The 129281-nt window shown below is 45.7% G+C and overlaps 6 protein-coding genes across 8 annotated transcripts; all 6 read left to right on the top strand.

The window, feature by feature from the left end:
- The first annotated feature begins 6896 nt into the window (after positions 1–6896).
- Positions 6897–9653, top strand: LOC135396406 (zinc finger protein 233-like). Its single transcript, XM_064627364.1, has 2 exons — positions 6897–7092; positions 9361–9653. The coding sequence occupies exons 1-2, from the start codon at positions 6897–6899 to the stop codon at positions 9651–9653; spliced, it is 489 nt and encodes a 162-aa protein (XP_064483434.1).
- A 28284-nt stretch (positions 9654–37937) lies between these two features.
- On the top strand, positions 37938–38513 carry LOC135396397 (oocyte zinc finger protein XlCOF15-like). Its single transcript, XM_064627351.1, has one exon. The coding sequence runs from the start codon at positions 37938–37940 to the stop codon at positions 38511–38513; it is 576 nt and encodes a 191-aa protein (XP_064483421.1).
- Positions 38514–49110: 10597 nt separating this feature from the next.
- LOC135379111 (zinc finger protein 324A-like) lies at positions 49111–63584 on the top strand. Of its 2 annotated transcripts, XM_064612367.1 has the most exons (4): positions 49111–49196; positions 51594–51701; positions 57291–57637; positions 61790–63584. In XM_064612367.1, the coding sequence occupies exons 2-4, from the start codon at positions 51655–51657 to the stop codon at positions 62257–62259; spliced, it is 864 nt and encodes a 287-aa protein (XP_064468437.1). In that variant the 5' UTR covers positions 49111–49196; positions 51594–51654; the 3' UTR covers positions 62260–63584. The 2 variants fall into 2 exon arrangements, 1 of the variants encoding a protein (XP_064468437.1); XR_010418716.1 differs by lacking the exons at positions 49111–49196; positions 61790–63584 and having other exon boundaries at positions 51672–51759; positions 57291–57398.
- Positions 63585–66299: 2715 nt separating this feature from the next.
- Positions 66300–113414, top strand: LOC135379110 (zinc finger protein 492-like). Of its 2 annotated transcripts, XM_064612366.1 has the most exons (6): positions 66300–66463; positions 68814–68916; positions 71272–71374; positions 84066–84168; positions 87444–87790; positions 113366–113414. In XM_064612366.1, the coding sequence occupies exons 3-5, from the start codon at positions 71318–71320 to the stop codon at positions 87749–87751; spliced, it is 468 nt and encodes a 155-aa protein (XP_064468436.1). In that variant the 5' UTR covers positions 66300–66463; positions 68814–68916; positions 71272–71317; the 3' UTR covers positions 87752–87790; positions 113366–113414. The 2 variants fall into 2 exon arrangements, with proteins under 2 accessions (XP_064468436.1, XP_064468435.1); XM_064612365.1 differs by lacking the exon at positions 113366–113414 and having other exon boundaries at positions 66304–66463; positions 87444–89658.
- Positions 91332–92175, top strand: LOC135396383 (zinc finger protein 586-like). The gene is made up of 2 exons (XM_064627326.1): positions 91332–91404; positions 91706–92175. The coding sequence occupies exons 1-2, from the start codon at positions 91332–91334 to the stop codon at positions 92173–92175; spliced, it is 543 nt and encodes a 180-aa protein (XP_064483396.1).
- Positions 96135–113835, top strand: LOC135396376 (zinc finger protein 16-like). The gene is made up of 2 exons (XM_064627314.1): positions 96135–96252; positions 113366–113835. Exons 1-2 carry the CDS (start codon positions 96135–96137, stop codon positions 113833–113835), a joined length of 588 nt encoding a protein of 195 aa, XP_064483384.1.
- Positions 113836–129281: the final 15446 nt, after the last annotated feature.

Below are 129281 nucleotides of genomic sequence, written 5' to 3'. Positions count from 1 at the left end.
CACAACCTCAGTAATATCTTTTTATAATGTGTTCCGTAAGACCGTTTGAGTTGCACGGCAGAATCATCGCACAATGAAGTTATAGACAGCCACAATGCAGGACGACTCGTTGGAGCTGGCGAGTCCGCGCACTTCCTTTTTCTGAGGAGCGCGAATGCAGCATAACACGGTCGAAGGAAATTGCAGACAAGTGACGTTTTCTTGCAAACATTTAGCTGTCGTCGGGAATATTCTGATATTGATGTGTGCGTGTTAAGTGGCAGGTTCAGGTCCTGCTGAGTCACGCATGTTTTTTTCTTCTTTTCTTTTTTTTTCTGAACTGAAAGTGAATTTTCCAATCTTTTCTCGCAATATGGCGTCCTGACGAACGTCTTATACATATCGAGAGGTGATGTTTTTGGACTCGTAGCATGCTAGATTTGCAGAAATCAGTAAAGCAGTAAAAGACTGCGATGTCTGTAAGAAAATTTTGTTTCCCCCAAATGCTCCGCTATTTATCACGTTGTGAGAGGTTATCAGAAACACGGACCGTGTATATGAGCTCGATCGCCGCGGATACTAGCTGTTTTGTGAATTCGCATACACGGGAATTATTTGTAGCCGTTTATTTACATCTGCAACACACGCGTAGTGACGGATATCGTTACAATAAATCGAGACGCGCGATGTTAAATAAAAGAAAAGAAAAATAGCTGATATACTTCGCACTGTGACTGTTGGATTTTTTTTTTCCCCCTTTGAAGTAACCAATTATAGAAGCAAGAAACAATCTGTTTCCTTTCAGTTTTTAAATGTGATTCATACACAGTTTGCTTCCTTTCAATTTATAAGTGTAATTCATGAATTGATTGTTTCGCTTTCAGTTTCTAGGTGTGATTCATACACTGTTTGCTTCCTTTCAGTTTTTAAACGTGGCGGTGCTATTAACTCGTTGTGGATCGTGTGACGACCATGGCGGGCTGTGTGTTCTTTGTGTGTAGCCAATATGCAATGCATTCCTGCTTTTTATTGAGAGTGACCGGGTACTGCATACGGTGACGGTGTATGTTGGGCGACGAAGCACAGGGTGTTCCTTAGTGCATCGTGAGAACAAGAATTAAAAACACAACGTGCGTGTCATTTTTCGGGTTTGCGGAGACCGAAATCCCAAAACAATTTTGGGGGTGGCCGGTATTCACCTCCCTGGATAAAAGTTCTTTTTGCCATGCCTTTTGAAAAGACAAGTAACAGCTGCTAAGTTTCGACCTCGTTCTGGTCACGGATTTGGCCTGCGCAGCATAAACACTTGTCAAGCATGCCTCTCCCATTGAGTTACAGGACCAACACCCGCATAGAATAAATGTTACGAGCTACATAGTTATGAGTAACATTAGTTATTAAACAGATCGCCAGTCCCAACTGGGTCAGGTCTCACCCGAAAATCTCACTTTGCACCTCAAACAAGCGCCGAGTATTGTTATCGTGTCGTCTTGCACAATTGTGACGTCGGGAACAACGGTGACGTCACGGAGGAGCCGAAACCAGATGTGGGTTAACAGGGTGTCTACCAACCTGGAAAACCTGGAAAACAGGGAATTATCAGGGAATTTTGATGTGACTGGAAAAGTCAGGGTATTGTCAGGGAATTTGCCAAAAAGGCAGCTGAAGTCAGGGAAAATCAGACAAGTGCCGTCACGATGCACAGTGAATCGCGACTGCTGATGAGTGGTTGAGTGGCCCCACCCCAGCAACGTTGACGCGAGTAGCAGTTCTCCAATACGACAAGCTCAGAGGCAGAAAAGTAGGGCAGTTTTTCTAATTTCTCGATAAATGATCTGTTTTATCGAGGATCTGTAACAAAACGTAGCAGCAGGCACCAAGTTCCCTTTTGTTTTGATCAGGGAATTTGCTTGAAATAGTCAGTGAAAACCTGGAAAAGTCAGGGAATTTGAAGGCTGCAGCTTAGTAGACACCCTGGTTAACCGTAGGATTTCACCCGTGTTCTCTAAAACGGGGAAGCTTTCGCCTTTCCGATTTTATGATATATTTTATATGACATACATGTGGAGCACAATCGAATGGGGTCGCAATCGAATGCCCTCCGGGGTTCCGGTTCAGGGTTGCCACCTTTCGTAGTGAAAAATACTGGCTGAGGGAGAGGAGGTCGAGTAGAGGGAAAGGAGGAAAGGGAAGTGGGTGAGGGGTGGAAGAGCACACACAGAAAACGAGAGAAAGAGAGAGCTCAAGATAATACGAGGAAACATAAGTTCCTGTGTGTAATAATAATAATAATAATGAATAACTAAGGAAAGAACTGGTGACTGCGGAGCTGGGTCTATGTTCCAGATTTATTCAAGCTGTATAGTGGAATGTTGAAGGGAAAACCCTGCAAAAGCCTATATGAAAGGTCTTGAGCCACAAATACCGGCAAAAGGTTGCCGGTATCGCCTTCATACCGGCCACCGGCACAGCGAGCAAATAGCCGGCCGTGCCGGTACAATACCGGCCTGGTGGCAACCCTAGGTTCCGGACTGTCGCTTCAAGGGTGGTGTCCGCGACAAATCCTAAGCTACGAGAGGGGCGTTCAAGTCAAACCGGGACTTTCTGTCTCCTGAGTGTACAAATGGCTCGCGCTACTTCTTCTTCATCATTTTCACACGGGACAGGCCTCCGCGTTCACCACGTGGTGGTCCAAAGTTTGTGCAAAACAGAAGACACATGCCGGACAAGATGGCCGACAACGAGGTGGTGCAAACGGTTCCGAGACGGCTGTATGTCGGTGCAGGACTATCTCGGCCGGGGCGGCTCAGAGCCCAGTGCAGTGTCAGAGTTCCTGAGAACATCCAACTTGTGGAGCGCCTGATCCTCAAGGACCGACGGATAACATGTCTTGAACTGGCTCGAAAGACGGACCTTTCTGTGGGAACGTTGAACAATATCATGCACGAACACCTCCAGTTTCGGAAAGTTAGTGCCCGTTGGGTCCCGAGGCAGCTCTCCGTGTTCGACCGACAGAGAAGACTGGAAATCTCCCTAGAGGCAAGGTACCGTTTCGACACTGAAGGACAGCCGTTCCTTGATCGGACCATCACGTGCGATGAAACGTGGGTGCGCCATTTCACTCCTGAGTCTAAACGCGCATCAAAACAGTGGAAGCATCTGGGCTCGCCAGCTCCCAAGAAGTTCCGAAGCACCCTGTCTGCGGGTAAGGTCATGGCCACGGTTTTCTGGGACAAGGCTGGCGTTGTTCATGTTGATTTTCTGCCCAGTGGTACCACCATCAATAGTGCATATCACTGCCAGGTTCTCAGGGATGTGCATAAGGCGCTGAAGCAAAAGCGGCCGGGCCTCATCACTGAAGGAGTCCTCCTCCTACAGGACAATGCACGCCCGCATACCGCGCATCTCCCGACACGCACCTTATAGGAACTTGGCTGGGAGTTGCTGCCACATCCCCCTTACAGTCCAGACCTGGCCCCCAGCGATTTCCATCTCTTCAGGCCACTGAAGGCGTTGCTTGGGGGCCGCCACTTGAGCTGCGACGACGAGGTCAGGAATGCGGTCCGATCATGGCTGCTACGCGCCGGTAAGGATTTCTACGCTGCTGGCATCCAAGCCCTCGTGAAACGCTGGGACAAGTGCATTAGTGCAGCTGGAGATTAAGTCGAAAAATAAAACTAATTTCTCGCCTGTAAGTTGATTTTACTTTTGCGAAAAATGAAAAGTCCCGGTTTCACTTGGACACCCCTCGTATAAAGCCAGTGTGATATCCTCTTGCGAACAGGTGACTGGGTTACCCAGTCACTTGTCTGTAACTCCGTGGACTCTCATTCCCTGCTAGTGTGTCACATTCCCTACTAGTGTGTCACTCTGAGGATGGAATGTGCCGGAGCACGTTCTGCAAATTTTTGTCCATCACTGTACATATGTGCAGAGTTCGAGGTAACTTGTTACAAGTCACTCGTTACTGTAACTAAGTTCCCTTTTTTGCTAACTTGTAACTTAATACTTTTGCGCAGTTTTAACTTTCAGAGGAACTCGTTTCTTATTCAGGTAATTTTGCCAAAGTAACTTAAGCTAAGTTCCAAGTTACGTTTGATTCGCTTTTCCCTCACGTCCACATATTTTCTCGCTTTCTCTCCGGTTCTTTCATGGTATTTTTTGCCATAAAACGTGATATTCAATCAGTGACAGTACTTCTATTCAGGAATTAAGAACCGCTGCCATTGAAATGAAGCTGAACCATTGTGCACCCACAAGGACTAAGACGCAAAGCGTTCAAATTGCTGCACTTAAACGCAAACAACTCGAGGTTTAACACAACCGCTCACGCGCACTGCACCTGCGTCGTGCCGTATCGTGTCCGAGGTAACCCCGACGTAACTCGTCCTTTTCTTTTGAAGTAGCACAGAAGTCATTTTTAACACCCAGTTTTCTTCTTATAAAACTGTTAAGTTCGCCAGTAAGATGCACCATGCGAAGTAATTTACACCACAGAGTCATAATTATCGCAGAAACTGAATTTAAAGTATGCCGCAAAAAGCGACCGTGCGCAACGGTGGTGAAGAGCAGTACCAGCCTGTGATCTGCCTGGAACCTCGCGCTGACGCTATAAGGACTCGCTCGATGATTGGCCTAGAAAAATGTCTGCTGCTCCGCTGTCGTCTGCTACTCGGCTGTTCGGGGTTCTGATAAAGCCTTTCTCCTTGCTCGGTAAAGCTTCGGGCGCTCCTTGTATCCCCAATTCTCCGGGAAAACTGGCAAAACAGGTTCACGGTGGCAAAGAAACAATGCGCTGACCCCCACTGATCCGTAAACCAGAACGAGTCTCCTTATGCCGTCATCGGTGACGTGGCATCATACCTCCTCATCCTCGTTATAGCTGGAGTGGCGAGTTAAGGGTGAAGGCGCGGAGCTATGTTTATGTGAGTTTTTTTCTGGGAAACAAATTTCACACATCAAAACCTTTCGCGCTATTCGGTATAATGACACACACACTTTCATCAGATGTCTTAATCTGAAATTTTTTTGGATGGCCCTCTGTACTCCTTTAACGAGTTATTTTTGATGGGTAACTTGTCGATCTATGCATGTGCCATAGAAAGAGGCACAAGTTGATAAAGGGGCGGAGCTTTAAGGGGTGGGGGTGCCTCGATATCATTGACATAGCTGTACATTCCTGGAACCGTTACCGTTAGCACCGCAAATGGTGTATCGTCCTCGACCGGAACCCCCATCTGAAGAGTTCTGAATCCATCCCTGGTCATGGTATTCGAACGGAGTAGCGTTACAGTGTGTATTGAAGTGCAGTTCATATTTATTGCATTCTTACATAGCTTATTCTTATTGTGTGAACTATTTTATCGTCTGTGTGTCTCGTACTCACCAGTGACGGCCACTAACTACTTCTATGGCAGCTTAACTATAACTACTTTGCGATGGAGTAGTTTAACTAGTAGTTGAACTACTTTTCAGGGGAGGTAGTTAAAACTACTTCTTTAACTACTGCAATGTATTTTAACTACATCTATGACTACTCAACGTTGTCCATCAACACCAATCCCATTCTACAGTGTTCTTGTACACCTAAATATGAATCACTAGCAGCGATAAAAGTGAAGATTTAGTAACTTTGCACGGCACAATTGCCCTGCACCTCCGTTCTCATCAAACAAGTAGCTCGAAGTAAAAGTCGGAAGCGCAATCGTGCCGTAAAGCTTGCAGCAAAATCGGAAGTAGTTGGCGCCTGCAGTAGCCTAACTACTGTAGTTAACTACTCTAAATGGTAGTTTAACCAGTAGTTGCACACTACATTTCTGCAAGTAGTTGATAACTACTTTTTAACTACAATCAGGTAGTTTAACTAGATGTAGTTAACTACTGGCCATCACTGGTACTCACACATGTTTCAATTTTTAACCTGGCAAAGATGTTCTTTTAGTCTTTGCACATGCAGAGTTTGTTGGTAAATTCGAGTCTGTCTGAAAGGACGCTGCACTTAGTGCCGAACGAAGAAGGTCATTTGGACTACCGATTTTGTTGTGCTGACGATGCAGATGCAAAGTGCACTTCAGGAAATGTCTGAGTAAACGGTAATGTGTAAAGTTACCAATGTGAGATCTCCCTGTATATTTTACAGTGATGGCCAGTAGTTAACTACATGTAGTTAAGCTACTAGTTAAACTACTTGATTGTAGTTAAAAAGTAGTTATCAACTACTTGAAGAAATGTAGTCTGCAACTACTAGTTGAACTACTATGTCGAGTAGTTGACTGCAGTTGTTAGGTTACTACAGGCGCCAACTACTTCCGATTTTGCCGCAAGCTTTACGGCACGATTGCGCTTCCGATTTTTACCTCGAGCTACTTGTTTGATGAGAATGGAGGTGCAGAGCAATTGTGCCGTGCATGTGTACTAAATCTTCACTTTTATCGCTGCTTGCGATTCATATTTAGGTGTCTAAGAACGCTATAGAATGGGATTGGTGTTGATGGACAACGTTAAGTAGTTATAGATGTAGTTAAACTACATTGCAGTAGTTAAAGAAGTAGTTTTAACTACCTCCCCTGAAAAGTAGTTGAACTACTAGTTAAACTACTCAATTGCAAAGTAGTTAGTAGTTATAGTTAAACTACTGTAGAAGTAGTTAGTGGCCATCACTGATATTTTGTGGCATTGAGTTGTGATATGATTGCTCCTGTTTGATGACTTCCTAAGGAGCCTACTGACATTGCTTAACGAGTGTACGACTTATCTTTGTCTTATGTCCTCCCTAGGGCATCTCGCAGTAAATTCATTGATTGATTGATTGATTGATTACAGGGAACAAAGCAGAGCATAACGAGTGTTTCCCTGTGCATTCCCGACGTTACAGCATCTTTAGGCCTGAAGAGAACCCTAAAAAACATGTCTTCGCAATGAAAGAAGGCTACTTTGTGTTACAAGCCGCATCTACACGAGTACGGCACAAGCGTACCGAATCGAGTCGAAGCTGGAAAGCAGACGACGCGCCGCCGTTTACGTGGATTTGCGTCGAGTCCAGTCCGAAGGTAGCCCGGTGTCCTATTGGGAAGTTAGAAGCGGACTTCTGTGACTACGGCCGTTTCTGGTGTTGTGCGACCTTCTCCCCGAATGTTGCGGAAAAAACGTCTATGCTGCATGTTCACACATACTTCAGGATGAGCTGTGCTGTACGGTTACAGGACATGCTGCTCCTGGCAGTGTAGACTAACCTACGTGTCCTTAAACGGAGTGTTGCTGCGGACCCTGTAATATCGCTATTTTGTCGTTCTGACTAGCAGCAGTGATGGGCAAAGTACTTATAATTGTACTTAAAGTAAAGTACATGGCATCAAATGTACTTGAAGTACAGTACATAGTACCACATTTTGAGTGTACTTCAAGTAAAATACAGAGTACTGGAAATTGTACTTTAAAGTACTTGTCAAGAACATTGCAACTCAGTTAGGGCACCAGTCTAGGCAGTCAGCTGTGCTAGCGGAAAGTATTTCGACTTCCTGATTTATTCATCCTCTCATCATTTATTCATCTCTCGACACACTATGAAAAAGCAGGACAGCAATCCCTTTTTTTGCTCAAAAATACTGCTTCCAGACACAAAACTCATTCACTATTTTCCATTTTTTGTCTTTGAATTTCCAGTCTGGTACTTGATGGGAAGTAGCAGGCAAGAAGTGCTTAAAGTACAGCTTAAAGTACAAAGTACACAATTGGAATTGTACTTGAAGTGAAGTAGAAGTACTCAGATATGTACTTAAAGTCATACTTGGGTATCTGGTAATGCCCCTCACTGACTTACATAATCCACTTTTGTGCCTATAGTAGCAAGCTTCCTTCAGCGGAACCGCTGCATGACAAAGTTGGTCAGACTGCAAAAAAAAAAAAAAAAGAGAGAAAATCACAATATCAGTAGTACATGATTAGGGTCTTTAAACGTAGGATTATGGGTTTACTTTACTACTATCCTTCGCTGCAAAGGGGGCTAGGCCTCTGAGCTGCTCTCGGCACATGCATTGTGGAATCGTCTTTTGCTCATCAGTTTTGTGGTATTGTTTCCACGAAACAGTTTAATGATGCAGGAGTGAACCATTTTGCATGTACTGCATAGCTGTTTGTGTGTGTGGGCAATGTATGCTATTGTATTGTATTGTATTGTATTGTATGCTATTGTATTTCTATGTTTACCACCATAGTCTGCTATCCGTTGTGTGTACCACTGTACTATTCTTTGTCTCGTTCAAACCAGTCAGCCCTGTAAGGTACGGATCGTGTAAGACTAGACCTGTGAAGTAATTAATTAGCAAGTATCCCAATTACTGTAATTAATAACATTCCCAGTAATTAGCTGCTACTGTCAGGGTTACTTTGGTGTTATGTAATCGTAATGGTGACGTGATTACTTTTGCGAGTGATTTGCGATGCACTCGGAGTTACTTTTTTTAATTACTTGGCGTGCGATTTGACGTCCTTGCTGTATCGGGTGCTTTTAATACAAAAGTACTTTTTTTTTTTTGCAATCTTACTGTAATGTTTTTAAAGCAGTCAACAAATTTCTGTGATGTTTTGCGGCATCAGTTGAGGCATGTTCTTATGTTTTCACTAAGCGCAGATTTTTAGCCATCAGTCTTTTTTTAAAGAAATATTGCCATATTTCTACGATAGTCCCGAGGGACTATTCAATCAATCAATGTATCAATGTATTTCAGTGAAACCAGTGGCGGCTCCAGGGGATGGGCACGTTTGTGCGATTGTCCCCCCTCACCCCCCCCAAAAAAACAAAGTTAGTTTATGCATTAGTTTCCCCCTCCCTTCCTAATTATGCGCTTTGACAAAGAACCCCCCCTCAAAACGAGCGCCCCCCAACAGCACCGAATGTCCTCGGGATGTACGAATTCCTCAGGACATTATTCGAACATCCAGAGGATATTCTGTGTTGTTGGGGCCTGGATCCGTCCTGGATCTGGAATTACTTTTCAGAGCAACTATAAATATATTGAGTTATAATTATCATTTGATAATTCCAACTGTAAATTTAAAGTGCATCTTCGAGCATGTACTTGTAACTCTGATCCAATTACTTCCGAGAAGTAATTTAAACGGGTATAGTTTTTACTTTGAGGGTACAGCAGGCAAATCATTTAGAAGGTTTCATAACCTTTAAGCGACATTGACTGTCTATCTGCTACGTAGTTTTTACCGTATTACGTCTTTTACGTCTCAATTTGCCTAGTACACTGTTTTTAACACAATCGTTTAACCGTGACTAGCCCCAGATTTCACCACTGTTTTCGCGCACCGTAGCACTAGTTCCGCGTGCGCCATAAAACCTTCGGCGTCATCACCTTCTCTTCCGTCTTGCAGGCGCGGACGCGGAGAAGACGACTGCGGCATCATCGTACGGGTGTTCCTTGTGCTGCAGCGTGTTTGTCTCCAAAGAGTACCTCCGCAGGCACCAGGAAGATAAGCACCTGTCGAAGATGAGGCGGCTCCAGTGCCGCTTCTGCAGCTACACGAGCAACAAGACGAACAACGTCAAGTCGCACGAGCGGACCCACACGGGGGAGAAGCCGTACGTGTGCCCCGTGTGCTCCTCGGGCTTCGCACTCAAGGGGACTCTGGACAAACACTTGAGGGCCGTGCACAAGGGCTGCTGAGGAGCGGACCGTGCATGTCCGGCAAAAGTACCGTCTCTATGCCTCAACCTAGGAACAGCATGAAATGTATAGTCTGTCACCACCCCAAAAAGAGAGTTACTCGGACGGGGGAAATCGTGCTGCTGTGACGCACTGCATGGGCTCGAGTGTACGCGAAAGTCTGGCAAGGGGTGTGGAACGGGTCGTCTTTCGCCGGACCCATAGGGGATAGAGGTCGACATGGTGGGGTCAGGGTGAGGGGGGGGGGGGGACCAGGCCCGTACGTTGATGTGCTCCAGCCTGTGCTACACGGCTGTTATAGTCAGTGACAACATGAGTCACACCACTCTTGGGTAAGTTACTTCTAAAAAGTAACTGAGTTGCAGTTATAGTTACTTGCTTCGTTTAGTAACTAAGTTACAGTTACAATGACTGAGAGAAAGTAACTCAGTTACATTACAGTTACTTTTTATAAAAATGACCATGAAAGGGTGACGCAATAGTTAAAAACATACATTTATTTACGTTTACTTAAGTGCGATAAAAGTGTTATTGCACTTAACCAGAAGCTGTATGAGTCAATATGTGGCTCTCCCACAGGGAAAAATACGACATGTGTACGTTCCAAAACAAGGATCGACATTTATTCGAGTGACTAGATACATTTTGCAGTTACACTCACAGAAATAGTAACTAGTTACAGTTAAAAGCTACTTTTCTGGAAATATAACTAGTTACTGTAACTAGTTAACCCCAAAGGTAACTAGTTACAGTTACAAGTTAAAAGTAACTTAGTTACTACCCAAGACTGAGTCACACACTTGTCCCCGCCTCCGCGCAAGAATCGCTCAGCGCGCTCGAATGTAGTGTGGCGCGGCCAAGTGGGGACTGGGGGGGGGAGAGAGAGAACGACACTAAATCGCGGAGAAGAGGCGTCGTGCAAAGGTTGGTAGCCAATCGCGGGAGCCTTCCACGGATGAGTGGGCGGTCCCAATTGTAGGAGTTAAGTCACAGCCTCCTGCTCTGTAGTTGGCAGGCCATGCCAGGAAACCTGGAAACTCCTCGGGCCAGGCACGGAGCTCCTGGGGTGGGCAAGTCAGAGGAAGGCCGCATTCTCAGGGCCGGGTCTTGTCCGAGCCCGGCTTTCATTTGGTTGGCCCACCTGAGCCTGGCCCAAGCCCGAATGGTTTCTATGTTTCCTGACCCAGTCTAAGTCCAAGAAATTTCTTTGTTTCCAGACCCAACAGGTCAACTACAGAGTGCAACAACTCAAGGAAAAGAGGCGCTGACGCCAGGAATCGAACCTGGGTCTTCTGATTTCCGGTCAGGTATGCTAACCACTACCACCACACCAGCGCGCCGTTTCCCTTGAGCCATTGAGTGCCTTAAGTACGGGGGGGGACGGACAACCAACCACACTGTTCCCATTCTCTCTTACGTCTTTCTCACTCACACTCTCATTCATACACGAAGTGTAGTGAGTGTGAATACACGATTGTGAGTGAGAAAGATGTAAGAGAGAATGGGAATAGCGTGGTTGGTTGTCTGTTCCAGGTCACCCAAGGTCGCCATTTTCCCATGTATTTGTTCCTATCCCGATGCGTGCAATGCCGGAGGCCGCCCTTAGATACCCCATTGTTACCAGACGTTGGCTTGCGTTTGATTGTAGCGCGCTAAAGATCCAGTTGAAGCACATTCCAAGCCACGCCAAGTCACCGAAGGAGAAATGGACGACTGCGCACGTGGCGCCAGTGGCGGCGCCTGGTACGACAGGTACGCTATGTGATGCACACAGCCGTGCACTAGATCCTTCCGATCGCTCAACACGTTTAAAAACGGGACCAGAAAGTGAAACACGACACAGAAAGTTGTTATACACGTTTTATTTGGACATATAAAGGCTAGGTTCATTCGCAGAAACAACAAAAACATCTTGCCGCTAAACTTAGCGCGCTGAAGTGATCCGGAACGGCAACAGTGGGGTATCTAGTGGCGGCCTTCTTCGTTGCACGCTTTTCCGAGGTGAGTTTGGGGGACCTGGTCTGTTCCCCCCGTACTTGAGGCACTCAGTGGCTCTAGGGAAAGGGCGTGCTGGTGTGGTGCAGTGGTTAGCATATCTGACCGGAAATAAAGAAGACCCAGGTTCGATTCCTGGCGTTGAGGCTTACTTGTTTGTGTCGTCCCTAATTGTGGTCTGCCTCGGCCAAATCTCGTTGTTTACAACTACAGAGTAGCAGACTAGAAGAGTTGACCGTGGCTAGCAAACAGTCATGTAGCACGGGCCGGGACCGTGCTTGTGGGCTGCCCCAGTCTCAGGCTTTCCCGCAAGCTAGAGCCAGTGCAGTGCCTTACTTTATGCCTTGAAAAGCAAAATGCAGCAGAAAAGGACGGGGACAAAGGAAAGGCAACGAACAGTTTGGCTGCACGCTCACAACTGTCTGATCTTTAATGGAAAACACACCTAAATACTACACTGCAGTAGAACATCTTCATAGTAAACTGGTCGGGACTTGTGGATAACTTTACTATATCAGGAGCTTTACTACTGTATCGCTGTAGAGCCTGAAGTTTTAGGGTTTTACCGTATTTTCACGCGTATTAGCCGCACCGCAGATAAGCCGCAGGACTCGTTTTTACATACATCTTGAAATTTTTTTTGCAGATAAGCCGCACTCGCAGATAAGCCGCGGATAATACGACGCGACTGCTTTGTGCGCTAAACCAGTGATGCACATACAAAATCAATAGAGACTTTATCGCTATGAAAACGGGTATCATTTATTCGACAGAAAAAAGGCTAACATCAGAAATATTACAGAGCGGCTCACTAAGACATGTTCCAGAAGATATGATTCACTGTCACCCCTTCTGTTAAAGCTGCGTGGGGGGAATGTATCCGGAAGGTCCGACCACTCGAATATGGACTCGTCCCTGTTCGGTATTGTTCGTGCACTGGCAGGGCGGTCCTGTTCCGAAAAACATGACGCACTGTCTGCCCTTTCGTTTCATCCAGGGTATTGGGAAAATACCAGGGAAAGATAGTCATCAGATAAGCCGCACCCGCGCATAAGCCGCAGAGCGTCCGCGAAAACAAAAAAATCTCGCATAAGCCGCGGCTAATACGCGTGAAAATACGGTACTCAATTCTTCCCCGAATTTGCACCCCGAATTGAAGGTTCACTCTTTAGGGCGAAACCCGATTTTTACCCGGCCAATTCCCCTGACTGGGACGTCTGTAGGAATGCACTAACTTACTTGTTTGGCAGCAAAGGCAGTTACATCACCGCTACAGTTACTTTGTGTAACTGAGCCCGATTTCTCCCCGAATTTATCTATTTATTTATTTATTTATTTATTTCCATTACCTCAAAGGCCCGAGGGCATTACATGAGGGATGGGCGAAGAAACAAAATAGGATAGCAAGCACACGAACTTACAAAAGAAAAAATAACGCCAAGGAAGAAAAAGTGCATAAAGCACTGGACGTCAAGCATAGAAAAATATCATGTTACACGGAAGTGTGAACATTGTGGGATTTGCTCCTGCAAGTAGCCTTCCCCACCGGGTTGTGGTCTAAATAACCGGTACGTTCCCTATCGCCAACCAAGAATGACTCTGACACAGGTTTGGAATAACTTACATTCTGACTTTATTCCTGCAATGTCTGCTCACTTCCAAGTCCCAGGCACGAGTGACCCCTTCCTCCCCAGGGTCCCCTCCCGCGACACCTTCCACTGACCTACTTCCATGCGCCAAATCGGCCCACGCGGCCAAACTGGCCAGTGGAAAGTTCCTGTGTCGAGGGATCGCCTGGGGGAGATGAGGTCACGGGACGGCTCCCCATGTGTCCCCCAAACTGGGTCACCACAACATAAGTGACGGCGAAATCACTGGGGGTCAGTAATGTTGATGATAAGCTCAGGTAGGGCATTCCACTCCCTGACTGCAGATGGAATGAATGATTGCTGGCAGTGATTAGAATGACAGTGAACAAGCTTAATCTTTTTACCATGATCAACCCTGTTGGAAATGTAATCAGGTGGGAGAAGCAGGTTAGTGTGAAGTGTGGCGTTGTGGTAAATCTTGTGTAAGAGGCACAGTGAGGCAATTCGGCGCCTGGTGGAGAGGAGAGCTATATTATGGTGAAACTTAAGGGCAGATACACTCGTGAAGCGGGAGTAAGATGAGGTAATAAAACGTACAGCCCTGTCTTACTGCCCTTATCATACTGGAAGTTTTTTCACCCGAATTCGCACGAATTTAGTGCACACGTTTATTTACCCGATTTTTACCCCCCCTCCGAATTTAGAAAAAAAATATTTCCCGAAAACTTCAGGCTCTATAATGTCAGGTGTAGCTTTAAAACAGTCGTAAATGGAGAAGGTTCAAGTCGTTCAGAGGATTTATCACACTGCTATGTACAAACAGGAACTCTGCAGTTGTTAGAAAAAAAAGCCCCTATTCTTCTCCAGAACAGAAACTGTCGATTGCAAAATGGCAAATTTGTCGGTGACTTGCATAATGCGTCGGTTCGTTCCTGTCCACCAGTTGTGGCAACATCATCTTTTGAAGCAGTCAGCAGTTCGTGTTTTCTGCCACAGTCCGCCATGTCCCAAACTTCGTGTCACACGCACGCACAGAGAAAATAGAAAAAAACATGTCACGTCACTAAATCGAGAACTGAGAAACTCGTGCTGGGTGTGTACAATCAGGAAGGAACTAGGAAGCTACCTCGCCTCTGCCGGAATCCCACATTCTGTGTGTCCGTTCTTTACTATATGCGGTATCCTAGAATCTTTCTGTTTACTATATCAGAAAAATAAGCCATTGGGTCTATAGGAATTTAGTCGGAACCACAGTCTTCTTTTACTATAAGTGGAGTTTTACTACAAGCGGAGTTACCATAACTAGGTTCTACTGTACCTGGTGACATCACCTTATAGATACAAAGTGTATTTAATTGTGTTTTTCATTACGTGAGCACTGAGGTGGCCCCACAATTTTTTTGTTTCGGTGCCTATGCCGGAATCCCACATTCTGAGTGTCCGTTCTTTACTATATGAGTATCCTAGAATTTTTCTGTTTACTCTATCAGAAAAATAAGCCATTGGGTCTATAGGAATTTAGTCGGAACCACAGTCTTCTTTTACTATAAGTGGAGTTTTACTACAAGCGGAGTTACCATAACTAGGTTCTACTGTACCTGGTGACATCACCTTATAGATACAAAGTGTATTTAATTGTGTTTTTCATTACGTGAGCACTGAGGTGGCCCCTCAATTTTTTTATTTTTTTCGGTGCCTATGCCGGAATCCCACATTCTGGGTGTTCGTTCTTTACTATATGGGTATCCTAGAATTTTTCTGTTTACTATATCAGAAAAATAAGCCATTGGGTCTATAGGAATTTAGTCGGAACCACAGTCTTCTTTTACTATAAGTGGAGTTTTACTACAAGCTGAGTTACCATAACGAGGTTCTACTGTACCTGGTGACATCACCTTATAGATACAAAGTGTATTTAATTGTGTTTTCCATTACGTGAGCACTGAGGTGGCCCCACAATTTTTTTGTTTCGGTGCCTATGCCGGAATCCCACATTCTGAGTGTCCGTTCTTTACTATATGAGTATCCTAGAATTTTTCTGTTTACTCTATCAGAAAAATAAGCCATTGGGTCTATAGGAATTTAGTCGGAACCACAGTCTTCTTTTACTATAAGTGGAGTTTTACTACAAGCTGAGTTACCATAACGAGGTTCTACTGTACCTGGTGACATCACCTTATAGATACAAAGTGTATTTAATTGTGTTTTCCATTACGTGAGCACTGAGGTGGCCCCACAATTTTTTTGTTTCGGTGCCTATGCCGGAATCCCACATTCTGAGTGTCCGTTCTTTACTATATGAGTATCCTAGAATTTTTCTGTTTACTCTATCAGAAAAATAAGCCATTGGGTCTATAGGAATTTAGTCGGAACCAGTCTTCTTTTACTATAAGTGGAGTTTTACTACAAGCGGAGTTACCATAACTAGGTTCTACTGTACCTGGTGACATCACCTTATAGATACAAAGTGTATTTAATTGTGTTTTTCATTACGTGAGCACTGAGGTGGCCCCTCAATTTTTTTATTTTTTTCGGTGCCTATGCCGGAATCCCACATTCTGGGTGTTCGTTCTTTACTATATGGGTATCCTAGAATTTTTCTGTTTACTATATCAGAAAAATAAGCCATTGGGTCTATAGGAATTTAGTCGGAACCACAGTCTTCTTTTACTATAAGTGGAGTTTTACTACAAGCTGAGTTACCATAACGAGGTTCTACTGTACCTGGTGACATCACCTTATAGATACAAAGTGTATTTAATTGTGTTTTCCATTACGTGAGCACTGAGGTGGCCCCACAATTTTTTTGTTTCGGTGCCTATGCCGGAATCCCACATTCTGAGTGTCCGTTCTTTACTATATGAGTATCCTAGAATTTTTCTGTTTACTCTATCAGAAAAATAAGCCATTGGGTCTATAGGAATTTAGTCGGAACCAGTCTTCTTTTACTATAAGTGGAGTTTTACTACAAGCGGAGTTACCATAACTAGGTTCTACTGTACCTGGTGACATGACCTTATAGATACAAAGTGTATTTAATTGTGTTTTCCATTACGTGAGCACTGAGGTGGCCCCACAATTTTTTTGTTTCGGTGCCTATGCCGGAATCCCACATTCTGAGTGTCCGTTCTTTACTATATGAGTATCCTAGAATTTTTCTGTTTACTCTATCAGAAAAATAAGCCATTGGGTCTATAGGAATTTAGTCGGAACCAGTCTTCTTTTACTATAAGTGGAGTTTTACTACAAGCGGAGTTACCATAACTAGGTTCTACTGTACCTGGTGACATGACCTTATAGATACAAAGTGTATTTAATTGTGTTTTCCATTACGTGAGCACTGAGGTGGCCCCACAATTTTTTTGTTTCGGTGCCTATGCCGGAATCCCACATTCTGAGTGTCCGTTCTTTACTATATGAGTATCCTAGAATTTTTCTGTTTACTCTATCAGAAAAATAAGCCATTGGGTCTATAGGAATTTAGTCGGAACCAGTCTTCTTTTACTATAAGTGGAGTTTTACTACAAGCGGAGTTACCATAACTAGGTTCTACTGTACCTGGTGACATGACCTTATAGATACAAAGTGTATTTAATTGTGTTTTCCATTACGTGAGCACTGAGGTGGCCCCACAATTTTTTTGTTTCGGTGCCTATGCCGGAACCCCACATTCTGAGTGTCCGTTCTTTACTATATGAGTATCCTAGAATTTTTCTGTTTACTCTATCAGAAAAATAAGCCATTGGGTCTATAGGAATTTAGTCGGAACCACAGTCTTCTTTTACTATAAGTGGAGTTTTACTACAAGCGGAGTTACCATAACTAGGTTCTACTGTACCTGGTGACATCACCTTATAGATACAAAGTGTATTTAATTGTGTTTTCCATTACGTGAGCACTGAGGTGGCCCCTCAATTTTTTTGTTTGTTTCGGTGCCTATGCCGGAACCCCACATTCTGAGTGTCCGTTCTTTACTATATGGGTATCCTAGAATTTTTCTGTTTTCTATATCAGAAAAATAAGCCATTGGGTCTGTAGGAATTTAGTCGGAATTACAGTCTTCTTTTACTATAAGTGGAGTTTTGCTACGAGCAGAGTTACCATAACGAAGTTGTACTGTATCTGGCGACATCACCTTATAGATACAAAGTGTATTTAATTGTGTTTTCCATTACATGAGCACTGAGGTGGCCCCTCAATTTTTTTGTTTGTTCCGGTGCCTATGCCGGAATCCCACATTCTGAGTGTCCGTTCTTTACTGTATGGGTATCCTAGAATTTTTCTGTTTACTCTATCAGAAAAATAAGCCATTGGGTCTATAGGAATTTAGTCGGAACCACAGTCTTCTTTTACTATAAGTGGAGTTTCACTACAAGCGGAGTTACCATAACCAGGTTCTACTGTACCTGGCGACATCACCTTATATATACAAAGTGTATTTAATTGTGTTTTTCATTACGTGAGCACTGAGGTGGCCCCTCAATTTTTTTGTTTGTTTGGTGCCTATGCCGGAATCCCAGATTCTGAGTGTCCGTTCTTTACTATATGGGTATCCTAGAATTTTTCTGTTTACTATATCAGAAAAATAAGCCATTGGGTGTATATTAATTTAGTCGGAACCACAGTCTTCTTTTACTATAAGCGGAGTTTTACTACAAGCAGAGTTACTATAGCGAGGTTCTACTGTACCTGGTGACATCACCTTATATAAACAAAGTGTATTTAATTCTGTTTTCCATTACGTGAGCACTGAGGTGGCCCCTCAATTTTTTTATTTGTTTCGGTGCCTATGCCGGAATCCCACATTCTAAGTGTCCGTTCTTTACTATATGGGTATCCTAGAATTTTTCTGTTTACTATATCAGAAAAATAAGCAATTGGGTCTATAGGAATTTAGTCGGAACCACAGTCTTCTTTTACTATAAGTGGAGTTTTACTACAAGCGGAGTTACCATAACTAGGTTCTACTGTACCTGGTGACATGACCTTATAGATACAAAGTGTATTTAATTGTGTTTTCCATTACGTGAGCACTGAGGTGGCCCCTCAGTTTTTTTTTTGTTTCGGTGCCTATGCCGGAATCCCACATTCTGAGTGTTCGTTCTTTACTATATGGGTATCCTAGAATTTTTCTGTTTACTATATCAGAAAAATAAGCCATTGGGTCTATAGGAATTTAGTCGGAACCACAGTCTTCTTTTACTATAAGTGGAGTTTTACTACAAGCGGAGTTACCATAACTAGGTTCTACTGTACCTGGTGACATCACCTTATAGATACAAAGTGTATTTAATTGTGTTTTCCATTACGTGAGCACTGAGGTGGCCCCTCAATTTTTTTGTTTGTTTCGGTGCCTATGCCGGAACCCCACATTCTGAGTGTCCGTTCTTTACTATATGGGTATCCTAGAATTTTTCTGTTTACTCTATCAGAAAAATAAGCCATTGAGTCTATAGTAATTTAGTCGGAACCACAGTCTTCTTTTACTATAAGCGGAGTTTTACTACAAGCGGAGTTACCATAACGAGGTTCTACTGTACCTGGTGACATCACCTTATATATACAAAGTGTATTTAATTGTGTTTTCCATTACGTGAGCACTGAGGTGGCCCCTCAATTTTTTTGTTTGTTTCGGTGCCTATGCCGGAACCCCACATTCTGAGTGTCCGTTCTTTACTATATGGGTATCCTAGAATTTTTCTGTTTTCTATATCAGAAAAATAAGCCATTGGGTCTGTAGGAATTTAGTCGGAACCACAGTCTTCTTTTACTATAAGTGGAGTTTTGCTACGAGCAGAGTTACCATAACGAAGTTGTACTGTATCTGGCGACATCACCTTATATATACAAAGTGTATTTAATTGTGTTTGAACTGTGTGAACTGTTTTTTTTTTTCCAAAATTTCCTTTTTTTTTTCCGGGGCTTCGCATCTCTAGACTCACAGCTAACATGCACCGAAATTTAGAAAAAAAAAAGTATGGCGCGTTCCGTACGAATGAAACTACACGTTTCTCAGCATCCGTCTGTTGTACTCGCCAGTATTTTCGTTCTTCATCGTGAGAAAATAATTAATTAGTTAAGACTATTTCGCTACCATTTGAAGCATTCGTTTCGAGCGACAGTCTGGGACACTCCAACTCCACCCTTGCCCTTGTTGTACGACTGCTGTGCGAGAAAATTCAAGCTAACGTCTAGCCGCTATATATCGCATGCAGCAATCATTGCAGAGACATTTCTTGGCCATATGGTAATATGGTAAATATGGTCTTGGCCGTGTAATATGATAAACCAATAAATTGAATTGAATTTGATATTTCTCGTTGGTGGTCCACAAAGTGTATTTTCACTGAGGTTGCACATTAAATGGCAGTATAGTGTGGTGGATAATATACTGGTATATTTGTCTATGTTGTCACGATTTGCACATTTAGGAAAAAGTAATGTGTAGGCTGATCTAACAAAGTTGTTCACAAACCACTGTTCGGTAAGCTTGGACATTTGAACAGACACAACGTTGACCGCGACTTATGGAAGGGCTTTAAATCATCAAAGTGCCTAGAATGAACAATAGGCCAGTACCTTGGTGAGCCATTGGCCTTTTTTTTGTATTTTTTTCACTGAGGTGAAGAGAGTCCGCGGGTATTTTAGACGTGACACTGTCGTCGTACAAACGCGCGGATGTGCGGATGTTTCTTTTTCGATGACATCCTCAGCTCCCAGAGGTTTCAATGCGCTTGAACATGTGTTGCACCGCACAGAACAACACTGTCATTGTACAGCGATGGACAAGAGTTTACGGAACCTCAGAGCGACACGCTAGCAGTGAGTGGGTCAGCCATACGGACTGTTTCAAAGTCCGTACGGTCCCACTCGCAGCTAGGGCATCACTCTGAGAAAGGATAGTGTCGGAGCATGTCCCGTACGCTTTTGTCCAGCACTGTAAATAACATTGTCTTCTGTACTGGCACCAGGGGGCACCCTTGTCCCCTGCTGTCTAAAGTCCTTGGATTGGGAAAGGTAGCGACATCTTTTTTCCTTTCCCGTTGCGACCTTGAACTTTAATGGCGGCCACAGCATAGGTTTGCATGGAAGGTCCATGAAAGCCATGAAAGGTCCAAGGTCGAGGTGGCAAGATCAAAGGATGTCGGTACGTTTCCTAATTCAGGGACTTTACTGCAGTCTTCTCTCCATCTGTCCTCGTCTGTATGCCACTCGTAGTCACGGTTGCTTTGCGGCACTAATACGTAATTGCCGTATTTTCCGGTGTATAACGCGCGCGTTATACAGTAAAAAAGAGCTCTGAAGAGGTCCCGCGCGTTACGCACGGAAATATTTCCATACAGAGCTCATTTTCTGGTCGGTGACGTACAAATTCCAGCCTCTTCCAGGGTGTGCCGTGAGTTTCTCCCAAATCACTGTATTTCCCAATACTTATCTCCCTCTGTATTATCTGCCTGTGTACTTACCTCTCTGTATCTCCCAGTACTTAGGGTCAGTTGACAAAGCTGGCGAAAGGGTGCTGAACTTCATAAAAATTCATGATGCTGTTGAGCAGTCAGTGATCCTGAATTCATTTCAGAAGGCTGGCGTGATTGAGAAGGGACGTGAAACTAAATATGTTTCAAATAAAGCATGCGCATATATTATGCACAGCCTTGGTTTATTGTGTATTAGTGGTGGCAGCACAGAAGCTTGTAGCAACAGTGCGGTGCACATTATGCATGGAACTTTTTTCAAATTTGGCCCGTTTTTAGGGGTGCGTGTTATACACCGGAAAATACGGGTAAAAAAAAAGGCATTTCATAGCCCCTGAAACAGCCCCTGATTGCAAAAGAAAATAAAACCTGAAAGCACAAGGGCCTATATGTGCATGTAGGGTTGCCACCAGGCCGGTATTATACCGGCACGGCCGGTTGCCGGTAGGAAGTTGGTACCGGGAGCCTTTTGCCGGTATTTGTGGCTCAACACCTTTCATAGGGGGCTTTTACGGGGTTTTCCCTTCAACATTCCATTACAGCTTGAATAAATCTGGAGCACAGACCCAAGTCCTTAGTCACCAGTCGGTTTCCTCGTTATTCATTATTATTATCATTGTTGTCTCGAGCGAGTACACGCGTTCGTACTTTCTCTCTCTCTGTATACTCTCCACCCCTCACCCACTTTCCCTTTCCCACGAACATTTCCCCCTTTCCCTCTATTCGACCTCCTCACCCTCTGACGGTATTTTTCCCTTACGAAAGGTGGCAACCCTATGTGCATGCTACGTGTGCAGTCCGTCCCTCCCTCCCTCGTTGACAAGACCTCACGGTCCCTCCTCTTGCAGGTACCGGAGAACGGCGTACGCCCCTCCTCTTCAGGTGCGTCCAGTGTGCCCTGGTGTTCGTCTCCGAGGAGCTCCTCGGTGACCACCAGAGGTCCAGGAGGCACTACAGGTCAGGAAAGCACCGGTGCCGCCTCTGCGGCTTCACCAGCGACCACGTGGGCAGCGTCAGGAGACATGAGGCGACCCACACGGGCCGGAAGCCCTTCGAGTGCCGGGTCTGCTCCAGGGCCTTCACGCGCAAGACGGGCCTGGAGAAACACGTGAGCGCGGTTCACGAGGGAAAGAGGGCGTACAGGTGCGCCACCTGCGGGGACACCTTCCAGCAGAAACACCACCTGCAGGACCACGAGAGAGTGCACTCCGACGACAGGCCCTACGGCTGCGATGGGTGCGGGACGAGGTTCAAGCTGAGGCGTTGCCTCCTGAAGCACGCGCGCTTGCACGCGGCTTCATCGTGCGGAGGTCTGCATCACCCGGGGACGCCGGGGTCTGGGTAGAGAATTTTTTCTCTCGGCCGTCCTGTAACAATGGACCATTTCCGACAACGCGTATGCGCATGCCCAGCCCTCGAGTCCGCCATCTTTGAGCGGAAAACATCGCCATGGACCCACCTGCGGGCGACTGTCATGTTCATTGTGGGGAGATAATCGGTTTCAAGGTTACGCGGACGTTTGAGGTCTGGTAATGAGTACAATGCGCTTTCACTCTTTTCGCACTCTTCTTCCAATCTTCTCTTGGTACTTTCCCATGCAACGTACGTGCCAGTTCGTAAAGCGTCACCATTATTGAGGGGAAAGACACGACGTTCGACATTCCACCGCCAGGGGCGACGCGAATATGGAAAAGGTCCATTGAACCATCCTGTATGCAATAAGGGGATAAGTCGAAAAATCCCCCAAAAGAGAAAAGGGGCCTGATCTGATTGTCCGTCCCATTGACACGCATGCATTTCCCGTTTTTTACCATGCTGTAGCGGGCCAACAAATCGCAATAAGGTTCCAAGTTTTCATTGGCAGGTGCATACTGGTATGTAGATGCCGTCGCAACAAAAATAGTAAAAAGAGGATAAGTCGACTTATCCGCTTATTGCATACGGAGGTTCAGTTGTTGACAGGCCAAAAGCGAGGCGACATGTTCTCGTATTGGTGGAATACACCAGCTCAACGTAACTTGACAAAATAACAAATTTTAAAAGTTGCACATTTCAATGCCCGTAAGAGCATCAGCAGCAGCACCTGACACAAAATGTCACCAGTACTCCGAGAGTGTACCTGGCTGCTGACTTACACAACAACGAACTCGGAAAACGAAACGTACAACTTTTAACATGTTTTTTTTTTAATCTTTTAATATTTTAATATTATCTACCTTTCTTAATATATAATCTTTAAACATCTTTTAATATTTTTTTCCTGTCAAGTTATGTCGAGCCACCATGTTTTCACCAATAGAAGACCCCCCAAGATACCTGGACATGTCACCGACTGTGTATTCAAACGAGCGACATTCCCCCAGAAGCGGAAGATGCGAAAAGCGCCATAGCTTTCTGCTGTCGCGTGGGCGCGAGCGCTCAACATCGTGTCTTCGCGTACACTGCTAACCGTGGGGAATATCCTGCTACACAGCCACAGATATTCGGTGGCAGACGACAGGAAAACACGCTGACGGCGTCATCTGCTAAGTGTCATCTGCTAAGCGCGCAGTACGCCACTCCCGATATTCCGCAATGTGTGAATGCCCACATGGGACGGAACTTCAGCTCTGTAAGCAGTGTTTTCGCTTTTTCTTCCATTGGAATATTCCGTGAGGATGTCGCTCGTTTGAATACACGGTAGTACCCCTGTCGCACGGGCAGTCTTCAATCATAATTGGAACCAACGGCCATTAAAAGTGCACGTAGCGCCACCAAGCGTCTAACGCGTCAACTTCTCTCAAGTGGCACGATATCCCATGCACCTTGACAGGTTGTCGAGCTGCACACTTTGTGGCACTGCTTGCACTTCCAATCACCATTGACTTAGATGATCATCGAGTACTGCCCATGTGACAGGCACATTGTACTCCTTCCCGTCACAGCTGCACTTTTAAAGACAGTTGCCATGGAAACAGGCCGTGGTTGCAGGGTCTCTCTGGTTGAGATCGTCTGTGGCGATTCGTCAAAGCAGACGGCACCAAGACTCCACGCGACCATGCGGTGACAGAGGGGAAAGGAGGTGTTGAGGTTGACTGAGTAAGAATACCCGCATTCGTGTTTCCTGTGCCTCCTTCACTTACGTTGACATACTGAGTCACGCTGTCGTCTGCTTGAGCCAATCGCAGCAGACGATTTCAAACGGGCTACATCATAGCCAAACAAACATTTCAGTTTCACTGTGTGCGTGTGCGTTTGCAAATCTACTTTCCCAAATAAAACACGTTGCGAGATTTTGCATTGAGTCCAAGTGTGTGGAGCATTGGGCTGTTTGGTGAGGTAGCGTAGTAAGACGAAAAATGTGCACAGACAGGCAAAAGTGTGAGGGAACAAACCACGTAGGACAAGCGCTAAATTGCAACCGAGAAGACCACAAGACGAAAGTCACCCTTTAGCCTTTTTATTTCATTGTGGCATACGAAAGGTGTCACAGTGGTGGAACTTCGCATGCATGCTATTCGTGGTGTGCCTTTTCTTATTATACCGCCTCAGTTGAACCTCTGTATGCCATAAGCAGATAAGTCAAACTATCCCCTTTTTAGTATTTTTGTTGCAACGACATCCACATACCAGCATGCAAAGCCTGTACCTGTCAAAGAAAACTTAGGACTGTATTGCAATTTATTGACTTGAAATTCAAATTGACTGAAATTCATTCTTGTCAATGGGATGTACAGCAGGATCCCCAAACTCATGTGACCGTGTCAGCAGTGCTACTGAGCGCTGTAGTCGGATAAACGTGTGCACTATGCTAATAAGCAGTGATGGCCAGTAGTTAACTACATGTAGTTAAACTACTAGTTAAACTACCTGATTGTAGTTAAAAAGTAGTTATCAACTACTTGCAGAAAAGTAGTAGCAACTACTAGTTGAACTACTGTTTTAAGTAGTTAATTACAGTAGTTAGGTTACTGAAGGCGCCAACTACTTCTGATTTTGCCGCAAGCTTTACGGCACGATTTTGCTTCCGACTTTTGCCTTGAGCTACTTGTTTGATGAGAACGGAGGTGCAGAGCAGTTGTGTCGTGCATGTGTACTAAATCTTCACTTTTAAATGCTTGTCTAGTGGAGCCTCATTTGCTGGGAAATAATTCTGCAACCTAGTTTATCGCGTAGGCACGGAAAGAGTCCCGCCGCAAGCTTTGTATTTGACGATTGTAGCAATGGCTTGAGCCAAAATTTATTATTGCTCGTGATTCATATTTAGGTGTCCAAGAACACTAAGGGATTGGTGTTGGTGGACAACGTTAAGTAGTTATAGATGTTGTTAAACTACATTGCAGTATTAAAAAAGTAGTTTAAACTACTCACCTGAAAAGTAGTTGAACTACTAGTTAAACTACTCAATCACTAAGTAGTTAGTAGTTATAGTTAAGCTACTGTAGAAGTAGTTAGTGGCCATCACTGCTAATAAGTCATATCTTGCTGGCCCTACAGAACATCATTTTCATTATTGTGCTCGCTCGGCAGCACGATAATCACGATCTAGGCTGCTCCACTGCACAAAGGTCACTTCGCCCATCCTGGCGTCACCATGAAAGTCGGACTCATAAAAACTTTTTTTTTCCTGCATGAAAATCCTGTGCGTGCTGTGTTATATGGAGAAAGGGGATATATCATGTTCCTGGGTTTTGTCCAATTTCTGCTAAGTCACACAGAGCCAGAAACGATGCTAAAGGGACATGCATGTAGAGTTGACACGTGCATATATGTTACGCATTTTGCATTTGCGTTATTCGCGGAAACTCATCTGCAGTTACTTTACCAAATATTCACTCCCAGTTTTCTCTCGGTTTGGGATTTTTCCGACTTATCCCCTTACTGCATACAGAGGCTCAATTGCGAGCCAAATTCATTGATGTTGGAAGATTCAGAGTGCTTGTTAATTGGTGGTAGCGTTTGGTCGTCATTAGAGCCGGAAGTTTTTCGGGAAATATTTTTTTTTTAATTCCGGAGGGGGGGGCAGCAATTGGCTAAATAAACGTGTGCTCTCAGTTCACGCGAATACGGGTGGAAAAATTCTAAACTTCTAAAAATTCTACTCTAAATTCTGGGAGACACCGTGCTCAGTTACTCAAACTGACAACTGGTTCGGTACAGACGGTGATGTAAACTGCATTTGCCGCCAAACAAGTAAGTTGGTGCATTCTGGCAATTTGCCGGGTAAAAAACCGGGTTCCACCCTAAAGGGTCGACCTTCAGTTCGGGGAACAATCGGGTAAAACCCTAAAACTTGAGGCTGTAGTCATAATTTTTGTGTGATATCTAATTGGGACTGCCAGACATGCCCTTCAATGCATTTGTGCACGTTTTCAGACTGGTAGATGTCATACATGTAGAAAAACACACAGATTCACAAGCTGACACGAGTCTATGATAGTCTGTGACCTGTACCAGGGCATGTAATATGGCTGAGAACAAACCTTTAAAATTGTGGAAACGCAGACCCTTTTGTACTTCTCGTGGAAATTCATTTCCATTCTCTCCTCTGGAATAGTGACACGAATTACAACCCCTGGTTTGTGCCAGGCTGGGTTACCTTTACTTATAGTACTTCAGCATAACTTCAGATATATCCACATGGCTGTACATAGTAACTGACTGCTCTATTGTGTAGGGACAGCATTGCAGACAAGCTTATACAGGGTGTCCCAGAAAACGTGTCTTCGAATTCTAATTTAAAAAAAAACTACACCACCCAGAATCGTGCGGTCAACGGCATTTGTTCTTACTGGGTTTTTGCCACCTCCTGATGCGCATGTCATGTAACGTAAGTATAATTATGTAAATTTTTGTGAAGTGAACTCTGAAATTTGCCAAGTCAAGGTCACTTTTTTTACCCCACCAACATGAAGAGCGTGCCAAATTTACTCAAATGCATGAAGATGTACATGTGACCTAGGTAACGTAATTTTTTTATTAAAATTCAATGACACGTTTTCTGGGACACCCTGTATGTATGTTGCATTCATACGTAACTACCGAACAACATAACTACATTTACCTTTATTTCATCATGAACGAGTCCACATAAATTTTTGCGTGTCTATGAGTTCCGTCCCAGTGTTGATCACGTTCTCTGTAATCTTGTTTAATACTCACCCATAATATTGATCATGCAACTTCATTAGCCACGACCCTTCATGTAAGACTTCTCATAAGATTGCTGTACCTGTTGTACTATCCCATGTACCTGCGAAACAGTGCTATGTAAGAATGTGGTCATAACTTCTTTATTAACGAATATAGATATTTGAAATTGCACATGTAGTTTGATGGGCTCTTCTTCTATGTACAGGTGTTGCACAATGTTTTCCTTCCTGGCAGGTGAATTATGGATTCCAAGCAACGTGCTGTCATTGAGTTCTTGACGAAGACCCCCCATCCTGATTCGTGTCTGAGATTAGATTTCGCGGTGATTTCTAGATCTGTCCGAATATTCGAAATTTTGCGAGTCGAATATCTGATGGTGTTCGAATGCTATTTTGCAACCCATTTTCAGTATCCGAAATTTTTAAACATTTTTCGAATGGTACCGAAGCAAGGTTTCTCTGTCGCTGTTCTTCAAGTGGGCTTTGCCTCGTTACATCCGAGAGTGAGGTGAAGCCCACTTCACGTTACCGCCTCTGTGCTTTTGGTGTACGGCTTCATTCCGCAAGTCGGCTTCACATCATTACGCTCGAGTGTTAGGTGAAGCCTGCTTTACACTGTTTACAATGTTTTGTCACTAAAGTCTACAACTTCTGTGAGCTCGTGGTCAACATTGTACTCTGGGCACTGCATGTTCCAGTAAATGTACTCCCAACTTTCAGAGTTACGTTCAGTAATAGATGAAAATATGTGCAGCTTCTAAAAAAAAACTACAGGAAACTCACAATATAAATATAAAATTGAGATGATGCACACAAAGGAGGCTGCGTGGACCACATTGATGAATTCTCGGTGACAGTTCATCCCGCTGATGTACTCTACCATACACAACACAGAAGGGCCCTACTGTCACAATATGTTATGCTGGGTCAAAAAGGCTCACAAGTTTGGAGCAGAACATGATCGAATGATAACAACAACAAAAAATATTTCACCGTGAGGTATTTGAAATTATTAGAACAGTTTTTTTTGTTTTGTTTTTCTGATAATTGGAATTCTGTTCACCGTCTGAAGAAATTATTCGGATTCGTTTCGCAGTGCAAGTAAAACATTCGTATTCGACTCGCGATGGCAGTTTTGCAGTTTTGCTCTGCTGCTTTTCCATTACCTAAACATCTTCGTCCACCTGTGCACATTGCTTCTGTCAGTGGTGTCATCTCAGTAGACATTCTGTAGCATTTTTGTGGATGTGGGACAGCCTGCACCCCTCCTTCGTCAAGAACTCAATGACATCACGTTGCTTCTGCTTGGAATTCATTATTCACACGGAAGGAAGCAAAAGGTTTCGTAACACCTGTAAATAGAGGAAGAGTCACTCCAGCTACACGTGCATTTTGAACGATATACGTCACTTATTGAAGTGCCACTACGGACTAAATCTCGTGTTTTCAAAATCCTACCAGAGTCATGTTACTGAAACCTTCTTGTCTCACTTTACATCCCTGCAAAATATTTTGGCTCGACGCGCCGCGAAAGTTAGAGAAAATAAATTTTTATTTTTGAGAATTGTGATGTCGTGTTAGGCTCCGACGGAGCGCCCGGCTCTCATCTGGCAACATTGTTCCCCCCTCGAGTCTTCTGGGTGGGGGGATCACTTATTGCACTCCGCTAACGGAGCCCCACGTGACATATCATCCAACCGCTCCGACCTTCGAGAAAACACAAAGGAGGGGGAAGACATCTTTTCCATTTTCCCCTCTTTCACTCTGTGTCAGGTAACCCTCCAGCGTCGTTGCTAGGAGACGAGCGCCCTCTCCAAAACATGACATCATTGCAATTTGTGGGCTTGTGATTACGTCACCTGCTCCTCGCGTCATCGAAACATGTGGACGCTCAGCAGATCTTGAAAAATTGACAGAAATGCAGAGCGTTCATAAACAGGATTGAAATTTTGCGTACATACATAATCCTTCAGGCACCTTCTTTTTATGGACTAAATAAAATTAACGCTGTTCTCCGAGTCCGGAGTGGCACCTTCAAAGAAGTTATGGCCACTTTTGCATTACTTTTGGTACTGCCCACATACATAAAATGTAACTAGGTACAGGTACACAGATACTACTTTCATTCAGTTGGGCAGAGGGCCATCCAAAAAATTTTCAGATTGAGACGTCTGATGGAAGCGTGTGTGTCAATTTACCGAATAGCACGAAAGGTTCTGAGGTGTAAAATTTGTTTCCCAGAAGAAAAACACACACATAAACATAGCTCTGCGCGTTCACCATTAGCTCGACACCGCGGGTATAACGAGGATGAGAAGGTATGATGCTACGTCACCGATGATGTTGCAGGGTCCACGCGTTCTGGTTCGGCGGTCAGTGGGGGTCAGCACCCTGTCTCTTTGCCGCCGTAAGCCAGTTTCGCCAGTTCCTCCAGAGTCTTGGGGGTTAGAAGGAGCAGCCAAATCGTGCCCGAGCCAGTAGCAATGCTTTTTCAGATCCTAGAACAGCTGAATAGCAGACGACAGCTAAGTAACAGACGACATTTCTCTGAACCAATCAGCGAGCACAGACCCTGTAGCGTCAGCGCAAAGTCGCAAGCAGATCACAGTTTTTATTGCTCTTCACCACCGTTGCGCACTGTCACTTTTTGTTGGCGTACTTCAAATTCAATTTCTGCGATAATTATGACTCTGTGGTGTGAATTACTTCTCATTGTGCATCTTACTGGCCTACTTAACAGTTTTATACCAAGAAAGCAGGGTGTTAAAAATTACTTCAGTGCTACTTTAACAACCTTGAGTATATGGGTTTAAAATTTTTACGATGTACACTTGGATTGCCTGGTACCCCTTTGCCCCCTCTCCCACCAGAAATCTTACAACAACCCCCAAAATATTTGTGGAAGCGATAAAGTCTGGAACCCAAGCGTTTTATTTCAACTTCAGAAGAGGATTGTGTGCCATCATTCAACACCAACTGTGAGATTATATGTCATCGGCATTTGTTCAACGTCACACCACATCCTAGGCTCACGACTCAAACTTGCATCATTCTCAGTCTGATGTCGAATGAACGTCCATGATGTCACGTGACGTTGATGTTGAGTGATGGCCTACGACCACTTCTGACGTGATGGTGAACAAGTCACCGTGGACCATCGTGAATGAATTCCCCGGCTCGTACTGCTAGGCTGGAGTTAATCCTGGAGACACTTCCTGGTGAGCATAATCTGTTTTCTTTCTATTTTTTTTTCTTTATTTATTTATGATGGAGCGCACTCAATACGGTCGGGCTGTAACTGATATTGCATTTAAGAAATATTGCTGCCCTCGCCCTAAAAACAAAGGGCAGTCTATTGGACGACCGTTATGTTCTAGTTGGAACCAGTGCCTTATCTAGAACACGATATCTTGGTTTACAGATATGGTGTATGTGTGTGGGGGGGGGGGTTCATTGCTACAGTTATGTTGTGACAGCTTTGTGAATCATTGCTGATGTCACTGATAACACTGCCCCATGCCTGTACAGTGCGTTGGGGAAGGAGAAATGTTTTGGAGTGTCAATTATGTCACTCGGGTATTGCAACATTTCCCACGTGTCAGATCTCTGATGTCGTTTTGTCAAGGCGTCAAGCGCCCTGCCGTTTTTCCCAACCAGCCGAGTCCTGTCGTCTTGCACGCTGCCAGGATGAACTTGGACCAACTTCCATGGCATCAGACTGGCCCGTAGGAAATTTCTTCTGTTTGTGCCATGGCATATAGCCATGCTTGGACAGTACAGCTGCAAAAACGAAGCTTGTGAGTTACTTTTTTTTTATCGAACTGACGAGCATGCAGTAGCTGTGACTAGTTACATTTAAAAAAGAGTAGTAGTTAACACGGTTACTACTTTTACAGTCTAACTGCAACTTTAACTCAGTTACATCTTTTTTTTTTCAGTGAGTTAGTGTTAAGTTTGTGAGTTACTCTTTTTTTTATCGAGCTGACAAGCATGCAGTAGCTGTGACTAGTTACATTTAAAAAAGAGTAGTTGTAACACAGTTACTACCTTTACAGTCTAACTGTAACTTTAACTTAGTTACAATTTTTTTCAGTGAGTTACAGTATTAAGTTTGTGAGTTACTTTTTTTTATAGAACTGACAAGCATGCAGTAGCTGTGACTAGTTACATTTAAAAAAGAGTAGTAGTTAATACGGTTACTACTTTTACAGTCTAGCTATAACTTTAACTTAGTTACATTTTTTTTCAGTGAGTTACAGTGTTAAGTTTGTGAGTTACTTTTTTTTATCGAACTGACGAGCATGCAGTAGCTGTGACTAGCTACATTTGAAAAAGAGTAGTTGTAACACGGTTACTACTTTTACAGTCTAACTGTAACTTTAACTTAGTTACAATTTTTTTTTCAGTGACTTGCCTTATGACTGCTCGTAAATCAGGTGCAAAGTGCACTACCGGAAGCATATGAGCAATTATAAAGTTATCCAAGCAGAATCTGTCCTGTATCTTTTATGTCATTGTCTGGCCATATTATTGCTCATTCTGATAACAGCCCAAGGGGCACACTTGTAATGTTGACAAGTGTACGAAGTCGAAGTGTTTGAAGAAGTTGCGTGCTCTTCTTGTGTTTTCCCTCAAGCTGGAGATGATGCTATCATCAAGTCAACACCAGAAAACGTTCGTGTTATGTTCATTCACTTAATCTCTGTCTTACACGCAATTGCTAGGGACTGTCACAGCAAATTGATTGATTGATTGGTTGATTACAGATAACGAAGTGGGGCACAAGGAGGATTTCTTTGCACACTCTTGGTGTTGCAGCGTCCGTGGACCTGAAGAGAACCCCAGGAAGCGTTGTGGAGCCAAGTGGTGTCTGTAATGGAAGACTACTACTTTACGTTTCAGTGACCACAGCTGCTATGTGTTAGAAGAGGGGACATATTATGCAACGCATCCCCAGAGAAGGAAATGCATTCCAAGTCAGTGTGTGTGTGGTTGACCTCCAGTAGAACATTAAAACATGAAAGTGCGTGTCAGACAAGTAGCCTCTTTTACTGCAACCATTGTGCGAAAGCATTCAAAGTGAAGCTTATACTATATACCACCTTTGTTCTGCTCTAAAGGGAACTTCACCGTATATCGGTGTAGCTCATCATTGGGGTTTCAAACCATGTGGCGTCAATGGGTCAATGGCTGGCTTTATTGCAATCCTTCGCTAGGAAGGAGGTGACCTCTAAGCAGGGCATTACGGAATAATTTTTGCTTCCGCTGTCTGCACAAAACAGTTCCATCATGCATTAGCCAGCCATTTTTCATTTGCTGCGTAACTATTTATTGTGCGGATCAAATGTGTTAACGTATTTTTTATGTATGTTATGTCGTCTGCCGTCCTTTGTACACCCTTGTATTATTTCCTTGTTTTGTGTGACCCATTGTAAAGTAATTATAAAGTAGATTATGTAAGACCAGGCCTGTAAAGTAAATAAATACTACAAGCAGTTAAACCCCGGGTAATTACAAACCCCGTTGCCATAATTTATTACGCTTTCAGCACGTAACTACTATTATCACAGGTTACTTTTGATGTTATGTAACTGTAACTTCAGTACTTTTACAAGCGATTCGTGATGCACTTGGAGTCACTTTTGGAATTTTGCAAACTGGCTTTCCACGCATAAGGGCCCTTTTTCACCATTTTACTTTGGCATTTTTTAAAGCATTGCAAAACTTCTGAGATGCTTTTCAGCCTAGTTTACACATGTTCTTACGTTTCACGAAGCAGAGCACTTCTGTGCCGTAAAACTTTAATCACCACCATTATCATTACAAAAAACAGGTGTTGAAACATTGGAGGAAAAGACGCAGAGTAACAAGACTGAAAACTTTGTACAGGACGTTAAATGGTGAATTCAGTATAAGCACAAGCCATTAACATTATGCCTTAGAAGCCCGATGCATTTTTTTCTTTTACTTTTTCGTAAAATTAAGGAGTGGAATAGCCAACGAGCTAAAATTGTTGAAGAATTTGTGAGCCACCTAGTGAGTTGTGAGTGCAGTGTTTCTTATCATGTTTGCGACATGTGTGTTTTTGTTTCACTTGTCATCATATATACTATCATCATGTCCTTGTTAGCCATTTAGCCATTTGTAAGTACTGTGTCACCTGCTACGACCGTGGAATTTTTGTCGTTTCGCATTTGTACCCCCAGGAGGAGGCCAGCGGTATCAATAAACAATAACAACAACAATGTATTTCTCGTCTTACAGCTGTGGAAGCGGAGAGAACGTCAGCAGCAGCACCCACATACGAGTGTTCCGTGTGCTACAGCATGTTTGTCTCCGAAGAGTACCTGCGGAGGCACCACGAGGAGAAGCACCTGCTGAAGAGGAGGCGGCACCAGTGCCGCTTCTGCAGCTACTCGAGCAACAAGACGACAAACGTCAAGTCTCACGAGCGGACTCACACTGGAGAGAAGCCCTACGTGTGTCGTGTGTGTTTCTGGGGCTTTGCACTCAAAGGGAACCTGGACAAACATTTCAGGGCAGTGCACAAGGGCTACTGAGGAGTGCTTGCAAACCGCGGTATTGTGCAGCTTCAGCAAAAGTACCATCTCGATCCGAAGGAGCACAGTGTCTTTGCCCAATAGTGGCAATAGCATTGCCGATGTCCAACCACTGTAGTGCCAAGATAGCGGCAGCGGTAGTCGAATACCAGACCAATATTTGGCCAGTATTGTTTGAGTGTTGGACCGTTATGTCGATCTCCTCTGCCACTATTGGGCCAAGATACTGGCAATGCCAGTTGAATACTAGACCTATATTTGACCAGTATTGTTCAGGTGTTGGACCAGTATTGTCGATGTGCCGCCACTATTTGGCCAAGATATCGGCAGTGCCACTTGAATACTAGATCAATATTTGACCTGTATTGTTTGAGTGTTGCACCAGTATTGTCGATGTGCTGCCACTATTGGGCCAAGATACTGGCAATGCCAGTTGAATACTAGACCTATATTTGACCAGTATTGTTCAGGTGTTGGACCAGTATTGTCGATGTCCTGCCACTATTAGGCCAAGTTATCGGCAATGCCAGTTGAGTACTAGATCAATATTTGACCAGTATTGTTCTTGTGTTGGACCAGTATTGCCGATGTCCAGCCACTATTGGGCCAAGATACTGGCAATGCTAGTTGAATACTAGACCTATATTTGACCAGTATTGTTGATGTCCTGCCACTGTTGTGTCAAGATATCAGCAATGCCAGTTGAATATTAAACCAATATCTGAGCAGTATTGTTCTTGTGTTGGACCAGTATTGTCGATGTCCTGCCACTGTTGTGACAAGGTATCAGCAATGCCAGTTGAATATTAGACCAATATTTGACTGGTATTGTTTGAAAGTTGGACCAGTACTGCCAATGTCCAACCACTATGGGGCCAAGATATTGGCAATACTGGTGGAATACTAGGCCGATATTTGACCAGTATTGGTTGAGTGTGGGACCAGCATTGCCGATGTCCAGCCAATATTGTGTCAAGATATTGTGCTGCTTGGGCCCCAAGCAGTACAACACCTTGGGGGCACATTACTTGGAATGCTACACAAACCCTCATGTATGAACACCGTGTGAGGGAATTCAAGCTGCAGTCCGAGACGCTATACGGGGTGTTTTGTTTTCGCCTTTACAGAATTTTTATAAGAATAGCTATGAGAGCAGCATATATTGTGGTTTTTGCAGTTGAGTTCCACGGCCAGGCAGACATCCCTTGGGAGCGAGTGTGTAACTACAAGATGTCTACTTACCTGAAATTCATGGATTAACTAAACTTTAATTGGGGAATTTCGGGCAACAAAAGCGAGGTAGCACATTGAGAGACTATCCTCGTTGAACGCCATTTTTAAAAACAATCCTGAAACACGCATGTGCGTTAAAATATCCATCCCTGAATTTTGATATGCAAATGAACTGAAACCGAAAAAAAAGCATGCCTTAGGAGTGCGTCACCCTCGCCGACGGAGGCTTACCTGTGCTGGAAACTGGTTTATCTGGCCCCAGCTGAGTGGCACCTACTCCAATCATCTCCAAATCACGTGGCCCTCTGATGTGAAATGAGCGCTGTTCTCTCCCCGAGTCCCCGGTCGCCACACTTTTTCGGTTTCGGCTCATTTGCGCATCAAAATTCGGGGACGGGTATCTTAATATACGTGTGCGTTTCAGGATTTGTTAAACGTGAAATGGCTTGGAACTAGGATAGTCTCTCGATCTGCTATATCTCGCTTTTGTTTGAAATCCCCTAGTTACAAAGTTAATTAACGAATTAATTGTTCACCTTGTACAGGGTGGGTGCTCTAAAAGGTCAGTCTCATTTTTGTGCCAGACGTGATACCTGATTACTTGACGCACAGATTTCCTCTGCCTCAGAGTAAAGAATTTATGCCAGGGAAACCTACAAAAAAATTGTGGTTACAAACCACTGTGTAACAAAATAAATACGACCACGCAAACTTTTGCCTCCTTCCATAGGTATCGCACCGAGGAAATACACAAAGGCGAAAGTTTGCGTGGCCGTATTTATTTTGTTGCGCGGTGGTTTGTAACCACAATTTTTTTCGTATGTTTCTCTGGCATAAATTATTCACTGTGTGGCAGCAGAAGTCTGTCTGTCGATTAGGTATAGCGTCACACGCAAAAGTGTGACTGACCTCTTATAGCACCCACACTGTAGTGGCACACTCTCTTCGAGAGAATGTCCGCCTGGCCGTAGAAGTCGACTTTTTTTAAATCAAAATTCTGTAGAGGCAAAAAAAAAACAAAAAAAAACACCCTGTATACTTGTTCCACGGTGGTTATAGCATGGACTTTTGAGGTTGTATTTTGTTGTAACGGAAGAAGCAGCACCTCCAGACGGACAGGACTAAATACTTTATGTGATGTACCTTTTGTGTGCAAACAATGTGAGAGGACACCCAAACTTTGTATTTTACATCATGCTGCAATCAGTGCAGACATTTATTAGTCATATTTCTCGTTAATCGTTCACAAAGTGTATTTTTGCCGGGGTTGCACACTAATTTGCAGTGGGGTGGTTAAGAATATATAGTATTTGTCTATGTCGTCACGATAGACACATGCGTAAGAAAGGGACATTACAGAGTGGTGTAACAAAGTGGTTTCCAAACTGTTTTACAACTAATAAAGATAAAGCGAGTAGAGCGTGTTGGTTGTAACTTAACACGGTGGAAGAATGCGGGAGACAGACACGGACGAACGCCTTCTCCATGTGTTTTGTCCGTGTCTGTCCTCTGTGTTCCCCTGCCGTGTTATGTTTTATAACCCTTAAACTTCTCAACAGATGCAGTGTTGATCACATTTTATGCAAATACAGGAAAATTCAGTTTAAAAATCTGATCCCCTCTCGTGAAGGGCTTCATGTTACGAGAATGCCAAGCACATTCCAGCATTAAATCATCAAAATATATTTAACATGTTTTTAACCCCTTAAAAAAAAAAGAAAGAACTTGCAAGAATTATTCATCATAGCCGCTCAAAACCTCTTGTTAATGTCATGTGTGAGACATGCTTTTTTGTTATCTTCCACCGATATACGTTCCGATTTTACCCAATTTTATAGCTCCTGAAACAAACCGCTATTTAAAGCAAACATAAAACCGGGACACACAGTGGTTTATCCAGAACTCCAAGCAGTGGGGTGTTGCAAAAGATTGATTGATTGTTGTGGGGTGATCACTGTCATATATATATATCTTTACTGACACGTGTCTAAGGCTGATATAGCAACAACACCCCCCCGGAGAGGGTGCATAGGAACAAAAATTAGTGGGACATTGGCAAACATTTGGAGTGATGTATGGGCTTTGATTTTCTGCAAACGTATTTTTATTTGCGAGGTATTAATTTTGGGTACCAGATAATGCTATGCACCGCACATTCGGTGTGGCTCTTCCACATGTTGCGTTAATTTCAAATGACAAAAGTACTCTCTTTTATTTTTCACACGAAAATCTAGTTTCCCACTTACTTTGACGCCGTTTCACGACTCCTAAAATGAAACCCAGTTCCTCCCCCCCCCCCTTCGATTTTAGAAAAAAAAAAATAAGGGCCCTGAAAACACAATGCCCCTATGAACATGAACATCTTCAACACAAGTGTGTCTGGTTGGGTAAAAAACGATAGTGAGGAAAATCTCCAACCAAGGTACAGGAGCGGGGTATACTCAGCGTTTTCGGAGCCAGGCTGGCCCTTCCTCGGGAGTAGCAACACCACCTAGATAGAGAGGGCCTGCTAATACTTGTCGCCATGACGTCACAATTAAGAATCAGCCAATGAAGACCGCGTTTTCAATGGCCGTAGCCAATCACAAGCATGCTTTCAGCAGTCGTGGCCGTGAAGACGAACCACCGTCGTCTGCGAGCGGTGATGGGACGTCTCCGCGTACGTCCCGCGGACGTCCCCACGTAAACGGTCCCATATATCTTTCTCACGACTGATTTTCTGGAAAGTGTGTTGCACTTTTTTGTCTTCGAATTCATGTCCACAGGTTCTAAGTTAACTGCAACCATTTCCGAGTTCTTGAATTCGCAGAACGGAGAACCGCAATAGCAGACGAATTCTGATTGTATGTGTCCAGTCGGGCGGAGAGGAGGCAATAAGCAGGCCCTCTGTACCTAGGTGTCGTTGACGCTGCTGCTGACCGGCCCTGTAGTCAACCCCGAGGAAGGAGTCGAACTGGCTCCGAAACGTCGGGTACAGTGGCGCGCAGACATGCCTCGAACAGCGGAGCGCGCGTCATTGGGCGCTCATAGACAGCTGGAAACGAGATTGGGATGATGTACTATCCCGTTGAAGGGAGGGTCGGTACGCACGACGGACGCGTTCGCCGTACCGCACCGTTCATCGGACGCGTCCGTCGTGCGTACCGACCCTCCCTTCAACGGGATAGTGGATCATCCTAATTTCGTTTCCAGCTGTCTATCAGCGCCCGATGACACGCGCTACGCTTTTCGAGACAAGTCTGCGCACCACTGTATCCCATCCCTGTACCATATGGTTGGACATTGTCTTCACAGGGCCTTAATGCACGCTATCCGTGCGAGCCCCATCCCACTCACAGGGGCCGTCATCGTCTCTGTCCTTACAGGTTCCGGGGAAGAGCGTACGCCCCTCTTCAAGTGCATCCAGTGTGCCCTGGTGTTCGTCTCCGAGGAGTTCCTCGCGGAGCACCAGAGGTCCAGGCAGCACTACAGAGCGGGGAAGCGTCGGTGCCGCTTCTGCGACTACACGAGCGACCACATGGGCAGCATCAAGAGGCACGAGGTGACCCACACGGGCGAGAAGCCCTTCGTGTGCCAGGTCTGTTCCAAGGGCTTCACGCGGAAGATGAGCCTGGAGAAGCACGTGAGCGCCGTCCACGAGGGAAAGAGGATGTACAGGTGCGCCACCTGCGGGGACACCTTCCAGCAGAAGCACCACCTGCAGGCCCACGAGTCGGTGCACTCCAACGACAGGCCCCACGTCTGCAACGTGTGCGGGGCCAAGTTCAAGCTGAAGCAGTACCTGGGCAAGCACGTGCGCCTGCACGCGGGGTGCAGGGGCCTGCAGCACCTCAAGAAGCTGGGTTTCAGGTCGGGGGTTTTCCCGGCGCTCCAGTGACAACCTCCGAAAAAAAGGATCTTGTGGCACCCCTTCCCCACATTGCCAAAGAAATTACGGGGTGGATTTAGCGAAGGTTACACATTTCGATCGAGTCGTAAAAATGGAAAATGATGTTTCTACTGCTTCAAACATTGCATGCTCACAGTCGTTCGACTCAAGTTTTAATCATATTTTTTTCAAATGCTATTACTTTGTAGAAAAAAAGTTAGAAGCAAAGTAAATTCTCACCCCATGTACTTCCTATGGGCAGGGGCGGATTTAAAGTAGCACAGAAATCATTTTTAACACCCAGTTTTCTTCTTATAAAACTGTTAAGTTTGCCAGTAAGATGCACCATGCGAAGTAATTTACACCACAGAGTCATAATTATCGCAGAAACTGAATTGAAAATATGCCGCAAAAAGCGACCGTGCGCAACGGTGGTGAAGAGCAGTACCAGCCTGTGATCTGCCTGGAACCTCGCGCTGACGCTATAAGGTCTCGCTCGCTGATTGGCCTAGAAAAATGTTGTCTGCTACTCCGCTGTCGTCTGCTACTCGGCTGTTCGGGGTTCTGATAAAGCCTTTCTCCTTGCTCGGTAAAGCTTCGGGCGCTCCTTGTATCCCCAATTCTCCGGGAAAACTGGCAAAACAGGTTTACGGCGGCAAAGGAACAATGCGCTGACCCCCACTGATCGGCAAACCAGAACGAGTCTCCTTATGCCGTCATCGGTGACGTGCCATCATACCTCCTCATCCTCGTTATAGCTGGAGTGGCGAGTTAAGGGTGAAGGCGCGGAGCTATGTTTATGTGAGTTTTTTTCTGGCAAACAAATTGCACACATCAAAACCTTTCGCGCTATTCGGTATAATGACACACACACTTTCATCAGATGTCTTAATCTGAAATTTTTTTGGATGGCCCTCTGTACTCCTTTAAGGGTCTGTCATGGGGGGGGGGGGCGGTCTTAAGGAAATTTCGTGCTTTGCGGCGCAGCATTGTCCAGGAGATAGGGTTTTTACATAGGGAACACAACCGCATGGGGTCCCCCCCCCATTAAATCCGCCCCTGCCTATGGGCTATGCTGCCTGCAAACCGCCATTTTTTCCTCTGTCTGCTTCTCATTCACATCACCATGTATAGGTGGCGCCGCCTCGAAACCCTGCATCTGGTCCATCTGATTGTTGGTTGTTCCATAGGTTCTGGTTTTGCTTCGTCTCCGGGCAGCGCCACCTATACGTGGTGATGTGAACGTGTAGCCGACGGAGGAAAAAATGGCGGTCTGCGGGTGGTATATTCCTTAGGAAATGCATGGGGGTGAAAATTTGCTTTGCTTCTAACTTTTTTTCTACAAAGTGATAGCATTTGAAAAAAATATGATTAAGACTTGAGGCAAATGACTATCAGTATGCAAAGTTTGAAGCGCTAGAAACGCAATTTTCTATTTTTACGACTCGATCGAAATAGGACAAAAGCCAAGGGACATTTGCTTGTATATTGGTGACACCGCTGCTATTGCGAGCAGTCTTGAATGGTCATTGTAGCCAATCTCCATTGAACACGTGCGTAGCGCCGCCTGGTGTGTAACATGTCAACCTGTCAGGAAGCATTGAATCTAGTGCTCTCTGAAACGTTGTCACGTTGCACGTTTGGTGGCGCTACCTGCATTTCCAATGGCCATTGGTTTAAATGACCTTGGAAGACTGCCCATGTTGCAGGTGTGTTACACTCCTTTCAGTCACTTTTAGAGTCAGTTGCCGTGGAAACAGGTCGCCTGCAACCGCACAGGTAACAAGCCGTATGGTAAAATCGATAAAAGCCCCAGTGCGTTGCACAAATAATAATGAAACAGACCAACACAGACACGGCAATGAGCTGGCAAACCAAACAGTTCCGTGTCTCTGTTTGTCTGCTTGATCATTATTAGGGCCTGACTTTTTCGGGTTTTATTTTTGGCCAAATTCGGGGGGTAAATATCGGGTGATATTTTTCATTCGAAAATTCGGGTGTATTCGGGTTAAATCCCGTTACGGCATATTCTGTCGTCAGGAATTCGGGTGTATTCGGGTGATTTTTTTTTTAAATAAAAATTTGTCTTAACATGGAACTAATGTTTAGCAATGTTATCAAACTTTATTTTAATGCACGCTTATGAGTGTGCCACGCGGCCCGGATGTTTTCGGGTAGATTCGGGTTAAACCCAAATTTTACAGATTTCGTTCGGGGGGTAAATATCGGGCGGATACGGGTTTAACCCTAAAAAGTCAGGCCCTAATCATTATCTGTGCCCAGCACTCAGGCTTTGATCGATTTTAACACTCAACACCGTACTGCCCAGCCATAGTTGCAGGGTTTCTGTAGTTCAGGCTGTCTGTGGCGACTCATTAAAGCAGACGACGCCCAGACATCATGTGACCACGCAGGGAGAGGAGGTAGATTGACTAAATAGGAAGACTCACTTCTCGTTTCCTGCTCCTTCACTAAGCCGACATACCGAATGAAACTGTCGTCTGCTTTGGCCGATCACAGCAGATGATTTCAAAGAGGTAAAGCCTGGTGACTGTACTGTTCAGCCAGACAAGCATTTTTGTTTCTCAGTGTGTGTGTGTTTGTGTGTGCAAGTCTGCTGTCACAAATAAAGCACATTGCAAATCCGTTGATGTTGAAGAGACAAACAGAATGTTTGTTATTTTGTAGGTACCAGTTGGTTGGCCATAATTTTTATATGAGATTTGAAAATGGCACTGCCTCTGATGAAGTCATTTCGATGCATGAACGCATTTTTCCAAACTGATACATATGTTATGCAGACTTATACGAAGCATACAGATTCGCAAACTTGTTCTGTAAAAAAATACAAAAACAAGGCAGTTATACAATGCGCTTCATTTTATTCGGCACAGATTTTAAAAGAAAGCATTAGAACAAACAGAATGTTTGTTATTTTGACGGTACCAGTTGGTTGGCCATAATTTTTATGAGATTTGAAAATGGCACTGCCTCTGATGAAGTCATTTCGATGCATGAACGCATTTTTCCAAACCGATACAACTGTCATACAGACTTATAAGAAGCATACAGATTCGCAAACTTGTTCTGTAAAAAAATACAAAAACAAGGCAGTTATACAATGCGCTTCATTTTATTCGGCACAGATTTTAAAAGAAAGCATTAGAACAAACAGAATGTTTGTTATTTTGACGGTACCAGTTGGTTGGCCATAATTTTTATGAGATTTGAAAATGGCACTGCCTCTGATGAAGTCATTTCGATGCATGAACGCATTTTTCCAAACCGATACAACTGTCATGCAGACTTATAAGAAGCATACAGATTCGCAAACTTGGTCTGTAAAAAAATACAAAAACGAGGCAGTTATACAATGCGCTTTATTTTATTCGGCACAGATTTTAAAAGAAAGCATTAGAGCTGCATAAATTAATTTCTTTAATTTATTCCTGTACGACAGCGTATCCAACTACTACACAACTAATGAGCTAAAATTCATTAACTTATCAATTAGATTTTTTTCTGGAAAGATGCGAGATAGCAGTCACTAGCCACAGTTACATGAATCCGACAGAAACCTTTATTTGATTGGTTTGATTTATTGCTCCTCCTCACATCAGTCCTCTCTAGAAGATTGGCTGGACACGGTCTGATGGGAGAGGATTTGCTGCGATAGACCAGCTGGACCCGCTTTTGTCGAGTTCATGTAAACGTGGCTGTTCAAATCCATTGTCCTCATCAAACACCCTGAGATGCGAACGTTAAGGTATAAATTCACAAATTCTGCTATGCTGACGGGCCAACACCAGGGCTACGCACTTCTCTAGTGCAGGAACAAAACGACCTTGGCCTTACCTGGGCCGGAGACTGATCTATCTGGCCAACTCATTAGCGCCTACTCATCAGCGCCACTCATTGACGCCTAGACCAACCATCTTCACAGCCCCAAAGTGCGTGGCCCTCTCGCATGGAATGCCTGTCATTCTTTCTGTGCTCAAGTAGTGCATAGGTTTGGTTCCAACTGATATGCTTAGCAAAATTTGGCAATTTATATCTCAAGGTATGTTCGCTTCTCAGGGTGTCTAATAAGGAGAATGAATTTGAATAATGACTGGCTCCAATTCTGCTATGAAAGATGAGAGCCAATTCTGCTATTTCGCATTTCTCGGAAAACCCCTAATTAATACGGTAATCAGATAATGAATTTTGGTTAAGTTGTCCAGTAATTGCACACGTTGTCCTACGGGGTGCCTGTCCTGCCGTATAACCCATCCGCAAAAGCAAAATTTCTGCAGCTCTAATAGTTCTTTAATAAAAAATCTGTGCAAATAAAAAAATGCAACCTGTATATATCATACCTGAGAGCATATTTTTTTAAATGCCGTTGGACAGGGGACATTTTTTAAATGTCATTAAAGGCCACTGTTTCGTCCTAGCCTTGATTTGTGGGTGGGGCTATATTGTAAGTTACGTCGTAACAGCTTATTTATCGAAAGGAAAGTTAGGTAGCAAGCGAGCTGATGGTGACGATCCATGACTTGAAAACCCGAGACGAGGTAGGGACGAAAACAGACACACACAAACACGGTCTCAAACTCCACAAGTTTGAGACCGTGTTTGTGTGTGTCTGTTTTCGTCCCTACCTCGTCTCGGGTTTTCAAGTCATGGCTTGTTTATCATTAATGCTAGCATGTATCTAGGAGTCACCCCCCTGAAATTTGAGATCGCCCAACACAGCTCGGCTACCGATGCATATACGGACAACCATGTTGACACCCCTCCCCCAAAAAAAAACAAACAAAAAAGAAAGATTGACTTTTCGGAAAAACGGTCCATAAAAGCTGAAATAACAGACTCTACATGTGGTACAAGGGGAAAATGTGGTCTATACTGTAGAAGATCTCGATAGACCCCTAGTTGGGACTCATCGGCAGATCCTATTTGAGTTCTTTTTTTAGATTTCGATATGTGGCCTCACCCAAACAGGTAAGGCCTTCCAAAAATTGCCTATAGGCTCATTGTATTGTCCCCCTCCACGGTAATCTTTAGTAAATGTTTATTGAGAAGAGTAAACTATTTACACAAAATGAGATCTAACATGACTATGGTAACTATATACAAGAAGCACCAGAAAAACACACACAAACAGCAATGGACGGTAAGTGAAAGCTAAAACTATGTACAGAACAAGGAACAACCAAAACACTAGCCATGACTAAGGACAGAAAACCTCACTTTAGGGAACAATTATCATAATAAGCACACGGGTTAATCAAAACAAACAAAAGGCGACAAGACGAGAAGTTACAAGAAGGTGGTTACAGGTGGTATATACAAGGATATGTACACGTTTGTCCATGAGATCTATCACAGCTTCGTGATTATGTGGCCACTAGCCAACACAAACACGTTCCAGTGGTGCTTCCACCGCTTTCGGAAGTTCACGAGACCGAAAGATCTCAGTTCGTCCTGGAGCCGAGCTCGTAGGGCGATCCGGCACGCGCACAGCAAGTCCACGAGTGTCGCCGGCTGTGCCCCATACACAGCACGTGTCCTGGCGCACCAAAGTTGGAAGGTCACCTCGGCAACCAGGAGCACGAAGGCAGGTCGCTTCCTCTCCGGCACGGGCACTGGGTCCAGAAACTGCGTCGTGTCGAGGGCGACCGCGGGCAACTGATACAGATCGGCCACCTTCCTCCACATGGCCGCCGCGTTGATGCAGTCGAAGAAGGCGTGCTGATGCGTCTCCACCGCCCCGCAGGTGACGCAGGAGTCCCAGCGTGAGAGGCCAAAGCTATGCAGCCTTGCTCGGACCGGCAGCACCTCATGCGATCGCTGCCATAAGACGTCTACTCGTGAGCCCTCCAGGAAAGGGGACACCACGAGACTTCGGTCGTGGGGCCGCGGGCCCGCCTGTACCGGGAAACTGGCCTCACACAGCGCCTCGTACAGCTCCCTCACAGACCATGTGGTGAAGTCGACGTCAGGCAGGTGACGGCGTAGCAGGACAGCGTACTTCCTCATGAGTCTGTAAAAGGTCATGAGCCTCTCCGTGTGTGGCCGCCCAATGTCGAAGGCTCCTCCGAAGTCTTGGATGTAGGTGCCGGCGAAGAACAGGGCCAGGTGGTGCGAGATGTGTGTCGCATCTCGGAGGACAGAGAAGAGGGCTGAGAGGCCCAGAGCCGCGCAGAAGAGGCGCACGTCTGGGAACCTCCAGCCGCCCAGCTGTGGAGGCCTCATCATAAGGGCCCTCTGCACACGTTCTGGTCGCCCATTCCAGAAGAACTGATAGGTGAGGCGGTTCGCTCTTCTTGCAGTGGCGGTGGCTGGCTGGAAGGCCGTGCCGAAGTACCACAGTGGGGAACACAGATGCCTGGACACCACTGCCGCACGCTCTCTCAGATCCAGGTCGAGGGCTGACACCGCTTGGATGCGGGCCGACATATCTTGGAGTGCATGTCTCCAGTTGCTAGTGAGGGGACCGGTCCGGTGAAATTCGATACCGAGTATACGACAGGACTGTCGTACCGGTATACCATAGGCGTCCGAATAGGGAAAGTTGTCCCCAATAGCCATGAAGGCGCACTTCCGTTCGTTGAGCTTGGCACCCGACGCCCTGCTGTATTTGTCCAAGCAGTTCAGAACCTGTGCAGTTGCATGGGGTGTCGGAAGGCACACCGTTAAATCGTCCGCGTACGCGAACACAGTCGCGAACTTGTGGCTCCCTGGGACTGGTAGGCGGGGCACAGCACACTGGTTGGACAACATCCTGACCACTGCTTCGAAGACGAGGACGTAGAGTGTAGGAGATAAGGGGCATCCCTGCCTCACTCCTCTGGTGACGTCGAAAGCCAAAGACGGCCTGCCGTTCACTAACACTTGGCTCTCGGCACCTGTGTACAGGACTCGCACGAACTGTTGGAAGCGCTCGCCGAAACCCGCACGGTGCAAGACGTGAAAGAGGAAGCCATGGTCCACTCGGTCAAAGGCCGCCTCTTGGTCGAAAGATACGATATACGCTCGGGCCTGACGGTCGGCAACCCAGTAGAAAATGTCCCTGAGGGCGGCCAAATGCTGCTGGATGCCGCGTTCTGGAACAGCGCACGCTTGAGCCGGCGAGACGATGAGCGTGCTGATCTGGGCGACACGCTGCTGGAGCACCTTGGCGAAGAGCTTATAGTCCACATTGAGCAATGTGATGGGCCTCCAGGCAGAGAGCTCATCAGCACGCGCACCGTCTTTGCAGAGGAGCTTGACGTAGCCTCGACGGGACGACGCCGGTAAGGTGCCACGCTCAACAGCATCCAGGAACACTCCACGGAGGGCGGGACCCAGGATGTCCCAGAAACGAAGATAAAACTCCACTGGGAGTCCGTCAGGGCCGGGTGACTTCCCTTTGCGCATACTCCTTGCGGCTTGAAATAGCTCGTGGACGCTGACATCGAGGTCCAGGTCGCTTGACTGGTCGGAAGTGAGACCCTCGTACTGGCGGCACACCTCCTCCCAGAGTGAGGGGTCGACTGACTCTCGGGCGTATAAGGTGGCGTAGTGCGACCCACAGGTGAGGACCAGGTCGTCCAAGGTCGTGGCCAAAGTCCCATCTTCCCGGACAAGGCGTTCCAGCCGCACAGGTGTCGAGCGCTGTACCTCCGAGAGGGCCGCCTGGACCGGGCCGGCGGACCGCATATGAGCCGGTCGGGAAGCGTCTAGAGACCATCCCCGTGCCCGGCGCCACAGAAGTGCTGAGAGTTCCGCCTGTAGCTCCTTGTATGCTGTGGCCTCCTCCCGGGAACCCAAGCCGCATTCCAGAAGGCCCCGAAGACCGACCTGCAACAGGTGAATGTCTCGCCTCCGCTCCGCCACCAGCTCTTTGCCCCATTTTCGGAGGATCCTCCTAGCACCATCCTTCACACTGTCCCACCACTCCAAAGATGTCACTTCGTGGATTCGGGATTCCAGGTACGCCTGGACGTCCTGTACCACTCGGTCGTCGTTCAGGAGCGATGGGTTCAACCGCCACGGCGCGGGTTGGGGTCCAAAGCCAACTGGGTCTTGTAGGTCCAGGACGACTGCCCGGTGGTCAGTAAAGAACTGCACAGAAGTGCCGACCTGCACCACCGCACAATCCTGCACCCCACACGAGAGAGACTTCGACACGTAGAACCGGTCCAGACGGACGTGGCGGTCTTGGCTGCTGAACGTGAAACCTGGTGTAAGTCCGTGGATAAGGTTCCAGGCGTCTGCGAGGTCCCTCGCCCGCAACAGGCGTCTCAGCTCCTTGCTCTTCCAGGGTTGGTTCCTCGATGTTCCCCCCGCTCGGTCATACTGTTCGTCCACAACACAGTTGAAGTCACCACCGAGCACAACGTCCCTCTTACCGAGGAGGTAGGGATCGACGCGGCGGAGAAAGTCATTTCTCTCCTGGTAGTCCGTGGGAGCGTAGATGGACACCAGGCGCCTGTCACGCCCGTTGATGGCCACGTCCACTGACACAAGTCGTCCTTCAAAGTCGAAGGAGTGGCGCAACACAGTTCCACGAAAACGCGGTGTCACGAGGATAGCCACGCCACGAGACCTCGATGTCCCACAGCTGAAGTGTCCCTTCACACCCACTCGTACTGCAAAGTTCTTAGCTTCCTGCAGGCTACTGAAATGAGTCTCCTGGAGGAAGGCGATGTCCACTTGCAACGATGCAAGCAGCGAACCCAACATTCGCTGCTTTCGATGTTGGCGGATCCCGCGCACATTAAGGGTGAGCACTTTCATTGTCCGCTTGGGAGGAGGGTGGGGACGGCACGGCACGATTGGCGGCCTGTCGTCGCTTCTTCTTCTCCGTCTTCTTGCGGCCGCTGGCCCGTTCGACTGTTTGCCACGGCTGCTCCTGAGGGGCAGCCGCTGACTCCAGCGAGTCGCTCGACATGTGTGGCCGTTTCGCTGATAGTGGAGCGTGGTCTCGGCTCTCTTCATCGGACGAGGATGACATTTCCTCGGTGGACTCCACAGTGGCATCCTCGTCAATGACGAGTGGCGCGTCGGAAACCTCGCTGGAGCTATGTTCGGAACTGGTCAGGGAGGCGTCCTCTTGCCGGTCGGTCGATTCCTGACCCACAACTGCCGTTGCAGGGGACACAGCCTGGGGGGCCCCGGTGGTCGGCGCTCCTTCATCACTTTGCTGAGAGGGCGCAATGGCGTCCTCCGTGGTTGGTGATTCGCGAACCTGCTGCCCGTCCGGGGTGGGGGCACCCTCGCCGCCGCCGAGCGCGATGACTTCCTGCGTATCCCTCAGGTCACTGGCTGCCTCGTCAACCAGCATATCGTCCTCGGTGGCGATGCTGGCGTACGTCTTGACCCTGCAGCGCGTGGTCCAGTGGTCCGCTCCACACTTGCGGCACCGCTCATTGCACGAGGCCGCCTCGTGCCCGAACGCCGCGCAGCGACGACACCTGGGTGTCGTGCAGTCCAGCACGTAATGGCCCTCTTGACCGCACCGGCGACATTGTTTGCGCATGCCGCTATAAAGGCACATGCCCTGGAAGCCGCGCACAGTCACGAAATTCGGCACTTCCTTCGTCACCTCGATGAGCACCTTCCGGGCTCCCGTTTCAACGGTGGGGTAGTCCCGGTACTTCTCTCGATGTGACTTGAGCACTTTGCCATACCTGGAGAGAACTGCATCCAGGTCTTCGTCGGGTAGCTCCGTCGGAAGGTCGAGCACGGTGACCACTTTCACCGTCGATGCCAGGGAAACCAATGGGTAGTCCCTGCTTGCAATGGTTAGTACGCCCAAAGCACGGAGAATTTCCACTGCGCGCATTGAGTGCACAGTCACAAAGAAACGACCTCTGCCCGAAGGTCGGACGGAGCGAAGGTCGCGTAGCGAGGTGGCAGAGGCCACCGCGTCTAGAACTTGCCTGGTTTTCACCTGGCTGTCGGCATGGAGGCTGAAAGTGAGGTCCTGGCGTAGCTGCGTCGCCATCTCCGTAGGGAATCCCCCGGCCCCCCCGGCGGATCCCATCTTGCGGTGCAGCGACGCGATAAACTGGACTTGAAATATACAATCTTTAGTAAAAGGCGAAAGATTAATACGCGGAGTTGAAGAGAGACCTGAGCATAACCAAACATCTGCTCGCGAAAACGCGTCTCTCCAAAGATGTCTACCAATCATAAGGGTGAGTTCGAAACGGATAATAAGGTAATGCGTAATCTACATAATAATACGTAAAAGTGACGAAACTTGTTGTTGTAAAGACGTATAGTATCCACGTTTTCCATTCAGGCGCATTGTTTTCAAGGCATGTCTAATCACTTTCTCTTCTTTTATCGCTTGATCTCGCGCAGGTTGTAAAACTGTTTGGCGATATCGCTCAAAGATGGCGCCACGGATTTACTTTTGAAACGTTCATTTGGAGCTCTGTTTAGTGTAACAGGTCATACTTCGGTGTTTTTCAAGGTTGGAGATATCAAAAGTTTATCGCAAGCATCCTTGGAAGCGGTTTAATGCGACTTCGATGCTTAAAGCGTCAGATTTCCGTTACAGTGTACTTCTGGTACTTGTACTTCCTTCCGTGCTGCAATGGCGTCGTCCATGTAGTGGTTCCTCTCTTCCGAGAAATTTGGCAGAATGGGTTGGAAAAAGCGGCGGTAAAAGTTTTTGTGCAAACCTGTATTGGCACAGACGACGTTCATCCCCAGGTTTCAGTCGCTTTTTTTGCTTTTCGGTCCGAGCGTTATCACTTTTTTTGTTTCGAATTCTGTCTGTTTGCCGTCGCTCTTGCATTCATCACTGGCTCGAACATGAACGAGAAGTCTCCGTTATTCTTGCTTACTATTTTGCGTTGCTTCTATTCTGTCGCAAAAATTATTTACGTAATTATTCATCTGTCACCAGTGTCACAAAACTAGAGCGATCAGATCTAGAGAAACAACAGTTCTGAAACAGTTGTGAACCCGACACTGCCTATCAAGAATTATTAATTTAGATTCTGTTTACTTCCCGTGGGGATGTGAATTGTATTCACCACTGGGAAGTACCACAAAGATCCCACTTAAGCGACAAGGGTACACTGAAACCTTAGTCTGGAAGAGAATGATAACCCGAAATGACAGAGGGTTTGAAAATCGTTTTGGACTACTGTGCAGTGTGTCACTGCCTTTGTGACAACCTCATACTCCCATACAATGCCGCACAACAATAACTGATGTGTGTGAAAGAAACAAGTTTCATTTGGGAGTTCAAACACATGTACCCCTCCTGCCATTATTTAAAATGCTTTTTGACGATTTAATATATATATATCGGTATTCATATGTCACTTAACTTCGTAAGCTAATTGACACCAATGGAATTATATGTCACAGCTCATGTTACAAATATAACAACCAAAATGTGTACGATAAAGAAACTTAATGTGTTTTCAAAAAATGCACAGGCATGAGATACAAACTCCAAGTCTGGTGCAATGCATTGTGTTCTAGAAACAATGAGAAACATGTACAACCCAAACATAATGTGTATCGTTCTTCAGAACATGGCATCAAACCTCGTCGTCTGCATGGACCTCGTCGTCTGCCATTGATGAGGTCCAACGTAAAAGTGTTTTACATGAGAAACCATTTGTGTGCACAACTAAGAAATCTCCGCGTTTATTTTCTTAATTTTTTTTACAAACAAGCAAACAAATCTCTGTGTGTGCAGGTATGGTTATACTCCATCTGCGGATCCATGCTCGTCGTCTGCATGGACCTCATCGTCTGCCAATGATAGAGGTCCAACGTAAAAGTGTTTTACATGAGAAACCATTTGTGTGCACAACTAAGAAATATCTGTGTTTATTTTTTTTTCCTTACAAACAAACAAATCTCTGTGCGTGCAGGTATGGCTATACCGCATCCGCAGATCCGCGCGGCACCTCAGTTTGCGGATGGAAATATTCAGTGTATTGATTTTTATACTGGCTTACATAACAGAGGGACAGAACAAAAAACAATAGGACGTTTCGACGCCTATCCTCATCAGCAAAAACTCAAGGATGGAAATATAAAGTTTTGAAATCCGCGTGGATGAAACGGTGCGCCTGTGCAGTGCGTGGAGGTGCCTGCATTTTATCCGCCAATATGCTTTCCCCCGAGTTGTGTGAATTTGTTAATTTCTGGGCGTCTGAGGCTCACGTGTTCGTTCATCCCTAATTGCGGTCTGCCTCAACCATTTCTCGTTGTTTGAAGTGTTGCTGTGTGTGCCAGCGTCGATATGTGTCATCCGTTGCATTGCTGTGCCTTTCAGTGCATTTTAGTCGGGCAGTTGCTGATGACAAAGTTTCTGAGGTAGCTGTCATGCTGAAAAGCGAAAGTGTTTGTGGCAACATTTTTGCCATGGGGATTGTTTCCTAGAGATACATGGATGCGTGGGTACAGTCGTTATAGACACAGCCGCTGATACGGATGCACCTATGTCAACCTGTGCAACTGCGCTTGCGGTCGCGGATCTTACGTGTGCGGGTACAGTCGATATTGTCTGCGCTCGCGTCTACTTATCAGAATAACCTTTGATGTTTCATTTCCGCTGGCCACGACACATACTGGAGAGGGAAGTCAGCGGAGCAGGTTTTAGAACCCCCTCTGCCTTTCTTGATTTCAACATTCGTTGCAATTAAATTTCCCAAAATCTAGATACTCAAAATTGGTGGCTTGATTGCTGTTTTAAAATTAATACTGTTTTTAATTAAATGTGATTACATGTGCTTGTGGGATAAGTCGGTTCAAACGCTTGCCCGTAAATAAAGTTTGCAATTGTATCATTGTTCTGTGACATTGTCAATTCTTGCTTGAAGTTGTTCCCAAAATTTGCTCCTAAAATTTGCAAATTTTTTTGAATTCATCAAATTCACAAAAATTAGGGTCTCTCTATCAATAAGGGTATTAATGGTACTTTGTTTTGTATACATACCTCTTGATGGGATACTGGAAAGGAGCTTTCTGATTGGACCAGATGGGTTCTTTTTTTTTCTCTCTCTCCCTTTGTTCTCCATAGGTGAGAGAGAATGGAGTAAAACACCTTAGGTTCAAGTGTTCTTTTTTTTTTTTTTTTTTCAGTGTATCTCATGTCTCTCCAGAGTTCCTCAAGAAGAACCACCAGGTCCCCTTTCCCAAATTGATGAAGAGGGAACTGCGACTGCAACTGATCTACAGAAATATGAGGAGGTGACTGTAAATGCTGCGGATGAAGAGTTGGGGAAATATCGTCGGCGCCCTATCTGAGGTTTTTGCTTTCAGTATGCACTGTATTTTCGACAGCCTGTTTGCACCGTGCTAAAATGTTTGCACGCACAGGGAGCATTTTTTTATCCTTTAAAAATTTTTAATAAAAGGCTAAGAGAGCAGCATAGACGCCATTTTCGATGTTGAGTTATGTGGCGGAGCGGATGTCCTCTAGAAGAGTATAAGGTTCAGAATGTTCTTCATCGAAAAATGAAAAAAAAAAATTAGTACAACAATTAGTCAGTTAGTTACAGGGTTAGTCAGTAAGGGAAAGCGCTCTTATACAGTCTCCAACCATACTCGGCATACAAACTATCAGAAAATGTGTCTACAAAATGACTAATTAACCTAAAATCAACTCTTTAGTTAATTAATAAATTTAATTAACATTTTAATTGTGAGATTTTCGAGCAGACGCCAGTACATTAGAAAAATGCCCATCGAAAGTCATTATGACGTTTTAGAAAATCCTGAAACTGTTGAAATATTCATTGGTAGATTTTTACACGGAAATGAGCTGCAACCCAAAGTGTGCTCGTAGCATTTCCCATAAAAATTCTGTAAAGGGGCCATCTTTTCTGGGTTTACAAAAAAATGTAGCATGTTTTACTTTTATTTATTTTTAACTAGAAGGACCTTGAGGTAGTACTGAGACTACACCCTTTGATATGCTGTTACCTCTTATCTGTTTTCCTCACAAAGTGAGAAAAAAGCTGTCCCCATTTACTTACAGTACGTTCTCGTGCGTCAAACATGTTTTCTTCGAGCTAAGGGTTCTTCTGGTGCGAGTTCTCCTTTCAAGTTATTGTTGCGGTGTGAATATGTTCACCGGCTCTCTGCCACTTTTTAATTTCCATTGCTCATGTATACTGTAGTACTGGTTTTAATACAGTGAACACTCGTTAATATGACCCCCGATAATCTGACATACAGGCTTTACGACCTGGGAAACGACGCAGTGAAACCCAGTGATGGCCACTAACTACTTCTACAGTAGTTCAACTATAACTACTTCGCAATGGAGTAGTTTTACTAGTAGTTCAGCTACTTTTCAGTGGAGGTAGTTAAAACTACTTATTTGACTACTGCAATGTATTTTAACTACATCTCTAACAACTTAACGTTGTCCATCAACACCCATCCCATTCTATAGTGTTCTTGGACACCCAAATATGAATCACAAGCAGTGATAAAAGCGAAGATTTAGTACGCATGCACGGCACAATTGCTCTGCACCTCCGTTCTCATCAAACAAGTAGCTCGAGGTAAAAGTCGGAAGCACAGTCGTGCCGTAAAGCTTGTGGCAAAATCGGAAGTAGTTGGCACCTGCAGTAACCTAACTACTGTAGTTAACTACTCGAAATAGTAGTTTAACTAGTGGTTGCACACTACATTTTCGCAGCTAGTTGATAACTACTTTTTAACTAAAATCAGGTACTTTAACTAGTAGTTTAAGTACATGTAGTTAAGTACTGGCCACCACAGGTTGGAACCTCTGAACCCCCGTTAATATGACAATTCCGCATTATGACCAAAATTTGCGAGAACGACCATGGTCATAATAACGAGAGTTCGCTGTAATTCAGTATGCATATAAGCACGTTTCCAGCAGCTCTGATAAGGGTCGCTAGAGATAGTGTGCATTGCAATTCATTCGTACAATTCTGTGATGTATGATGTTTTGAACCCTTCTTGTATCTTTTTCTGAAGGAGGTCGGCTACAGCCGCAATTCCTCTGTAGGGGTCAGATGCGCTATATTTCAGGCTTTTGAAGCTTTTACTTATTTGTTTTAAGCATGTTGAAGTTGCATTCGATTTAAACCTGAATGAATGGTGGAGCAGTTAGTCTGTTATTCTATGAATTATTATGAGCATTAGTACGACTAGTCGTCATTGTATGAGTTATACTCAGGGCGTCAAACTGAAGTATTTGCGGGTATGGGTTCACGAATCTTAGTTCTGTTTCGGTTTGTTTCGTGAGCGCCGAAATAATGGTTTGAGCCGGTTTCGTTGAGTTCATAACGGTTCAGTGCACTGCAAAAAAAAAAGACAAAAAAGTTGCGCCAACATTCTGTTCTACTGTGCTGGATCGTTCAGAGCGGGATGCATGTTTTCTTACGAACACATTAAAAGGGCACTAAAATGCGAAAACAAGTTCGTTTCAAATTATGTTAGATGCTACATTAATTTGGTACAGTCAACCCTCGATTTATGAACGCCCTCGGTTCCCGGAAAAATCGTTCATAAATCGAGGGATTTATAAATAGAAAATTCCGTTAAGTCAGTATTCCGCGGCTTATGCGCGAGTTTTTTTTTGCACGGACTCTCTGCAGCTTGTTCACCGGTGCGGCTTATCTGATGACTATTTCTTCCTGGTATTTTCCCCATACGCCGGTTTTAACAAAAGGGACAACAGTGTCTGTGGAACAGCACTGCCCTGCCGATGCACGAACAGTGCATTGGCAGGACAGGGGTGGGTTCACATTCGAGTAGATTGATCTTCCTGGTGCATTCCCCCAAGCAGCTTTAACGAAAAGTGGTGACAGTGATTCACGTTTTCTGGAAGACCAGTGACCCATCAATCCATGAAAAACGCCCAACAAGGGCACAATCCGATCTTGGTAGAACTCTGGAGCTAACCTTCTTTGTTGTATACCATGCCGACCCTGAAGATTGGACCACAAGGTTTATGGCCTTCTCTATGGTCTCCTTTGTCGCACAAAGCAGTCATCTCATATTGCCCGCGGCTTATCTGCGAGTGCGGCTTATCTGCCAGAAAATTTCCAAAACGTTCCTAAAAGTGCGTTCTGCAGCTTATCTGTGGTGCAGCTTATCTGCCAGAAAATTTTCAAAACGTTCCTAAAAACGCGTTCTGCGGCTTATCTGCGGTGCGGCTTATACGTCTGAAATTACGGTAATTGAACCACCGACTTTTATTTGAGAGCAAGTTGTCTTTGCATTTTAGTACTCATTTAAGTCAACAGCCTTTTGATATCAATCATTAATTTATTTAATATATGTACCATGAGTTGATGACAATGCAAGCAGAAGTAAAGAATTGTAATTAGTAAAATAATGAGCACATCTTCTGTTTGTATAGTGTCTACATTTTGCCCAGATCGCCACAGCACAGTGGGTGAATCAGTGTAGCAAAGAATCAAAAATAAGTTTTGTACTACAAAGCTGGAAACACGACTGAAAGCTCAAGATGACCCAGACACCAAGTTCATGTCTACAGGCACAGTATATTTTCACGTAGGTGCAGTTCTGAATGCCATTTGCAGCGTATGAGGCAGTCGACTAGGGTGCCCTTCATTCCATTCTGATCATCCATGTGTCCGAGCGTTTTCGAAAAAAGAAAAACAACACTGGACAGTTTACCAAACAGTACTTTTCATTAGGTCCAGTTGGAAAAACAAAAATTGTGGTTTAGTTCAGTTCCTGTCTTGGGAAAAATAGTGGCTCAGTCACAATTTACGTTTTGGTTCCAGTTTTGACACCCTGGTCATACTTACGTACTTATCATGTCCACGCTCACAAAGTGTGCACGAGCGACATTGCTGACATGATTTCAATGATAATGTGTCCATACTTTATTAGTATATCTTTCATGTACTGGATCATTAGGTTCACGGAGACGATACCTACATCCTCCACAAATAATCTGCTCTGTAATCCTTTTGTGAACTCTGAGAAATGTATTGGGCTCCTGTATTACTTTCTTTTTCACAAACGTGTTGACTACAAATTCTTCATGTTGTGGGTTTTCTGATGCACTTTTTACTGAGCTCAATGTTTGTCTGATTCTTCACTCAGTATTAGAACCATTGAAACCACAGAATTGCTTGTCCATCATCTCTCCATTTTTCTCTATATATTTTTGTACACCCCAACTGACATTATCTTAGCTTGTCCCTTGTTTAAAATATATGCTTCTATGTATTCGAGAGCTCCAAACCCCCAAGAGGATTAGTGACACATCTTAAAAGTGTCAAAGCCCCCGGTGCTGGTTCATTCCTGTTGTATGCATCTCGTCTCATTTGTGTGCCCTAGTACAAGGTTTACACGCTTTTACAAAAGTCTTTTTCTGTCGTTGCAGTTTGTGAGATTGTGTTTTTTTTTTTTTTTGTCTCTATTATATCAACCCTGAGTGTTGAGCTTATCTACATGTTCAGCCTGTATGACCTGCCATTGCTCACTTTGAAAGTATCAGAATGTTATTTTCATCACCCATTTTATCTTCCTCACAATATTTATATAGATATCTTCTCCGAATATTGAGCATGCTGCCTACATAAATGATCAGTCCATAGTTTCTACAATTTGCTCAGCTTACAAAAAATTGTGTGCCATGGCCATGACCTACTAGATGATAACGACCATGTCGTAGTTGGCAACCCGTATGAGGATCCCGTCCGCACGATTCGCTAGGAGCACTACTCATCCGCCCGCGAGATCTACATCATGATTGGACAATAGAAATTTGACTTTCGAACGCGCAGAAGCGGACGTACGACTACCGTTGCAGACGACACACAATAGCTCCTATGAAAACGCGTAGAATGATGATGATGATAATCAACTTTAGAAAGAAGCATCGCCCGTGGGACATACACTGCTTGTACAAAAATACTAAGCTGAAGTACAAAGTATCGCAGTAATTGAAGAAGCAATAACCTGCCGACGAGTAGCTCCACCACTAGCTTCCAAACAGAGATCGGAACCGGAACTGAACCCGAACCGAAAACCGGAAAAAAACTTTATTTTCTGACGAACCCGAACAATTTTTTTGTTTGTCCTGAACCGAACCAGAACTGAACAAAAAAAATTGTTGTCCTGCACCAAACCAGAACTGAACAAAAAAAAATTGTGGTCCTGAACCGAACCAGAGCTGAACAAAAAATTTGTTGTCCTGAACTAAACCAGAACTGAACAAAAAAAATTTGTTGTCCTGAACCGAACCAGAACTGAACAAAAAAAATTCGTTGTCCTGAACCAAACCAGAACTGAACAAAAAAAAATTGGCACGGTTACCGGTTCGGGAATTGGTTCAGAGGTGAAACCACTGTACTCGTGACCGACCTTTTTTTGACTCACCTGAAGCGGTTATCTCACACCTTTCTCTTACAACCATGTACGGTGAGTGTAAGCTCGCTTTCACGTAGCAAAATTACTGCCCATGAACCGGTTAAGCCGGGCCCGAAAAAAGGTAACGGTTCCAATCCCTGTAAATGTCCCGACCGCTGAACGATTTTTTTGTATGTGTGTGTGTGCGGGGAGGTGTTCTCCCTGAACCGAACCTGAACTGAACCGATATACCTGAACCGGTTTAAGCTGATAATTTCGGTTCAGCGGAGCTAAACCCGAACCGGACAAAAAAACGGTTCCGATCGGGTGGGGTCCTGGGAAGGGGTGCCTGTGACATGGTCGTTATAATCTACTAGGTCGTGGTCATGGCTCACCCCTTAATTCCTTGTCCGATACCATTTTATATATCCGATAAAGTGGCAACCTTGGCCTCTCCTCTTGCAGACGACAGAAGAGTGCACAGGCCGTACTCCTTCAAGTGCTCGCAGTGCGGCGCCGCGTTCAACACCGAGTCGTCCCTCGCCCTGCACCGCCGGTCGCGGCTCCCCTGCACGGGAAGGAGGCACCGCTGTCGCCTGTGCAACTACGCCACCGACTACACGACCAGCCTCAGGGCGCACGAGCGGACGCACACGGGCGAGAAGCCCTACATCTGTCACATCTGCTTCAAAAGGTTCTCGCAGAAGGGAACGTTGAAGGCGCACTCCAAGACGGTTCACATGGGGGAGCAGGCCCTGCAGCTGTGGACGTAGACGCCCCTCAAAAAAGGATTCTCGCGGAAGGGAGGAAAGGTTGGAACACATTCCAGGACAGTTCACGTGGACGTAGGTCTCAAAGGACACACATCGTTTCAGTAGGAAACGTGCGTCGACATGTTTCTGCACGGGCGCTGCATGTAGACGTTTAAACTGTCGTCTACGCTCATTATGGACATAGACCTCGAAGGACACGTCGTTTCAGAAGGAAACGTGCATCGACGTGTTTCTGCACGGGCGCTGCATGAAGGCATTTAAACTGTCGTCTGCACTGATTGTGCCGATTAAAGGCATTTAAACTGTCGTCTACACTCATTATGCCGGTTGACGGCATTTAAAATGTCGTCTACGCTGATTATGCCGATTGAAATGATTTAGACTGTCGTCTACACTGATTATGCTATTGAAGGCATTTAAACTGTCGTCTGCACTCATTATGCCGATTGAACACATTTAAACTGTCGTCTTCACTGATTATGCAATTGGAGGCATTTAAACTGTCGTCTACACTGATTATGCAATTGAAGGCATTTAAACTGTCGTCTGCACTCATTATGCCGATTGAACGCATTTAAACTGTCGTCTACACTGATTATGCCAATTGAAGGCATTTAAACTGTCGTCTACACTGATTATGTTGATCGTAGGAGGGACTTGGACGTGTTGCTTGTGCTCGTGCAACTCTGAGGATATGCATATAAACATGTGCGATGTACGTGTGTACTACCTGATGCCGCATGCAGAAAATCCATCTTGTGTTTGTCCTGTCTTTGCAGTACCGCGAGTTGTTCTGACTTTTGAAGAACGATGTTGCATTGAAAGTGTTGGCTAAAGTCTTGATGTGAGTTGATTAATGCTTTGTTTGGCGATTTGAGATCTGAGGACTCAGAAATGCGTCCAGCTTCAGAGCCATCTCGAGGCAAAATCCTACCTGGGGCACGATAGGGTGCCCAAATACTAGGTCCCTCTGGATATTACGAAGACAACCGCGTCGTCTGCTACGAACCTCCGCCATCTTTATGCCCACGCGGAACTCGCATTGTGCTCAGAGAAGTACAGCCATACGCTCAGCTACACACTATAATTTGGAGTTGAGTAAATACGTAGCCCTGGATAAGGCGAAGACAACCGTGTCGTCTGCTACGAATCTCCGCCATCTTTATGCCCACGCGGAACTCGCATTGTGCTCAGAGAAGTACAGCCATACGCTCAGCTACACACTATAATTTGGAGTTGAGTAAATACGTAGCCCTGGATAAGGCGAAGACAACCGTGTCGTCTGCTACGAACCTCCGCCATCTTTATGCCCACGCGGAACTCGCATTGTGCTCAGAGAAGTACAGCCATACGCTCAGCTACACACTATAATTTGGAGTTGAGTAAATACGTAGCCCTGGATAAGGCGAAGACAACCGTGTCGTCTGCTACGAATCTCCGCCATCTTTATGCCCGCGCAAAACTCTCGACGCCCTCTCTCGCACCCTTAGAAGCATTTGTCTAAATATTTCGCAGTACGCAGAGAAAAAAAAATTGGCCTAGAATTTATATACTCGCTCCTCATCTTTAGTTGCACACACATGAGCAGTAGGTTATTGTGTTGAGGAAGTCTTCTGCACTTCGAAGTTGTACGGAAAAATTCTGTGAGGAAAAAAAAAGTGAAATGGTAAAAAGTGATCCAGAAAAGTTCTATTCTGCAGCGAAAGTTCCGCAGGCTCTCGCTCTATTACGCCGCCTCACTAGCTTGCAGGCCCCCTCGACCCATCTGGGGGCGTCCGCCCCTCTCAGGACGGCCCTCTCCAATATTGTGGAAAATATTTCTGACAAGGAATCAATCAACCGACCTGTAACTAGTCAATAGCCAAATAGACAGTGATCACTCAGTGCAAAGAGTATGATGTCAGTACTCTGGAAAAGTATACTTTTTTTTTACCTTTGGTTCATGACGTGAGTTGTATTTAATTTTTGTTTGTCTTCATTCAAGCCACAGTATTTTGAAAAGCGTATATTCAACCATTACTTTGGCCAAAGAATGAATGTTGTACTGTCATGCTGAGGAATTGTCAACATATTTATGCTGTGCTATGGAAAGTTATTTTCGTTTTTGAACGTATGTGTGTGTCTTGGTTTCTCCTTTGCAAGGGTTAACCTTGAGTCCTATTCAAGATCATTTCATGTGTAATGCTAGCGATGCGCATTTCATTATACAGGGTGCAGATTTTTATTCGATGCAGATTTTTAATAAAAATCTGAGCAGCTAATACATAATTTTTGTTCGTGGGCTAAATTGCTTCAAATTAAACACATCCTTTCTGATTTCCAGAGCCAGGCATTTTTAAACAATATTAGTTTAGATTGGAATTTGAGAAGAAAAAAAATGTGGATATTAAACAATTTTGAAAAGTGCGTGTACATTGAGATAGCCATTCCGAGATTTTCGAATTGGAAGCCAGTGCAAAAGAGTGCTGTAAGAACAACTTATCCGTGCTGCTGAGCAGCTTGACGAATCACTTGGCAGCGCGTACGAGGTTCGTTCCTTGCATAGACAAGTGCTTGGTTGATTGCTGAGTGTTTTGTCTGGGCTGAAAATAGGAGTGGATGTCTCAAAGTATGCACCAGTTTCACCCTGTACATGCCTCATGGGAACCCTAGCTGGAAATAAGTCTTTAACACTTTGATACAGTGTCCTTAGAGAACATGAGTGGCATGTTTCTTTATCCTGGATATTGTCTTCAACGGACATTGAACAGGACGATCATTGGATTGTGCATGTCAGGGATAATCAACAACAAAATCAAATGAGTACGCAGCAAGCTGCTTGTGCCATTCAGCAATTACCGTGGATCCCTCCATCATACTGCATCTAATCGAACCTTGCTGATCTTCCCACCCCTACGGTTTTAAACTGAGGATTTTGGCTTAAACTTCACAACGTAGCACCATTCCGAATAGGGAGGAACCACTTATGTCGGACACATTATGCACGTCCAAGCTAGCTCCGCCCCCCATTTTTCAGCCAATCCAGAGACGGAAATGTATTGTTCGGAAGCCGGAAGCGTGCTGTACGTTGAAGTTCTGTTTCTGTTTCGCGCCGAGATTGGGAGGAGAGACCCGGGTTCGAATCCCAGCACCAGCTGTGCTCCCTGGGTGTTTTTTCCCGGGTCTTCCTCGGACAAATGTTGGCACGGTCTCTTTTGAAGTCGGCCCACGACTCACGATCCCTGTGATAGTCGTGACCGACTACGGCAGGCAATTCTGTCGACACCATCTGTTTTAACAGTGTGTTTTGGTATTGGTTCATAAGAGCACAATTGAGCCTCTGCATGCAATAAGGGGATAAGTCGACTTATCCCCCTTTTTACTGTTTTTGCTGCAGTGACATCTACATACCTGTATGTACCTGCCGAAAAAATTTCTCAATTTATTGGCCTGCTTCAGGAAGGTAAGAAACGGGAAATGCATGTGTGTCGTGTCAGCGGGACGGACAATACGATCAGGCCCATTTTCTCGGTTCGATGTATCCCCTTATTGCATACAGGGTTATTCTAGCAAACGTCACACATTTCGATCGCATTGTAAAAATACAGGACTAGGTTTGGCCCATCCCAAACTTTGCAGACTGATAGCCATTTATCTGAAGTTTCGTTCGAATTTTTTGTAAGCACTATGGTGATGCGGAAAGAAAATTAAAAATAAAGCAAAATCTCGCCCCATGCATTTTCAATGGCCCATCCCACACAAACACCGCCATTTTTTCTTGTGTCTGCTTCACGTTCACATCACTTCACACAGGTAGCGCTGCCTACAACGATGCGACATGCCGATTCTGACGTTATGCACCAATCCTCTTGTTCCAGTCATGTTCTGCATGCTGGTGCCACCTGTGTGTGGTGAAATGAAAATGAAGCGCACGCAGCAGAAAATGGCGACTTTTGAGTGAGATAGGCCATAGAAAATGCGTAGAGTGAAATTTTGCTAGATTTTTTATTTTTCTTCTACAGGACCATAATGCTAAAAAAAAAATTTCAACGAAACTTCAGACAAATGGCTACCAGTCTGCAAAGCTTGGTGTTGCATAAAACCCGTCTTCTCTTTTTACGATGCGATAAAAATGTCTAACGTTTCCTAGACAGACTAACCCTGTAGAGAGGTTTAGTTATCCTCATCTTACATCCTACCCGATTGTTACAGTTAAGCAAGAAGAAGGCGGCGAGGAAGGACAGTTCGCGTGCTCCCCCTGCGGCGGAGCCTTCGTCTCCGAGACGTTCCTGCAGGAGCACCGCGGGGAGAAGCGCCCGGGCGGGGGAGACAAGCACCGGTGCAGGTTCTGCGACTACGCGAGCGCGGACGCCTTCTGCGTCCGCAAGCACGAGCGGGTCCACACGGGGGAGAGGCCGCACGTCTGCCAGGTCTGCAGCAAGGGGTTTGCGCAGAGGAGCAACCTGGTGAAGCACCTGCGGATGGTGCACCGGGGGGAGAGGGTGTACAAGTGCGCCACCTGCGGGGACAGCTTCCAGCAGAAGCACCACCTGAAGGACCACGGGAGGGTGCACACCAAGGAGAGGCCCCACGTCTGCGAGCTGTGCGGCACCGCGTTCACGCTGAAGCGGAACCTGCGGAGGCACCTGCGCCTCACCAGCTGCAACGGCCACAATAAGTAGTTCCCTGGCGCGTAGGCTGACTCGTAGGGTCGTGAGCGGTGTCGCGGTTTTCTGTCCGTCCCGTCCGAGGCGAAATCGTGGCGCGACTGCGTGTACCTAGGGGTGTATGTAGGGGTGTATCTATTGTATCTAGGGACGTGCCAACCAAATCCTCGAATCCTAGGCAGGGATTCGAGATTCGCGAATCCGAATCCCACTGTCTTTAAAAAGGCAAATCGAATCTTTCACAACCAACAAACACAAAAGAACGACGACAGAACTGATGTTCTGAGGCTGGAACAACGTAGAAGGGAGAAATACACACAAAGCCTCAATTTGCCTAAGAAATTATATTTCAGTATATTTATTAGTCAACCCTATTAGAAAATGCGTACATATTTACATGCGGGTGGGGAGAACCCGGTAGGAAAGAAAATCCCTGTTAAAGGGTTCTCCGTAGTGATTAACAAATACATCAAAGACAGTTCACCGAGCATTAACATACATTAATTTGGCATTACACTTCTAGAAGGCTTCTGAAGACTGGTTAGAAGACACTGACAGTAGCAGTAAGACAGCTAAACGTACACAAAAAAGAGATCCGTATAACAACTCATTACGCGGGTAACGAGGATGGTAAGAAGTTTTTGGTTTGGAGTTTAAACGCTATCCTCCTTATTTCAGGTGGGAAATGATTCCGCTCGCATACAATGCGGAAAATAAATGAGCGCTTACCGTAATTAGTTTTTGTTAATGGTAAAAGCAGACCCTTCGCTCCAGCCCTGCTTTGATGTTTTGCCTTCAAATGGTTATGACTAAGCGTTTTCTGATTCTAAACAGCCGGTAATATACGACCGCGCGATGAGTAGGACGTTATGGGAAATTACTTGTTGAATACTTAATATTCTGTAATTAGTCATCACAGGAGAAACAGGGTGTAACGATGAAAGACGAAAGTCACTGAAAAGGTTAGGCAGCTGGAGGACTCCTACCCACATCTTCTGGATTACCGGTAATCCAGAAGATGTGGGCTCGAGTCCTACAAGTGGCTAACCTTTTCAGTGTGACTTTCATCTTTCCTCGTACACAAACCACGTTTGTTTGTTTGTCTTTCAAGTTCTTCTGGTTTTTTCTTCTTTGTTTCAAAGTCTTCTTGTTTGTTTGCTTACATTTTTGCTCTAGACTGAAAGAGTTCAGACAGGCACTGTTACGTTACAAATTTAAAAGTAACATGGTTTTGTGTTTGATAGTTGGTTAGTTTTATTGAAATAATTCTGGCTCGAGAACTTACGTATTTTCTTGTAGTTGTTGAACAGCATGCTAAATAAACAAGAGTTGTACGGGTATGTTTTCTCCTGAAACTGCATCATTATTTAATTTGTTTTTCACTAAACCAGTGTATCATGTTCTGCTTCAAAACACTTTTCACACAGATGTTTTCTCGTTTGTTTATATTGCTCTGGAACTGTTGTTCTGGAACTGTTACATTAGAAGTTTAAAAGTAACCCAGTATTCCTTTTGACTGTTGCCTAGTTTTATGGAAATAGTCCAATCTCAAGAATTGACGTATTTCTTGTAGTCGACAGAAAACATGTTAAATAAATTTACGTTTAAGAAGAACTATATGGGTATATTTTCTTCTGAAACTGAACTATTATTTTATTTGTTTTTCATTAAACAAAGGCATCATATTCTGCTTCAAAGCACTTTTAAGTAGATGTGTTTTTTTCCCCTAGATGTTAATCTCTTTTTAAAAAAAGGATCGTGGAACCTTCATTGGATTGGGATCCAATTCGGCGCGCCCTTCATATTGGTGGGGTAAAAAAGTGACCTTTACTTGGTAAATTTCCGAATTCGGTTCTCAAATATTTACATAATTAAACTTACACGATACACGACATTCACATCAGTAGGTGGCAAAAACCTAATAAGAACAAATGCCGTTGACTACGTGATTCTAGGTGGCGTAGTTTTTTTATTATAATTCAATGACACATTTTCTGGGACACCCTGTATACATAGGGAGTGACTCTTTCGGGTTAAATGCCTTTCTCCGATTTGGGGGAGGTAAAAATCGGGTGTTATTTTTAAATATGGAATTCGGTGAGAAATCTGGCACTAATTGTGCCTTCGGCTGTTATCGGGTATCGGCTGTATCATTGCAGTAGTTAAATAAGTAGTTTCAACTACCTCCCCTGAAAAGTAGTTGAACTACTAGTTAAACCACTCCATCGCGAAGTAGTTATAGTTAAACTACTGTAGAAGTCGTTAGTGGCCATCACTGGTATCCATACCCCCCCTTTCTACACCCCCAAAAATTATGCAATATTTCGTCAAAGACTATAAAAATAAATGGGAGTAGCTGCATGTTATCATCTAACTCAGGGCCGGCGAAACGGTGGAGCAGCCGGGGCCCGTAATTTCTTTCGCCGGCCCTGATCGTGATCACTTTGACGGAGGTTTGAAAAGCGCGCGTCCACGAGGAGGAAAAGGAGAAAAAAAAAAAAAACACGCGCGAGGAAGAGTCACGTGGGGTAGGCTGATAGCCGGCAAAGAGACTCTCCCATTTGGAAACAGGCATATCGTTTTGTAATGCCGCTAAATCTTCCCTGAAGCGACTCCAGACTCTCTTCCTGAAGCTCTTGGTGCTCTCAAGCTATATTTCGAGCTCATTTTACGATTCGATTATATCATCATCATCATCATCATCATGGGAAATATGGCCGCGCCCACACAAGGCAGATCCGGCGAGCGCAGCCCAGAACGATGCGTGAAACGCGGCATACTAGCGTTCTATATGCACTATTAACCTGCTCGTTACCAAACAAGAAAGGAAAATATTTGCTTTGAGACTTCTGGCAGGAGTTCCACTACTATGCAAGTAGCAGACGACACCATTGGCTTTGTCGTCTGCTACAAAATATTGTGTAGCTGAGCCGCGGTATGTGCCCCACGGCTGGAAGAGCACAGAAATACATTTTTCGTATCTTCCGCTGGAACATTCTGGGGAACGCTGCTTGTGTGAATGTGCGTGGAAGAAAAAAACTGCTGGGCGGAAGTTCCACTACTATGCAAGTAGCAGACGACACCATTGGCTTTGTCGTCTGCTACAAAATATTGTGTAGCTGAGCCGCGGTATGTGCCCCACGGCTGGAAGAGCACAGAAATACATTTTCCGTATCTTCCGCTGGAACATTCTAGGGAACGCTGCTTGTGTGAATGTGCGTGGAAGAAAAAACCTTGCCGTGCTGTACATTCAATTTCCGCGGTAATTATGACTCTATTGCGGTGAGTGCATTCTGTTCATGTTTAATGCGTGTGTTGATGTGTCGGACAGATTGCTATCATTCCAATGCACACGTGAGCCAGTGTAGACAGGGGGTGTAGGCTATGGCGATGAATCAATTCTTGTGGTGCATGTTACTGGCCTGCTTAGCTCTTTTCTGTAAAGGAAACAGCGTGTTAATAATGATTTCTCTGCTACTCTAAGTATGGCGGCAAGTGGATTGCGTTACCAGTGATATAGTGCAAGGAAATTTCATTGAATTGTCGACGTCGCCCGCGTAGTTGAGTTAGAAGCCGACCCCACTGCGTACGTTAACCTTGGACACACAGCTAGGAATACGTCTGATTGTTCCTTTCTTTCCCATGTGTCTTCATATTTAGGACGCGTGCCTGGGAGGGGGACAGCCCGCGGGTTTTTCCGAAAAATAGGCTGAACCAGGGCGCGTGATTAGAGATGTGGTGTTAGCAATGGCGGAGAGTGTTCATATTTTACACGCATGCCAGGGAGGGACGGGTCAACGCGAGAGTGATTGGAACTGTAAAAAGAAAAGATGTCGCGGATAGCGCAGGCTTTTCGTGTTTGCTGCGTGTTTGGGGGGGGGGGGGGTATGGCTGCTTTTGCAAAATTTCGTCGGTTAGGCTTAGCCCGACCACGCGCTGAAGTGATTGGCACTGTGCCAAAAAGATATCGAGGGTAGCCCAGGTTTTTCGCGTACGTGTTTTGAAGAGGGGACTTCGGCCAGATTTCGTCGTTTAGAATTAGAAGCCGACCCCACTGCGTACGTTAACGTTGGACACACAGCTAGGAATACGTCTGATTGTTCCTTTCTTTCCCAGGCATCTTTTGACGAGAGACGGAACCCTAGTTCACAGACGTGGACTAATGCCCAGAGGAGTGTTCAGAAGGAGGATGACCTGCTACGTGTGGCGTGTTGGCTCGGTAAGTGTCTCGTGTTCATATTTATGGCGGGCGTCGTTAGAGATCCTTCGTTAGAACGTATTCGTGATTAGAGATGTGGTGTTAGCAATGGCGGAGAGTGTTCATATTTACGACGGCTTTCTGGGAGGGGAGCGGGCGGTGGGTTTTCTTGAAAAAAAAATAGGCTGAACCAGGGCGCGTGATTAGAGAGTGGTGTTAGCAATGGCTCCAAGCCCGGAGTATTCATATTGACGACGCGTGTCTGAGAGGGATGCAGCCGGCGGGTTTTCCCGATAAAAAAAGGGGCTTAGCTCGAGTGCCTGGGCGCGTGATTAGAGATGTGGTGTTAGCAATGGCGGAAAGCACAGTGTTTATATTTTTCATGCATGCCAGGGAGGGAAGGGGCCACGCGAGAAGTGCTTGGAACTGTGAAACGAAAAGATATCGCGGATAGCGCAGGCTTTTCGAGTTTACTGCGTGCTTGGACGCCGGGGCTGCGGCAAAATTTCGTCGTTTAGGCTTAGCCCGATCACGCGTTGGACTGATTCGAACTGTGAAAATATGATATCGCTGATAGCGCAGGCTTGTCGTGTTTACGGCGTGTTTTTTTTTTTGGGGGGGGGGGTACGGCAACTGTTGCAAAATTTCGTCGGTTAGGCTTAGCCCGACCACGCGCAGAAGTGATTGGCACTGTGCCAAAAAGTTATCACGGGTAGCCCAGGCTTTTTGTGTGCGTGTTTTGATGGGGGCTGTGGCAAAATTTCGTCGTTTAGGCTTAGCCCGATCACGCGTTGGACTGATTCGAACTGTGAAAATATGATATCGCTGATAGCGCAGGCTTGTCGTGTTTACGGCGTGTTTTTTTTTGGGGGGTAAGGCAACTGTTGCAAAATTTCGTCGGTTAGGCTTAGCCCGACCACGCGCAGAAGTGATTGGCACTGTGCCAAAAAGTTATCACGGGTAGCCCAGGCTTTTTGTGTGCGTGTTTTGATGGGGGGCTGAGGCAAAATTTCGTCGTTTACGCTTGGCCCGCCCACGCGCTGAAGTAATTGGAACTGTGAAAATAAGATATCTCTGATAGCGCATTGTGTTCGTAATTGCTGTACTGCCTTCGCGTCATTCCGTTCCCTTGGTGGCGGCTGGGCTGCTAGCGGCACCACACGGGAGAGATGGCGATCCGATAACCACGCTTCGTCTGCTAGCGCTGAATTTCCATTCCTCCCCGCAAAACGTGGAAAGCGCTGCCCCGTCGATGCATTTGGAGCTAGCGGACGACGCGGGGTTATCGGATCGCCATCTCTCCCGTGTGGAGGCGCTCGCAACAACCCCAGTCACCAGGGAAACGGAAGTGATTTGCTTGTCGGTGGTGGTGAGCGCCCTCTCCCTTTGCCGCGGAAACCAGTTATCGCCAGTTGCTCCGGAGAATTGGGGCTGGAAGAGGCGGTCGGGCCAGGTGCAGTGTTTCCCGTCCACCGTTCGTTATTCCTAGCGCCGTGCTGTACATTCAATTTCCGCGGTAATTATGACTCTATTGCGGTGAGTGCATTCTGTTCATGTTTAATGCGTGTGTTGATGTGTCGGACAGATTGCTATCATTCCAATGCACACGTGAGCCAGTGTAGACAGGGGGTGTAGGCTATGGCGATGAATCAATTCTTGTGGTGCATGTTACTGGCCTGCTTAGCTCTTTTCTGTAAAGGAAACAGCGTGTTAATAATGATTTCTCTGCTACTCTAAGTATGGCGGCAAGTGGATTGCGTTACCAGTGATATAGTGCAAGGAAATTTCATTGAATTGTCGACGTCGCCCGCGTAGTTGAGTTAGAAGCCGACCCCACTGCGTACGTTAACCTTGGACACACAGCTAGGAATACGTCTGATTGTTCCTTTCTTTCCCATGTGTCTTCATATTTAGGACGCGTGCCTGGGAGGGGGACAGCCCGCGGGTTTTTCCGAAAAATAGGCTGAACCAGGGCGCGTGATTAGAGATGTGGTGTTAGCAATGGCGGAGAGTGTTCATATTTTACACGCATGCCAGGGAGGGACGGGTCAACGCGAGAGTGATTGGAACTGTAAAAAGAAAAGATGTCGCGGATAGCGCAGGCTTTTCGTGTTTGCTGCGTGTTTGGGGGGGGGGGGGGGTATGGCTGCTTTTGCAAAATTTCGTCGGTTAGGCTTAGCCCGACCACGCGCTGAAGTGATTGGCACTGTGCCAAAAAGATATCGAGGGTAGCCCAGGTTTTTCGCGTACGTGTTTTGAAGAGGGGACTTCGGCCAGATTTCGTCGTTTAGAATTAGAAGCCGACCCCACTGCGTACGTTAACGTTGGACACACAGCTAGGAATACGTCTGATTGTTCCTTTCTTTCCCAGGCATCTTTTGACGAGAGACGGAACCCTAGTTCACAGACGTGGACTAATGCCCAGAGGAGTGTTCAGAAGGAGGATGACCTGCTACGTGTGGCGTGTTGGCTCGGTAAGTGTCTCGTGTTCATATTTATGGCGGGCGTCGTTAGAGATCCTTCGTTAGAACGTATTCGTGATTAGAGATGTGGTGTTAGCAATGGCGGAGAGTGTTCATATTTACGACGGCTTTCTGGGAGGGGAGCGGGCGGTGGGTTTTCTTGAAAAAAAAAATAGGCTGAACCAGGGCGCGTGATTAGAGAGTGGTGTTAGCAATGGCTCCAAGCCCGGAGTATTCATATTGACGACGCGTGTCTGAGAGGGATGCAGCCGGCGGGTTTTCCCGATAAAAAAAGGGGCTTAGCTCGAGTGCCTGGGCGCGTGATTAGAGATGTGGTGTTAGCAATGGCGGAAAGCACAGTGTTTATATTTTTCATGCATGCCAGGGAGGGAAGGGGCCACGCGAGAAGTGCTTGGAACTGTGAAACGAAAAGATATCGCGGATAGCGCAGGCTTTTCGAGTTTACTGCGTGCTTGGACGCCGGGGCTGCGGCAAAATTTCGTCGTTTAGGCTTAGCCCGATCACGCGTTGGACTGATTCGAACTGTGAAAATATGATATCGCTGATAGCGCAGGCTTGTCGTGTTTACGGCGTGTTTTTTTTTTTGGGGGGGGGGGGGGGTACGGCAACTGTTGCAAAATTTCGTCGGTTAGGCTTAGCCCGACCACGCGCAGAAGTGATTGGCACTGTGCCAAAAAGTTATCACGGGTAGCCCAGGCTTTTTGTGTGCGTGTTTTGATGGGGGCTGTGGCAAAATTTCGTCGTTTAGGCTTAGCCCGATCACGCGTTGGACTGATTCGAACTGTGAAAATATGATATCGCTGATAGCGCAGGCTTGTCGTGTTTACGGCGTGTTTTTTTTGGGGGGGTAAGGCAACTGTTGCAAAATTTCGTCGGTTAGGCTTAGCCCGACCACGCGCAGAAGTGATTGGCACTGTGCCAAAAAGTTATCACGGGTAGCCCAGGCTTTTTGTGTGCGTGTTTTGATGGGGGGCTGAGGCAAAATTTCGTCGTTTACGCTTGGCCCGCCCACGCGCTGAAGTAATTGGAACTGTGAAAATAAGATATCTCTGATAGCGCATTGTGTTCGTAATTGCTGTACTGCCTTCGCGTCATTCCGTTCCCTTGGTGGCGGCTGGGCTGCTAGCGGCACCACACGGGAGAGATGGCGATCCGATAACCACGCTTCGTCTGCTAGCGCTGAATTTCCATTCCTCCCCGCAAAACGTGGAAAGCGCTGCCCCGTCGATGCATTTGGAGCTAGCGGACGACGCGGGGTTATCGGATCGCCATCTCTCCCGTGTGGAGGCGCTCGCAACAACCCCAGTCACCAGGGAAACGGAAGTGATTTGCTTGTCGGTGGTGGTGAGCGCCCTCTCCCTTTGCCGCGGAAACCAGTTATCGCCAGTTGCTCCGGAGAATTGGGGCTGGAAGAGGCGGTCGGGCCAGGTGCAGTGTTTCCCGTCCACCGTTCGTTATTCCTAGCGCCGTGCTGTACATTCAATTTCCGCGGTAATTATGACTCTATTGCGGTGAGTGCATTCTGTTCATGTTTAATGCGTGTGTTGATGTGTCGGACAGATTGCTATCATTCCAATGCACACGTGAGCCAGTGTAGACAGGGGGTGTAGGCTATGGCGATGAATCAATTCTTGTGGTGCATGTTACTGGCCTGCTTAGCTCTTTTCTGTAAAGGAAACAGCGTGTTAATAATGATTTCTCTGCTACTCTAAGTATGGCGGCAAGTGGATTGCGTTACCAGTGATATAGTGCAAGGAAATTTCATTGAATTGTCGACGTCGCCCGCGTAGTTGAGTTAGAAGCCGACCCCACTGCGTACGTTAACCTTGGACACACAGCTAGGAATACGTCTGATTGTTCCTTTCTTTCCCATGTGTCTTCATATTTAGGACGCGTGCCTGGGAGGGGGACAGCCCGCGGGTTTTTCCGAAAAATAGGCTGAACCAGGGCGCGTGATTAGAGATGTGGTGTTAGCAATGGCGGAGAGTGTTCATATTTTACACGCATGCCAGGGAGGGACGGGTCAACGCGAGAGTGATTGGAACTGTAAAAAGAAAAGATGTCGCGGATAGCGCAGGCTTTTCGTGTTTGCTGCGTGTTTGGGGGGGGGGGGGGGTATGGCTGCTTTTGCAAAATTTCGTCGGTTAGGCTTAGCCCGACCACGCGCTGAAGTGATTGGCACTGTGCCAAAAAGATATCGAGGGTAGCCCAGGTTTTTCGCGTACGTGTTTTGAAGAGGGGACTTCGGCCAGATTTCGTCGTTTAGAATTAGAAGCCGACCCCACTGCGTACGTTAACGTTGGACACACAGCTAGGAATACGTCTGATTGTTCCTTTCTTTCCCAGGCATCTTTTGACGAGAGACGGAACCCTAGTTCACAGACGTGGACTAATGCCCAGAGGAGTGTTCAGAAGGAGGATGACCTGCTACGTGTGGCGTGTTGGCTCGGTAAGTGTCTCGTGTTCATATTTATGGCGGGCGTCGTTAGAGATCCTTCGTTAGAACGTATTCGTGATTAGAGATGTGGTGTTAGCAATGGCGGAGAGTGTTCATATTTACGACGGCTTTCTGGGAGGGGAGCGGGCGGTGGGTTTTCTTGAAAAAAAAAATAGGCTGAACCAGGGCGCGTGATTAGAGAGTGGTGTTAGCAATGGCTCCAAGCCCGGAGTATTCATATTGACGACGCGTGTCTGAGAGGGATGCAGCCGGCGGGTTTTCCCGATAAAAAAAGGGGCTTAGCTCGAGTGCCTGGGCGCGTGATTAGAGATGTGGTGTTAGCAATGGCGGAAAGCACAGTGTTTATATTTTTCATGCATGCCAGGGAGGGAAGGGGCCACGCGAGAAGTGCTTGGAACTGTGAAACGAAAAGATATCGCGGATAGCGCAGGCTTTTCGAGTTTACTGCGTGCTTGGACGCCGGGGCTGCGGCAAAATTTCGTCGTTTAGGCTTAGCCCGATCACGCGTTGGACTGATTCGAACTGTGAAAATATGATATCGCTGATAGCGCAGGCTTGTCGTGTTTACGGCGTGTTTTTTTTTTTTGGGGGGGGGGGGGTACGGCAACTGTTGCAAAATTTCGTCGGTTAGGCTTAGCCCGACCACGCGCAGAAGTGATTGGCACTGTGCCAAAAAGTTATCACGGGTAGCCCAGGCTTTTTGTGTGCGTGTTTTGATGGGGGCTGTGGCAAAATTTCGTCGTTTAGGCTTAGCCCGATCACGCGTTGGACTGATTCGAACTGTGAAAATATGATATCGCTGATAGCGCAGGCTTGTCGTGTTTACGGCGTGTTTTTTTTGGGGGGTAAGGCAACTGTTGCAAAATTTCGTCGGTTAGGCTTAGCCCGACCACGCGCAGAAGTGATTGGCACTGTGCCAAAAAGTTATCACGGGTAGCCCAGGCTTTTTGTGTGCGTGTTTTGATGGGGGGCTGAGGCAAAATTTCGTCGTTTACGCTTGGCCCGCCCACGCGCTGAAGTAATTGGAACTGTGAAAATAAGATATCTCTGATAGCGCATTGTGTTCGTAATTGCTGTACTGCCTGCTGTACGCGAATATGGAAAAGGTCCATTGAACCATCCTGTATGCAATAAGGGGATAAGTCGAAAAATCCCCCAAAAGAGAAAAGGGGCCTGATCTGATTGTCCGTCCCATTGACACGCATGCATTTCCCGTTTTTTACCATGCTGTAGCGGGCCAACAAATCGCAATAAGGTTCCAAGTTTTCATTGGCAGGTGCATACTGGTATGTAGATGCCGTCGCAACAAAAATAGTAAAAAGAGGATAAGTCGACTTATCCGCTTATTGCATACGGAGGTTCAATGGCTGACGGGCCAAAAGCGAGGCGACATGTTCTCGTATTGGTGGAATACACCAGCTCAACGTAACTTGACAAGACAACAGAATTTGTAAGTTGCACATTTGAATGCCTGTACGAGCATCATCATCAAGACCTGACACAAAATGTCATCAGTACTCGGAGAGTACCTGACTGCTGACTTACAGCAACAACGAACTCGGAAAACGAAATGTACAACTTTTAACATTTTTTTTTTATCTTTTAATATTATAATATTATCTATCTTTCTTAATATATAACCTTTAAACATCTTTTAATATTTTTTTCCTGTCAAGTTATGTGGAGCCACCATGTTTTCACCAATAGAAGACCCCCCCAAGATACCTGGACATGTCACCGACTGTGTATTCAAACGAGCGACATTCCCCCAGAAGCGGAAGATGCGAAAAGCGCCATAGCTTTCTGCTGTCGCGTGGGCGCGAGCGCTCAACATCGTGTCTTCGCGTACACTGCTAACCGTGGGGAATATCCTGCTACACAGCCACAGATATTCGGTGGCAGACGACAGGAAAACACGCTGACGGCGTCATCTGCTAAGTGTCATCTGCTAAGCGCGCAGTACGCCACTCCCGATATTCCGCAATGTGTGAATGCCCACATGGGACGGAACTTCAGCTCTGTAAGCAGTGTTTTCGCTTTTTCTTCCATTGGAATATTCCGTGAGGATGTCGCTCGTTTGAATACACGGTAGTACCCCTGTCGCACGGGCAGTCTTCAATCATAATTGGAACCAACGGCCATTAAAAGTGCACGTAGCGCCACCAAGCGTCTAACGCGTCAACTTCTCTCAAGTGGCACGATATCCCATGCACCTTGACCGGTTGTCGAGCTGCACACTTCGTGGCACTGCTTGCACTTCCAATCACCATTGACTTAGATGATGATTGAGTAGTGCCCATGTGACAGGCACATTGTACTCCTTCCCGTCGCAACTGCACTTTTAGAGACAGTTGCCGTGGAAACAAGCCGTAGTTGCAGGGTCTCTCTGGTTGAGATCATCTGTGGCGCGATTCGTCAAAGCAGACGGCACCAAGACTCCACGCGACCATGCGGTGACAGAGGGGAAAGGAGGTGTTGAGTCTGACTGAGTAAAAATACCCGCATTCGTGTTTCCTGTGCCTCCTTCACTTACGTTGACATACTGAGTCACTCCGTCGTCTGCTTGAGCCAATCGCAGCAGACGATTTCAAATGGGCTACGTCATAGCCAAACAAACATTTCAGTTTCACAGTGTGCGTGTGCGTTTGCAAATCTACTTTCCCAAATAAAACACGTTGCGAGATTTTGCATTGAGTCGAAGCGTGTGGAGCATTGGGCTGTTTGGAGAGGTAGCGTAGTAAGACGAAAAATGTGCGCAGACAGGCAAAAGTGTGAGGGAACAAACCACGTAGGACAAGCGCTAAATTGCAACCGAGAAATTGCAACTTCGCATGCATGCTATTCGTGGTGTGGTTTTTCTTATTATACCGCCTCAGTTGAACCTCCGTATGCAATAAGCGGATAAGTCGAACTATCCCCTTTTTAGTATTTTTGTTGCAACGACATCCACATACCAGCATGTACCTGTCAAAGAAAACTTAGGACTGTATTGCAATTTGTTGACTCGAAATTCAAATTGACCAAAGTTCATGCATGTCAATGGGATGGACAGCCAGAATCCCTACCTCATGTGACCGTGTCAGCAGTGCTACTGAGCGCTGTAGTCGGAAAAACGAGTGCACTATGCTAATAAGCAGTGATGGCCAGTAGTTAACTACATGTAGTTAAACTACTAGTTAAACTACTTGGTTGTAGTTAAAAAGTAGTTAGCAACTACTTGCAGAAAAGTAGTGGCAACTACTAGTTGAACTACTGTTTTAAGTAGTTAATTACAGTAGTTAGGTTACTGAAGGCGCCAACTACTTCCGATTTTGCCGCAAGCTTTACGGCACGATTTTGCTTCCGACTTTTGCCTTGAGCTACTACTTTAATGAGAATTGAGGTGCAGAGCAACTGTCGTGCATGTGTACTAAAGCTTCACTTTTAAATGCTTGTCTAGTGGAGCCTCATTTGCTGGGAAATAATTCTGTAATTTAGTTTATCGTGTAGGCACAGAAAGAATCCAGCCGCAAGCTTTGTATTTGACGATTGTAGCAATGGCTTGAGCCAAAATTTATTATTGCTCGTGATTCATATTTAGGTGTCCAAGAACACTAAGGGATTGGTGTTGGTGGACAACGTTAAGTAGTTATAGATGTTGTTAAACTACATTGCAGTATTAAAAAAGTAGTTTAAACTACTCACCTGAAAAGTAGTTGAGCTACTAGTTAAACTACTCAATCACTAAGTAGTTAGTAGTTATAGTTAAACTACTGTAGAAGTAGTTAGTGGCCATCACTGCTAATAAGTCATATCTTGCTGGCCCTACAGAACATCATTTTCATTATTGTGCTCGCTCGGCAGCACGATAATCACGATCTAGGCTGCTCCACTGCACAAAGGTCACTTCGCCCATCCTGGCGTCACCATGAAAGTCGGACTCATAAAAACTTTTTTTTTCCTGCATGAAAATCCTGTGCGTGCTGTGTTATATGTAGAAAGGGGATATATCATGTTCCTGGGTTTTGTCCAATTTCTGCTAAGTCACACAGAGCCAGAAACGATGCTAAAGGGACATGCATGTAGAGTTGACACGTGCATATGTGTTACGCATTTTGCATTTGCGTTATTCGCGGAAACTCATCTGCAGTTACTTTACCAAATATTCACTCCCAGTTTTCTCTCGGTTTGGGATTTTTCCGACTTATCCCCTTACTGCATACAGAGGCTCAATTGCGAGCCAAATTCATTGATGTTGGAAGATACAGAGTGCTTGTTAATTGGTGGTAGCGTTTGGTCGTCATTAGAGCCGGAAGTTTTTCGGGAAATATTTTTTTTTTAATTCCGGAGGGGGGGGCAGCAATTGGCTAAATAAACGTGTGCTCTCAGTTCACGCGAATACGGGTGGAAAAATTCTAAACTTCTAAAAATTCTACTCTAAATTCTGGAGACACCGTGCTCAGTTACTCAAACTGACAACTGGTTCGGTACAGACGGTGATGTAAACTGCATTTGCCACCAAACAAGTAAGTTGGTGCATTCCGGCAATTTGCCGGGTGAAAATCGGGTTCCACCCTAAAGGGTCGACCTTCAGTTCGGGGAAGAATCGGGTAAAACCTTAAAACTTGAGGCTCTAGTCATAATTTTTGTGTGATATCTATATGGGACTGCCAGACATGCCATGCCAGTGATGAAGTCCCTTCAATGCATGGGTGCACGTACTTCAGCATAACAGATATATCCATATGGCTGTACATAGTAACTGACTGCTCTATTGTGTAGGGACAGCATTGCAGACAAGCTTATACAGGGTGTCCCAGAAAACATGTCTTCGAATTCTAATTTTAAAAAAACTACGCCACCCAGAATCGAGCGGTCAACGGCATTTGTTCTTACTATGGTTTCGCCGCCCCCTGATGTGCATGTCATGTAACTTAAGTTTAATTATGTAAATTTTTGTGAAGTGAACTCTGAAATTTGCCAAGTAGAGGTCACTTTTTTTTCCCCACCAACATGAAGAGCGTGCCAAATTTACTCAAATGCATGAAGATGTGCATGTGACCTAGGTAACGTAATTTTTTTATTAAAATTCAATGACACATTTTCTGGGACACCCTGTATGTATGTTGCATTCATACGTAACTACCGAACAACATAACTACATTTACATTTATTTCATCATGAACGAGTCCACATAAATTTTTCCGTGTCCATGAGTTCCGTCCCAGTGTTGATCACGTTCTCTGTAATCTTGTTTAATACTCACCCGTAATATTGATCATACAACTCATTAGCCACGACCCTTCATGTGAGACTTCTCATGAGAGTGCTGTACTTGTCGTACTATACCATGTACCTATGATACGGTGCTATGTAAGAGTGTGATCATAACTTCCTTATTAACGAATATAGATAATTGAAATTGCACATGTGGTTTGATGGGCTCTTATTCTATGTACAGGTGTTGCACAATGTTTTCCTTCCTGGCAGGTGAATTATGGATTCCAAGCAACGTGCTCTCATTGAGTTCTTGACGAAGACCCCCTCCTGACTCGTGTCTGAGATTAGATTTCTGATTTCGCAGTGATTTCTAGAGCTGTCCGAATATTCCAAATTTTGCGAATCGAATATCTGATGGTGTTCGAACACTATTTGCAACCCATTTTGAGTATTTGAAATTTTTAAATATTTTTCGATTGGTACCGAAGCAAGGTTTCCCTGTTGCCATCCTTCAAGTCGGCTTCACATCATTACGCTCGAGTGTTAGGTGAAGCCTGCTTTACACTGTTTACAATGTTTTGTCACTATAAAGTCTACAACTTCTGTGAGCTCATGGTCAACATTGTAAAAATGTACTCCCAACTTTCGGAGTTATGTTCAGTAATAGGTGAAAATATGTGCATCTTCTAAAAAAAAAACTCAGGACATTCACAGTATAAATATAAAAAATAGATGATGAACACAAAGGAGGCTGTATGGACCACGTTGATTAACTCTCAGCGCAGTTCATCCCACTGATGCAGTCTACCATACACTACACACAGGGACCCTATATTATATTATATTACATCACACATATATTACATCACTTTATATTATATCACTATATTATATGCTGGGTGAACCAGCTCACAAGTTTGGAGCAGAACATTATGGAGTGAGCACAACACCACAAAATATTTCACCGTGAGGTATTTGAAATTATTAGAATAGTTTTTTTTTTTCTGATAATTCGAATTCTGTTCGCCGTCTGAATAAATTATTCGGATTCGTTTCGCAATGCAAGTAAAACACTCGAATTCGACTCGCGATGGCATGCCATAAGTATCCATGTCCATAGTCCATAAGTAGTCCAACATAGTCCATAGTCCGCCAAGTCCATAAGTATGCCTACTCATAGACATGCTATTCGCACAGCTCTGCTGATTTTCCGTTCCCTAAACTTCTTTGTCCACCTGTTGTTGCTTCTGTCAATGGTGTCATCCCAGTAGACATCCTGTAGCCTTTTTGTGGATGTCCTGCACCCCTCCTTCATCAAGAACTCAATGACATCACGTCGCTTCTGATTGGAATTCATTATTCACACGCAAGGAAGCAAAAGGTTTCGCAACACCTGTAAATATAGGAAGAGTCACTCCAGCTACACGTGCATTTTGAACGATATATATATAGGGCCTGACTTTTTAGGGTTAAACCCGTATCCGCCCGATATTTACCCCCCGAACGAAATCTGTAAAATTTGGGTTTAACCCGAATCTACTCGAAAACATCCGGGTCGCGTGGCACACTCATAAGCGTGCATTAAAATAAAGTTTGATAACATTGCTAAACATTAGTTCCATGTTAAGACAAATTTTTATTAAACAAAAAAAAATCACCCGAATACACCCGAATTCTTGACGACAGAATATGCCGTAATGGGATTTAACCCGAATACACCCGAATTTTCAAATGAAAAATATCACTCGATATTTACCCCCTGAATTTGGCCAAAAATAAAAACCAAAAAAGTCAGGCCCTATATATACATCACTTACCAAAGAAGTTATGACCACTTTTGCGTTACTTTTTGTACTGCCCTCATACATAAAAGGTAACCAGGTACAGGTACACAGACACTACTTTTACTCAGTCGCTTAAAGGCCTACAGACGGCCATAAAAAAAAAAAAATTGATTAAGACGTCCGATGTAAGCGTGCGTGTCAGTTTACCGGGTAGCACGAAGGGTTTTGATGCGTACAATTTGTTTGCCAGAAAAAGAAAACTCGCATAAACGTCGCTCCGCACGTCCACCCTTACCTCGCCACTCCGGGTGTAACGAGAAGGAGAAGGTATGATGCCACGTCACAGATGATGTTATAGGGTCCACGCATTCTGCTTCGCTGATTAGTGGGGGTCAGCGCCCTGTCCCTTTGCCGCCGTAAACTAGTTTCACCAGTTCCTCCGGAGACTTGGAGGATAGAAGGAGCAGCCAGATCGTGCCCGAGCCAGGAGCAATGGTTTTTCAGGGCCCCGAACAGCCGAGTAGCAGACGACATTTCTCTGAACCAATCAGCGAGCACAGACTCTGTAGCGTCAGCGCGAAGTTGCAGGCAGATCACAGTTTTCATTGCTCTTCACCGCCGTTGCGCATGGTCGCTTTTTGCGGCATATTTTAAATTCAATTTCTGCGATAATTATGACTCTGTGGTGGGAATTACTTCTCATTGTGCATCCTACTGGCCTACTTTACAGTTTTATATCAAGAAAGCAGGGTGTTAAAAATGACTTAAGTGCTACTTTAACAACCTTGAGTATATGGGCTTGAAATTTTTACAATACACTTGGATTGCCTAGTACCCAGGGTCCTTCCTAGTACCCCTTTGCCTCCTCTCCCACCAGAAATCTTACAACAACCAACAAAATATTTGTGGAAGCGATAAAGTCTGGAACCCACCGTTCGATTTCAACTTCAGAAGGGGATTGTGCGCCATCATTCAACATCAACTGTGAGATTATATGGCATCGGCATTTGTTCAACGTCACACCACATCCTAGGCTCACGACTCAACCTTGCATCGTTCTCAGTTCGATGTCGAATGAACGGCCATGATGTCATGTGACGTTGATGTTGAGTGATGGCCTACGACCACTTCTGATGTGATGGTGAACGACCCACCATGGACCATCGTGAATGAATTCCCCGGCTCGTACTGCTAGGCCGGAGTTAATCCTGGAGACACTTTCTGGTGAGCATAATCTGTTTTGTTTTTGTCATTTTTATTTATTTATTTATGATGGAGCGCACTCAATACGATCGGGCTGTAACTCATATTGCATTTAAGAAATATTGCTGCTCTTGCCCTAAAAACAAAGGGCAGTCCATTGGACGACCGTTACGTTCTAGTTGGGACCAGTGCCTTATGTAGAACACGATATCTTGGTTTACAGATATGGTGTGTGTGTGTGGGGGGGGGGGTTTATTGCTACAGTTATGTTGCAACAGCTTTATGTATCATTGCTGGTGTCACTGATAACACCGCCCCACGCCTGTACGGTGCGTAGAGGGGGGAAATGTTTCGGCGTGTCACCTATGTCGCTCGGGTATTGCAACATTTCCCACGTGTCAGATCTCTGGTGTCGTTTTGTCAAGGCGTCAAGTGCCCTGCCGTTTTTCCCAACCAGCCGAATCCTGTCGTCTTGCACACTACGAGAATGAACTTGGACTAACTTCCATGGCATCAGACTGGCCCGTAGGAAATTTCCTCTGTTTGTGCCGTGCCATATAGCCATGCTTGGACAGTACAGCTGCAAAAACGAAGTTTGTGAGTTACTTTTTTTTTATCCCACTGACGAGCATGCAGTAGCTGTGACTAGTTACATTTAAAAAAGAGTAGTTGTAGCACGGTTACTACTTTTACAGTCTAAACTGTAACTTTAACTTAGTTACATTTTTTTTCAGTGACTTTCCTTACGACTGCTCGTAAATCAGGTGCAAAGTGCACTACCGGAAGCATATGAGCAATTATAAAGTTATCCAAGCAGAATCTGTCCCGTATCTTTTATGTCATTATCTGGCCATATTATTGCTTATTCTGATAACAGCCCAAGGAGCACACTTGTAATGCTCGACAAGCGTACGAAGTCGAAGTGTTTGAAGAAGTTGCGTATTCTTCTTGTCTTGTATTCTCCCTCAAGCTGGAGGTGACGCTATCATCAAGTCAACACCAGAAAACGTTTGTGTTATGTTCATTCACTTAATCTCTGCCTTACACGCAATTGCTAGGGACTGTCATGGCAAATTGATTGATTGATTGATTGATTACAGATAACGAAGTGGGGCACAAGGAGGACTTCTTTGCACACTCCCGGCGTTGCAGTGTCCGTGGATCTGAAGAGAACCTCAGGAAGCGTTGGGGAGCCAAGTGGTGTCTGTAATGGAAGACTACTACTTTACGTTTCAATGACCACAGCTGCTATGTGTTAGAAGAGAGGACATATTATGCAACACATCCCCAGAAAAGGAAATGCAATCCAAGTCAGTGTGTGTGTGGTTGACCTCCAGTAAAACATGAAAGTGCGTGTCAGACAAGTAGCCTCTTTTACTGCAAACATTGTGCGAAAGCATTCAAACTGAAGCTTATACTATGCCACCTTTGCTCTGTTCTAAAGGGAACATCAATGTATGTCGATAGGTCATCATTGGGGTTTCAAACCATATGATGTCAATGGGTCAATGGCTGGCTTTATTGCAATCCTTCGCTAGGAAAGAGGTGACCTCTAAGCAGGGCATTACGGAATAATATTTGCTTGTGCTGTCTGCACGAAACAGTTCCATCATGCATTAGCCAGCCATTTTTCATTTACTGCGTAACTATTTGTTGTGCGGATCAAATATGCTAATGTATTTTTTATGTATGTTGTCGTCTGACATCCTTTGTACACCCTTGTATTATTTCCTTTGTTTTGTGTGACCCATTGTAGAGTAATTATAAAGTAGATTATGTAAGACCAGGCCTGTAAAGTAAATAAATACTACAAGCAGTTAAACCCCGGGTAATTACAAACCCCGTTGCTATAATTTATTACGCTTTCAGCACGTAACTACTATTATCACAGGTTACTTTTGATGTTATGTAACTGTAACTTCAGTACTTTTACAAGCGATTCGTGATGCACTTGGAGTCACTTTTGGAATTTTGCAAACTGGCTTTCCACGCATAAGGGCCCTTTTTCACCATTTTACTTTGGCATTTTTTAAAGCATTGCAAAACTTCTGAGATGCTTTTCAGCCTAGTTTACACATGTTCTTACGTTTCACGAAGCAGAGCACTTGTGTGCCGCAAAAACTCTAATCACCACCATTATCATTACAAAAAACAGGTGTTGAAACATTGGAGGAAAAGACGCAGAGTAACAAGACTGAAACCTCTGTACAGGACGTTAAATGGTGAATTCAGTATAACCACAAGCCATTAACATTATGCCTTAGAGGCCCGATGCATTTTTTTCTTTTACTCTTTCATAAAATTAAGGAGTGGAATAGCCAACGAGCTAAAATTGTTGAAGAATTTGTGAGCCACGAATTGAGAGCCAATTGAATTTGTGAGCCAAGAATTTGCCAGCCGGCGGGTTTTCCCGATAAAAAAAGGGGCTTAGCTCGAGTGCCTGGGCGCGTGATTAGAGATGTGGTGTTAGCAATGGCGGAAAGCACAGTGTTTATATTTTTCATGCATGCCAGGGAGGGAAGGGGCCACGCGAGAAGTGCTTGGAACTGTGAAACGAAAAGATATCGCGGATAGCGCAGGCTTTTCGAGTTTACTGCGTGCTTGGACGCCGGGGCTGCGGCAAAATTTCGTCGTTTAGGCTTAGCCCGATCACGCGTTGGACTGATTCGAACTGTGAAAATATGATATCGCTGATAGCGCAGGCTTGTCGTGTTTACGGCGTGTTTTTTTTTTTTGGGGGGGGGGGGGGGGGGTACGGCAACTGTTGCAAAATTTCGTCGGTTAGGCTTAGCCCGACCACGCGCAGAAGTGATTGGCACTGTGCCAAAAAGTTATCACGGGTAGCCCAGGCTTTTTGTGTGCGTGTTTTGATGGGGGCTGTGGCAAAATTTCGTCGTTTAGGCTTAGCCCGATCACGCGTTGGACTGATTCGAACTGTGAAAATATGATATCGCTGATAGCGCAGGCTTGTCGTGTTTACGGCGTGTTTTTTTTTGGGGGGTAAGGCAACTGTTGCAAAATTTCGTCGGTTAGGCTTAGCCCGACCACGCGCAGAAGTGATTGGCACTGTGCCAAAAAGTTATCACGGGTAGCCCAGGCTTTTTGTGTGCGTGTTTTGATGGGGGGCTGAGGCAAAATTTCGTCGTTTACGCTTGGCCCGCCCACGCGCTGAAGTAATTGGAACTGTGAAAATAAGATATCTCTGATAGCGCATTGTGTTCGTAATTGCTGTACTGCCTTCGCGTCATTCCGTTCCCTTGGTGGCGGCTGGGCTGCTAGCGGCACCACACGGGAGAGATGGCGATCCGATAACCACGCTTCGTCTGCTAGCGCTGAATTTCCATTCCTCCCCGCAAAACGTGGAAAGCGCTGCCCCGTCGATGCATTTGGAGCTAGCGGACGACGCGGGGTTATCGGATCGCCATCTCTCCCGTGTGGAGGCGCTCGCAACAACCCCAGTCACCAGGGAAACGGAAGTGATTTGCTTGTCGGTGGTGGTGAGCGCCCTCTCCCTTTGCCGCGGAAACCAGTTATCGCCAGTTGCTCCGGAGAATTGGGGCTGGAAGAGGCGGTCGGGCCAGGTGCAGTGTTTCCCGTCCACCGTTCGTTATTCCTAGCGCCGTGCTGTACATTCAATTTCCGCGGTAATTATGACTCTATTGCGGTGAGTGCATTCTGTTCATGTTTAATGCGTGTGTTGATGTGTCGGACAGATTGCTATCATTCCAATGCACACGTGAGCCAGTGTAGACAGGGGGTGTAGGCTATGGCGATGAATCAATTCTTGTGGTGCATGTTACTGGCCTGCTTAGCTCTTTTCTGTAAAGGAAACAGCGTGTTAATAATGATTTCTCTGCTACTCTAAGTATGGCGGCAAGTGGATTGCGTTACCAGTGATATAGTGCAAGGAAATTTCATTGAATTGTCGACGTCGCCCGCGTAGTTGAGTTAGAAGCCGACCCCACTGCGTACGTTAACCTTGGACACACAGCTAGGAATACGTCTGATTGTTCCTTTCTTTCCCATGTGTCTTCATATTTAGGACGCGTGCCTGGGAGGGGGACAGCCCGCGGGTTTTTCCGAAAAATAGGCTGAACCAGGGCGCGTGATTAGAGATGTGGTGTTAGCAATGGCGGAGAGTGTTCATATTTTACACGCATGCCAGGGAGGGACGGGTCAACGCGAGAGTGATTGGAACTGTAAAAAGAAAAGATGTCGCGGATAGCGCAGGCTTTTCGTGTTTGCTGCGTGTTTGGGGGGGGGGGGTATGGCTGCTTTTGCAAAATTTCGTCGGTTAGGCTTAGCCCGACCACGCGCTGAAGTGATTGGCACTGTGCCAAAAAGATATCGAGGGTAGCCCAGGTTTTTCGCGTACGTGTTTTGAAGAGGGGACTTCGGCCAGATTTCGTCGTTTAGAATTAGAAGCCGACCCCACTGCGTACGTTAACGTTGGACACACAGCTAGGAATACGTCTGATTGTTCCTTTCTTTCCCAGGCATCTTTTGACGAGAGACGGAACCCTAGTTCACAGACGTGGACTAATGCCCAGAGGAGTGTTCAGAAGGAGGATGACCTGCTACGTGTGGCGTGTTGGCTCGGTAAGTGTCTCGTGTTCATATTTATGGCGGGCGTCGTTAGAGATCCTTCGTTAGAACGTATTCGTGATTAGAGATGTGGTGTTAGCAATGGCGGAGAGTGTTCATATTTACGACGGCTTTCTGGGAGGGGAGCGGGCGGTGGGTTTTCTTGAAAAAAAAAATAGGCTGAACCAGGGCGCGTGATTAGAGAGTGGTGTTAGCAATGGCTCCAAGCCCGGAGTATTCATATTGACGACGCGTGTCTGAGAGGGATGCAGCCGGCGGGTTTTCCCGATAAAAAAAGGGGCTTAGCTCGAGTGCCTGGGCGCGTGATTAGAGATGTGGTGTTAGCAATGGCGGAAAGCACAGTGTTTATATTTTTCATGCATGCCAGGGAGGGAAGGGGCCACGCGAGAAGTGCTTGGAACTGTGAAACGAAAAGATATCGCGGATAGCGCAGGCTTTTCGAGTTTACTGCGTGCTTGGACGCCGGGGCTGCGGCAAAATTTCGTCGTTTAGGCTTAGCCCGATCACGCGTTGGACTGATTCGAACTGTGAAAATATGATATCGCTGATAGCGCAGGCTTGTCGTGTTTACGGCGTGTTTTTTTTTTTTGGGGGGGGGGGTACGGCAACTGTTGCAAAATTTCGTCGGTTAGGCTTAGCCCGACCACGCGCAGAAGTGATTGGCACTGTGCCAAAAAGTTATCACGGGTAGCCCAGGCTTTTTGTGTGCGTGTTTTGATGGGGGCTGCGGCAAAATTTCGTCGTACTCCTTTAAGTCAACAGCCTTTTGATATCAATCATTAATTTATTTAAGATATGCACGATGAGTTGATGGCAATGCAAGCAGAAGTAAAGAATTGTTATAGTAAAATAGTGAGCACATCTTCTGTTTGTATAGTGTCTACATTTTGCCCAGATCGCCGCAGCACAGTGGGTGAATCAGTGTAGCAAAGAAGCAAAAATAAGTTTTCTACTACAAAGCTGGAAACACAACTCAGAGCTCAGGATGACCCAGACACCAAGTTCATGTCCAGAAGGATTACAAGCATTGTGTACTTTGGTGTCAATGGAATTTTCGTTACCATTTGCAGCATATGAGGCTGTCGACTAGGGTGCACTTCACACCATTCTTATCATCCATGTGTCCGAGCGCTTTCCTAAAAAGAAAATATAACACTGGACAGTTTACCAAACAGCACTTTTCATTAGGTCCAGTTCAGTGTCAGTTCCAAGACTGGAAAAACAAAAATTGTGGTTTAGTTCCCAGTTCCAGTTCTGGGAAAAAAATAGTGGCTCAGTCAGAATTTACGTTTTGGTTCCAGTTTTGACACCCTGGTCATACTTACGTACTTATCATGTCCACGCTCACAAAGTGTGCACGAGTGACATTGCTGACATGATTTCAGTGATACTGTGTCCATACCTTATTAGTATGTCTTTCACGTACTGGATCATTAGGTTCACAGAGACGATACCTACATCCTCCACAAATAATCTACTCTGTAATCCTTTTGTGAACTCTGAGAAATGTATTGGGCTCCTGTATTACTTTCTTTTTCACAAACGTGTTGACTACAAATTCTTCATGTTGTGGGTTTTCTGATGCACTTTTTACTGAGCTCAATGTTTGTCTGATTCTTCACTCAGTATTAGAACCATTGAAACCACAGAATTGCTTGTCCATCATCTCTCCATTTTTCTCTCTGTATTATTGTACGCCCTAACTGACATTGTCTTAGCTTGTCTCTTGTTTAAAATATATGCTTCTATGTATTCGAGAGCTCCAAACCCCCAAGAGGATTAGTGACACATCATAAAAGTGTCAAAGCCCCAGTGCTGGTTCATTCCTGTTGTATGCATCTCGTCTCATTTGTGTGCCCTAGTACAAGGTTTACACACTTTTACAAGAGTCTTTTTCTGTCGTTGCAGTTTGTCAGATTGTGTTTTTTTTTTTTGTCTCTATTATATCAACCCTGAGTGTTGAGCTTATCTATATGTTCAGCCTGTATAACCTGCCATATTGCTCACTTTGAAAGTATCAGAATGTTATTTTCATCACCCATTTTATCTTCCTCACAATATTTATATAGATATCTTCTCCGAATATTGAGCATGCTGCCTACATAAATGATCAGTCCATAGTTTCTACAATTTGCTCAGCTTACATAAAATTGTGTGCCATGGCCATGACCTACTAGATGGTAACGACCATGTTATGATCGGCGACCCCTATCAGGATCCCGTCCGCGCGATCCGCTAGGAGCGCCACTCATCGGCCCGCGAGATCTACATCATGATTGGACAATAGAAATTTGACTTTCGAACGCGCAGAAGCGGATGTACGACTACCGCAGCAGACGACAACAACAGCTCCTAGAAAGCGCGTAGAATGATGATGACAATAATCGACTTTAGAAAGAAGCATCGCCCGTGGCACATGCACTGCTTGTACAAAAATACTAAGCTAAAGTACAAAGTATCGCAGAAATTGAAGAAGCAATAACCGTGCCGATGAGTAGCTCCAACGCTAGCTTCCAAACAGAGATCGGAACCGGAACTGAACCCGAACCGAAAACCGGGAAAAAAATTTATTTTCTGACGAACCCTAACAAGTTTTTTGTTTGTCCTGAACCGAACCAGAACTGAACAAAAAAAATTGTTGTCCTGAACTAAACCAGAACTGAACAAAAAAATTTGTTGTCCTGAACCGAACCAGAACTGAACAAAAAAAATTCGTTGTCCTGAACCAAACCAGAACTGAACAAAAAAAAATTGGCACGGTTACCGGTTCGGGAATTGGTTCAGAGGTGAAACCACTGTACTCGTGACCGACCTTTTTTTGACTCACCTGAAGCGGTTATCTCACACCTTTCTCTTACAACCATGTACGGTGAGTGTAAGCTCGCTTTCACGTAGCAAAATTACTGCCCATGAACCGGTTAAGCCGGGCCCGAAAAAAGGTAACGGTTCCAATCCCTGTAAATGTCCCGACCGCTGAACGATTTTTTTTGTATGTGTGTGTGTGCGGGGAGGTGTTCTCCCTGAACCGAACCTGAACTGAACCGATATACCTGAACCGGTTTAAGCTGATAATTTCGGTTCAGCGGAGCTAAACCCGAACCCGAACCGGACAAAAAAACGGTTCCGATCGGGTGGGGTCCTGGGAAGGGGTGCCTGTGACATGGTCGTTATAATCTACTAGGTCGTGGTCATGGCTCACCCCTTAATTCCTTGTCCGATACCATTTTATATATCCGATAAAGTGGCAACCTTGGCCTCTCCTCTTGCAGACGACAGAAGAGTGCACAGGCCGTACTCCTTCAAGTGCTCGCAGTGCGGCGCCGCGTTCAACACCGAGTCGTCCCTCACCCTGCACCGCCGGTCGCGGCTCCCCTGCACGGGAAGGAGGCACCGTTGCCGCCTGTGCAACTACGCCACCGACTACACGACCAGCCTCAGGGCGCACGAGAGGACGCACACGGGCGAGAAGCCCTACATCTGTCACATCTGCTTCAAAAGGTTCTCGCAGAAGGGAACGTTGAAGGCGCACTCCAAGACGGTCCACATGGGAGAGCAGGCCCTGCAGCTGTGGACGTAGACGCCCCTCGAAAAAGGATTCTCGCGGAAGGGAGGAAAGGTTGGAACACATTCCAGGACAGTTCACGTGGGCGTAGATCTCGAAGGACACGCGTCGTTTCAGTAGGAAACGTGCGTCGACATGTTTCTGCACGGGCGCTGCATGAAGGCATTTAAACTGTCGTCTACACTGATTGTGCTGATTGAAGACATTTAAACTGTCGTCTACACCCATTATGCCAGTTGATGGCATTTAAACCGTCGTCTACACTGATTATGCCGATTGAACACATTTAAACTGTCGTCTACACTGATTATGCAATTGGAGGCATTTAAACTGTCGTCTACGCTCATTATGGACGTAGATCTCAAAGGACACATCGTTTCAGTAGGAAACGTGCATCGTCGTGTTTCTGCACGGGCGCTGCATGGAGGCATTTAAACTGTCGTCTACACTGATTGTGCTGATTGAGGACATTTAAACTGTCGTCTACACTCATTATGCCAGTTGATGGCAGCATTTAAACCGTCGTCTACACTGATTATGCCGATTGAACACATTTAAACTGTCGTCTACACTGATTATGCAATTGGAGGCATTTAAACTGTCGTCTGCACTCACTATGCCGATTGAAGGTATTTAAACTGTCGTCTACACTGATTATGTTGATCGTAGGAGGGACTTGGACGTGTTGCTTGTACTCGTGCAACTCTGAGGATATGCATATAAACATGTGCGATGTACTACCTGATGCCGCATGCAGAAAATCCATTTTGTGTTTGTCCTGTCTTTGCAGTACCGCGGGTTGTTCTGACTTTTGAAGAACGATGTTGCATTGAAAGTGTTGGACAAAGTCTTGATGTGAGTTGATTAGTGCTTTGTTTGGCGATTTGAGATCTGAGGACTCAGGAATGCGTCCAGCTTCAGAGACATCTCGAGGCCAACTCCTACCTGGGGCACAATAGGGTGCCCAAATACTAGGTCCCTCTGGATAGGACGAAGACAACCGCGTCGTCTGCTACGAACCTCCGCCATCTTTATGTCCACGCGGAACTCGCATTGTGCTCAGAGAAGTACAGCCATACGCTTACCTACACACTATTATAATTTGGAGTTGAGTAAATACGTAGCCCTGGATAGGGCGAAAGACAACCGTGTCGTCTGCTACGAACCTCCGCCATCTTTGTGCCCGCGCACAACTCTCGACGCCCTCTCTCGCACCCTTAGAAGGATTTGTCTAAATATTTCGCAGTACGCAGAGAAAAAAAAATTGGCCTAGAATTTATATACTCGCTCCTCATCTTTAGTTTTACACACATGAGCAGTAGGTTATTGTGTTGAGGAAGTCTTCTGCACTTCGAGGTTGTACGGAAAAATTCTGTGAGGAAAAAAAAGTGAAATGGTAAAAAGTGATCCAGAAAAGTTCTATTCTGCAGCGAAAGTTCCGCAGGCTCTCGCTCTATTACGCCGCCTCACTAGCTTGCAGGCCCCCTCGACCCATCTGGGGGCGTCCGCCCCTCTCAGGACGGCCCTCTCCAATATTGTGGAAAATATTTCTGACAAGGAATCAATCAACAGATCTGTAACTAGTCAATAGCCAAATAGACAGTGATCACTCAGTGCAAAGAGTATGATGTCAGTACTCTGGAAAAGTATACTTTTTTTTTTACCTTTGGTTCATGACGTGAGTTGTATTTAATTTTTGGTTGTCTTCATTGAAGCCACAGTATTTTGAAAAACGTATATTCAACCATTACTTTGGCCAAAGAATGAATGTTGTACTGTCATGCCGAGGAATTGTCAACATATTTATGCTGTGCTATGGAAAGTTGTTTTCGTTTTTGAATGTGTGTGTGTGTGTCTTGGTTTCTCCTTTGCAAGGGTTAACCTTGAGTCCTATTCAAGATCAATTCATGTGTAATGCTAGAGATGCGCATTTCATTATACAAGGTGCAGACTTTTATTCGATGCAGATTTTTAATAAAAATCTGAGCAGCCAATACATAATTTTTGTTTGTGGGCTAAATTGCTTCAAATTAAACACATCCTTTCTGATTTCCAGAGCCAGGCATTTTTAAACAATATTAGATTAGATTGGAATTTTAGAAAAAAAAATGTGGGTATTAAACAATTTTGAAAAGTGCGTGTACATTGAGACAGCCATTCCGAGATTTTCGAATTGGAAGCCAGTGCAAAAGAGTGCTGTAAGAACAACTTATCCGTGCTGCTGAGCATCTTGACGAATCACTTTGCAGCGCGTACGAGGTTCATTCCTTGCATAGACAAGTCCTTGGTTTGTTGCTTAGTGTTTTTTCTGGGCTGAAAATAGGAATGGATGTCTCAAAGTATGCACCAGTTTCAGGATCTTGGTCCACCCTGTACGTGCCTCACGGGAACCCTAGCTGCAAATAACCCTTAACACTTTGATACAATGTCCTTAGAGAACATGAGTGGCGTGTTTCTTTATCCTGGATATTGTCTTCAATGGACATTGAACAGAACGATCATTGGATTGTCCATGTCAGGGATAGTCAACGACAAAATCAAATGAGTATGCAGCGAGCTGTTTGTGCCATTCAGCAATTACCGTGGATCCCTCCATCATACTGCATCTAATCGAACCTTCCTGATCTCCCAACCCCATCCCTACGGTTTTAAACTGAGAGTTTTGGTGTTCCCCCAAAACTGTTAACACAAAACTTCACAACGTAGCACCATTCCGAATAGGGAGGAGCCACCTATGTCGGACACATTATACGTGTCCAAGTTAGCTCCGCCCCACATTTTTCAGCCAATCCAGAGACGGACATGTATTGTTAGGAACAGTGGATGGCTAGAAGCATGCTGCACGTTGAAGTTCTGTTTCTGTTTCGCGCCGAGATTGGGAGGAGAGACCCGGGTTCGAAACCGAGCACCAGCTGTGCCCTCTGGGTGTTTTCTCCCGGGTCTTCCTCGGACAAATGTCGGCACGGTCTCTTTTGAAGTCGGCCCAGGACTCACGATCCCCATGATAGTCGTCACCGACTACGGCAGGCAGTTCTGTCGACACCATTTGTTTTAACAGTGTGTTTTGGTATTGGTTGATAAGAGCACAATTGAGCCTCTGTATGCAATAAGGGGATAAGTCGACTTAGCCCCCTTTTTACTGTTTTTGCTGCAGTGACATCTACATACCTGTATGTACCTGCCGAAAAAATTTCTCAATTTATTGGCCTGCTTCAGGAAGGTAAGAAACGGGAAATGCATGTGTGTCGTGTCAGCGGGACGGACAATACGATCAGGCCCATTTTCTCTGTTCGATGTATCCCCTTATTGCATACAGGGTTATTCTAGCAAACGTCACACATTTCGATCGCATTGTAAAAATACAGGACTAGGTTTGGCCCATCCCAAACTTTGCAGACTGATAGCCATTTATCTGAAGTTTCGTTCGAATTTTTTGTAAGCACTATGGTGATGCGGAAAGAAAATTAAAAATAAAGCAAAATCTCGCCCCATGCATTTTCAATGGCCCATCCCACACAAACACCGCCATTTTTTCTTGTGTCTGCTTCACGTTCACATCACTTCACACAGGTAGCGCTGCCTACAACAATGCGACATGCCGATTCTGACGTTATGCACCAATCCTCTTGTTCCAGTCATGTTCTGCATGCTGGTGCCACCTGTGTGTGGTGAAATGAAAATGAAGCGCACGCAGCAGAAAATGGCGACTTTTGAGTGAGATAGGCCATAGAAAATGCGTAGAGTGAAATTTTGCTAGATTTTTTATTTTTCTTCTACAGGACCGTAATGCTAAAAAAAAAATTTCAACGAAACTTCAGACAAATGGCTACCAGTCTGCAAAGCTTGGTGTTGCATAAAACCCGTCTTCTCTTTTTACGATGCGATAAAAATGTCTAACGTTTCCTAGACAGACTAACCCTGTAGAGAGGTTTAGTTATCCTCACCTTACATCCTACCCGATTGTTACAGTTAAGCAAGAAGAAGGCTGTGAGGAAGGACAGTTCGCGTGCTCCCCCTGCGGCGGAGCCTTCGTCTCCGAGGCGTTCTTGCAGGAGCACCGCGGGGAGAAGCACCCGGGCGGGGGAGACAAGCACCGGTGCAGGTTCTGCGACTACGCGAGCGCGGACGCCTTCTGCGTCCGCAAGCACGAGCGGGTCCACACGGGGGAGAGGCCGCACGTCTGCCAGGTCTGCAGCAAGGGGTTTGCGCAGCGGAGCAACCTGGTGAAGCACCTGCGGATGGTGCACCGGGGGGAGAGGGTGTACAAGTGCGCCACCTGCGGGGACAGCTTCCAGCAGAAGCACCACCTGAAGGACCACGGGAGGGTGCACACCAAGGAGAGGCCCCACGTCTGCGAGCTGTGCGGCACCGCGTTCACGCTGAAGCGGAACCTGCGGAGGCACCTGCGCCTCACCAGCTGCAACGGCCACAATAAGTAGTTCCCTGGCGCGTAGGCTGACTCGTGGGGTCGTGAGCGGTGTCGCGGTTTTCTGTCCGTCCCGTCCGAGGCGAAATCGTGGCGTGACTGCGTGTATCTAGGGGTGTATCTATTGTATCTAGGGACGTGCCAACCAAATCGTCGAATCCTAGGCAGGGGTTCAGGATTCGCGAATCCGAATCCCACTGTCCTTAAAAAGGCGAATCGAATCTTTCACAACCGGCAAACACACAAAAACCACGAAAGAACTGATGTTCCGAGGCTGGAACAACATACACAAGGGGATAAATACACACAAGGCCTCAATTTGCCCAAGAAATTATATTTCAATATATTTATTAGTCAACTCTATTAGAAAATGCGTACATATTTACATACGGGTGGGGAGAACCCGGTAGGAAAGAAAATCCCTGTTAAAGGGTTCTCCGTAGTGATTAACAAATGCATCAAAGACAGTTCACCGAGCATTGACATACATTAATTCGGCATTACACTTCTAGAAGGCTTCTGAAGATTGGTTAGAAGACACTAACAGTAGCAGTAAGACAGCTAAACGTACACAAAAAAAGAGATCCGTATAACAACTCATTACACGGGTAAAGAGGATGGTAAAAAGTTTTTAGTTTGGAGTTTAAACGCAATCCTCCTTATTTCCTCGCATACAATGCGGAAAATAAATGAGCGCTTACCGTAATTAGTTTTTGTTAATGGTAAATTGAGCAGACCCTCTGCTCCAGCCCTGCTTTGATGTTTTGCCTTCAAATGGTTACTAGACACTGAAGTTTTCGGGTTTTATTTTTTTCCAAATTCGGGGGGTAAAATTCAGGTCAATCACTTGATGTCGAAAATTCATGCAAATTCGGGTGGAAAAATTACCATCAGACTGAATTTGGGGATAAATCGGGCTCTATTGTCGAACAAACGTTCGTTATACAGCCTATCCAGAGTATCAAACGTTGAGATCAACCGTGTATTTTGTGAAAAATTAGTATGTCATTGCCGTGAGGTGCCTAGCTTAGGTGCAGTTTTGCGGGTAGAAATCGGGTTTAACCCTAAACCGGTGAACCTCGATTCGGGGTGCAAATTCGGGGAAAAATCGGGTTGAACCCTAAAACTTCAGGGTCTAGTTATAACTAAGCGTTTTCTGATTCTAAACAGCCTGTAATATACGACCGCGCGATGAGTAGGACGTTATGGGAAATTACTTGTTGAATACTTAATATTCTGTAATTAGTCATCACAGGAGAAACATGGTGAACGATGAAAGATGAAAGTCGCTGAAAAGGTTAGCCAGCTGTAGGACTCGAACCCATATCTTCCTGGATTACCGGTAATCCAGGAGATGTGGAGTCCTACAGGTGGCTAACCTTTTCAGTGACTTTCGTCTTTCATCGTACACAAACCACGTTTGTTCGTTTGTCTTTCAAGTTCTTCTTGTTCCTTCTTCTTTGTTTCAAAGTCTTCTTGTTTGTTTGCTTACATTTTTGCTCTAGACTGAAAGAGTTCAGACAGGCACTCTTACGTTACAAATTTAAAAGTAACATGGTTTTGTGTTTGATAGTTGGTTAGTTTTATTGAAATAATTCTGGCTCGAGAACTTACGTATTTTCTTGTAGTTGTTGAACAGCATGCTAAATAAAGAAGAGTTGTACGGGTATGTTTTCTCCTGAAACTGCATTATTATTTAATTTGTTTTTCACTAAACCAGTGTATCATGTTCTGCTTCAAAACACTTTTCACACAGATGTTTTCTCGTTTGTTTATATTGCTCTGGAACTGTTGTTCTGGAACTGTTACATTAGAAGTTTCAAAGTAACTCGGTATTGCTTTTGACTGTTGCCTAGTTTTATGGAAATAGTCAAGAATTGACGTATTTCTTGTAGTCGACAGAAAACATGTTAAATAAATTTACGTTTAAGAAGAACTATATGGGTATATTTTCTTCTGAAACTGAACTATTATTTTATTTGTTTTTCGTTAAACAAAGGCATCATATTCTGCTTCAAAATACTTTAAAGTAGATGTGTTTTTTTCCCCTAGATGCTAATCTCTTTTTAAAAAAAGGATCGTGGAACCTTCATTGGATTGGGATCCAATTCGGCGCGCCCTTCACATTGGTGGGGTAAAAAAGTGACCTTTACTTGGTAAATTTCCGAATTTGGTTCGCAAATATTTACATAATTAAACTTACGATACACGACATTCACATCAGGAGGTGGCAAAAACCTAATAAGAACAAATGCCGTTGACTACGTGATTCTAGGTGGCGTAGTTTTTTTATTATAATTCAATGACACATTTTCTGGGACACCCTGTATACATAGGGAGTGACTCTTTCGGGTTAAATGCCTTTCTCCGATTTGGGGGGGGGGGGTAAAAATCGGGTGTTATTTTTAAATATGGAATTCGGTGAGAAATCTGGCACTAATTGTGCCTTCGGCTGTTATCGGGTATCGGCTGTATCATTGCAGTAGTTAAATAAGTAGTTTCAACTACCTCCCCTGAAAAGTAGTTGAACTACTAGTTAAACCACTCCATCGCGAAGTAGTTATAGTTAAGCTACTGTAGAAGTCGTTAGTGGCCATCACTGGTATCCATACCCCCCCTTTCTACACCCCCAAAATTATGCAATATTTCGTCAAAGACTATAAAAATAAATGGGAGTAGCTGCATGTTATCATCTAACTCAGGGCCGGCGAAACGGTGGAGCAGCCGGGGCCCGTAATTTCTTTCGCCGGCCCTGATCGTGATCACTTTGACGGAGGTTTGAAAAGCGCGCGTCCACGAGGAGGAAAAGGAGAGAGGAAAAAAAAACACACACACAAGAGGAAGAGTCACGTGGGGTAGGCTGATAGCCGGCAAAGAGACTCTCCCATTTGGAAACAGGCATATCGTTTTGTAATGCCGCTAAATCTTCCCTGAAGCGACTACAGACTCTCTTCCTGAAGCTCTTGGTGCTCTCAAGCTATATCTCGAGCTCATTTTACGATTTCATTATATCATCATCATCATCATCATGGGAAATATGGCCGCGCCCACACAAGGCAGATCCGGCGAGCGCAGCCCAGAACGATGCGTGAAACGCGGCATACTAGTGTTCTATATGCACTATTAACCTGCTCGTTACAAAACAAGAAAGGAAAATATTATCGCGGAAATAATATCAATCGCGGAAGGCTGCATGGACGATGTTTTGGTTGTGTCAAGCGCGAGAAATGTCTTGCGGGCTGCCGCTTTAAATGAGGTGACAAATCGCTGTATCACGGTACCCGCTAAATAATGATAATTTTGTGGTTTTGTGACACCAGAGCAACTTAACTTTTGCTTTTCAAGACGTACCTGTTTCGTGCGTGAAAAGCTACCGCTCATCAAGGATTTTCTCGGGTCGGGGGTGGGTCTTGACGCCCATATCCTGTTGCTGTGGCGTTTTTGGCCTTAGAGGCCGGTATATTTGCCTTTGGTTATTTTTTATTTTTGGGGAGGGGGCATATGACATTACGGAGGGTGGGTAGTAATTAGGAAAAAAAATCCCACGAAAGCGTGCTTTCATTTTTGCAACAGACACAAGAAGGTGAATTAATAGTAGCAGTGTATGTCACACAGCGCTGACTGATTAACACAATTAATTGGATGCCAGTTCCATTGACAGTTACATAAAGTCGACCTTTTGCTCCTTTCGTTACTCCCAAACGGAGGTTATAAAATGTTTGACATCTTTTACAACGTTGCTAACTGTAATCTGTGCTGCAAAACGATTGAATAACAACCTGCTGTAACTGGAAGATATCGTGCAAATCCAGTTTTGGCTCACCGAACTGATATTTCTGTCGGACTGAAACATATAGCAAAAGCCACTATATGCTTTGAGTAATGCAGACTTTCCTCAGACTACTCTGGAAGATACTGCTGAAATGAAATATTCAATGTGATATACTGAAATTATTTATTGTTGCAGGAGCAATGGCAAACTGCACTGCAGTACACATCAAAGAACAGGAGGGCTCTTCTACGCCTTCGGATTGCAGCTTGTCAAGCGAGTCGTCCAGTAGGAGCTCGAAGAACAGAACAGAGCCTGACAGTAAGTGTTCCGTAACCAAGTACTCACATATTCCCACTCCCGCAGAATATTCTGGTGGAAGAAAAAACTTCTGGCAGGAGTTCCACTACTATGCAAGTAGCAGACGACACCATTGGCTTTGTCGTCTGCTACAAAATATTGTGTAGCTGAGCCGCGGTATGTGCCCCACGGCTGGAAGAGCACAGAAATACATTTTCCGTATCTTCCGCTGGAACATTCTGGGGAACGCTGCTTGTGTGAATGTGCGTGGAAGAAAAAAACTGCTGGGCGGAAGTTCCACTACTATGCAAGTAGCAGACGACACCATTGGCTTTGTCGTCTGCTACAAAATATTGTGTAGCTGAGCCGCGGTATGTGCCCCACGGCTGGAAGAGCACAGAAATGCATTTTCCGTATCTTCCGCTGGAACATTCTAGGGAACGCTGCTTGTGTGAATGTGCGTGGAAGAAAAAACCTTGCCGTGCTGTACATTCAATTTCCGCGGTAATTATGACTCTATTGCGGTGAGTGCATTGTGTTCATATTTGGTGCGTGCGTTGATGTGTCGGACAGATTGCTATCATTCCAATGCACACGTGAGCCAGTGTAGACAGGGGGTGTAAGCTATGGCGATGAATCAATTCTTGTGGTGCATGTTACTGGCCTGCTTAGCTCTTTTCTGTAAAGGAAACAGCGTGTTAATAATGATTTCTCTGCTACTCTGTATGGCGGCAAGTGGATTGCGTTACCAGTGATATAGTGCAAGAAAATTTCATTGAATTGTCGAAATCGCCCGCGTAGTTGAACTAGAAGCCGACCCCACTGCGTACGTTAACCTTGGACACACTGCTAGGAGTACGTCTGATTGTTCCTTTCTTTCCCATGTGTCTTCATATTTAGGACGCGTGCCTGGGAGGGGGACAGCCCGCGGGTTTTTCCGAAAAATAGGCTGAACCAGGGCGCGTGATTAGAGATGTGGTGTTAGCAATGGCGGAGAGTGTTCATATTTTACACGCATGCCAGGGAGGGACGGGTCAACGCGAGAGTGATTGGAACTGTAAAAAGAAAAGATGTCGCGGATAGCGCAGGCTTTTCGTGTTTACTGCGTGTTTGGGGGGGGTATGGCTGCTTTTGCAAAATTTCGTCGGTTAGGCTTAGCCCGACCACGCGCTGAAGTGATTGGCACTGTGCCAAAAAGATATCGAGGGTAGCCCAGGTTTTTTGTGTGCGTGTTTTGATGGGGGGCTGTGGCAAAATTTCGTCGTTTAGGCTTAGCCCGATCACGCGTTGGACTGATTCGAACTGTGAAAATATGATATCGCTGATAGCGCAGGCTTGTCGTGTTTACGGCGTGTTTTTTCTTGGGGGGGGGGGGGTAAGGCAATTGTTGCAAAATTTCGTCGGTTAGGCTTAGCCCGACCACGCGCAGAAGTGATTGGCACTGTGCCAAAAAGTTATCACGGGTAGCCCAGGCTTTTTGTGTGCGTGTTTTGATGGGGGGCTGTGGCAAAATTTCGTCGTTTACGCTTGGCCCGCCCACGCGCTGAAGTAATTGGAACTGTGAAAATAAGATATCTCTGATAGCGCATTGTGTTCGTAATTGCTGTACTGCCTTCGCGTCATTCCGTTCCCTTGGTGGCGGCGGGGCTGCTAGCGGCACCACACGGGAGAGATGGCGATCCGATAACCACGCTTCGTCTGCTAGCGCTGAATTTCCATTCCTCCCCGCAAAACGTGGAAAGCGCTGCCCCGTCGATGCATTTGGAGCTAGCAGACGACGCGGGGTTATCGGATCGCCATCTCTCCCGTGTGGAGGCGCTCGCAACAACCCCAGTCACCAGGGAAACGGAAGTGATTTGCTTGTCGGTGGTGGTGAGCGCCCTCTCCCTTTGCCGCGGAAACCAGTTATCGCCAGTTGCTCCGGAGAATTGGGGCTGGAAGAGGCGGTCGGGCCAGGTGCAGTGTTACCCGTCCACCGTTCGTTATTCCTAGCGCCGTGCTGTACATTCAATTTCCGCGGTAATTATGACTCTATTGCGGTGAGTGCATTGTGTTCATATTTGGTGCGTGCGTTGATGTGTCGGACAGATTGCTATCATTCCAATGCACACGTGAGCCAGTGTAGACAGGGGGTGTAAGCTATGGCGATGAATCAATTCTTGTGGTGCATGTTACTGGCCTGCTTAGCTCTTTTCTGTAAAGGAAACAGCGTGTTAATAATGATTTCTCTGCTACTCTGTATGGCGGCAAGTGGATTGCGTTACCAGTGATATAGTGCAAGAAAATTTCATTGAATTGTCGAAATCGCCCGCGTAGTTGAACTAGAAGCCGACCCCACTGCGTACGTTAACCTTGGACACACTGCTAGGAGTACGTCTGATTGTTCCTTTCTTTCCCATGTGTCTTCATATTTAGGACGCGTGCCTGGGAGGGGGACAGCCCGCGGGTTTTTCCGAAAAATAGGCTGAACCAGGGCGCGTGATTAGAGATGTGGTGTTAGCAATGGCGGAGAGTGTTCATATTTTACACGCATGCCAGGGAGGGACGGGTCAACGCGAGAGTGATTGGAACTGTAAAAAGAAAAGATGTCGCGGATAGCGCAGGCTTTTCGTGTTTGCTGCGTGTTTGGGGGGGGGGGGGGTATGGCTGCTTTTGCAAAATTTCGTCGGTTAGGCTTAGCCCGACCACGCGCTGAAGTGATTGGCACTGTGCCAAAAAGATATCGAGGGTAGCCCAGGTTTTTCGTGTACGTATTTTGACGAGTGGACTTCGGCCAGATTTCGTCGTTTAGAATTATGGAGCCGACCCCACTGCGTACGTTAACGTTGGACACACAGCTAGGAATTTGTCTGATTGTTCCTTTCTTTCCCAGGCATCTTTTGACGAGAGACGGAACCCTAGTTCACAGACGTGGACTAATGCCCAGAGGAGTGTTCAGAGGGAGGATGACCTGCTACGTGTGGCGTGTTGGCTCGGTAAGTGTCTCGTGTTCATATTTATGGCGGGCGTCGTTAGAGATCCTTCGTTAGAACGTATTCGTGATTAGAGATGTGGTGTTAGCAATGGCGGAGAGTGTTCATCTTTACGACGCTTTTCTGGGAGGGGGGCAGGCGTGGGTTTTCTTGAAAAAAATAGGCTGAACCAGGGCGCGTGATTAGAGAGTGGTGTTAGCAATGGCTCCAAGCCCGGAGTGTTCATATTGACGACGCGTGTCTGAGAGGGAAGCATACGGCGGGTTTTCCCGATAAAAAAAGGGGCTTAGCTCGAGTGCCTGGGCGCGTGATTTGAGATGTGGTGTTAGCAATGGCGGAAAGCAGAGTGTTTATATTTTTCATGCATGCCAGGGAGGGAAGGGGCCACGCGAGAGTGATTGCAACTGTGAAAAGAAAAGATATCGCGGATAGCGCAGGCTTTTCGTGTTTACTGCGTGCTTGGACGGCGGGGCTGCGGCAAAATTTCGTCGTTTAGGCTTAGGCGATCACGCGCTCAACTGATTCGAACTGTGAAAATATGATATCGCTGATAGCGCAGGCTTGTCGTGTTTACTGCGTGTTTGGACGGCGGGGCTGCGGCAAAATTTCGTCGTTTAGGCTTATCACGCGCTGAACTGATTCGAACTGTGAAAATATAATATCGCGGATAGAGCAGGCTTTTCGTGTTTACTGCGTGTTTGGACGGCGGGGCTGCGGCAAAATTTCGTCGGTTAGGCTAAGCCCGATCACGCGTTGAACTGATTCCAACTGTGAAAATATGATATCGCAGGCTTATCGTGTTTACTGCGTGTTTGGGGGGGGTAGGGCTGCTTTTGCAAAATTTCGTCGGTTAGGCTTAGCCCGACCACGCGCTGAAGTGATTGGCACTGTGCCAAAAAGATATCGAGGGTAGCCCAGGTTTTTCGCGTACGTGTTTTGACGAGGGGACTTCGGCCAGATTTCGTCGTTTAGAATTAGAAGCCGACCCCACTGCGTACGTTAACGTTGGACACACAGCTAGGAATTTGTCTGATTGTTCCTTTCTTTCCCAGGCATCTTTTGACGAGAGACGGAACCCTAGTTCACAGACGTGGACTAATGCCCAGAGGAGTGTTCAGAGGGAGGATGACCTGCTACGTGTGGCGTGTTGGCTCGGTAAGTGTCTCGTGTTCATATTTATGGCGGGCGTCGTTAGAGATCCTTCGTTAGAACGTATTCGTGATTAGAGATGTGGTGTTAGCAATGGCGGAGAGTGTTCATCTTTACGACGCTTTTCTGGGAGGGGGGCAGGCGTGGGTTTTCTTGAAAAAAATAGGCTGAACCAGGGCGCGTGATTAGAGAGTGGTGTTAGCAATGGCTCCAAGCCCGGAGTGTTCATATTGACGACGCGTGTCTGAGAGGGAAGCATACGGCGGGTTTTCCCGATAAAAAAAGGGGCTTAGCTCGAGTGCCTGGGCGCGTGATTTGAGATGTGGTGTTAGCAATGGCGGAAAGCAGAGTGTTTATATTTTTCATGCATGCCAGGGAGGGAAGGGGCCACGCGAGAGTGATTGCAACTGTGAAAAGAAAAGATATCGCGGATAGCGCAGGCTTTTCGTGTTTACTGCGTGCTTGGACGGCGGGGCTGCGGCAAAATTTCGTCGTTTAGGCTTAGGCGATCACGCGCTCAACTGATTCGAACTGTGAAAATATGATATCGCTGATAGCGCAGGCTTGTCGTGTTTACTGCGTGTTTGGACGGCGGGGCTGCGGCAAAATTTCGTCGTTTAGGCTTATCACGCGCTGAACTGATTCGAACTGTGAAAATATAATATCGCGGATAGAGCAGGCTTTTCGTGTTTACTGCGTGTTTGGACGGCGGGGCTGCGGCAAAATTTCGTCGGTTAGGCTAAGCCCGATCACGCGTTGAACTGATTCCAACTGTGAAAATATGATATCGCAGGCTTATCGTGTTTACTGCGTGTTTGGGGGGGGTAGGGCTGCTTTTGCAAAATTTCGTCGGTTAGGCTTAGCCCGACCACGCGCTGAAGTGATTGGCACTGTGCCAAAAAGATATCGAGGGTAGCCCAGGTTTTTCGCGTACGTGTTTTGACGAGGGGACTTCGGCCAGATTTCGTCGTTTAGAATTAGAAGCCGACCCCACTGCGTACGTTAACGTTGGACGCACAGCTAGGAATACGTCTGATTGTTCCTTTCTTTCCCAGGCATCTTTTGACGAGAGACGGAACCCTAGTTCACAGACGTGGACTAATGCCCAGAGGAGTGTTCAGAAGGAGGATGACCTGCTACGTGTGGCGTGTTGGCTCGGTAAGTGTCTCGTGTTCATATTTATGGCGGGCGTCGTTAGAGATCCTTCGTTAGAACGTATTCGTGATTAGAGATGTGGTGTTAGCAATGGCGGAGAGTGTTCATATTTACGACGCCTTTCTGGGAGGGGAGCGGGCGGTGGGTTTTCTTGAAAAAAAAAAAAAAAAATAGGCTGAACCAGGGCGCGTGATTAGAGAGTGGTGTTAGCAATGGCTCCAAGCCCGGAGTGTTCATATTGACGACGCGTGTCTGAGAGGGATGCAGCCGGCGGGTTTTCCCGATAAAAAAAGGGGCTTAGCTCGAGTGCCTGGGCGCGTGATTAGAGATGTGGTGGTAGCAATGGCGGAAAGCACAGTGTTTATATTTTTCATGCATGCCAGGGAGGGAAGGGGCCACGCGAGAAGTGCTTGGAACTGTGAAACGAAAAGATATCGCGGATAGCGCAGGCTTTTCGAGTTTACTGCGTGCTTGGACGGCGGGGCTGCGGCAAAATTTCGTCGTTTAGGCTTAGCCCGATCACGCGTTGGACTGATTCGAACTGTGAAAATATGATATCGCTGATAGCGCAGGCTTGTCGTGTTTACGGCGTGTTTTTTTTTTTTGGGAGGGGGGGGGGGGGGTAAGGCAACTGTTGCAAAATTTCGTCGGTTAGGCTTAGCCCGACCACGCGCAGAAGTGATTGGCACTGTGCCAAAAAGTTATCACGGGTAGCCCAGGCTTTTTGTGTGCGTGTTTTGATGGGGGGCTGTGGCAAAATTTCGTCGTTTAGGCTTAGCCCGATCACGCGTTGGACTGATTCGAACTGTGAAAATATGATATCGCTGATAGCGCAGGCTTGTCGTGTTTACGGCGTGTTTTTTCTTGGGGGGGGGGGGGGGGTAAGGCAATTGTTGCAAAATTTCGTCGGTTAGGCTTAGCCCGACCACGCGCAGAAGTGATTGGCACTGTGCCAAAAAGTTATCACGGGTAGCCCAGGCTTTTTGTGTGCGTGTTTTGATGGGGGGCTGTGGCAAAATTTCGTCGTTTACGCTTGGCCCGCCCACGCGCTGAAGTAATTGGAACTGTGAAAATAAGATATCTCTGATAGCGCATTGTGTTCGTAATTGCTGTACTGCCTTCGCGTCATTCCGTTCCCTTGGTGGCGGCGGGGCTGCTAGCGGCACCACACGGGAGAGATGGCGATCCGATAACCACGCTTCGTCTGCTAGCGCTGAATTTCCATTCCTCCCCGCAAAACGTGGAAAGCGCTGCCCCGTCGATGCATTTGGAGCTAGCAGACGACGCGGGGTTATCGGATCGCCATCTCTCCCGTGTGGAGGCGCTCGCAACAACCCCAGTCACCAGGGAAACGGAAGTGATTTGCTTGTCGGTGGTGGTGAGCGCCCTCTCCCTTTGCCGCGGAAACCAGTTATCGCCAGTTGCTCCGGAGAATTGGGGCTGGAAGAGGCGGTCGGGCCAGGTGCAGTGTTTCCCGTCCACCGTTCGTTATTCCTAGCGCCGTGCTGTACATTCAATTTCCGCGGTAATTATGACTCTATTGCGGTGAGTGCATTGTGTTCATATTTGGTGCGTGCGTTGATGTGTCGGACAGATTGCTATCATTCCAATGCACACGTGAGCCAGTGTAGACAGGGGGTGTAAGCTATGGCGATGAATCAATTCTTGTGGTGCATGTTACTGGCCTGCTTAGCTCTTTTCTGTAAAGGAAACAGCGTGTTAATAATGATTTCTCTGCTACTCTGTATGGCGGCAAGTGGATTGCGTTACCAGTGATATAGTGCAAGAAAATTTCATTGAATTGTCGAAATCGCCCGCGTAGTTGAACTAGAAGCCGACCCCACTGCGTACGTTAACCTTGGACACACTGCTAGGAGTACGTCTGATTGTTCCTTTCTTTCCCATGTGTCTTCATATTTAGGACGCGTGCCTGGGAGGGGGACAGCCCGCGGGTTTTTCCGAAAAATAGGCTGAACCAGGGCGCGTGATTAGAGATGTGGTGTTAGCAATGGCGGAGAGTGTTCATATTTTACACGCATGCCAGGGAGGGACGGGTCAACGCGAGAGTGATTGGAACTGTAAAAAGAAAAGATGTCGCGGATAGCGCAGGCTTTTCGTGTTTACTGCGTGTTTGGGGGGGGTATGGCTGCTTTTGCAAAATTTCGTCGGTTAGGCTTAGCCCGACCACGCGCTGAAGTGATTGGCACTGTGCCAAAAAGATATCGAGGGTAGCCCAGGTTTTTTGTGTGCGTGTTTTGATGGGGGGCTGTGGCAAAATTTCGTCGTTTAGGCTTAGCCCGATCACGCGTTGGACTGATTCGAACTGTGAAAATATGATATCGCTGATAGCGCAGGCTTGTCGTGTTTACGGCGTGTTTTTTCTTGGGGGGGGGGGGGTAAGGCAATTGTTGCAAAATTTCGTCGGTTAGGCTTAGCCCGACCACGCGCAGAAGTGATTGGCACTGTGCCAAAAAGTTATCACGGGTAGCCCAGGCTTTTTGTGTGCGTGTTTTGATGGGGGGCTGTGGCAAAATTTCGTCGTTTACGCTTGGCCCGCCCACGCGCTGAAGTAATTGGAACTGTGAAAATAAGATATCTCTGATAGCGCATTGTGTTCGTAATTGCTGTACTGCCTTCGCGTCATTCCGTTCCCTTGGTGGCGGCGGGGCTGCTAGCGGCACCACACGGGAGAGATGGCGATCCGATAACCACGCTTCGTCTGCTAGCGCTGAATTTCCATTCCTCCCCGCAAAACGTGGAAAGCGCTGCCCCGTCGATGCATTTGGAGCTAGCAGACGACGCGGGGTTATCGGATCGCCATCTCTCCCGTGTGGAGGCGCTCGCAACAACCCCAGTCACCAGGGAAACGGAAGTGATTTGCTTGTCGGTGGTGGTGAGCGCCCTCTCCCTTTGCCGCGGAAACCAGTTATCGCCAGTTGCTCCGGAGAATTGGGGCTGGAAGAGGCGGTCGGGCCAGGTGCAGTGTTACCCGTCCACCGTTCGTTATTCCTAGCGCCGTGCTGTACATTCAATTTCCGCGGTAATTATGACTCTATTGCGGTGAGTGCATTGTGTTCATATTTGGTGCGTGCGTTGATGTGTCGGACAGATTGCTATCATTCCAATGCACACGTGAGCCAGTGTAGACAGGGGGTGTAAGCTATGGCGATGAATCAATTCTTGTGGTGCATGTTACTGGCCTGCTTAGCTCTTTTCTGTAAAGGAAACAGCGTGTTAATAATGATTTCTCTGCTACTCTGTATGGCGGCAAGTGGATTGCGTTACCAGTGATATAGTGCAAGAAAATTTCATTGAATTGTCGAAATCGCCCGCGTAGTTGAACTAGAAGCCGACCCCACTGCGTACGTTAACCTTGGACACACTGCTAGGAGTACGTCTGATTGTTCCTTTCTTTCCCATGTGTCTTCATATTTAGGACGCGTGCCTGGGAGGGGGACAGCCCGCGGGTTTTTCCGAAAAATAGGCTGAACCAGGGCGCGTGATTAGAGATGTGGTGTTAGCAATGGCGGAGAGTGTTCATATTTTACACGCATGCCAGGGAGGGACGGGTCAACGCGAGAGTGATTGGAACTGTAAAAAGAAAAGATGTCGCGGATAGCGCAGGCTTTTCGTGTTTGCTGCGTGTTTGGGGGGGGGGGGGTATGGCTGCTTTTGCAAAATTTCGTCGGTTAGGCTTAGCCCGACCACGCGCTGAAGTGATTGGCACTGTGCCAAAAAGATATCGAGGGTAGCCCAGGTTTTTCGTGTACGTATTTTGACGAGTGGACTTCGGCCAGATTTCGTCGTTTAGAATTATGGAGCCGACCCCACTGCGTACGTTAACGTTGGACACACAGCTAGGAATTTGTCTGATTGTTCCTTTCTTTCCCAGGCATCTTTTGACGAGAGACGGAACCCTAGTTCACAGACGTGGACTAATGCCCAGAGGAGTGTTCAGAGGGAGGATGACCTGCTACGTGTGGCGTGTTGGCTCGGTAAGTGTCTCGTGTTCATATTTATGGCGGGCGTCGTTAGAGATCCTTCGTTAGAACGTATTCGTGATTAGAGATGTGGTGTTAGCAATGGCGGAGAGTGTTCATCTTTACGACGCTTTTCTGGGAGGGGGGCAGGCGTGGGTTTTCTTGAAAAAAATAGGCTGAACCAGGGCGCGTGATTAGAGAGTGGTGTTAGCAATGGCTCCAAGCCCGGAGTGTTCATATTGACGACGCGTGTCTGAGAGGGAAGCATACGGCGGGTTTTCCCGATAAAAAAAGGGGCTTAGCTCGAGTGCCTGGGCGCGTGATTTGAGATGTGGTGTTAGCAATGGCGGAAAGCAGAGTGTTTATATTTTTCATGCATGCCAGGGAGGGAAGGGGCCACGCGAGAGTGATTGCAACTGTGAAAAGAAAAGATATCGCGGATAGCGCAGGCTTTTCGTGTTTACTGCGTGCTTGGACGGCGGGGCTGCGGCAAAATTTCGTCGTTTAGGCTTAGGCGATCACGCGCTCAACTGATTCGAACTGTGAAAATATGATATCGCTGATAGCGCAGGCTTGTCGTGTTTACTGCGTGTTTGGACGGCGGGGCTGCGGCAAAATTTCGTCGTTTAGGCTTATCACGCGCTGAACTGATTCGAACTGTGAAAATATAATATCGCGGATAGAGCAGGCTTTTCGTGTTTACTGCGTGTTTGGACGGCGGGGCTGCGGCAAAATTTCGTCGGTTAGGCTAAGCCCGATCACGCGTTGAACTGATTCCAACTGTGAAAATATGATATCGCAGGCTTATCGTGTTTACTGCGTGTTTGGGGGGGGTAGGGCTGCTTTTGCAAAATTTCGTCGGTTAGGCTTAGCCCGACCACGCGCTGAAGTGATTGGCACTGTGCCAAAAAGATATCGAGGGTAGCCCAGGTTTTTCGCGTACGTGTTTTGACGAGGGGACTTCGGCCAGATTTCGTCGTTTAGAATTAGAAGCCGACCCCACTGCGTACGTTAACGTTGGACACACAGCTAGGAATTTGTCTGATTGTTCCTTTCTTTCCCAGGCATCTTTTGACGAGAGACGGAACCCTAGTTCACAGACGTGGACTAATGCCCAGAGGAGTGTTCAGAGGGAGGATGACCTGCTACGTGTGGCGTGTTGGCTCGGTAAGTGTCTCGTGTTCATATTTATGGCGGGCGTCGTTAGAGATCCTTCGTTAGAACGTATTCGTGATTAGAGATGTGGTGTTAGCAATGGCGGAGAGTGTTCATCTTTACGACGCTTTTCTGGGAGGGGGGCAGGCGTGGGTTTTCTTGAAAAAAATAGGCTGAACCAGGGCGCGTGATTAGAGAGTGGTGTTAGCAATGGCTCCAAGCCCGGAGTGTTCATATTGACGACGCGTGTCTGAGAGGGAAGCATACGGCGGGTTTTCCCGATAAAAAAAGGGGCTTAGCTCGAGTGCCTGGGCGCGTGATTTGAGATGTGGTGTTAGCAATGGCGGAAAGCAGAGTGTTTATATTTTTCATGCATGCCAGGGAGGGAAGGGGCCACGCGAGAGTGATTGCAACTGTGAAAAGAAAAGATATCGCGGATAGCGCAGGCTTTTCGTGTTTACTGCGTGCTTGGACGGCGGGGCTGCGGCAAAATTTCGTCGTTTAGGCTTAGGCGATCACGCGCTCAACTGATTCGAACTGTGAAAATATGATATCGCTGATAGCGCAGGCTTGTCGTGTTTACTGCGTGTTTGGACGGCGGGGCTGCGGCAAAATTTCGTCGTTTAGGCTTATCACGCGCTGAACTGATTCGAACTGTGAAAATATAATATCGCGGATAGAGCAGGCTTTTCGTGTTTACTGCGTGTTTGGACGGCGGGGCTGCGGCAAAATTTCGTCGGTTAGGCTAAGCCCGATCACGCGTTGAACTGATTCCAACTGTGAAAATATGATATCGCAGGCTTATCGTGTTTACTGCGTGTTTGGGGGGGGTAGGGCTGCTTTTGCAAAATTTCGTCGGTTAGGCTTAGCCCGACCACGCGCTGAAGTGATTGGCACTGTGCCAAAAAGATATCGAGGGTAGCCCAGGTTTTTCGCGTACGTGTTTTGACGAGGGGACTTCGGCCAGATTTCGTCGTTTAGAATTAGAAGCCGACCCCACTGCGTACGTTAACGTTGGACGCACAGCTAGGAATACGTCTGATTGTTCCTTTCTTTCCCAGGCATCTTTTGACGAGAGACGGAACCCTAGTTCACAGACGTGGACTAATGCCCAGAGGAGTGTTCAGAAGGAGGATGACCTGCTACGTGTGGCGTGTTGGCTCGGTAAGTGTCTCGTGTTCATATTTATGGCGGGCGTCGTTAGAGATCCTTCGTTAGAACGTATTCGTGATTAGAGATGTGGTGTTAGCAATGGCGGAGAGTGTTCATATTTACGACGCCTTTCTGGGAGGGGAGCGGGCGGTGGGTTTTCTTGAAAAAAAAAAAAAAAAATAGGCTGAACCAGGGCGCGTGATTAGAGAGTGGTGTTAGCAATGGCTCCAAGCCCGGAGTGTTCATATTGACGACGCGTGTCTGAGAGGGATGCAGCCGGCGGGTTTTCCCGATAAAAAAAGGGGCTTAGCTCGAGTGCCTGGGCGCGTGATTAGAGATGTGGTGGTAGCAATGGCGGAAAGCACAGTGTTTATATTTTTCATGCATGCCAGGGAGGGAAGGGGCCACGCGAGAAGTGCTTGGAACTGTGAAACGAAAAGATATCGCGGATAGCGCAGGCTTTTCGAGTTTACTGCGTGCTTGGACGGCGGGGCTGCGGCAAAATTTCGTCGTTTAGGCTTAGCCCGATCACGCGTTGGACTGATTCGAACTGTGAAAATATGATATCGCTGATAGCGCAGGCTTGTCGTGTTTACGGCGTGTTTTTTTTTTTTGGGAGGGGGGGGGGGTAAGGCAACTGTTGCAAAATTTCGTCGGTTAGGCTTAGCCCGACCACGCGCAGAAGTGATTGGCACTGTGCCAAAAAGTTATCACGGGTAGCCCAGGCTTTTTGTGTGCGTGTTTTGATGGGGGGCTGTGGCAAAATTTCGTCGTTTAGGCTTAGCCCGATCACGCGTTGGACTGATTCGAACTGTGAAAATATGATATCGCTGATAGCGCAGGCTTGTCGTGTTTACGGCGTGTTTTTTCTTGGGGGGGGGGGGGGGGTAAGGCAATTGTTGCAAAATTTCGTCGGTTAGGCTTAGCCCGACCACGCGCAGAAGTGATTGGCACTGTGCCAAAAAGTTATCACGGGTAGCCCAGGCTTTTTGTGTGCGTGTTTTGATGGGGGGCTGTGGCAAAATTTCGTCGTTTACGCTTGGCCCGCCCACGCGCTGAAGTAATTGGAACTGTGAAAATAAGATATCTCTGATAGCGCATTGTGTTCGTAATTGCTGTACTGCCTTCGCGTCATTCCGTTCCCTTGGTGGCGGCGGGGCTGCTAGCGGCACCACACGGGAGAGATGGCGATCCGATAACCACGCTTCGTCTGCTAGCGCTGAATTTCCATTCCTCCCCGCAAAACGTGGAAAGCGCTGCCCCGTCGATGCATTTGGAGCTAGCAGACGACGCGGGGTTATCGGATCGCCATCTCTCCCGTGTGGAGGCGCTCGCAACAACCCCAGTCACCAGGGAAACGGAAGTGATTTGCTTGTCGGTGGTGGTGAGCGCCCTCTCCCTTTGCCGCGGAAACCAGTTATCGCCAGTTGCTCCGGAGAATTGGGGCTGGAAGAGGCGGTCGGGCCAGGTGCAGTGTTTCCCGTCCACCGTTCGTTATTCCTAGCGCCGTGCTGTACATTCAATTTCCGCGGTAATTATGACTCTATTGCGGTGAGTGCATTGTGTTCATATTTGGTGCGTGCGTTGATGTGTCGGACAGATTGCTATCATTCCAATGCACACGTGAGCCAGTGTAGACAGGGGGTGTAAGCTATGGCGATGAATCAATTCTTGTGGTGCATGTTACTGGCCTGCTTAGCTCTTTTCTGTAAAGGAAACAGCGTGTTAATAATGATTTCTCTGCTACTCTGTATGGCGGCAAGTGGATTGCGTTACCAGTGATATAGTGCAAGAAAATTTCATTGAATTGTCGAAATCGCCCGCGTAGTTGAACTAGAAGCCGACCCCACTGCGTACGTTAACCTTGGACACACTGCTAGGAGTACGTCTGATTGTTCCTTTCTTTCCCATGTGTCTTCATATTTAGGACGCGTGCCTGGGAGGGGGACAGCCCGCGGGTTTTTCCGAAAAATAGGCTGAACCAGGGCGCGTGATTAGAGATGTGGTGTTAGCAATGGCGGAGAGTGTTCATATTTTACACGCATGCCAGGGAGGGACGGGTCAACGCGAGAGTGATTGGAACTGTAAAAAGAAAAGATGTCGCGGATAGCGCAGGCTTTTCGTGTTTACTGCGTGTTTGGGGGGGGTATGGCTGCTTTTGCAAAATTTCGTCGGTTAGGCTTAGCCCGACCACGCGCTGAAGTGATTGGCACTGTGCCAAAAAGATATCGAGGGTAGCCCAGGTTTTTCGTGTACGTATTTTGACGAGTGGACTTCGGCCAGATTTCGTCGTTTAGAATTATGGAGCCGACCCCACTGCGTACGTTAACGTTGGACACACAGCTAGGAATTTGTCTGATTGTTCCTTTCCCAGGCATCTTTTGACGAGAGACGGAACCCTAGTTCACAGACGTGGACTAATGCCCAGAGGAGTGTTCAGAGGGAGGATGACCTGCTACGTGTGGCGTGTTGGCTCGGTAAGTGTCTCGTGTTCATATTTATGGCGGGCGTCGTTAGAGATCCTTCGTTAGAACGTATTCGTGATTAGAGATGTGGTGTTAGCAATGGCGGAGAGTGTTCATCTTTACGACGCTTTTCTGGGAGGGGGGCAGGCGTGGGTTTTCTTGAAAAAAATAGGCTGAACCAGGGCGCGTGATTAGAGAGTGGTGTTAGCAATGGCTCCAAGCCCGGAGTGTTCATATTGACGACGCGTGTCTGAGAGGGAAGCATACGGCGGGTTTTCCCGATAAAAAAAGCTATGCTACGAATCTCCGCCATCTTTATGCCCGCGCAAAACTCTCGACGCCCTCTCTCGCACCCTTAGAAGCATTTGTCTAAATATTTCGCAGTACGCAGAGAAAAAAAAATTGGCCTAGAATTTATATACTCGCTCCTCATCCCTTGCACACACATGAGCAGTAGGTTATTGTGTTGAGGAAGTCTTCTGCACTTCGAAGTTGTACGGAAAAATTCTGTGAGGAAAAAAAAAGTGAAATGGTAAAAAGTGATCCAGAAAAGTTCTATTCTGCAGCGAAAGTTCCGCAGGCTCTCGCTCTATTACGCCGCCTCACTAGCTTGCAGGCCCCCTCGACCCATCTGGGGGCGTCCGCCCCTCTCAGGACGGCCCTCTCCAATATTGTGGAAAATATTTCTGACAAGGAATCAATCAACAGATCTGTAACTAGTCAATAGCCAAATAGACAGCGATCACTCAGTGCAAAGAGTATGATGTCAGTACTCTGGAAAAGCATACTTTTTTTTTTTTACCTTTGGTTCATGACGTGAGTTGTATTTAATTTTTGTTTGTCTTCATTGAAGCCACAGTATTTTGAAAAGTGTATATTCAACCATTACTTTGGCCAAAGAATGAATGTTGTACTGTCATGCCGAGGAATTGTCAACATATTTATGCTGTGCTATGGAAAGTTATTTTCGTTTTTGAATGTACGTGTGTGTCTTGGTTTCTCCTTTGCAAGGGTTAACCTTGAGTCCTATTCAAGATCAATTCATGTGTAATGCTAGAGATGCGCATTTCATTATACAGGGTGCAGACTTTTATTCGATGCAGATTTTTAATAAAAATCTGAGCAGCTTATACATAATTTTTGTTCGTGGGCTAAATTGGTTCAAATTAAACGCATCCTTCCCGATTTAAAGTTATCACGCGGATGCAGTATTGTGGAGCCACTGTCTAGAGCCAGGCATTTTTAAACAATATTAGATTAGATTGGAATTTGAGAAAAAAAAATGTGGATATTAAACAATTTTGAAAAGTGCGTGTACATTGAGATAGCCATTCCGAGATTTTCGAATTGGAAGCCAGTGCAAAAGAGTGCTGTAAGAACAACTTATCCGTGCTGCTGAGCAGCTTGACGAATCACTTGGCAGCGCGTACGAGGTTCGTTCCTTGCATAGACAAGTGCTTGGTTGATTGCTGAGTGTTTTGTCTGGGCTGAAAATAGGAGTGGATGTCTCAAAGTATGCACCAGTTTCACCCTGTACATGCCTCATGGGAACCCTAGCTGGAAATAAGTCTTTAACACTTTGATACAGTGTCCTTAGAGAACATGAGTGGCATGTTTCTTTATCCTGGATATTGTCTTCAACCGACATTGAACAGGACGATCATTGGATTGTGCATGTCAGGGATAATCAACAACAAAATCAAATGAGTACGCAGCAAGCTGCTTGTGCCATTCAGCAATTACCGTGGATCCCTCCATCATACTGCATCCAATCGAACCTTCCTGATCTTCCCACCCCTACGGTTTTAAACTGAGGATTTTGGCTTAAACTTCACAACGTAGCACCATTTCGAATAGGGAGGAACCACCTATGTCGGACACATTATGCACGTCCAAGCTAGCTCCGCCCCCCATTTTTCAGCCAATCCAGAGACGGAAATGTATTGTTCGGAAGCCGGAAGCGTGCTGCACGTTGAAGTTCTGTCTCTGTTTCGCGCCGAGATTGGGAGGAGAGACCCGGGTTCGAATCCCAGCACCAGCTGTGCTCCCTGGGTGTTTTTTCCCGGGCCTTCCTCGGACAAATGTCGGCACGGTCTCTTTTGAAGTCGGCCCAGGACTCACGGTCCCCGTGATAGTCGTGACCGACTACGGCAGGCAATTCTGTCGACACCATTTGTTTTAACAGTGTGTTTTGGTATTGGTTGATAAGAGCACAATTGAGCCTCTGTATGCAATAAGGGGATAAGTCGACTTATCCCCCTTTTTACTGTTTTTGCTGCAGTGACATCTACATACCTGTATGTACCTGCCGAAAAAATTTCTCAATTTATTGGCCTGCTTCAGGAAGGTAAGAAACGGGAAATGCATGTGTGTCGTGTCAGCGGGACGGACAATCAGATCAGGCCCATTTTCTCGGTTTGGGATCTTTCGATGTATCCCCTTATTGCATACAGGGTTATTCTAGCAAACGTCACACATTTCGATCGCATTGTAAAAATACAGGACTAGGTTTGGCCCATCCCAAACTTTGCAGACTGATAGCCATTTATCTGAAGTTTCGTTCGAATTTTTTGTAAGCACTATGGTGATGCGGAAAGAAAATTAAAAATAAAGCAAAATCTCGCCCCATGCATTTTCAATGGCCCATCCCACACAAACACCGCCATTTTTTCTTGTGTCTGCTTCACGTTCACATCACTTCACACAGGTAGCGCTGCCTACAACGATGCGACATGCCGATTCTGACGTTATGCACCAATCCTCTTGTTCCAGTCATGTTCTGCATGCTGGTGCCACCTGTGTGTGGTGAAATGAAAATGAAGCGCACGCAGCAGAAAATGGCGACTTTTGAGTGAGATAGGCCATAGAAAATGCGTAGAGTGAAATTTTGCTAGATTTTTTATTTTTCTTCTACAGGACCATAATGCTAAAAAAAAAATTTCAACGAAACTTCAGACAAATGGCTACCAGTCTGCAAAGCTTGGTGTTGCATAAAACCCGTCTTCTCTTTTTACGATGCGATAAAAATGTCTAACGTTTCCTAGACAGACTAACCCTGTAGAGAGGTTTAGTTATCCTCATCTTACATCCTACCCGATTGTTACAGTTAAGCAAGAAGAAGGCGGCGAGGAAGGACAGTTCGCGTGCTCCCCCTGCGGCGGAGCCTTCGTCTCCGAGAGGTTCCTGCAGGAGCACCGCGGGGAGAAGCACCCGGGCGGGGGAGACAAGCACCGGTGCAGGTTCTGCGACTACGCGAGCGCGGACGCCTTCTGCGTCCGCAAGCACGAGCGGGTCCACACGGGGGAGAGGCCGCACGTCTGCCAGGTCTGCAGCAAGGGGTTTGCGCAGCGGAGCAACCTGGTGAAGCACCTGCGGATGGTGCACCGGGGGGAGAGGGTGTACAAGTGCGCCACCTGCGGGGACAGCTTCCAGCAGAAGCACCACCTGAAGGACCACGGGAGGGTGCACACCAAGGAGAGGCCCCACGTCTGCGAGCTGTGCGGCACTGCGTTCACGCTGAAGCGGAACCTGCGGAGGCACCTGCGCCTCACCAGCTGCAACGGCCACAATAAGTAGTTCCCTGGCGCGTAGGCTGACTCGTAGGGTCGTGAGCGGTGTCGCGGTTTTCTGTCCGTCCCGTCCGAGGCGAAATCGTGGCGCGACTGCGTGTACCTAGGGGTGTATGTAGGGGTGTATCTATTGTATCTAGGGACGTGCCAACCAAATCGTCGAATCCTAGGCAGGGGTTCAGGATTCGCGAATCCGAATCCCACTGTCCTTAAAAAGGCGAATCGAATCTTTCACAACTGGCAAACACACAAAAACCACGAAAGAACTGATGTTCCGAGGCTGGAACAACATACAGAAGGGGATAAATACACACAAGGCCTCAATTTGCCCAAGAAATTATATTTCAATATATTTATTAGTCAACTCTATTAGAAAATACGTACATGTTTACATGCGGGTGGAGAACCCAGTAGGAAACGAAATCCCTGTTAAAGGGTTCTCCGTAGTGATTAAGAAATACATCAAAGACAGTTCACCGAGCATTAACGTACATTAATTCGGCATTACACTTCTAGAAGGCTTCCTGTGACTGGTTAGAAGACACTAACAGTAGGGCCTGACTTTTTAGGGTTAAACCCGTATCCGCCCGATATTTACCCCCCGAACGAAATCTGTAAAATTTGGGTTTAACCCGAATCTACCCGAAAACATCCGGGTCGCGTGGCACACTCATAAGCGTGCATTAAAATAAAGTTTGATAACATTGCTCAACATTAGTTCCATGTTAAGACAAACTTTTGTTAAACAAAAAAAAAATCACCCGAATACGCCCGAATTCCTGACGACAGAATATGCCGTAACGGGATTTAACCCGAATACACCCGAATTTTCGAATGAAAAATATCACACGATATTTACCCCCCGAATTTGGCCAAAAATAAAACCCGAAAAAGTCAGGCCCTATTAATATTCTGTAATTAGTCATCACAGGAGAAACAGGGTGAACGATGAAAGATGAAAGTCGCTGAGAAGGTTAGCCAGCTGTAGGACTCGAACCCATATCTTCCTGGATTACCGGTAATCCAGGAGATGTGGAGTCCTACAGGTGGCTAACCTTTTCAGTGACTTTCGTCTTTCATCGTACACAAACCACTGTTTGTTTGTTTGTTTGTCTTTCAAATTGGCGCCTCTGAAGTGCGCCGGAAGCCTTATTTTCCAAAGGGTGTCTTCTTGTTTGTGTGCTTACATTTGCTGTAGAGTGAAAGAGTTCAGACAGGAACTGTTACGTTACAAGTTTAAAAGTAACATGGTTTTGTGTTTGAAAGTTGGTTAGTTTTATTGAAATAATTCAGACTCGAGAACTTGCGTATTTCTTGTAGTCGTCGGATGGCATGCTAAATAAATAAATTGAAGAAGAATCATATACGGGTATGTTTTCTCCTGAAACTGCATTATTATTAGAATTTGTTTTTCACTAAACCAATGTATCATATTCTGCTTCAAAACACTTATTCACACAGGTGTTTTCTCGTTTGTTTTTTGTTTATTTTGCTCTGGAACTGTTGTTCTGGAATTGTTCAGACAGGAACTGTTACGTTACAAGTTTAAAAAGTAACCCGGTATTGCTTTTGACTGTTGCCTAGTTTTATGGAAATAGTCCAGTCTCAAGAATTGACATGTTTCTTGTAGTTGACGAACAACAAGTTAAATAAATTACGTTTAAGACAACTATATGGGTGTATTTTCTCCTGAAACTGGGGCATTACTTAATTTGTTTTTCATTAAACAAAGGCATCATATTCTGCTTCAAAGCACTTTTAAGTAGACGCATTTTTTTCCCCTGGATTTTACTTACTTTATTTATTTATTTACGATTGTACCTCAAAAAGCCCTGTGGGCGTTACTCTTAATCTCTTATTTTTTTATCTCTTTTTAAAGAAGGGATTCGAAAGATTCGTGGATTTGTAGAACCTTTGTTGGATTGGGATCCGGATTCGGATTTTCAAAAATTTTGGATTCGTCCCATCTGTAATTTTATCCATAGATCCAATGGACAATATACTGGGTGTCCCAAAAACCATGTCATTGAATTATAATTAAAAAACTACACCATCTGGAGTCATATGCAGTCAACGACGTTTGTTCTTACTAGGTTTTTGCCACCTCCTGACATGAGCGTCGTGGGACGTAAGTTTATGTAAATTTTTGCGAGCTTAAGTCAGAAGTTTGCCAAGTAAAGCTCACTTTTTTACCCCACCAATGTGAAGAGAGCGTCTCTAATTTACTCAAATTAATGATAATTGACAGGGATATTAAGGAGCTATCCCATTGAAAAAAAATTAACGAACATCATGCTCTACTGAGCTCCCACAGGATAGCGCGTGATGGGTTTTTGAAACCCGGCCAACCCCGGCATCGCAGAAAGGCATAACACTTATCATGTCCTTATCATAGCTTATCATCTTATCGTGGCTTATCATGTCCGACTTTCGCTGGGATAGTGCTTTCCCTCTCCCAAGTTTAGGAACTGTTACTTTTTCTACTGTCACTCTGTGGGCTGGCTTCGGAACCTCCTTTCGTCGGTCTGAGAGTGATCGCGCTCAAAAAGTTATCGTGCGTTATGGTCCGCTGCTCCGAAAAGCATGATGTTATCAGCTATTTTTTTCGATGGGATAGCTCGTGAATATCATTGTCAATTATCATGAATTTGAGTGAATTCGGCAGGCTCTTCAAAATATTGGTGGGGTAAAAAAGTTACCTTTTACTTGGCAAACTTCCGAGTTCAGTTCGCAAATATTGACATAATTAAACTTACGATATATGACATTCACATCAGGAGGTGGCGAAAACCTAATAAGAACAAATGCCGTTGACCGCATGATTCTAGGTGGCGTAGTTTTTTTATTATAATTCAATGACACGTTTTCTGGGACACCCTGTATTTCGGGTTAAATGCCTTTCTCGTGCAGATTCGGGGGGGGGGGGGTAAAAATAGGGAGTTGTTTTAAAATCTAATTTTGGGGAGAAATCGGGCAATAATTGTGCCTTCGGCTGTTATCGGGTGTTTTTGTTTCTCCTCTTGTCTGTTAAGTCATTTCCTATAATCTCCTTTTTTTCTTTTCCTTTTTTTTTTTTGCGGGATCCAGCGGTAATCCCCGAAGTCACAGAGAGTGTTGACACGTATGGGTGTATTCAGATGCTGATCTAGGGGGGAAGGTCCAGGAGTCTGGGCCCCCCTTCAATTCCAGACTTGAACATAGGGTTCAATGGGACAATCCCAGCATGCACGTGGCACTTGTCCACAGCGGACCCCCCCCCCCCTCCCGCTCGGGAAAATCATAGATCCGCCCCCGGGTGCATTGCTGGGAACGTTAAGTGACCCATTCTTACATGTGTTACATGCGGCGACCTTTGTTCGTCTTCAGTGGAAACGTCACTTGAGGATTTCACAGTGTCTGGAATTCGGGGAGGAATCGGGATAACCGGGCGGAATCGGGTTTAACACAAAAAAGTCGGGTTTAACCAAAAAAAAGTATATATATATATATATATACAGGGTGTCCACGCTAAGTGTGAACAGATTTTTTAAAAATATACATAACACGTTTTCGAAGATGAAATCAATTGCAATATAGCATATGCTGAAGGGCACTCCCTAGCAGGGCATTAGCAAAGTCCAAAGGCAATGTCTTAATTAACTTTCATTAATTAACTTTTTAATTATAAAAGCTACAAAGTTGTCCCAATGGGAACATCTGTTCCCTTCGGTCACCTGATATTGTAGCCGTTTTCAGAACAAAAATCCGTCCGATAGATCGCCCGCAAAAAATTCGTGAAGGAACGCCATTTTTTTCTTTCTTTTGTTCATTAAGCTTCTTTGAGAATAGCATCAGAGAATAGCATCAAAACAAAAACAAAAAAAGAAAGAAAGAAAAGTCACTCAAATGTCATCGCACAACAGGAATAGTCATTACCCGAATTCAATACCGGATGATAAATTCGTTTCCGTTTCCGGTAATGGAGGACCGTGGTATGCGTTTCCGTTATCGTTACCACCTCCAATTTCGGTAATATACGGTTTCTGTTTCCGTTACCATTACCATCACCCTTCCCTGGCAAGGACACGGTGTGGATCCTCGTGGACAAATTGTTTTGACGAGTGAAAGAGTAATAAAAAAAACTGAGAAATAATGCAGAAGCCTGTAAGCTCAACACAAATCCCAATAAGTGTTGCACATATAGCAAGGAAGTGTAGCAAGGACATGGTATCGGTAAATTGGATCGGTTAATGAAAGGGCACCCAAGGGGAACACCCAGAAGCAATGTAGAAAACAAGATAAAAGGGATTGCCAAACGTCGCACATGTAGCACCTAGGAGATGCAGCAAGGACATGGCGTGGGTCCTGATGGAAAAATTTCGGTCGGTCGGAAGGGGAGAGTTGAGTTCCATGAATGGGCATTTGTTCGCTGCCTCCCATTGAAAGAAAAGTAGGACCGAAGGTCGCGTCCTTTTCAGAGACCATCGTAATCCCGTCAAGACGATGGCATTCGGGCGCGACCTTGTTCGCCACTAGCTTTGAACGTAGTTCAACTCCAAACTCGTGGCGCTGTCGAACATTATGATGTCATTTGTTTACAAACAGGTAGAGGTCTATTGCCCTGTTCCCGATTCACTTCCGGTTCCCGTCCACTTTTGTTGCAGTACAGCGTAACTGTAACACAACTAATAACACACTAATGCTTCACGTAAGCATTTTGAAAATATGGAAGCAGGATTGCGGGGACGTTCGCTATGCCTAAAGTTTTGGATTAAATTCATCTGCATAGCTCACACCCCAGTAAACTAGAAACGTCCACTGAACATCCGTGTGATGTCCTGACTTGGAGGTCTGAACCCAGTAAGCCACAAACGTCTATTAGACATACCAGAAAGATACAAACATCTAAGACATTTGGGATGTCTAGTAGACAACCGGATATGTCCAGCTAACGTGGAATGGATGTACTATGGATCGTCGGAAGCTCATCCATAACTGTATAAATGGATATCCTCTGGATGTAACAGCTGGACGTTTGTTACATCCGGTGGACGTGCCTGTGAGGCATTGCGACGTCTAATATACGTCCAGTCGATGTTGCTACCGGATTAACGTACGATAATATAGACGTATGTTTACGAAACGTTGTTTCGACTATCAATTCAATAGTAATTTTTGCGTATAGCGCTAGAAGAAAAGCGAATCTATCTTACGAGAACGTGAGAAATCGGAGAACGAGTAAAACAAGTTTTTCCATTTGTTCGCGTCCTGCTGTCTGCAAAGTATCTACGTAGCATTCTTCCACCAACACAGGAAAACTGTCAGTTTGACAGCTCCACTCAGTAGGTAACCTCATCATCGACAATAGCCTGAATTCCAAACACAATATTTGTTAGCAAGGAATATCAGAAATGTTAGCGGGCAGTTTGACTCATTGCAGACGTACGAATTAGTTGCAGAAACAGATCCTCGTCACCGTTACAAACGTTTTCGGCCCCACTGCACTTAACAAACATCCCGCAACTATAGGTATTGTTGTACATGTTCCATCCAGTACGCCAGTAGAGGCTACTGAGAAATGCCCAAGCCGTGTCGGGTGGGGTACGGCCACGGCTACGGCATTTGTGCTTTTCATGCACACAAAATAGCTGAAAAAGTAGATTTGCAATGTGGTCTATATATTGTCGTATGTTAATACGGTAGGAACATCGATAGGCCGTATATTAGATGTCGCAATGCCTCACAAGCACGTTCACTGGATGTGCAAATGTCCAGCTGTTACATCCAGAATATATCCATCTATACAGTTATGGATGAGCTTCCGACGATCCATAGTACATCCATTCCACATTTGCTGGACATATCCGGATGTGTACTAGATATCCAAAATATCCACGGTGTACCATCCTCTAGATGTCCATTAGACGTTCGTGGTTTACTGGGAACATCCCAGGGAGCATGCCACAAATCACGTGGACATCTGTACGTCCAGGGGACGAAAAAAAAATCTTCCCCTGTTGCACATTCCACGAACATCCCACAAACGTACACTAGCCGTCCATGGGATATTGACAGCTTTGAGATCTTGACGCCGCATGGACGTTTAGTGGAAGCTTGAAGTTGCATTTAAAGGGACCATGAAAGGATTTTTCACAAGCCCACGATCATTTTTAATTAGTTCCCCTGTACTAAAGCATTCACTCTGTGAAATATGAAGTTGAAAATCGTACAAATAGCGAAAATATTCTATATTTACCACAGGCGTGAACGGCAGCTGCTACGGCCCACCTCCGAGGCGAACTGGCCGTGACATCATACACAGAACATGTTACCGATTCGCGGACGGGCTTTTGCGAGCAAAGTGCAAAATTTTCATATAAGCTTGCATACTTTCTCATGAAATATGTTTTAATTTGACTTGGAGACACGAATGTAACTAACCGTTGACAAAGAATCCTACGAGAAATGTAATATAGCCGTTGACTGTCAGGATGGTTACCGGTGCACGTTTTCCTCTTTGAACTTCTTCTTCGTCAGAACATGCCTTCGTCGGTGACATTTTACGAGCTGCTGCGTACCGAACGATCCATAGATGTCGCATAACCTCTTCCTCAATTGCTGATAATTTGCCTTTCGCCATATTTCAAGTGATTTCGACGGGAGATATACGACGTCGTTGTTGTCCAAACCGAAACCATGCATCCACGTGGTCTTGCGGGGTGTGTCTTCCTCGTCGTTCACAGTTGGCTGAGAGGATTGGATGGCGATGACGTAAGCCCACTTCCAAGCCCAAGGTATATATCCAGCGGTCACGCCCTGCTAATTTTGTCTGATAACTGCGCCCCCGTTGTACTGAATACGGTTAAAAGTCGATGTGTGTACGATAGTGATGGATCATGAGAACGGTTTCCTGCAGAGTACTCGGAATTCTCGAAAATCATTTCATGGTCCCTTTAACATATTCAAAGCTAGCTAGCTTCAGAGCCTTACTCAAATTTCCTACTAATACAATATACTGAAGCATGCAACGCTTGAAACATTTTGTAGGAGTCTTGAGTGACCTATATATGTGCGGCATAGTTTGGATCCAATCACGAATATCCATGGGACGTACATAGGATGTTTTGATGTCTTGGATGTCTGCGACACATTTTGGACGTCTCCCGGATATTCGCGGTTCACTGGGAGGCGTCGTATCACACGTGAACTGCGTACGTTCCTTGTAGTTCCTTGTATTATTGTGATGATTTCAAGGAGCTTGGAACATGTATCTGTTTACTGCGCCGCAGGCAGATGTGGCGGACCGTGGAAGACGACGAAGACGTACATTTGCTGACGCGCGCTACTGCCAGTTCATCCAGCATCGCCCTAGCGCGAGGCCAAGCACGCCTGCCCGATCTGACACTGAATTACCGCCGGTCAGGACTCGTGTGGAAGAAGTCCATCTCCTCTACATTTGGTGACACGAACAAGGAAAACACCATGTTCAGGTTAACTCGGCCCTTCACCGTCCAGAATCTTCCACCGACCCACGAATCACTTCGGAAGCCATGACTGTAGGTACGGCGCCTCGTTACTCCACGGATTCGCTAGGCGGTGGCGCTCAAGAATCCTGCATTCCAGGACGCCAAAGTTAGCTCGCATCCACGACCTACTAGAATACAGCGACCATGTCATACGGACTCCTTATATACACTTGTATCTGAAGCGCAGCGAAGCACCGTCGACGGACGTTATCTACACCGCCCTGTCCTAACCCGGCGTTCATGTCGAACAATGACACATTTTCCTCGTAATTATGTTATCCTAATTCAGTTGGACTGTCGCTCACCCAAAAGGTGAAGTGCCGAACCACCGTTTCACAAAAGACGAGAAGGGGGACCACAATTTCACATTTCGATTTACCCGTTCAACTTGACTCGCTGACACTCTCGCTCACGATGTCCCGCTTCCTTTCCTTCCTGTCTGCCCTCTTGTTCGGCCGCTTGCCGACACCGGATGCCGTCCCCATCATGATGGTCTTTCACTACCGCCGCATCGCCTCGCGCCTTCCGGGGGCGTTCGTGAACCTCCGGAAGGAACTCGCCATCTGCCGAGGCGTCGACGGCTACCTCTCCGCCGTCATCAACCTCCTGTGCGACGTCCTGCAGGACAATCTGTGCCTGCAGGACGAGTGCCTGGACTGCGTCAGGTACGTCGTCTCCCATCACCGACGCCACCTCACCGTTGACGACACTACGCGTCTCATCCGTTCCATCGCCATCGCCATTCTCTCGCCCGCCAATTCATCAACCGCCATGCCCAAGGACCTCGTAGAGGTCCTCTTCAAACATCTCCGCGCGCTGTGAGGCCTTCCGGATTTTCCTTTTTTCTGACTTCGACCCACTTGCCTGTCCCCGGACCCCCATCACGACCTCGGATTCATTGGCTCCCAACAACTGCGGCATTCAACCTCTCCTCCCCGTGGTGGGAGCTGGTAACGGGTTCGAAACACCACGGCGAACCCGGCCAACGAGGCTCTGAATGCCGCCACCAAATGCAAGATTGTCGTCATCTGCATATCTACTTCCAATGGAGCAAAATATGTGTACATCTACTCTACTACTGATCAAAGACGCCTGTATACATCTACGTCGCCAGCAGCATATATTGTGTTTCAACATATTGCAACACTGGAATCCGAGGTCATCTACAGAAGCTCCGCGTGGTCTGGCATCCAAAGTTGCAAAGTCGCCAGCCACGTTGGAGCAGAAAATGGAACGTCTTTACCGCCTGCGCAGATATTATAAAAGAAGACTCTGCGCAGGCGGATGGGGTCGCGGGCCAGAGAAAACTGCAATCGAAAATAGAAAATCGTCGAAGTCATCGAAGTCGTCATCTACATTCAGAAGGCTCATGAAATATTCCTCTCGTTGACACAGTCGTTGGAGATTCAGTCACGGAAACTGAGACCAAAAGGACGCATTGTACTCTGTCAGTTCTTCAAGAGACATGGCGGTGCACAGGTCACGGATTGTGATAGACTCTTCGCAATTGGACAGTAAGTGTGACAATGATGTCAACGCAGACCATGTCGTGGAACGAATGGCGAGGCCAAAGATTGTATCATCTACTTGGAAGAAAGGCCAAGGACACGAATCGTGATAGACATTTCGCAATTGGACAATGAATGTGAAAACGATGTCAGTGCAAACCATGTCGTGGAACGAATGGCGAGGCCAAAGATCGTATCATCTATCTTAAAGAAAGACCAAGGACACTAATCGTGATAGACACTTCGCAATTGGACAAGAAGTCTGACAATGATGTCAGCGCGGACCATGTGGTGGAACGAATGGCGAGGCCAAAGATTGTATCATCTACTTGGAAGAAAGGCCAAGGACACGAATCGTGATAGACATTTCGCAATTGGACAATGAATGTGACAATGATGTCAGCGCAGACCATGTCGTGGAACGAATGGCAGAACGAAGGACATCTCCTGGAAGAGAGAAACGGAATAAACTGTTCCTGTTATGTCAATTCTTCAGAAGACGTTGTGGTGGACCCTGTAAGAAAAAATATCGTGCAACGGACGGCAAGACCCAGGAGCGGACCGAGGAGTCAAGAACAGTCATTTGGAGCGACGTTTTCTACAGATATACCAGAGGCATCTTCGCTTATACAGCGCTGCAACCACCCTGATCTTCCAAACAATAAAGGAAGGAAGGAAGAATTTCGGTATTTATTGTCTTTCTGACGCCTGGGCACAGGATAAAGTGGGGCTTCTTTAAGACGGGGACAAGTTTGGGTTTTTCGCGTAGCATTTTCTTCGCAATATTTTTTTTTCACGTCTGTGACACCAGTTTGAGCACAGTCATTGTCTTCTCTTTGTTGACGCTCTGCACTTTACTTTTCAGAATGACGCGAGACGCTGATTTCCAGACGTGGTCAAGGTAAGAGGGGCTTTTGTTTGTTCCTTGCAGAGAATGCCACGAGGAACAAACAAAACAAAAAAAGGGCTGTGCTCTTTCACCATTTCACATTGGAGGTGAAGGAAAGACGCGTCTGTAGAAGTAACAATAAATGAAATTTGAATGAAAAAAGGTGTTCCTTCACGAATTTTTGTGAACGATCTGTCGAACGGATTTTTGTTCCGAAAGCGGCTTTGGTATCAGGTGACCGAAGAGATGTGATGTTCTCATTAGAACAAATTGCTAAAAAGTTAGAAAATTAATTACCGGTATAATTCATTGACAAGAGGCGATGAAAAAATATTTTTGGATAGACCACACTACTCGAAACACGTACAGATGGTTCCATTTATGTAGAGCACTCCGTTTTTTCTTTAGCCCCTGGCCCTTTTTCGGTGGAACACCCTGTGTAAAAAACCTAATGCATTACATTACTTTATCGTGGGTAATAGTGCATCATTAATGCCATTACTTTAAAGAAGTGATGAAATTATTCTGACATTACATTTTAAGGCATACGCCACAAAGGCGTCAGGTATGCGTTTTCTTCCTTGCGTTTCCTTTTTTTTATTATAGACAATACCCACTCCAGTATCCCCAAATGGGTGCCCCCATATCACCGCGGGAACGACGCTTATAGGTATAATAACTGTAGTAAGATATACTGCAGCCTGGTAGCAGTTGACGTTCAAAGCAACGTATCATCTGCTGCACATGCCAGTTTTAAAGACAGGATGTTGCTTGACAATCCAGAAACAAAAGTATTTAAAGAGGTTGAAACAATTATTTTACTGAAAAACAAGCCCATTCTTCATCAGGTGCGATTCATTGAACACTTCGGAGAGATATTTGTACTACTGTACATCAGACAAAGGACATACAATAAGAAAGCGATGTACAGTATGAGTATTACCAGAGAGAAAAAACGTTGAGAGATCTCAGGTGAGCGAACATGGTAAAGAAGACCACAGGAAGAAATATTACACTGCTGGGGTTTGAGAAAAGATAAACAAAGACGGTACTCGTGTTTGGCCTACATTCTAGAGAAGCTGAGAAAGGGCTATCGGTTATTAGGAGTTTTGCAAAAGTGGTACATTCTTAAAATGGATAAAAAAGCAACAAAAAAGGTAATAAGGAAAGAAAAATAAAGCTTGGAGAAATTGTAACACGTCTACTGAGAAGAACACAAGGCACATGTACCACAGTTTAGAGACAGAGGGCCCAGTAGTTGGTAAAAAAAAGGTGAAAAAAGGGGGCCACTGAAGTCCAATTTGGGTCGGAACACTAGGGGGCAAAGGGAAATAGGATGGCAGAAATTATTTTGCTCTGAAGCAAGTTGAAGTTTAGGAAAGACTGGATAAAGTGAACAGAATGGGCATCCGAGAACGACAGAGCTGTGCCCAGTCTTGACTGAGGGATAAATATTAGTAGCATTGAACTCAGATTTGGGACAGAACATCAGGTGGCAAAGGTAAATGGGTGAAAGAAGTTATTTTGCTTCAAAGTAATTTGAAGTTTAGAAAAGACTGGACAAAGTGAACGGAATGGGCACTCGAGAGCGATAGAGATGTGCCCAATCTTGACCGAGGGATAAATATGAGTGCCATTGAAGTCAAATTTCAATCAGAACATCAGGAGACAAAGGGAAATAGGATGGTAGAAGTTATTTTGCTCTAAAATAAGTTGAAGTTTAGAAAAGACTAGACAACGTGAGCAGAATGTGCGTCACAGAGCAATAGAGGTGTGTCATATCTTGAGTGAGGGATAAATATGAATGCCATTGAAGTCAAATTTGGGTCCGAATATCAGGAGACAAAGGGAAATAGGATGGTAGAAGTTATTTTACTCTAAAATAAGTTGAAGTTTAGAAAAGACTGGACAACGTGAACGGAATGTGTGTCGCAGAGCGATAGAGGTGTGTCATATCTTGAGTGAGGGATAAATATGAGTGCCATTGAAGTCAAATTTCCGTCAGAACATCAGGAGACAAAGGGAAATAGGATGGTAGAAGTTATTTTGCTCTAAAATAAGTTGAAGTTTAGAAAAGACTGGACAACGTGAACGGAATGTGTGTCGCAGAGCGATAGAGGTGTGTCATATCTTGAGTGAGGGATAAATATGAGTGCCATTGAAGTCAAATTTCGGTCAGAACATCAGGAGACAAAGGGAAATAGGATGGTAGAAGTTATTTTACTCTAAAATAAGTTGAAGTTTAGAAAAGACTGGACAACGTGAACGGAATGTGCGTCGCAGAGCGATAGAGGTGTGTCATATCTTGAGTGAGGGATAAATATGAGTGCCATTGAAGTCAAATTTCGGTCAGAACATCAGGAGACAAAGGGAAATAGGATGGTAGAAGTTATTTTGCTCTAAAATAAGTTGAAGTTTAGAAAAGACTGGACAACGTGAACGGAATGTGTGTCGCAGAGCGATAGAGGTGTGTCATATCTTGAGTGAGGGATAAATATGAGTGCCATTGAAGTCAAATTTCGGTCAGAACATCAGGAGACAAAGGGAAATAGGATGGTAGAAGTTATTTTGCTCTAAAATAAGTTGAAGTTTAGAAAAGACTGGACAACGTGAACGCAATGTGCGTCACAGAGCGATAGAGGTGTGTCATATCTTGAGTGAGGGATAAATATGCGTGCCATTGAAGTCAAATTTGGGTCCGAACATCAGCAGACAAAGGGAAATAGGATGGTAGAAGTTATTTTGCTCTAAAATAAGTTGGAAGTTTAGAAAAGACTGGACAACGTGAACGAAATGTGCGTCGCAGAGCGATAGAGGTGTGTCATATTTTAAGTGAGGGACAAATATGAGTGCCATTGAAGTCAAATTTGGGTCCGAACATCAGGAGACAAAGGGAAATAGGATGATAGAAGTTATTTTGCTCTAAAATAAGTTGAAGTTTAGAAAAGACTGGACAACGTGAACGGAATGTGCGTCGCAGAGCGATACAGGTGTGTCATATCTTGAGTGAGGGATAAATATGAGTGCCATTGAAGTCAAATTTCGGTCAGAACATCAGGAGACAAAGGGAAATAAGATTGTAGAAGTTATTTTGCTCTAAAATAAGTTGAAGTTTAGAAAAAACTAGACAACGTGAGCAGAATGTGCGTCACAGCGCAATAGAGGTGTGTCATATCTTGAGTGAGGAATAAATATGAATGCCATTGAAGTCAAATTTGTGTCCGAACATCAGGAGACAAAGGGAAATAGGATGGTAGAAGTTATTTTGCTCTAAAATATGTTGAAGTTTAGAAAAGACTGGACAAAGTGAACGGAATGTGCGTCGCAGAGCGATAGAGGTGTGTCATATCTTGAGTGAGGGATAAATATGAGTGCCATTGAAGTCAAATTTCGGTCAGAACATCAGGAGACAAAGAGAAATAGGATGGTAGAAGTTATTTTGCTCTAAAATATGTTGAAGTTTAGAAAAGACTGGACAAGGTGAACGGAATGTGCGTCTCAGAACGATAGAGGTGTGTCATATCTTGAGTGAGGGATAAATATGAGTGCCATTGAAGTCAAATTTCGGTCAGAACATCAGGAGACAAAGAGAAATAGGATGGTAGAAGTTATTTTGCTCTAAAATATGTTGAAGTTTAGAAAAGACTGGACAAAGTGAACGGAATGTGCGTCGCAGAGCGATAGAGGTGTGTCATATCTTGAGTGAGGGATAAATATGAGTGCCATTGAAGTCAAATTTCGGTCAGAACATCAGGAGACAAAGGGAAATAGGACGGTAGAAGTTATTTTGCTCTAAAATAAGTTGAAGTTTAGAAAAGACTGGACAACGTGAACGGAAATTTGCGTCGCAGAGCGATAGAGGTGTGTCATATCTTGAGTGAGGGAAAAATATGAGTGCCATTGAAGTCAAATTTCGGTCAGAACATCAGGAGACAAAGGGAAATAGGATTGTAGAAGTTATTTTGCCCTAAATTAAGTTGAAGTTTAGAAAAGACTAGACAACGTGAGCAGAATGTGCGTCACAGAGCAATAGAGGTGTGTCATATCTTGAGTGAGGGATAAATATGAATGCCATTGAAGTCAAATTTGGGTCCGAACATCAGGAGACAAAGGGAAATAGGATGGTAGAAGTTATTTTGCTCTAAAATAAGTTGAAGTTTAGAAAAGACTGGACAACGTGGACGGAATGTGCGTCGCAGAGCGATAGAGGTGTGTCATATCTTGAGTGAGGGATAAATATGAGTGCCATTGAAGTCAAATTTCGGTCAGAACATCAGGAGACAAAGAGAAATAGGATGGTACAAGTTATTTTGCTCTAAAATATGTTGAAGTTTAGAAAAGACTGGACAAAGTGAACGGAATGTGCGTCGCAGAGCGATAGAGGTGTGTCATATCTTGAGTGAGGGATAAATATGTGTGCCATTGAAGTCAAATTTCTGTCAGAACATCAGGAGACAAAGGGAAATAGGATGGTAGAAGCTATTTTGATCTAAATTAGGTTGAACTTTTAGAAAAGACTGGACAAAATGAACGGAATGGGCATCGCAGAGCTATAGAGGTGTGTCCTATCTTGACTGAGGGATAAATATGAGAGCCATTGAAGTCAAATTTGGGTCCGAACATCAGGAGGCAAAGGGAAATAAAATGGCAGCAGTTATTTTGATCTAAATTAAGTTCAAGATTTAGAAAAGACTGGACAAAATGAACGGAATGGGCATCGGAGAACGACAGAGGTGTGTCATATCTTGAGTGAGGGATAAATATGAGTGCCATTGAAGTCAAATTTGGCTCCGAACATCAGGAGGAAAAGGGAAATAAAATGGCAGAAGTTATTTTGATCTAAATTAAGTTCAAGTTTTAGAAACGACTGGACAAAATGAACGGAATGGGCATCGGAGAACGACAGAGGTGTGTCATATCTTGAGTGAGGGATAAATATGAGTGCCATTGAAGTGAAATTTGGGTCCGAACATCAGGAGGCAAAGGGAACTAAAATTGCAGAAGTTATTTTGATCTAAATTAAGTTCAAGTTTTAGAAAAGACTGGACAAAATGAACAGAATGGGCATCGGAGAACGACAGAGGTGTGTCATATCTTGAGTGAGGGATAAATATGAGTGCCATTGAAGTCAAATTTAAGTCAGAACATCAGGAGGCAAAGGGAAATAAAATGGCAGAAGTTTTTTTGATCTAAATTCAGTTCAAGTTTTAGAAAAGACTGGACAAAATGAACGGAATGGGCATCGGAGAACGACAGAGGTGTGTCATACCTTGAGTGAGGGATAAATATGAGTGCCATTGAAGTCAAATTTGGGTCAGAACATCAGGAGGCAAAGGGAAATAAAATGGCAGAAGTTATTTTGATCTAACTTAAGTTCAAGATTTAGAAAAGACTGGACAAAATGAACGGAATGGGCATCGGAGAACGACAGAGGTGTGTCATATCTTGAGTGAGGGATAAATATGAGTGCCATTGAAGTGAAGTTTGGGTCAGAACATCAGGAGGCAAAGGGAAATAAAATGGCAGAAGTTATTTTGATCTAAATTAAGTT

This window comes from Ornithodoros turicata, chromosome 1 (assembly GCF_037126465.1).
Source record: "Ornithodoros turicata isolate Travis chromosome 1, ASM3712646v1, whole genome shotgun sequence".
Lineage (NCBI taxonomy): Eukaryota > Metazoa > Arthropoda > Arachnida > Ixodida > Argasidae > Ornithodoros > Ornithodoros turicata.
This window is presented reverse-complemented; position numbering and strand designations above follow the sequence as displayed.

Coding starts and splice junctions, on each gene's coding strand:
- LOC135396383 (XM_064627326.1), top strand. CDS start 91,332: ATGCCGATTCTGACGTTATGCACCAATCCTCTTGTTCCAGTCATGTTC. Junction 91,405..91,705: donor GCTGGTGCCACCTGTGTGTG/GTGAAATGAAAA, acceptor CGATTGTTACAG/TTAAGCAAGAAGAAGGCTGT.
- LOC135379111 (XM_064612367.1), top strand. CDS start 51,655: ATGAAGAGGGAACTGCGACTGCAACTGATCTACAGAAATATGAGGAG. Junction 51,702..57,290: donor ATCTACAGAAATATGAGGAG/GTGACTGTAAAT, acceptor CTCCTCTTGCAG/ACGACAGAAGAGTGCACAGG. Junction 57,638..61,789: donor TCTCGCGGAAGGGAGGAAAG/GTTGGAACACAT, acceptor CGATTGTTACAG/TTAAGCAAGAAGAAGGCGGC.
- LOC135379110 (XM_064612366.1), top strand. CDS start 71,318: ATGCCCAGAGGAGTGTTCAGAAGGAGGATGACCTGCTACGTGTGGCGT. Junction 71,375..84,065: donor ACGTGTGGCGTGTTGGCTCG/GTAAGTGTCTCG, acceptor TTTCTTTCCCAG/GCATCTTTTGACGAGAGACG. Junction 84,169..87,443: donor ACGTGTGGCGTGTTGGCTCG/GTAAGTGTCTCG, acceptor CTCCTCTTGCAG/ACGACAGAAGAGTGCACAGG.
- LOC135396406 (XM_064627364.1), top strand. CDS start 6,897: ATGAAAGAAGGCTACTTTGTGTTACAAGCCGCATCTACACGAGTACGG. Junction 7,093..9,360: donor CTACGGCCGTTTCTGGTGTT/GTGCGACCTTCT, acceptor TCCGTCTTGCAG/GCGCGGACGCGGAGAAGACG.
- LOC135396376 (XM_064627314.1), top strand. CDS start 96,135: ATGGCAAACTGCACTGCAGTACACATCAAAGAACAGGAGGGCTCTTCT. Junction 96,253..113,365: donor GAACAGAACAGAGCCTGACA/GTAAGTGTTCCG, acceptor CGATTGTTACAG/TTAAGCAAGAAGAAGGCGGC.
- LOC135396397 (XM_064627351.1), top strand. CDS start 37,938: ATGCACGCTATCCGTGCGAGCCCCATCCCACTCACAGGGGCCGTCATC.